The sequence below is a fragment of the Oryzias latipes genome, chromosome 23 (genome assembly GCF_002234675.1).
Source record: "Oryzias latipes chromosome 23, ASM223467v1".
NCBI lineage: Eukaryota > Metazoa > Chordata > Actinopteri > Beloniformes > Adrianichthyidae > Oryzias > Oryzias latipes.
This window is the reverse complement of record NC_019881.2, coordinates 8,782,569-8,926,747: the sequence shown is the minus strand read 5'-3', so window position 1 is coordinate 8,926,747 and position 144,179 is coordinate 8,782,569. Positions and strand designations below refer to the sequence as shown.

General features: G+C 41.7%; 2 protein-coding genes and 1 long non-coding RNA gene across 5 annotated transcripts in view; 2 read left to right on the top strand and 1 right to left on the bottom strand.

The window, feature by feature from the left end:
• Nucleotides 1-4,081: 4,081 nt before the first annotated feature.
• On the bottom strand, nt 4,082-7,649 carry nfyb (nuclear transcription factor Y subunit beta). Of its 2 annotated transcripts, none has more exons than XM_004082961.3 (7): nt 7,520-7,649; nt 6,495-6,652; nt 6,288-6,418; nt 5,677-5,874; nt 4,775-4,850; nt 4,628-4,707; nt 4,082-4,557 (listed from the first exon to the last, which is right to left on the bottom strand). In XM_004082961.3, the coding sequence occupies exons 2-7, from the start codon at nt 6,586-6,588 to the stop codon at nt 4,525-4,527; spliced, it is 612 nt and encodes a 203-aa protein (XP_004083009.1). In that variant the 5' UTR covers nt 6,589-6,652; nt 7,520-7,649; the 3' UTR covers nt 4,082-4,524. The 2 variants fall into 2 exon arrangements, with proteins under 2 accessions (XP_004083009.1, XP_011489289.1); XM_011490987.3 differs by lacking the exon at nt 7,520-7,649 and adding an exon at nt 6,778-7,468.
• Nucleotides 7,650-47,597: 39,948 nt separating this feature from the next.
• Nucleotides 47,598-122,054, top strand: chst11 (carbohydrate sulfotransferase 11). Its single transcript, XM_023952367.1, has 4 exons — nt 47,598-47,814; nt 98,220-98,305; nt 118,275-118,504; nt 118,786-122,054. Exons 1-4 carry the CDS (start codon nt 47,616-47,618, stop codon nt 119,408-119,410), a joined length of 1,140 nt encoding a protein of 379 aa, XP_023808135.1. The 5' UTR covers nt 47,598-47,615; the 3' UTR covers nt 119,411-122,054.
• A 20,008-nt stretch (nt 122,055-142,062) lies between these two features.
• Nucleotides 142,063-144,179, top strand: part of LOC111946963 — a 4,612-nt gene continuing 2,495 nt past the window's right edge. The window contains exons 1-2 of one of the 2 annotated variants that reach the window (XR_002872825.1): nt 142,063-142,508; nt 144,131-144,179. The exon at nt 144,131-144,179 is cut by the window's right edge and continues 180 nt beyond it. This is a non-coding gene — a long non-coding RNA (uncharacterized LOC111946963). The remainder of the gene's footprint in view (nt 142,509-144,130) is intronic. The other variant, XR_002872826.1, reaches the window with a different exon arrangement.

Here is a 144,179-nt window from a genome sequence, read left to right as displayed (position 1 = left end):
TAGAATAGAAATAGAAATACTGTATTTACAACTCTTAACAAAAAAATGAACAATATGCGCAGGAACTGTTAAATATAAATATTTGTGGGTAAAATAGAATGGAATGAGATAAGTTGCTGTGAGCACAGCATAATAAATATCGAGTTATTGCACAGTGACCTGGATATTGCACAGTCAGGATATTGCACGCATATTTAATATCTTGTATGACTTCCATGAGCTTGAAGGACGGCATCCATGCGGTTTGACAATGATTCATACAATTTATCCATGAAGTCATCAGGAATAGCAAAGAAAGCAGTCTTATATGCCTCCCAGAGTTCATCAAGATTCTTTGGTTTCGTCTTCCATGCTTCCTCTTTCATTCTACCCCAGACATGCTCAATGACGTTCATGTCTGGTGACTGGGCTGGCCAGTCCTGGAGCACCTTGATCTTCTTCGCCTTGAGGAACTTTGATGTAGAGATGGAAGTATGCAATGGAGCACCAACCTGCTGCAGAATTTGATAATAAAAAATAATGATTCAAATATTTTAAAGAAGGATTCATAGGCCTGATTAACGCATTGTTTGTTGTAAATTTCATCCCAACTTTGGGCTAATAGATCATTTTTGAATGCATGTATGGATTCCTCACTTTTAACCCTTCTGTACTGTGTTGACTTGTTAAACTCATAATTTCTGTAATTATCATCGTATACTGTAAACACTGGAAGATGGTCACTTATATCATTAATTAATAATCCGTTAACTGTTTTATTTTCAATATCATTAGTGAATATATTGTCATATAAAGTTGCACATTGGTTTGTAATTCTGCTGGGTCTAGTGATTTTTGGAAATAAACCGATACTGTACATGGTATTTATGAATTCATCTATTGATTTGAGTTTTTTAGGATTTAACGAGTCAATATTGAAATCTCCACAGATGAAATTTACTTTATTATTTTTACTTATAAACATTTTTTCAATCCAAGATTAGAATATTTCAATGTTTGTACCTGGTGTTCTGTACATTCATTTTTTTTTTTTCATTTCATTTTCTGTACCGCTTTGTCCCTTTCGGGGTCACGGGGCTGCCGGAGCCTATCCCGGCTACTTGGGCGTAGGCAGGGGATGCCCTGGACAGGTTGCCAGTCTGTCGCAGGGTAGAACATCCACAGTCACACACCCATTCACTCTCACACTCACACCTATGGACAATTTAGAGTTGCCAATTAACCTATGAAGCATGTTTTTGGACAGTGGGAGGAAGCTGGAGATCCCGGAGAAACCCACGCATGCACAGGGAGAACATGCAAACTCCACACAGAAAGGTCCCCCATTGGTGTATTTTTCAAGTCCCCCAGCTGGGACTTGAACCAGGGGCATTCTTGCTGTGAGGCAAGAGCGCTAACCACTGCGCCACCGTGCAGCCCGGTGTTCTGTACATACAACTGATTATGGTGGTTTTTTTTGTTTTCTTTACAAATTTCAATAGTTATACTTTCAAGTACATTGTCAATCACAGTTGTCAAGCTTTCCAACACCTGGAATTTCAGGGTATTATGAACATACAATGCCACTCCTCCTCCACCCTTATTAAGTCTATTGTTGTATCTTAGTTCATAGCCATCTAAATTAAAGTCCATAACTCCCTTTTCTGTGTTAAACCAAGTTTCTGATATTGCTATTACACTAAATGTATGTAAAAATGTATGTAAATTTTCCTTGATATTGTTAAAGTTTCTATTCATGCTTCTGCTATTAATGTGGATAATTGACCATTTATCTTTAGTCTCAACGTTCTGGTTGTAGTGATCCTCAGTATAATAACAGCAGTCATCCTTGATGTTGGGTAAAAAGTTGTTGATTGGATCAATGTCATGTTCTATGTCCTGTATATTGTGAGCAGTGTACTCAAATGTCATTAGCATCAGTTGATCCAGATCCGTTAACTTCTGTGATGTTTGGCTGACTTCCATGCAATTAAGTTATTGGTTCTCATGATTGTGTCTGAGAGTTTGTTACCTTGATATCCCAGAAGTGGCGATTACTGATATCTGTCCAGGTCCGTGATACGTTTGTCCAAACTTTTGGTCTGTACTGTATATGATTTCAGTTTACCTACGCTATATCTCCAAAGGTATTGGATCACCCATCCAAATGATCAAAATTAGGTGTCCTAATCAATTGGCCTCCCCACAGGTGTACAAAATCATGACTGGGGTATGCAGACTGTTTTAACAAACATTTGGGAAAGAATGGGCCCCTCTCAGGAGTTCAGTGAATTCCAGCGTGGAATTCACACAATCTCCTTTTAACAGTTGTTGTAGAGATATGTCTGCTGCTAGAACTCTGTGTGCCATTGACCTGCTCTCTAATCTGAGCTGCTGTTGACTTGCCATTTCTGAAGAAAAGTTGTTGCACAGGTGGCAACAAATCCAGTGGTGAAATGTCCTCAATCCTAAATATTCCACAGTCATCTCTATCAGAACAAAATGAAAGAATTTGGGAACAGTAACTCAGCCACCAAGTGGTAGACCACGTAAACTGATTAAGAGGGGTCAGTGAATGCTGAAGCTCATAGTGCAAAGAGGTCACAGAGTTTCTGCACAGTTAATTGCTACACAGCTCCAAACTTCTTGTGACCTTCAGATTAGCCCAAGTACAGTGCACAAAGAGCTTCATGGAATGGGTTTCCATGGCCGAGCAGCTGCAAGCAAGCCACGCATCACCAAGTGCAATGCAAAGCATCAGATGCAGTGGTGTAAACCACGCAGCCACTGGACACTAGAGCAGTGGAGACGCCTTCTCTGTACTGATGAATCACAATTTCCATCTGACTACCGTATTTTCCGGACTATAAGTCGCTCCGGAGTATAAGTCGCACCAGCCCAAAAATGCATTATAAAGTAGAAAAAAACAGATAAGTCGCACTGGACTATAAGTCGCATTTTGACGAGAAATTTATTTGACAAAATCTGAGACCAAGAACTAATAACTTGCACAACCTCAAATGACACAATCATAGCAGACTGTTTATCTCATAATTTCACAGTAATTCTTTCTCATACTTATTTATTTATTCCTTTCATGAAGCATCATTGGCCAACTAATACTCTGTTTTCATCCTGTATTTGTAGAAACAGTTGTCATTTTTATTGTATTTCTGAATCTATGAAATCATTGGAAAATAGAATATTATGTTGTTAGCCTTCAAGATCTTACTGTCTTACTGAGTCACTTAACATACTCTTAACACTTAACATACCTCATCCATCAAATTGACCCAGGAACATCATCTCTGTTCCTCACAAATGAACATAACAGGAGGGTTAACAATGTATTTATTTCAATTTAGTTCTAATATAAGTCGCTGCGGAGTATAAGTCGCACCTCTTGCCAAACTATGAAAAAAAGGGCAACTTATAGTCCGGAAAATACGGTATGTGATGGATGAGTCTGGGTTTGGAGCTTGGCATAAGAGCGGTACATTTAGGACTGCATTGTGAAGAGTGTGAAATTTGGTGGAGGAATTATGGTGTGGGCTTGTTTTGAGGACTTCAGCTTGTTCCCTTAGTTCCAGTGAAAGGAAATCTGAATGCTTCAGGACAAACATTTTGGACAATTCCATGCTCCCAACCTTGTTGGAACAGTTTGGAGCTGGCCCCTTCCTCTTCCAACATGACGGTGCACCAGGACACAAAGCAAAGTCCATAACGACATGGATGACAGAGTCTGGTGTGGATGAACTTGACTGGCCTGCACAGAGTCCCGACCTGAACCCCATAGAACACCTTTGGGATGAATTAGAGCAGAGACTGACAGCCAGGCCTTCTCCCCCAACATCAGTGTGTGACCTCACCAATACGCTTTTGGAAGAATGATCAACATTGTGGACAGCCTTCCCAGAAGAGTTGAAGCTGCAATCGCTACTCAAGGTGGACCCACAATACATTGAACTTTATGGGTTAGGAATGGGATGGAACTTCAGTTTATGTGAGGCAAGGCAGCTAGGCACATAAGATTTACGTAAAATGTGTAAACTGCGTAATTTTTCACGACGGCTCCTCTGGTGGGAATAAAGACCCTTGAAAATTTCAGGTTGGAGTTTTTATTGAAAGGATTTTTATGACATGAAAGCACATGGTAAACAGTTTACAAAAGAGCTGCATGATCGACTCAGACAGAAACGTCTGGATTTCAAACCCAAGTGAAGCTTTTAGAGTATCACTGCCCTCCCGCCTTCAAAAATACAAACTTAAGGTAAACACATAAAAGCAAACACATTAATAAGTATGCACAAACAGAGTTCCACCACAAAATCATGCCTTTAAAATAAAGCCTTGAATTTCCCAGCTGCTCTGAAACATATCCAGAACATTTGGTACCTCACAACTAGAAACTACACTTTCAACTAAACAGGTAGTGATTTCTGTGTTTGAGGGCACCCCCCCTCCTCTGACAGACAACCTTCACCCCACAGGGTCACAGGTCATCGGATAAGCACGTGCCCCAAGCGAGTGCACGGACTGGTCTGGTCATGAAAACTGGATCTGCTGCACAGTAGGGATCTGGAATGGAGCATGCTGGGATTGTAGTTCAGTACCGTCAAAGAGTCTTGACAGAAGATGAGGGGCTTACCTGCTGATATGAGGTGGTGTACACCATGACGTTCTGCTGCTGGCCGTCTGCTGTAATGATCCCTGCAGGAAGTGGGTTTGCTGCACACAAATTCACACATGAAGAACATGAGCAGTAGAGAGAACCTCACTGTTGGATTCAACTTACTGAAATCATCTGTTAGCTCTTCACTCAGTCCCTCCCCAACCGACACGCCTGCAATCCCCTTTTCTCCCTTCATCGCCTGAAGAGACCAAAAACGACAAGACATTTGCACCGAAACTTACACAACGGAGGTAACTCCTGTAAAAACTCAAACCTGCCGTTGGAGCAGCAGAAATGGATGTAAACATACAAGAGCGCGGGACAAGAGAGACGCTACAGACAGGAAGTCAACATACAAGAACGAAGGACAACAGAGACACAACAGACAGGAAGTCGACACACAAACGCGGGACAACAGAGACGCGACAAACAGGAAGTCAACACACAAGAACGAAGGACAACAGAGACAACAGACAGGAAGTCTACGCACAAACGCGGGACAACAGAGACGCGACAGACAGGAAGTCAACACACAAATGCGGGACAACAGAGACGCGACAAACAGGAAGTCAACACACAAGAACGAAGGACAACAGAGACACAACAGACAGGAATTCAACATACATGAGTGCGGGACAACAGAGACACAACAGACAGGAAGTCAAAACACAGACGCGGGACAACAGAGACGCGACAGACATGAAGTCAACACACAAATGCGGGACAACAGAAACACGACAAACTGGAAATCCAAACACAAGAACGAAGGACAACAGAGACACTACAAACAGGAAGTTAACAAACAAACGCGGGACAACAGAGACGCCACAAAAAAGAAGTCAAAACACAAGAACGTGGGACAAGAGAGACACGACAGACAGGAAGTCAACACACAACAGCGAAGGACAACAGAGATGCTACAAACAGGTAAATCTAACTGTGTAATGTAACAAGCTGCAAAACAAACATGCACCACTGCAGCTTGGGTGTGTGACAGCATTTAAGGACAGAAGGTAAAGTCACACCTCTCTGAACTTTTGCAGGTAGAGCTTCAGTGGATCCACGTACATATCGAAGCCCAGCGTGGACATGGCAAACAGGATGTCCTCGCCGTTGATGGTCTTCCTTTTCTCCTGGTGGCAGCGCTCACTCGCCTCCGATGTGATGAAGCTGATGAACTCGCTCACACACTCCTGCACACACTCTTTGGCATCTTTGGCGATCTGTGGTGAAAAGAGGAGAAAGCAGGTGAGTTGGGGTGAGGAAGGCCTGCAGCCAATAAGGAGCTCTGTTTGCAGTTTTGGGTTTTTCCAGGCTTTTCTTTAGATGTTTCTAATACATCATCTGTATGGTGTGATGATCAAACAGGTGATCTTTAACAAGCTCATAAACTTTTTTCCAGCTGTGGCTACATCCGTTTGAACCGGTTTACCACGCGGATGGATCCCTTGCACCATCTGCAGGTGTGATCTGGTGCCTGCACTGCTCTGTTAAAAGTACAGGAGTCTTTGTGAGCATGTTCACAACCCAACCACCTCCTAAAGACACGTTTTTGCGAGGTGCTTGAGCTGAAATTTGATTTCAAAGTTAAGCAGCAGCTCACATTCCAAAACATCTTCTTAAGACTTTAACAAACCTTTCCAGTTTGAGGAACAGCGTTCTTCATGATGCGTGCCACGTTTGCAATAGGCAGATAGATGTCCTGCTCCCTGTAGTTCTCCTTGGAGCCCCCCTCCTCGTGGTCATTCATGCTCTCCTCTCCATCTTCTGCAGAACAGACAGAGCAGCTCTTCAGGATGTCACCTGGTTTGGTGGGGAGCTGTCAGGAACGGGAGATCCTTACCATCCTGGGGTTGGAGAACGTACTGACCAGAAGCCATGTATTCTCCGGTGATCCCCAGCTGAGATGTGTCTGTGGTGGAGCTGTCTCCGTCCATCTCCCACAAGTTCAGAGCAGCTGATTGAAAGTCAGTAAGCTGGAGGGATGCAGATCAAACGTTCCTGTAACCAAGCAGCACAAGGGGACCATCATTTCAGCATGAAGGCTGGGCCTCTGGAACTTATTCTGTCCTCAGTAAGGTCAAAAAGGTTCAGTTAAAAATATGAAAGTAAATGGAATCGTTTACGGCGAGCAGGAATCGAACCCGGAACCAATAACAATTGAAATGCCTGGATCGTTTGTTTTGGCTGTGAGGCTGTTTCTCCGTGATGGACCATTTCTCTGCCCAGAGCTTCGCGGGGACAGCAGCTCGGATAACGGAGCTTCAGTGCTGCGTTCAGGTTCCAGTGTTTCATACAGAAATGATGCGTCCACCCCGCAGACATGGACCCTGAAGACCGTTTCGCTGTTTTCTCTTCATAACAGGAGCGAAGTCTGAGGCCCGCCCGGCGGCGTGTCAGACTGAGCCCGCCGTTTGTGAACATGATCATCAAAGGCTCCGTGGGAGTTAGCTGCCGGTCTGCAGACGTCAACGAGGTGCGTTTAGCTAGCGTTAGCAGTGGTCCCGCGGCACGGGAGCGAGCGGAGCCGGCGTGACTGAGTGCCCAAGAACCGTCGGTGGTTTCCGCGCACAGAGAAGCGGCGAGTGTGACGGACTTTCTCGTTAGGGGGACGCCTGAACGGGACGCGGCGTCTCCGGCAGTCGTGCTCATTGTGAACCCGCGGCAATCTGCTCCTGCGTCGGCCTGTTCTTTGTCAGCCTAGCCGGAGCTGGGCCCGGGCGTTCGGCGGAGTCTCGCCCGCAAACACTTCCTGACGAGCAGCCCTCACTCATTGAGACAACACGTAAAAAATCAGCCATCAACGGACATTTCCATTCGAGCTAACGACGAATCGGTTAACAATCATTGGCCGAGCCCGGCACAAACCTGCTATGAAGCCCTGGTTGGTTCCCTCCCTGAGACGGCTGTTTGGTTGGACAGAAAATGGCTGCGAAACGACCAGTCCCAGCGCGGAGCCGCGTCTGCACTACCGGTCTCGGCCGGCAGGGGGCCGTGGTGCGTTCCAGGATGTCCCGGAAATCTCACAATTTGTTACCTGACATAGAGTACAAAGAGTGTTGTCTTCAAACTGCGTTCATAAGAGCACATTTTAATTAATGAGTGCACACTCATAATATTCAAGAATGAATAGACTGGATTGATTTGCCTTTTTTGTCTTTTATACCAAGCAGTTAATTCTAATTCTAGAAAATCCAGTTGTTACGACAGTAATATGTATCAAAGTGCGCCTTTTCACCTTTGACACAGAAAACTAGTGAAGTTGTGGTCTCGTGTGTTTTCCTTTTGTCCTCAAAAAGCCAAAATCCCAAACTTCTATAGAGAAATAAACAGCTGTTACTCAGCCATTCCATTGGTCAGAATACCCATTCTTGCCCTTAACATCTTCTTGATAATCCTCTTTTCCCATTAATTTATTAAATTTATAAACTATCTAATCAGATGCCTCAGCTAAAGCATGCTGTGCCCACTGGCCCCCATGTCAAACATTCAAAACATTTCAGATTTTGTCAAGCACGTTTTCAGGGGTAGGGGCGTGGACTTCCAACAAGCTCACTACTGATTGACAAGAGTGGTTGCCATAGAAATGACGGCTAAGACCACTCGGACAAATCCCTTCCCACTGACATTAGCCGCGGTTACATGTGCAAAATGTTTTGATCGGATCAAAGATTGATCCAAGTGTTTTGCATCTGTAGTGAGCAGGATTTATAGTATCACTAATCATGAATAAAATATAAAGGAGCTTGTTTGTGCAGATTTTGTTTTAATTAATTTGTTTAACTAGATGTACCAAAACACTGAAAAAGTTTTCATCCTTTGACTAAAAAAGCACTAAATAATGATCAAAGTTGTTCCTAAAAGTAGATTGCAATGATCAGTTGTAGCATTTTATGATCACTGTGTCCCCAACCTTATGCATCTTCCATGACATCTGCTATGTGACTGTTGTTGTTGTTGTTTGAGGTGCTGTTTTTTTGATGAGATAGTTATCTTTGAAGCAATTCTGTGTACCTGCTCCAAATGTTCCGGGAGAAAAACTGTCCCTGCGTCTTTAGTTCCGGCCTCTTTGAAGCTACATTTTCTCAACAGCGAGTCGATTCATTTCATTGTCCTGCTGCTGACAGACTCCGTAGACTACTGGGTTCAGTCTGTTGTCTGAGAGCTGAGTTTTTGTTTCAATCTGTGGAAAGGTGTGACGGTGTGGCACCGTCAGATGCCGAGGGGAGGCCACACCGGATTTTATTGGTTGTGTAATAATGTGTTTTGTTATTCATTGTATGTTATAATTTCCACCTGTGGTGCCGCCTGGCTGGGAATTGAGAGCAACGCCCCGTGGGTGTGGCATCCCACTTAAAGGTGAGCACTGCAGGTGGCGAAAAGAGAGGAGTGACAGAGTGTGCTGCGTGGCCCTGCGCGGTGCTCACAGTATCGGAAATAAAGACAGATCATCCTCACCTTGGTTCCTCTGCATCCTTTCTCGGCGGGACCCCGCCACATTTGGTGTCAGAAGTGGGATCGCAGAGGAGACCACAAAAAGGTGGGGACGCAGCGGCGTGGTGGGGACGACGACTCCCCGGCAGCTCAGCACCTCCTACAGGTACTTCATCCTCTAAGGAAGAGGGGGTGGATCCGGGTGGCCTTGGCGGTGCTTCAGGCCTGGCCAGGGGCCCGGAAAGCACTACGGCGTCCAACTCGGCGCCCATGGCGAGCGGCGGACCACGCGGACAGCAGGGGCGGACCGCCGGAGCGCGAAGACGGCCGGAGGCGGGACGGGCATACCGCCCGGTTCCACTGCCGCGGATGCGGGCGTTGGAGGCCTGTGCGGAGCTGGACAAGGGGCGGACCGACGTCTACCGGGCCGTCAGGGGAGTGCTCCGGGAGAGGCGTCACAACTCGCCTGTAACCTGCTGTCGGCGGCTCCGATCGGCTGAGGTGCCATCCGGGAGGAGACCAGCGGGGGCGTGTTGCCGTTGGAAGGGCCTTAGCCGGGGCTGGGACCGACTGGAGCGGCGCACCGAGGAGCGGGTCGGAGGGATCGCCGTCGTGGAGCAGCCGCAGCCCGTGCATCCATCCGACGCGAGGACGTGGGTGGAGGAGCACGCGCCGGAGGACAGTCCCGCTGATCCCTGCAGACCAACCGGACAGGGCCTCTACATTAGGCGAGGGGCGCCTGCGGAACGGGTTGGTGGTTCGGCGTGGGCTTGCGCGGCGGCGGAGGGCTGGACTGGATCGCCGCACATCGTCGATCCCTCAGAGGAGGGGGATGGTGTGACGGTGTGGCACCGTCAGATGCCGAGGGGAGGCCACACCGGATTTTATTGGTTGTGTAATAATGTGTTTTGTTATTCATTGTATGTTATAATTTCCACCTGTGGTGCCGCCTGGCTGGGAATTGAGAGCAACGCCCCGTGGGTGTGGCATCCCACTTAAAGGTGAGCACTGCAGGTGGCGAAAAGAGAGGAGTGACAGAGTGTGCTGCGTGGCCCTGCGCGGTGCTCACAGTATCGGAAATAAAGACAGATCATCCTCACCTTGGTTCCTCTGCATCCTTTCTCGGCGGGACCCCGCCACATTTGGTGTCAGAAGTGGGATCGCAGAGGAGACCACAAAAAGGTGGGGACGCAGCGGCGTGGTGGGGACGACGACTCCCCGGCAGCTCAGCACCTCCTACAGGTACTTCATCCTCTAAGGAAGAGGGGGTGGATCCGGGTGGCCTTGGCGGTGCTTCAGGCCTGGCCAGGGGCCCGGAAAGCACTACGGCGTCCAACTCGGCGCCCATGGCGAGCGGCGGACCACGCGGACAGCAGGGGCGGACCGCCGGAGCGCGAAGACGGCCGGAGGCGGGACGGGCATACCGCCCGGTTCCACTGCCGCGGATGCGGGCGTTGGAGGCCTGTGCGGAGCTGGACAAGGGGCGGACCGACGTCTACCGGGCCGTCAGGGGAGTGCTCCGGGAGAGGCGTCACAACTCGCCTGTAACCTGCTGTCGGCGGCTCCGATCGGCTGAGGTGCCATCCGGGAGGAGACCAGCGGGGGCGTGTTGCCGTTGGAAGGGCCTTAGCCGGGGCTGGGACCGACTGGAGCGGCGCACCGAGGAGCGGGTCGGAGGGATCGCCGTCGTGGAGCAGCCGCAGCCCGTGCATCCATCCGACGCGAGGACGTGGGTGGAGGAGCACGCGCCGGAGGACAGTCCCGCTGATCCCTGCAGACCTGTATTATATTATACTTGTGTTGGATATCACTTAGTGGTGTAATAGAATAGAATAGATTTCTTTATTGTTGTCAAACATCTCCAAATGTTGAGCTAAAATCCAAAATGTCGTTCAGCCAAAGTGATTTTAAAAGCAAAAGGCTGTAAACTAAATATTCACTCACAAAAGATAATTATCCAAACTTTTAACATAAAAAGGAACAAAAACACCATCTAACCCACCAACACATATACTTCTGCCATTAGGAGCAACTTTTATTATCATTTAGTGCTGTTTCAGTCAAAGGATTAAAACGTTTTCAGTATTTTGGTACATCTAGTTAAAGAAATGATTTAAAACAAGATCTGCACAAACAAGCTCCTTTATTTTCTCTTCATGATTAGTGATACTGTAAATCCTGCTCACTACAGCTGCAAAACACTTGTGACCGTAGTAGCTTTAACCTGAACACCCAAGCCTGTTTTTATTACGACTATAACCTACCTGCTGTCTCTCAACCATTTACAGAAACTTTTCTTCATTCACACCACATCTTTGTCCCTCTTGCGTTTTCTGTTTAGAGCCCCAGATTGGTTTTTCTTTTGCCTTTCCATTTAAAGCATGCTGTTATTGTCATCTGAGAGCTGAGTAAAGTTGATCTTAATCTTAATTTTGTGCATCTCATGACAGGCTGGTGTCCATGAGAGCTTTGGTTTCACCCAACAAGGACAAAAATTCAGTCTCCCAGTCCAATAGTACTCACCTGCCATGGGTGCTGCAGAGACATGTCAGCCAAGACACTCCAACAACATCCACAGACGTTAGGTACTCGGGGTGGGCTCCATCCACTTGTCACCGAAGAGCCCTTCAACTACCTTGATGACTTCAGCTTAGCTGATGGAAAGTCCTCAACCTCTGCCTCCTCAAGAATAGGTGTGTCACCAGGATTAAAGAGATCCTTAAAGCAGTTCTTTCACTGCCACACAATGTCTCAACTTGTAGTCAACAGCTCCCCACCTGTGCTGAAAAAGGCGTAATTTGCCTTGACCTGGAGTCCGGCAATGGTCCTTCTCCTTGGCCTCGCCAAACTCCTCCCAGGACTGAGCCTTTGCTAGCAAAACAGGCTGAGCACTTAATAAGACTGCCGGTTCCTGTCAGCCGCCTTAAGAGTCCTAGGAGCCAGCCACGCTGGCTAAAACTGCTTCTTTTGTATCCCTTACTTCTGGTATCCATCACTGGCTTTGGGGGTTCCCAACACAACGGGATCAAGAGACCTTGCAGATACAGCCCCAAACAGCAGCGGAGACAGCAGGGGAGAAAAACTTCAGAATGGTAAAGAGTCCAATCAGCCTTGAGCGATTAAGTTTCAGAGCCCAGTTTGTGCGTGGAGTGGATCCGACTATGTGAGATGACTTTTCCCAAAAGCAAGGTTCCATGACCGCGGGTTTGGGCCAAGACTGCGTACCCGTAACTGCTTTCTAGGCCTGCAAACTAAAAGCATAGCCTGAGACCAATGCCTCACCAAAAGGCGAAGTGGGGACTAATTTCAGAGCACAGACTGTGTGTGGAGTGGATCCCACTATATCTAGCTGGAACCTTTCAACCACCTGCACGAGCTCAGGCTCCATCCCTCACAGAGAGGTAACCTTTGAAGTTCCAAAAGTAAAGTTCCATGGCCGCGGTTTGGTTCACCAGGGGACCCGCCTTTAACTGCCACCCAAACCACATTGCAACAGCCGCTTTTGAGCTCTCCTGCAGGTGGTCAGCCCACAAGGGAGTGGTCCCATGTCATTGGGCTGGAACCCAAGCAGGGAGTGGGAACAGTCCCGCCCACCAGGTGCTCAGCTCCAGAGCAGGGCCCCGATGACGGCAGTGCAGGCCATCTAACAGAATCTTGATAGCATGTACATACAGAGAAGTTTGTGAGACATACATGAAATTATCTGTGTTTGTGATTCACATTGTTTTGTTTTTGCTCTCACACAACCCTCTGCATTTATCTGGAGTTGGGACCGGCACAAGAGAGCACTGGGTTGTGCTTCCCTGTGGTTGCATTACTCATTCATTCTCTTATTCATTCATTTTTTTAAAGGTTAAATGGCGTAAAAAATATTTTTTTTTTTTGTTGTTTTTTAAGGGCGAACCTGAGCATCAGGAGGAAACCCCACAAGAAAAAAAACACTACATTTTCTAATCAATTTTTTCATCCATTTATCCATTCATTTCATCCCCTTTCATTATATTGTTTTCATCTTCCCACTCTGGGACATCATCTGTTTTATCTTCAAAAGAATTTTTTTTTAACTCGTGCTGATATTTTTATTTTATTTTATTATACTGTATTCATTCCGCAATGGGAAATTTGCTCTCTGCATTTGAACCATCCCCTGGGGGGCAGTAAAAAATTTTAAGGGAGAACCCGAGCACCAGGAGAAAACTCAAACAGGTTCAACTAGAGCTGTGACGGTGTCGGATTTTTCATCACCGCGGTGATGAACCACCAGGGGGCGCGTGTCGCGGTTAACCGCAGCCCCCCCCCCCAAAAAAAATCCCCCGGCGGCCGCATCAGAAATAAATACAATAACAACGTAGTATTCTTTATTATAAAATAATAATAATAATAATAAAAAGTAACAACTAACTACTACCTAACTAATGAACTAACTTTATATAAAGCCCATATAGGTGTTGTGGATTGACTGTGACTGTATGGGTCAGCGCTGCATGTACGTAGGAGGAAGGTGCGCACATGTGTGTTGGGGGTGCGTGTTGATCCCTCTGCAGCAGACCGTTCTCTAGCTGCACGCGAGCCTTCACCTGTGCTCTTTGGCACACACATTTTCTCAGAATATTAAATATTGCCCAGTAATAAACAGACTGCAGACACTTTGTCACTTTTCTGGTAGCCATGAAGAATACGGGGCACGAGGCTCCGCCTTTGTTTATACAGACACGTAACGTTACGCTGCAAAAAATAGTTCCCAAACAAAACATGTAGTGATATTCATGGAAATCTAACAGTGCGCGTTCATGATTGGAGTGAAGGTGAACCCTAATAACCCCCCCCCTCCCTACACACACAAAATCCTCCGGCGGGCGGCCGTGTCGCGCGCCCTTAAGAACGCACGCAGCTTGAAACGGAAATGAATACAATGTAAATTAACAATTAGAACGCAGTAAATTTGTCATAAATTTCTCGCGAGACGAAAACTTCTGTTGTAGACTGAGTTTGTGTGCTTCTGAAAGCGAGCTCCAGTGTGTAAAGGGAGCCGCGTGGCACGTGCAGCGCGGAAGCACCGAGAGCACGCGCCTATGAGAGAGAGCGGTGGAAGAGAAGGAGAAAACAGTCTGAAAGAAAGAAGGAAAGTCTGAACACAGGACTAGCAGAAAAAGTCAATTATCAGGAAAGATGAATGTGTTTAATGTGTTTATTATAGCTCCATTCACGCGCCATATGCAAAACTTAAAAAAAAAAAAACGTGCGGTTATGCGGTGATGGGGTCATCACCGCGGTGATGCGGTGATGCGGTTATCGTCACAGCCCTAGGTTCAACATAAAAGTAAAAAAGACCACATTTTCTCATCCATCCATTCACTCATTCACTCATTCATTCATTCATTCATTCATTCATTCATTCATTCATTCATTCATTCATTCATTTATTTATTTATTTATTTATTTATTTATTTATTTATTTATTCATTCATTCATTTATTAATTTATTCCACCCCCTTTCATTACTATTTTCTATCTGCCCACTCTGGGACCAATCTAGTATCATCTGTTTTATCTTCAAAATATTTTTTTTAAGGGCGAACCTGAGCACCAGGAGAAAACCACACAAGAAAAAACTAAACTAAATTCTCTCATTCATTCTTTCTTTCATTCATCCATTCATTTATTTATTATTCCATCCCCTTTCATTACTTTTTTCTATCTTCCCACTCTATGATAAATCTAATATCCGTTTTATGCTCAAAGGATTTTTTTTAAGGGTGAACCTGAGCACCAGGAGAAAACCCGACTTTGGTTTAGTTAAAGTCTTAGTTCTTTAATCTTCTTTTAAACTGGCGTTTGCTCGCTGGCGTGAACGCCTTTTTAAATCTTCTCCACAAGGAAATCTTCTGTCTACTTGTATATTCAGATTGATCAGAACACTCCCCATCTTCTTCAGCTGACGTTTCTTCTTCATTAGCTGATGCTTCATCTTCATCATCTGATGTTTCATCTGTATCATCTGACGATTCTTCTTCTTCATCAGATATTTCCTCCTCTTCATCATCCGATGTTTCCTCTTCTAACCAATCTAACTCTTTTTACTTAACAGGCTGAGAGGCGAGCAATGAGTCCCTGTCTTGATCGTCCACAGATGGACTCTGAAGAAGATCTTCAGCTGCCTCTGAAATCTCTGGAGAGCTTTGATCCGGGACGACCACAGGAGTGTCAATTTTGTACTTTCTCCGTCTTGCTGGTGTCAGAGCCTTTTTGAACCTTCTCCAGAGGGAGACCTTTGGCTCTTTGGGTGGCTCTGATTGGCTGCAACAGTTGGTTTCTTCTCTCAGAAATTCGGACACGACTGCTTCATCAGAAATGTCAGAACTTTCCACTTCCTCACTTTCATTGTTGGATGGTTCAGTGTTCATTTGGATTGAAACCTCCTCAGAGGCGTTCTCCAATGTTTGTGAAGGAGAAGCATCTAGTTCTGGCACACTCTCTCGGTCAGTAGGAGGTGTGGTTATGCTGACTGGATTTGGAAGTGAAGCTTCAATTTCAGGCTCACTGTCAGTGAAGGTCCATGGAAGTCTGAAGCCAGTTTTGTCTGATGTCCTCTGACTAAGTCTTGCGTTGACTTCCGCTCTGCGTTTGGCCAGACGTATCCTTATGGGGACTGGTTTGCAGATCCTCAGTTGTTTAGAGCAAGCAGATTCTGTGGTGTCCATTTCCACAGGTCTCTTGCGTCGTTTGGGAGCATCTGCGGTCAGTTGTTGTTCTGAGGCCCGCTCTGGCTCTGACTCTTCAGTTTGGGCTGATGCCTCCTCAACAACATTCTCCAAAGATTCTGGTAGTAAACCTTTGGCTTCAGTCTCTTCAGGAAAGGTCTCTGTCACTTCTGAGTCAGTTTCCTCCGTTTTTGTTTGATCTAGATTCAGGTCAACCTGGTCGGCTAGAGGTGGGCTGACCGGTTCACAGATTTCTGGTTTCTCTGGGGCAGGGAATGCCTTTGCTTTCTTGTTCTTACGCTTCTTGCGCTTTTTGGAAGGCTCTGGAACCGCTTGTTGTTCAGAACCCAGATGTGGTTCTGAAACTGCAGACGTCACTGATGCCTCTTCAGTGATGTCCGCAGACTCCACAGGTGGGACAAATGCTTGCAGCGTTGTTTTAACTCAGAAAGCTCCGCCGCCTGAGCCTCCAGTTTTTCCGCCAGTTTGATCTTCAGCCGCGGGGCAGAGACGTAAAGACGTAAAGTAGTCTCTTTTTAATCTAGTCTCTTTTCAGACCTTAAACCCCATTTTAGAAGAAAAAAACAATGAATCTTCCTAGTTTGTAAACGTTTCTGTAAGTTTGTCAATTCCAAGGTACAGTCATGACAAAGCCTTCTACTGAAACTCCAACAACTCTCAGTCAAAAACTTTTGATTGCTAACCAGAAGGTATAAATAAAACAAGTTAGTGCTTTAACCAGAAAAAAATAGGCATTTTGCTTCATGCAGTTCTCCAAAAGTTCTTATCACAAATGATCTTTACCAAAATATCACAAGAAAGCTTTGAAAAACACTGAGGGTGTCATGGTGGCCTGTCAGGCTCCTCCCCCTCCCAGCTCTGCTCACGACTCGCAGCTGTTACTACTCACCTCATCTACACACCTGCTTTTTAAGGAGATCCACCTCAAGCTTTTTTCGCCAGTTCGTTAACCCTTATGGTGCTTACCTCAACTCATGCCACGTCTGGCCCCCTATGCCAAGCTTCGCCTTGCTTACCTTGTTTTTGCTGTGCTTCAGGTCTGCCGTTCCTCCACTTGAGTAACCCGAGTCCACATCCTTCTCGAGCAGAAGCTGAAATCCTCCACGCCACCGTCAAGAACTCCAGCCATGCCACCATCAAGAACCCCAGCCATGCCACCGTCAAGAACCCCAGCCATGCCACCGTCAAGAACCCCAGCCATGCCACCGTCAAGAACTCCAGCCACGCCACCGTCAAGAACTCCATTCTCGCCGCCGTCTAGAACACTGGTCTCACCACAGAGAAACTCACGTGCTCACCGCGGGCCAAAGACTCCTCGTCAAGCTCCACGCTACATCCCCCTCCTAGATTCGCCGGCCCTTTCAAAATAAAAGCCGATTACTTACATTTCACCTATCTTCCTCTTCCTTCCGGGTTGCAGCATCTGGGTCCACCTAGTTCAGATTATGACAGAACGAACTGGCCTAAACCCCGACCCAGCTGACCCGGAAGGACTCCGTCTGGCCGTAAATCAACAACGCATCATGTTAGGACGCCAAGCCGACGCCCTTTCCCAAATGGCTTCAGCTCAACAAGACCTTTTTCGCCGTTTCGACGGTATGACACAAACTTTATTAGAATTAACTGGACAATTTTCTGGTTCCACAGCTCCAGTCCCCGCTCTGACCTCTGTCAACCTGGGAACTTCCGCTTCCTCTTCTAACCCGGAAAACTACCGTCTCCAGCCAGAACCGTTTTTGGGTGATGTAGAAAATTGTGGGGGCTTTCTATTCCAATGTCAACTCTTATTTCAGCAGGGTCCCAGATATTATCACTCGGACCATAGCAATATTACTTTGGTAGTGAATTCCCTGAGAAGTAATGCACTCCAGTGGGCTCAAGCCTTCCTCGCAGCCAACCCCATCACCCACTTGCCGTTCGAACGCTTCATTGGTGAGTTCAGACTCGTTTTCAACCAGCCTCGCAAGCAAGAAGAAGCCACCAGGCGACTTCTCAATCTGAAACAACACAACCGGTCAGTCAACGACCACGTGGTAGATTTTTGCATCCTGGCGGTGGAGGCAGGCTGGACAGATCCCGCCCTGCGAGGTGTTTTTTACCAGTCACTCAATGAAACCATTAAAGTACCCAACCAGAAGCCCTGGTTGTACCCAACCAGAAGCCCTCTCTTTTGAGGAACTTGAAGCCGCCGCCTTACGCTCTGATATCAGGCTAAAAGAACGTCAATATGAACGCTCGTATCCTGCTCGTAAGACCACCATGGTCAGTTCTCCACAGCTGCCCTCACTGGAACACCCACCACAGAATCACCAACGTAAAACCCCTGATGAATCAATGCAGATCGGTGTCTCACGCCTTTCAGCGGAAGAACGTCACAAATGTCGTGAAGAAGGGTTATGCTTCTATTACGGGGGTAAAGGTCACCAAGTCTCAGTGTCCGATTCGTTTAAACTCACGAACCCCCCGTTAAAAGACAGGCTACGGGGGACATGTCAGTTGTTTCTTTCCGGAATAACTTCTGTTATATTCCTGTCAAGTTATGTTTCCAGTCTAAGTGTTCTGAATCCCATGCCCTCGTCGACTCTGGTGCCGAACAAAGCCTTATTGATCATTCTCTGGTTTCCTGTCTCTCTCTTCCTATAGAAACCCTCGACAATCCTATCAACGCCGCCGGTTTGGGGGGTCAACATCTCTTGTGCATCACCCACCGCACTAAACCAGTGTTACTCATCACTTCCGGTAACCACCGCGAGTATATTCGGTTTTATGTCACTTCGTCCCCCCAAAATCCTGTGGTTCTGGGTTACTCATGGCTTAAGGTCCACAACCCTCAGTTTGACTGGGCCGGGCAGCGCGTTTCCAACTGGAGTGGGTTTTGTCTGGCTAATTGTCTCCAGTCAGTTATTCCTCCCGTCCCTCCTGCTAATACTACCTTGCTCGAAGACATTGACCTTTCCTCCGTCCCTTCTTGTTATCACGAGTTCAAGGCGGTCTTCAGTAAAAAGAAGCCTGGTTCATTACCCCAGCACCGCCCCTACGATTGTGCCATTGAGCTACTTCCGGGCGCTACGTTCCCCAAGGGCCATTTGTATAATCTCTCCGGCCCAGAAAAGACCGCCATTGAGACATACATTCACGAGGCCCTTACCTCCGGTCATATTCGTCCTTCGTCGTAGAAAGATAAGACCCTTCGCCCCTGCATCGATTATCGTGAGCTTAACTTAATCACCATGAAGGACAAATATTCGCTTCCCCTCATCAGTTCCGCCTTTGACTCGGTCCAGGGAGCCCAGGTTTTTTCGAAATTAGATTTACGCAACGCCTACCACCTCGTTCGCATCAAGGAGGGCGACGAGTGGAAGACAGCTTTTAACACACTCCTTGGGCACTACGAATACCTTTTGAAGCCTTTCGGTCTCACCAATGCTCCCGCTGTATTTCAGAGACTAGTCAACGACGTGCTTCGTGACTTTCTCAACCGGTTCATGTTCGTCTATTTGGACAACATACTCATTCTTTCTCGCGATCCCAGCCAGCACGAAAATCATGTCCGGTTAGTCTTATCCAGGCTCCTCGAAAATCAACTTTATGTTAAAGCCGAGAAGTGTCAATTTCACGCCAAGTCCATTCCGTTTCTAGTGATGCGGCTAATTTATAGAGTTTTCTGGCAGCCGCCTTGACCTCTCTGTCTGCATAGGAGCAGAGGTTGACCGCATGATCCAACTTCAAGTTGCAAGCCAATTTGTATTTTCTGCACCTGTAAGCAGCCAAACAGAATGGACCTCACTTCAGGTCTTAGACACTTCAGTCATGGTTCAACAAAAAGAAACACGCTTGCCTAGCCGCATCCCACAATCCTTTGGTGCCAATAGACCAAACGTGTACGTGACCGCCACAAAGCCGCTGGTTCTCCTTCGGGTTCTCTCATTCGGCTGTTCGTTCACATAGAGCTGCGGGACAGATGGCAGTCTGAAGGCTCTCACACGTAACAACGCATCCTCCCCTCAAAACTTATTAAGTCCGATTGCTCTGCACGGATACGGTTCGCTCTGTCCTCCGGCAGCCGCGCCCCGCGTGCAGGGAACGGACGTCAGGGCGCACGAAGCGCTCCTCCCTGGAGCCCCCCTTGCGAGGGGTGTCGGAGAAGACAGGAAGGGAGAGACAAGGAGCCCGCGAGCGCAGAGGCGTCCGCGGAGCAACAGTGTGTCACTGTTGAGGAAGGAAACTTCTGGCGCACGCGCTGCGCAGAGGCGCACGTGTCGCACTGAGGCGCGCTTTTAAGTCGCCGCTGCTCTCTTTTAATGGTCTATTTTTTTAACCAGCCCTGTTACTAACATATTGCTGCCGCGACACAGGCGGAAGGAGAGGAGAGCTGCTCTCCCGTTCTCCACTCCTTCCACTGCTGCTCCTTCTTAAACATGCACAACAGTGTGGCGACCTGGGGGTTAGCCCTGCCTTAAGCCCTTAAGAGTCATGGGAAGTGGGGAATCGTGGGGGTAAATTTCCTCATCATAACTGAGGGATGTAATGTTGATTATATGGTTACTGTTATTTTATGTATGATACCTCAATTTTCAATAAGTAAAAAAATAAAACCATAACTGAGGAACCTGTGAACAGAAGCCATGTGCATGCTGTTTGGCAGGTGTGGGTATGTTTAATTGCATGGGCTGACTCAATGCTGATTCCTCCCACTGTGAGACTGTAAGATGTCTCAATTTTCAGAGTCAGGATAGTTAGTGTCAAGCTGATTGTATTGGTGACGACATGTGGCTTGTACACTGGTGCGGCTTATGTATGCAAGAAATGAACACACCTCCGGTAATTGGGTGAGTGTGGCTTGTACACAGGTGCGCTTTATAGCCCGGAAAATACGGTACCATATCAGTGGCGAGCGATTAACATCACTCTGTGAGGGTCCTTAGGCAAAACTCTTAACGCTACTGCCTCCTGAGCGCAGTTCGGCTGCAGCTCACCACTCCCCAAGGGGATGGGTCCGATGTGAAGAATTTCCCCATTGTGGGATAAATAAAGTATCAATTATTATTATTATGTTTTTCCCTGGTCCTCGTCAATACGCTTGCTGTTGAATTTTGCAGCAGTTGAAGGTTTGCTATCCTTGTTCTGGGAAGACCAGAGAGCAGGGCATTACAATAATCTAGTTTGTTAGAAATAAATGCATGCATTAGCACTTCTGTGCTGGCAAGAGAGAGAAATGGGCGGACACTGGCAATATTTTTTAGATGATAAAATCCTTTTTTCGTGATATTTTTAATTTGTAGGATGTCAAAAATAACACCCAGGTTTCTCACACAGTGAGAAATTTTGTAATTCTTTAGTTTAGATAAAACAATATGTCTCTTGTCTTCAGAACAAATCACTAAAACCTCTGTTTTGTCCTGGTTTAACTGTAGGAAGTTCTCTGCCATCCATGACTTAATGTCTAAAATGCATTTTAAGAGTGTTGACCGACTCTTCGTCATCAGGAGACACAGCGATGTAGAGTTGAGTGTCATCAGCGTAGCTATGAAATCAAACACCATGCCTCCTGATGACGTCCCCCAGTGGCAGCATATATAGATTAAAAAGTAGTGTGCCAAAAATTGAACCTTGGGGGACCCCACAGTTGATGTCAAAGACCTTTGAGGAGCAAGTATCCATTCTTACGTAAGATCTTCAATCTGTGAGATAGGAATAAAACCACTTTAGTATGGTACCAGAGATGCCCAAACCTCTCAGCCTGTTGAGTCTTCTTCTTCTTTAGCAGTCCGTCGATGACAACGATGACTCGGGGAGGAGCTTGTGCCTATGGCGTATGTGGGAGGACATCCCAATTGCTGTCTTGAATGTCCTGTCGCAGGTGTCACACCTGTAGGTCGTTTCATCGGGTGGAGGTGCTGGTTCTAGTCTACGCTGCCTTCTTTTTGACGATAGCTAAACATTTCGTTCCCTGATAGCAGCAGCAGCAGCGCCGGTCACCACCTTCCTCCACGTCTTCAGCTTTTCCCTTCCAGTTGTCATATTCATTTATGTTCTTCAGGTGTCTCTTGAATACGTCTTTAAAGTCGCGGCGCTCCAACTTTCCTTGAGCCTTCTTTTAATTCTCCAAAGAAAACAGCTTGTGGTAGTTTGGTGTCTTCCATGTGTGTAACATACCCTGCCCACCTTAGTTGACATGTGGTGAGCATTTCTTCAACACTCAGCATTTCTGCCCTATCCAGAACCTCAAGGTTTGACACATTATCTTTCCATGACATTTTCATTAGTTGTCGGAGATGTCTCTGCTGTACTTTATCAAGACTCTTAAAATGGCGTTTGTAGATGGTCCAAGTTTCAGAGCTGTACAGAAGTGCTGGCATTATGATGGCTCTGTAGACTTTCATCTTGGTTTTCAGGTGGATTCCTCTCTGGTCCCACAGACAACTTCTCAATTTTCCGAAGGCTGATGCTGCAGATTGAATTGTTTTTGATATTTCTGTGTCTATACTTCCAATATTGGAGATAGTACTTCCCAGGTAAGAGAACTTGTCTAATTCAGCCAGTGGAATATCATTCAGGAGCACTGTTCGTGGATTCAGCTTTGCATTATGGGTGTCTTGGATTAGGACTGGGTGTCTTGGATTAGGATTTCTGTTTTCTTGATGTTGATTGTTAGTTCAAATCTTGTGGAAGCTTCAGCAAAGGCTGTCAGTAGCTCTTGCATGGCCTGAAGACTGTGAGTTACAAGCGCTGAATCATCCGCAAAGAGCAACTCCTGTATCAGTAGTTTTTTACGTTGCCGCATACCCCTATGAAATTAGGTAGTTGCACCCGTCGATCGGAAAGAAATTTTGATCCGAACCAGTCTGATCGGGGCAGAGTATTCCGAACGGCGTGTTTAGATGACGCATTTTTCTTCCAATAAGACGTTCCTTTCGATCACTTTTATCCATGTAAACACAGCTACTGTCTGGCTGCAACAGACCCTGCAAAGGAGGGTCTAAGGCAGGGGTCAGGAAACCTATCGCTCGCGAGCCATATCTGGCTCTTTTGATGGCCAAATTTGGCTCGCAAACAAATCTTCAATTATTTTTTTTTAAAAAGTTTCAGACCAGACCCTCTGGGCATGAAGCGATGGCAGGGGGGCTGGCAGTAGTAGCGGTGCTTGGAGAGAAAAAAGCAACGCCCACTATCAGTATTGAAATATGTGAGGATCGTTTTGAAATTTATAATAATGTTACAATTAAATTTGATGTTTACAAAACATTCTAATTGGTTCCAAAATTCATGGGAAAATCTACATAAGTAGATAAGGAAATCATTACAAAAAAATCATTACAAAAACTACATTTGTTTTCTATATTTGAGAATTTGGATATTATATTTGTGGGGTTAATGTTATGTAGAATTTTTAATGTATTTCTTTAATTTTGTTGTTTTATACAAAATGTATCTGGCAGTAGCCATGCTTTTTTCCAAATTTATATCGTTTTTACTGAGCCCGTGTCCTGACATTAAGATATAAAAATGTATGCCGGCATTTGGGCAACTGGCTGGTAATAAATAAATCTGTTCTCTAAACATCCTGCGTGTCTTCAATGCAATGTAATGAGACACACACAGACAGAAATGTGAAGGTATCTGCTGTAAATCTATGACGTAAATTAATAACAGGTTCAATGATCGGCTAGTCAGTTAGCATGTATCCTTATAGCCTTCGAATGTAAAGCAACTGACTGCTAAAGTTAATAAAAGACAAGTCCTGAATATTATTATTCTTATTCGACCCTAAACTACAATATCAGCTGTCTGACAACAGACCAGCCAGTTGCCCAAATGCCGGCATACATCAAAGAGCTCTGCGGCGGTGCTAGTAGTAGCCTAGCAGGAGCTATCATATGAAAAAGCAGCCTAGTTATCATAAATCTTTTGATATTTTTCTTATATTCATTGAGACGGTAATAAAGTGATCATTTTTGTTTTTCATGTTCCTTTTTTGAACGAATATGGGTCACAGAGACACGGAAGTTACCGCTGAAAGCGGCTTAGTTTTGCCGGCGTACAGAGAGCATATCCGCGTGTATGACTTATGACGTGAACAATTACTGCGTTCGAACGGATTAATTATTGCGTTCGCACGAGTTAATCATTTCGAGGGAACGGAATAGTATTTTGAGGGAACGCAATAGTATCTTGTGGGAACGCAATAGTATCTTGTGGGAACGGAATAGTATCTTGTGGGAACGGAATAGTATTTCGTGCGAACGACATAATAACCTGTGGGAACAAGATATTAATCTGTGGGAACAAGATATAATTTTATATCTTAATGTCAGGACACGGGCTCCGTACGTTTTAAAGGTTGTTTAAAAAAATTTCTCCTTTAGGTGTAATGTTTCTTTTTTTCACTTAAAGTCTTACAAATATGTTATTGCACTTTTTATTGAATTGTATTGAGTATCAATACCATTAATTATTATTATTTTTTTAATATTAATGTTTTTAAGTGAGAAAACAGCAAAGAAAAAAAACAGGAAGTAAAAAAAAAAAGGAAAGATGTGAGTATGTGTGAGATACATCCTGCACCGCTTCACCCAATTCCATTTCCAGATGCTCCATGGCAAAAAGTGGGGATTGACATCGTTGGTCCATTTGACTCTGCAGCTGGGGACTGCCGCTATGCAATAACACTGATCGACTACTTCACCAAATGGCCAGAGGTGGCGTTTACTCCTTCCATCACAACCAGTGCAATAACCACATTCCTGTCTACAATATTTTCCAGGTTTGGCAATCCTACAGAACTGATTAGTGACAATGGGACACAATTTACTCCACCAAATTTGCAGACTTCCTAGCAGTGAGAGACATCAAACACAGGAAGGTGTCTTTATATTACCCTCAAGCAAAAGGAGCAATAGAGCGCTGGAACCGCGTTCTAAAAGAAACACTCCTTACTGCAGAACAGGAGAGGAAGCAGTGGAAGCCCTTCATACAGAACTTCCTGCTCACTTACCGTGCTACTCCACACAGCACCACAGGAGTGTCACTGTATGAACTCATGTTCAACAGGAAGATGCGCACAAAAATGGACATCGGACCGGAACGTACTTCTCCTTTTCCATCAGAGAAACAACAACGTACCCGTGTTACCTCAAAACATCAAAAGCCTATACAGATGTTAAGAAAGGAGCGCGGGTGCCACAAATCAGAGAAGGAAGCCTGGTCAGAGTGAGAAAGCCCTTTCATGTTAAGAAAGGACTGTCAAAGTTTCACGCCCCAGCCAGAGAGATGAAGAAAGCAGGTGAAAATTTGTACATGCTGGAATGCGTCTCACCTGTCTCTGGTTCCAGAAAGTGCACCAGACACAGCCACTGGCGCTGCGGATGCAATGCCTGAGCCAGAGGTCACACCACCGCTGGATGATAAGATGCCCAGACCTGCAAAGGTTAGAAAGAAGCCTGCATGGCTTAATGATTATGAACATTAGCCATGTTTTATGATTGTAAAAAAAAAAAAAAAGTAGGGGTGAGAAGAAGTGTTACTTGACGCAGATTTCTTGAGTTATGGTTATTTAAAGTTGGTTAGAGAATATCTGAGTTAGAGGTAATGTGGAGACAAATGCACAAAGCAAATTCTTATTCTGTTTGAAAGTTTTAGTTTTCCATTACAGGTCTGTTAAGCTCTTAAACAAGGGGGGAAATATGTTGTGTATTCAATTATTCAATTGCTCCACCACGACACTAGAGGGCGCGTTGTATGACTGACTGTAAGTTCTGTATGTTACATTGTGAAGAGGAAGCGTTAAAAGAAAGAGAGTTCCATCCACAAGCTTAAACTAACCATCATGCATTCTGCTAACTATAAATATTTAGGGATACATTATTAGAGATTCATATAGATAGATAGGAAAGGCTCGAGACATATAACTATACATTCATTATTCTTGATACTAGAAAAGTCACTAGCAGTAACAATCATGAAACAACACTAGAAATAATCATTTTGTCATTATTACAAAAAAAAAGAAAAAAAAAATAATGAATGGAAAAAATAAAAACATTGAGAGTAATTACCCCTAACCATCAGACACCTGCAAATGAGATGAATAGGGTATTGAAGAGAGAAAGACAGCGGGGAAACAACTATGAAGGTAAATATTTTCCAAAAAAGAACGCATTTCTAGATTTGATGTGAGAACTTACAATAAGGAATGTGAGAACTTGCACACCAAAAATCTGCATCTGTGTGTAAAAATCTTCTGCTGTAAAGTTTGACAAACTAAATTACAACTGACAAATTTGCTTCTGCGTGTGCTCGAATCTGCTGGTGCAAATCACAAGTGCGCTTCATCTACGCTCTGACTTCTGACACATTCCTTGTAAGAAACTTGTGTCAAAACTGATCTGGGTCCGATAATGGAACTAGGGGCAGGGAGGGTTAGTGGAGGGGGGAGTCGACCAATCAGAGTGCAACACTCAGAGGATTTGGTGAAGTTAGAAAGGTCTTCACAGATTCGGACTTCCTGCTTCAATAACTCTTCGGATAAGCGTTCAAATGTGACAGAGTATCTCAATCATCTTGTCGTAACACAGAGAGTGAACTACAAATGCATTTCTAAAGAAAACAGTCAGTTTTTCCTGCATTTTAATGAGAAATGATCTCTTCTTGCTCTAAATGCAGACATGCAGCGAGACGGCTGCCAACGGATCTTTAGCAGGATAAACATCTTTGTTGTAGCAAGACAATAAGGCCAGGGCTGTTAAGCACCTTTATTATAAATCATATAATAGATAGATTTGAAAGTGTCTGAAATAGAAGGGATGTGTTCTTTTAGGTTACCTAAAAAGCTTTGACTGTTTTCATAATTAAATTTGGATATACAATTCTTCATATAATTTTTTTAACATGTTTCGCCATTTCTGTGGGGTCAGTACAAATATTATTATTAATTTGCAACTTGGTAATTGTATTGCTTTTATAATTTCATTTGTATAAAGCAAAAAAATAGCTATAATTTTTTGCTCCATTTTCTAGCCCTTTTGCTCTAGATCAAATGAAGGCGCCCTTTGCAGCATCAATATATAATTTATCTATTTCATTTTGAAGTTGCGTTAAATGTGTCTTTTCATCCTAAGAAAAGGTAAGTTTTGTTTAACACTGTATTTTCACTTCATTTTTTGGTCTTATTCTATTTTATTTTGCAATTTGAAGTCAGATTCCCCGTTTAGACTGGTGTTTGAAGAGAAACGGAATTTCAATTTCTATGTATGTGAAAACATAGAGATTGACAATTAAGTTTACTTTGACTTTAAATTTAAAGAATTCCCATTTCTGCTTAACGTTCTTTTTTTTCCAAATATATGTTTTGCTTGTTGTCTAATGCAGTGTTTTTCATAAATTGTGCCACGGGAGATGGTCAAGTGTGCCGTGGGAAATTGCCCTAATTAACTGATGTAACAACATTTTCCATCTCCAGGATATCAGCTCTACGTTCATCTAAACAGGCCCTGATAAAACACTGAGAAATTAAGAATATGAAAGATCGTAAAATATTTTTTTCTTTGTGTTTATTTGATTCTATGAAAGACATTTTGATAAGAATGACGGTACCGCAATATAGCTGCAACTCATGCCGTTTTCTGAAAAGTCCAGCCCCTTTAACCGTCTCCACCAATCATTCTTGGAGTCTTAATCACATGTCATCAGTCTGACCAATCAGAAGTGGTTAAAGTCTTCACTTCCTTGTTCTGATTCTGCTAATAAAGTCGCTCTGTTCTAACAAAAATACAAGCTAAAGCTCGTCTTTAGCTCTGTAGCTTTACACAGAATCCAGTATCAGACCGTGGAACAAGTGAACAAAACAATGAAGCTCAGAGACGCTAGTCTTTCTGCGGTCTGCGGATTTTTGCTCTACATCTCCCATAATGCATTGGGTTAAAGTGACAGCTTCTCGGCGCACAATAAGTTTCTCCTCTCAATGTCTTGAAACAACAACGAACACACATGAAATAGTTTTTAAGTCTTCTAATTTAACTTTTATTACATCTTTTAGAAAAAAAGAGCTGCAGCTTCCAGCTTTTTCTGCCACAATTATCACAAAAATGCATGTGAGATTGCGGAGGGGCTGTAGATCCATACAGACCATGAGTTTCTCCTTTTTTTTTAATTTTTGGATGCTGGTGTGCCGCGGGATTTTTGTAAAGGTTAAAGTGCGCCGTGTCTCAAAAAAACGTTGAAAAACACTGGTTTAATGGAATTTTCAAAATGTTCAACTTCAAGTAATTTATTATTAAATTTCCAATATGCTCTTAACTTGTTGTTGATTTTGAACCATTTAGTTGAATAGATATAATTTTGTGATCAGAAAAGGGGGAATAACAATGTAAAATATTAGTTATATATTGTAGACAATTACAGGGTGTTAACCATAAATTTATTCTTGATTGCAGAGTTTTACGAATTACTCCAGGTAAACTATTTGCATTTTGGATTGAAAAAACGTCATGTATCTATAAGGGAAAGTTTATCAAATAAGAAATTGGTCAATTTAAACTGAGAGTTTTGAGCTCTTTCTGGAAATGTATCCCCACCAACAATTTGGGCATCGTTAAAGTCTACCCATTAATCAGATTTGCATCTTTATATTTTTTTTTGTAATAAAAATCTGTATAATCTTGTAAACATCTGTAGCCAATTGTTTTGCTTGTGCTATTATATTGTGACCATATATTTTAAGGATTATAAAAATTGAATTATCCAGCTGTAGCCCCATTAGTATCCATCGACCATCTTCAGAACATTTTTTTTCTAAAATATCCCCTGTAAATTTGTTGAAGAGTATTGAAACACCTGCAGAATGATGAGAAGCATGAGGGGGGAAAAAACTGATCACCCCACTGAGATCTCCCAAATTTTTCATCCAATCTAGTTCTGCTAAGAAAAAGAAATAAAGCTTTTCTCTTGGTAGTATCATGTAGTCCCCTAACATTTAAAGAAATTATTTTTAAAGAGTTAAACTTAAAATCAGTCATGGCTTATGGAACACAGAACTTAAAAACAAATAACACAGAAACTAAGAACAAAAGACAATTTTATTCCAACATACTTAGCTTTAGGGATAAGTTGGAAACAAAAACTTATCAAAAGTTTGACATGCCTTCATAAGGTAAACTCTAAGCCTACAAATGACTGTTGTAAAGAGAATATTTCTTAATTTACAGTCTTTAAATTTACATAATCAGTCTTTTAGATTTTCAGCTGAAACTCTCTTTCCATCGATGATGGCATCCTGTCCTCTCCAGGTGGCTTTCTTCCCTTCTTTCCAAGCTTTTTCCACCAACGGCCAAATCTTTCCCCTTTTCTGCCTTTCACGAAATGTCAAATCTTCAGCGATTCGAAGCTTCTTTTCCTTCATGACTGCAGCATCCTTTGAAGCCCTCCAAATTTTCTGCCTGAAGACACGTATTGTGGATTAAATAATGATGAGGTTGAGGCCTGCTTTCATCTTTTCGCTGTCTTACGCGATGCACTGTGTCAATGAGAAAGCCAAATTTCTGTCTTTCTTCTGGAGCAATCTGTGCAAAAACCTCAAAAACGTTTCGTTTTTTTTCCCTCCGTGGCTTCATTTGTGGATTCGGGAAGGTAGAACATCTTCAGATTCCACCCGCAACTGTTACGTTCCATTTCATCTGGCTTCATCTCCAGATCTGAAAATCTGCGATTCACCTCATGCATCCTTTCCTCTCTTTTTTTAACCTGGTGATCCACGCCTTCCACCACTTCTTTGATGCTTACAATATCTGCAGTATTGCTGCAGATCTTCTCTTCAAGGGAAGCAAATCCGCCTGATAATTCGCGGATTGCATGGAGAATATCAGCATTAGACACATTTTCTTGTTTTCCCCCTGAACACTGTTTCTTTGAAAGAGGACTTGAAACAGGAGTTTCAAGCAGAGGTAATCACGCAGAACCTGCGCCCTCTTCATCCGTGTCCATTAACATGTTCCCTTTGAACTTATCATGTTTCGGCATGGCGTTAGCAATAGCTAGCTAGTAGAGGCTAAATACAGTGGTGGGTTGAAAGTTCTTCCTCAGTAGGAACTCCCAGAGCAAGTAAGTAACATTGAGTTTTTGTTTTTTTATATAAGTAAGCTCTCTTGCCGGTAGTCCGTCAGCATATTCATTTGTTGTCTTGTTGCTTTTATACAGGGTTTGGCACGCAAACATTTGATGAGTTTAGAACATCGTATGTTTGCGGTCCGCCATCTTGCCAAACCCCATTCTATAACTTTATGTTCTTTAATAATAATAATAATAATGGATTACATTTATCTGCGCTTTTCCAGATGCTCAAAGCGCTTACATTGTGTCCATTATTCATTCACTCCTCATTCATACTTGGTTATGGTAAGCTACAGTTGTAGCCACAGCTGCCCTGGGGCAGACTGACAGAGGCGTGGCTGCCAGTTCGTGCCTACGGCCTCTCTGACCATCATTCATACACATGCACATGCCAGTGGAGCCACACTGGAGAAGTGTCTTGCCCAAGGACACAACGACAGTTGGCTGGAGGGAGCGGGGATCGAACCGCCGACCCTTCGATCATTGGACAACCTGCTCAACCGCCTGAGCCACTGCCACCCGTACATTATGATTCATGTTTGTTACACAATCACCGGCATGAAACCCATTGAGATGACTTTTGTTGTAAATATTGGGCTATATAAGTACAATTGAATTGAATTAAATTGTATTGAACATGGCAACGTCCATATTTCAAAAAAGCGGCAATTGGACAGATTTCATTTGGTTTGGGCTGGAAGAAACCATTTTCTTTGGGTAACATCACTCTCACATGGTCCAGTTCTCTGATATAGTGACGCACAGAAAACAGCCTTTCAGTTTTCTCTCTTTAGGAGTCGCTATAGCAAATCGTCCCCCTCCATCTGACCCTATCCTCTGCATCAACCTCATCTACACCAGCACCCTCATACCCTCCCCGAGCACATCTCTTTACCACCTCTACTACCAAGCGTGTCCAACACCACACCAACCTAGAAAGAGCTCAAAGCTGATCCTTGGTGCAGTCCCACCTCCACCTTCATCTCCTCTGCTTCACCCACAGTCTTCCAGCTCTCATCCATATCCTGATCAACTCCAACAATATTCTCTGTCACTCAAGACTCCCACATCCAGACCACAGATCTTCTCTACGTATTGCATGCACCAGGAGGACATGTAAACTCCTGTGTGGATTTGAACCATGTCCCTCCCATTGAGAGGTGAGAGTGCCAACCAGTACACAACATCAGCCTAAATCTGTACAATGAGTCAACTCATACAAACAGCGCTGTGTGAAAAAAACAACTTGTAATTCAGCACAGTAGATAAGATCAGAATCTTAATTAAAAGGAAATCGGTTTTTCACGTTGATACAGAAAACTCTAGTTTCTGTGTACTGCTTCCGTTTTCTCCATGTGTGCTTCAGGACATCAGACAAAAGTATCTGACAAACTGCTCTTTTTGTGTTTCCACTCAAGTTCTCTGGCTCATTTGGCCTCATCAACCAATAACCTCTTGTCTTGGAACACTGGTTGAATATTCATGATGGCCGTCGACTTTAGTGTCTCATACAAATGAAGGTTCACGACTCTGGGAGGCAGAACTGTGCTACTGTTTGACCCCTAAAGCTTTGCTGCCAGCAGAGCTCCACAGTCTGCATTTTAATTCCAAAAAGCTCATCAGTGTGCTGGAAACATGTTCTGAACACTTGTGCAGCTGTGTCAGACTGTAACAAATGCTTAAGTTGGCATCAGTTTAGTCTTAATGCCCTGCTGTGATCTACACAGCCCCTTTGTGTCAGCTTTCCTGTGTAAGGTCTGCCTTGGCTCATGCAAATGTCATTAGAGCATGACGCCATTAGCTGTGAAGGTAGGGTTAGGATTTTGTACCAAGGTTCATCCATCTCTGCCAGTTAGTGTTGGAGCCTGCCCAGGGGTTTCAGCTGGGCCTATCATGGACTACTCTCTATTCTGGTCCTGTTAGACCTGAGTGCAGCTTTTGACACTATCGACCACAGCATTTTACTCTATAATATTAGAGCATGACACAGGGATCAGAGGATCTCCCCAGTGGTTTATATCCTATTTATTCGATAGGTACCTGACAAGGCAGAACACAGGACTGGACTCAGATGCAGAGCTTAAGGATTTAATTTCTTGTGTCAAGAGAAGAGCTTGCTTTGGCAGGTAAAAGAACATGACAAACAGGCACAGGACAAAGGGAAACACAGGCTATAAATACATGAGGGGAGGGAAGAACAGGTGGGAATGATCAGGGATGATGAGGCAGACTCAGGTGTGGGGAGCAGACACAGCAGGAAGGGGAAGGTCTGGAACGAGAGGTAGGTTAGACTTCCAAAACAAAACAGGAAACCCCACACAGGACAACAGGAAGCTTGACGAGACATGACAGTACCAGAGTTTGTTAATGTACATGGACAGTCCTCTCATTGCACTCGAGTTAGCTAAGGAGTCCTACAGGGCACAGATTTAGGACCCATCCTGTTTATGATTTACATGCTGCCATTAGAAAACATAATCAGGAAACACGGCATCAATTTTCACTGTTATGCAGTTGTGTTTATACATTACACCTGAACAGAATGACCATACAGAGAAATTTCATGACTGCATCAGGGACATGAAGACCTGGATGACAATGAATTACCTCCTCCTAAACCCAGAAAAAAGGGAGGTTATGATGCGGGGATGGCTGTGTAGTGAGAGAGCTTCGGATTGGATCAGAGAAATTTATCACAAAACCCCCCGGAAACGGCTAAATCAACTATGTACGTTGAATATAACCCTGAAGGGAAAGAGAACACACCAAAGACCAGCGCTGTGCAGCGGATTTGTGTAAGCAAACTGACTCCAAAATGTGCTAACCTGAACTGCTAAAGCTAATCACAGCAGATTCACTACGTAAGGAAAAGTTTGCTAACAAGCACAATGACAGATTACAGTGAACAACCACAAGATCTAAAAGCATTTCGCCAAGAAAACAACGAAAAACTAGAAAGTATTAAAGAACTCATTGCTAAAGTGAACGATTGAATGGAAGAAGCCGAGGGGAGGATTGAGAAAGCAGAGGAGCAAATCCAAACCGTGGAAATGGCGGAGCTAATGCAGGCTTACGGATCTGGAAAGCCGCGACGGGAGAGAAAACATCCGGATTTATGGTCTGCCAGAAACATCTGAGCGAGATTCCCCCCCAATTAATCCTTTTGTGGAAACCTTACATGAAGGTTTGAAGCTAGATGACGCAGAGAACATAAACATCAAACGAGCTCATCGCTCTAATAGAGCCTCACCACGCTCTATTCTGGGGACGTTTTTAAGCTTCGAATCCAAAGAGCAAATACTCCACAAATCATGGCAACAAAAAGGCTTTACCTGGAAAGGTAAACAGATATCTTTGGACAACAACTAACCTCCCTCATCCTCAAGAAAAGAAGAGAATATGCAGCTATCTGTAGGATTCTAATAGACAAACAGATCTAGTTTCAAACCTTCAAAGTGAAGTATGCTGATGGGGTAAAGATCTACAATACAGCAACAGAAGTGAAGATATGTGCAAAAGAGGATTTCATGTAGTGGTCATCAAATCCCCAGAAACCGTTTTGGAGCAACTCAAGCAGCTGACCTGGAGCACGGTGACCAAAGGGACTGGCCGCACTGCACCAGGTCCAAGTTATAAAGAAAAACTGAGAGCCTTCAGGAGAGCCGGTGCTGACCCAGCGGTGGAGTGAGTTTTGTAAATACCCTGGAAAGGTTTCTCAATGTTAACTTTGGTTTTCTGTTTCTAATAGAACAGAATTCATTAGAACTTATCTGAGGAGATCTGCATTTATTTTATTTTTTTGCTTTTATTTTTTTTTTTAACTTTAATTGAAATAAAAAATATTAAGACCTAATGGTCATCAGGTGTATAAATAAGTAATTGACATTATATGTGGTTCTTTCGGTGGACAATCTCCCACACCCAAAGCCCAGCTGAAACCTCCCCCAACCAAAGTGATGAGGACGCTGCCTTTAGATGCTCAACAGGGTCTATCACTAAGAACCCTACCTTGGAAGTTAATGTTACTTTAATTCCTTTTTAGTGTTCAACTGTTAAGTTTCCTTGAGTTCGGTTTTTAAAATGAAGAGCAGGGAATATATGTGCCAAACATTCAAATATGAAAGATTATGTATGACAGAAACATAAAACTGGTTACACTCAGTATCAATGGCTTACATCAGGGGTGTCCAAAGTTTTTTTGGTGAGGGCCAAATACAGAAAAATGAGCAAAGGTCCGGGCCGCACACAAGAGGTGACATATTGACACATGATTACTGTGTATTTTTAACTCACCTATAATGTGAAGAACATTGCTCTCAGTGGGAGCAGTGATGCTGATCTGTGCCACATAAAACAACGGACGTCAAAATGAAACATTCACTCATTCCAACCAGGCAGTTCAGAACGGGTTTATTGAATAATAATAATAATGGATTAGATTTTTCTGTGCTTTTCCAGACGCTCAAAGCGCTTACATTGTGTCCATTATTCATTCACTCCTCATTCGTACTTGGTGATGGTAAGCTATGGTTGTAGCCACAGCTGCCCTGGGGCACACTGACAGAGGCGTGGCTGCCATTTCGCACCTACGCCCCTCTGACCATCACCGGGATCATTCATACACATGCACACGCCAGTGGAGCCACACTGGAGGGAAGGTGAAGTGTCTTGCCCAAGGACACAATGACATTTGGCTGGTAGGAGCGGGGAATTGAGTGGGGAATCGAACTGCCAACCCTTCGATCATTGGACGACCCGCTCAACCACCTGAGCCACTGTCGCCCCTAGCTTGAGCAGCTGAACCAGCAGATCTTTACATACATAGCCGTTAGTGTGGTTGACTGGCAGAGTGCACGATTTTGTAGTTTGTAAAGAGTCGACTGGTTTCTCAGAAAAGTAGACCAAAAAAAAAGGGCTTATGGGTGACCAACAAGGACAATTTTAACATTAAACGCACACAATTTAAAAAGCTTCATTTTACAATTACACTCTGTGACAAAATATGCAAAAAAAAAACAAAAATTCCAAAAAACAAAACAAGTTCTTTTTTACATAAAGGAAATACTTTTTCACAGTTCAGAATGCTATTTATTAAAAAGCTCCGTCCTCCGAACACAGAATATATCGACCCCCCACACCTCAGCTTGCTCACACACCCATTTCCAATTGCACTCGCTCCTACCCCCCTCTCTCGTGGCACGCGGGGCACTCAGCACACACCCACTCGCAACGCACCTTTCTGTGACCGACTCCATCTAGTGTTGAAACTGAGAAGTGCAACAGAGTTGATCTCAAGCGCCATGTGCAGGCCATATTCAATTACATTTTCGAAATTTGCTGCGGGCCAATAAAAACAGACCCGCGGGCCGCAGTTTGCCCGCGGGCCGTAGTTTGGACACCCCTGGCTTACATAATCCAGTTAAGAGGTGGAAAACATTGTCCAAACTAAAACAAGATAAAGCAGAAACAGTCTTTTTACACGAAACACACATCTGAAGCATCTGAATAAAATGGGCTTAAAATGCGTGTGGTGTTTGTAGACTGAAGCTGGCAGCAAGTGTGTGCAATTGCATGAAACTGGAGCTGGCAGCAAGTGTGTGCAATTGCGTGAAAATCGCTCAAACAAAAGTGTCGTTTTCTCATATCGTGGGAAAACACAAAAATCGGCAATTCTCAGAGTTCGCCACAAAATGGCCGCCAAGCCGTAGGTCGTGTGGCCGTCCCATAATGATTTCAAAACTTCTTTGGGATATCCCCAACTCGTGTGTTTTGGTTTCGTAACTGTATTTTGAAGAACATTTTGTTCGGCCTCAAACGCGATTTTCGGCCCATACATTTTTTTGACGGGATCGCTGGCCGTGATGTCATCGTCTCTGGGGGGGGTGAAGTTGACTTTGTTGACATTTTGGTGACTTTTCGAGCATGCGGCGGGGGTCAAATTTCGCTAAAGGGCGGCGAAGTCGTTCCAACTGCGAAAACAATATGGTCCTTGCAGTCAGTGACTGCAGCTGCGGGCCACAATTAATAGTATTCCAACAACAGTACTAAATGTGTACATTCCCCCTGGTAGCGACTGGTCCTTTCATGAATTATGTTCGGCGGAGACTTCTATATTATGGAAGCAATTCTGTAGCATAATTAAAAATAAAAGCCAAAACCAGAAATGCTTTTTCATTTTCAAAATGAAGCTGCATTTTTTGACTCAAAATTAAAATGAAAAAGCAATCCACCAAAATGCTTTTTCATTTTCTTCTTCAACACCGCTTATTCTGTCACTTAATTAGAATGATAATGAAAATGGTATTTGACATTTCATCTTCAAAAAGTTAAACGTGTGTGTGTAAATGTGTAGCAAAATTCATTTAGAAATGTCTAATTTGACTATTAAAATGGATTAATAAAAATACTTTTTAATTTTCAAAATGTGACTCCATCAAATGACTCAAAATTAAAGTGAAAAAGCAATACTTCAAAATGCTTTCTCATTTTATACTTAAAAACCACTTATTCTTTGTCATAATTAAAACGAAAATGCAAAGAGGGGATTGCATTTTCATTTTAACATCCACCCTGAGAACATTGTCGCAATATTCATTTCCAAAAAGCATTTCCAGCGAGGTGGCGGGGTGATGACGTCAGTGCTTTCTCTGTGTGTCCGTCTTGTAAGAGACACAGACACACCAGGAGCAGTGGAGCTTTGTGTTAGCGGCAGAGGAGGAGGCTTTGTGTTGGTTGTGAACTGCTGATGATTTTACAAAGCTTCTCAGGTCTACGTAGCAGCATGTCCGCCTTCTGCGGTCCTCCTTTGGATGCACCGCAGACAAGCTTTTTTTCTTCGGACCGTCAGCTGCCTTCGCATAGCGGAGCGCGAAGCTCCCGATCGCCGAAGGCGGAAATGCTGCTACGATCTGAGAAACCATCACATGAAATTGTGTTTCCAGTGTTGTCCAGAACAAAATAAAGGATGATGTAATTCCCACATATTTACAAATGTATTTGCAGCTTCCCGCTGAATTTGCTGTTCGATGACAGCTGGAGCCCCATCAACAGCTAGCAGATTTCACTATGCTAAACGTTTGCTGGTTGGACCAACACGCACTCAGCACGAAGCTGCAGGAGACTATCTTCTAAATTTGCTTTTATTACTGTCATAATTATATTTAAGGGACTGCTCGATCATATGTTTTTAAATCCGTGCGGTCAGACGACACTGAAGTTGGCTTGCGATTACCAGCTTCTGATTCGCGAGGGCACTAAAGGAACATTCCGCTGCATTTTTCGCATTAAGATCCGGGAATCCAGGTTTGAGCAGTCCAGGTCCAGCGGTTTGTGAACAGGACCTGGCTCTTTAGGTGATCTTAATGCAGCGGAATGTTTGTTTAGTGAGGACACCGACCACATTTTTTTCCTGTGTAATGTTGTAAAAATTTTCTGGTTGGATGTTTACAAATGGTTAAAAAATAAATTCCCATTCATTATGGACTTCTTATGAAAAGAACTAAAAAAAATTGGCCTGTCACTACATAACAATGTAAATAATTTATGTATCAATACCGTGTTATGTTTAGCCAAGTTTTTAATAAACAAAAACAGATTACAGAAAAGTCATCCTAACTTTAACAATGACATCAATTTATACTTAAAATCCATAAATTAATCAATTCACCTAAATTATTTTATCCTTTTCCCTAATTTCTCTATGATTATGACTATGTACAGGTTTATGTTTGCATACTGATAAGAATGATTTATTTCTATTTTTTTTGCTTCCTTTTAAATTGCGATATTCTTTCTTGTTTTCGCCATATTTTGTAAATTTTGTGGAAATATTCTGGTGTTGTTTTGTATTGTGTTCCATAAAGTTCTAAAAAAATAAAAATAAAAAGAGTGATTATCTGATGACAGTGTACTTTAAATAGAAAGGCAAAAGAAAAACCAATCTGGGGCTCAAAACAGAAAACACAAGAGAGACAAAGATGTGGTGTGAATGAAGAAAAGTTTCTGTAAATTATTGAGAGACAGCTGGTACGTTATAGTCGTGATAAAAACAGGCTTGGGTGTTCAGGTTATAGCTGCTATGGTCACAAGTGTTTTGCAGCTGTAGTGAGCAGGATTTACAGTATCACTAATCATGAATAGAAAGTAAAGGAGCTTGTTTGTGCAGATCTTGTTTTAAATAATTTCTTTAACTAGGTGTACCAAAATACTGAAAAGGCTTTTATCCCTTGACTAAAACAGCACTTAATAATGATAAAAGTTACTCCTAATAGTAGATTAAAATGATCAGTTGTAGCATTTTATGATAATTGTATGCAGCTCTGTGTACATGCTCTAAATGTTCCGGTAGAAAAACTGTTCCCGCGTCTTTAGTTCCGGCCTCATTGACAGTAAAAACAGAATTAGGGGAAAAACCGTCACGTTGGCAAAGTTTAAATGTGTGTTTAGAATCCTTGGATAAATGGAAACTAAAAATCTTCGTCTTTAAGATTTTTGTTTGGTTGTTAGCCGGTTCTTCAGAGACACATCCAGTCTTTAGCATTTATTTAAAGCTACATTTTCTCAACATTGGGTCGATTTATTTCATTGTCCTGCTACTGACAGACTCCGTAGACTTCCGGGTTCAGTCTGTCGTCTGAGAGCTGACTTATTGTTTCTATCTGTGGAAAGTATTCCATATTTTTCCTGCTTTACTTCGGTCAAAAGCAAAGTGCAAGCTCCAGAGTTGAAGTGAGAACGCGCATATCAGATCGCTTCACATCATCACAGCAAGTAATAACTGACATTTATGTCGCATGGATTTCTATTGAATAAACGTGAAGGATAAACAAGAGGTTTCTGAGTGTCGACAATTGTTTATTTTACCCTCCCTCAGTGTTTTTCAAAGCTTTTCTTGTGTTATTTTGGTAAAGATCATTTGTGATAAGAACTTTTGGAGAACTGCATGAAGCAAAATGCCTATTTTTTCTCGTTAAAGCACTAAATTGTTTTATTTTTACCTTCTGGTTAACAAGCAAAAGTCTTTGTCATGACTGTACTTTGGAATTGACCAACTTAAAGAAACGTTTCAAAAACTAGGAAGATTCATTGTTTTTTTCTTCTAAAATGGGGTTTAAGGTCTGAAAAGAGACTATTTTACATCTCTGCCCTCGTCTCTGTATCATCCTATGATGTCATAGGATGATAAAGAGACGGTATCACATGATGATGATGATGATGATGATGCAGTCAGATACAGCATCATTATCATTCGATGATGTCATATGATGCTGATCATCATCATAAGATGTCATATGATGTCATATGACACCATAGCCTAGTGATGTCATAAAGACAATTACATCACTCCAAAAAGTTTGTTTATAGACCCTAAAAATCCTTTTTAAGACATCTTTAGTTGCAAGCGACTCAAAGACATTTCGAGACTTCAAGACACTCAAAGATAGTCTGAGAGACCTTGAGAGACTTTGAAACACACCTTTTTTCAAAGTTTAAAATCTCTTTCCAACTCTCAATTCTACCGATTTACATAAAGAACCATGAACAAATCAGGAAAATCTACCAAAATGGTTGCTTCTGAAACCAAACCTTTAGAGGTTCAAAAGGATTTGTCTGCCCTGAAAAGAGAACGGGACCTTTTACTGGAGAAACTCTTCAACAGAAACGAGCAATTATCTCAACTAAAGAAGACCAGAATTGAGACTGAGGAGAACTGTGTTTTGCACTGGGAGCTGCTGCAAGACATGGAACTCGCCTTGGAGGAAGAGCGCCGACTCAGAAAGACGCATGAAAAGGAATTGCAAAGATGTAAGCAGTTGGTCAAGGCAAAGGCTAAAAAAGTCAAGCAGGACCTGGAGGAACAGGTCAACCTGAAACATCAGCTCAATACAAAACTGCGGCTGAAGATCAAACTGGCGGAAAAACTAGAGGCTCAGGCGGCGGAGCTTTCTGAAGTTAAAACAAAGCTGCAAGCATTTGTCCCACCTGTGGAGTCTGCGGACATCACTGAAGAGGCATCAGTGACGTCTGCAGTTTCAGAACCACATCTGGGTTCTGAACAACAAGCGGTTCCAGAGCCTTCCAAAAAGCGCAAGAAGCGTAAGAACAAGAAAGCAAAGGCATTCCCTGCCCCAGAGGAACCAGAAATCTGTGAACCGGTCAGCCCACCTCTAGCCGACCAGGTTGACCTGAATCTAGATCAAACAAAAACGGAGGAAACTGACTCAGCAGTGACAGAGACCTTTCCTGAAGAGACAGAAGCCAAAGGTTTACTACCAGAATCTTTGGATAATGTTGTTGAGGAGGCATCAGCCCAAACTGAGTCAGAGCCAGAGCGGGCCTCAGAACAACAACTGACCGCAGATGCTCCCAAACGACGCAAGAGACCTGTGGAAATGGACACCACAGAATCTCCTTGCTCTAAACAACTGAGGATCTGCAAACCAGTCCCCACAAGGACACGTCTGGCCAAACGCAGAGCGGAAGTCAATGCAAGACTTAGTCAGAGGACATCAGACAAAACTGGCTTAGGACTTCCATGGACCTTCACTGACAGTGAGCCTGAAAGTGAAGCTTCACTTCCAAATCCAGTCAGCATAACCACACCTCCTACCGACCGAGAGAGTGTGCCAGAATTGGATGCTTCTCCTTCACAAACATTTGAGAACATCCCTGAGGAGGTTCCAGCCCAAATGAACACTGAAACATCCAACAATGAAAGTGAGGAAGTGGAAAGTTCTGACATTTCTGTTGTGTCCGAACTTCTGGGAGAAGAAACAAACTGTTGCAGCCAATCAGAGCCACCCAAAAAGCCAAAGGTCTCCCTCTGGAGAAGGTTCAAAAAGGCTCTGACACCAGCAAGACGGAGAAAGTACAAAAGTGACACTCCTGTGGTCGTCCCGGATCAAAGCTCTCCAGAGATTTCAGAGGCAGCTGAGGATCTGCTTCAGAGTCCATCTGTGGATGATCAAGACAGAGACTCACCGCTCGCCTCTCAGCCTGCTGAGTCTAAAGATATAGATTGGTTAGAAGAGGAAACATCAGATGACGAAGAGGAGGAAACATCTGATGAAGATGAAGTATCGTCAGATGAGACAGATGAAACATCAGATGATGAAGATGAAATGTCAGCTGATGAAGAAGAAACGTCAGCCGATGAAGATGGGGAGTGTTCTGATCAATCTGAATATACAAGTGGACAGAAGATTTCCTTGTGGAGAAGATTTAAAAAGGCGTTCACACCAGCGAGCAAACGCCAGTTTAAAAGAAGATTAAAGAACTAAGACTTTAACTAGACCAAAGTCGGGTTTTCTCCTGGTGCTCAGGTTCACCCTTAAAAAAATCCTTTGAGGATTAAACGGATATTAGATTTATCCGAGAGTGAGAAGATAGAAAAAAGTAATGAAAGGGGATGGAATAAATAAATAAATGAACGGATGAATGAAAGAAAGAATGAATAAGAGAATTTAGTTTAGTTCTTTTCTTGTGGGTTTTTCTCCTGGTGCTCAGGTTTGCCCTTAAAAAACTTCTTTTAAAGATGAAACAGATGATATTAAATTGGTCCCAGAGTGGGCAGATAGAAAAAAGTAATGAAAGGGGGTGGAATAAATAAATAAATGAATGAATGAATGAATAAGTGAATGGATGGATGACAAAATGTATTTTTTTTTTTTTTTACTTTTATGATGAATCTGTTTGGGTTTTCTCCTGGTGCTCAGGTTCGCCCTTAAAAAAATTATTTTGAAGATAAAACAGATGATCTCCCAGAGTGGGAAGATATAAACAATGTAATGAAAGGGATGAAATGAATGGATGAATGAATGGATGACAAAATGTATATTTTTTTTTTTTTTACTTTTATGATGAATCTGTTTGGGTTTTCTCCTGGTGCTCAGGTTTGCCCTAAAAAAAATTCTTTTGAAAATTAAACAGATGATATTATATTGGTCCCAGAGGGGGAAGATGAAAACAATGCACTAAAAGGGGATGAAAAGACTGGATGAATGAAGGGATGAAAAGATGTAGGTCTTTTTTCTTGTGGGGTTTCCTCCTGATGCTCAGGTTTGCCCTTAAAAAAATCGCAATTTTTTTTACGCCATTTAAAAATGAATGAATGAGAGAATGAATGAGTAATGCAACCACAAGGAGTCACCACCCAGTGCTCTCTTGTGCCGGTCCCAAGTCCGGATAAATGCAGAGGGTTGTGTGAGAGCAAAAACAAAAGAAACGTGAATCACCAACACAGATGACTTCATGTATGTCTCACAAACTTCTCTGTATGTACGTGCCATCAAGATTCTGTTACATGGCCCACACTGCCGTCACCGAGGCCCTGCTTTGGAGCTGAGCACCTGGTGGGCGGGACTGTTCCCACTCCCTGGTTTGGTTCTAGCCCAATGACATGGGACCACTCCCTTGTGGGCCGACTACCTGCAGGAGAGCTCAAAAGCGGCTGTTGCAATGTGGTTTGGGTGGGAGTTGAAGGTGGGTCCCCTGGTGGCCCACACCGCAGTCATGGAACGTTACTTTTGGAACTTGAAAGGTTACCTCTCTGTGAGGGATGGAGCGTGAGCTCGTGCAGGAGTTTGAAAGGTTCCGGCTAAATACAGTGGGATCCACTCCATGCATAGTCTGTGCTCTGAAACTCAGTCCCCAAGTGTTGGAGTCCACCCAGGTGGACAAGAGAGTCATGTCACTTCCCCCCTTAGGCGAGGCATAGGTCTCAGGCTATTGTTTTAGTTTGCAGGCCTAGAAAGCAGTTACGGGTACCTAGCCTTGGCCCAAACCCGCGGCCATGGAACATTGCTTTGGGGAAAAGTCATCTCATATAGTTGGATCTACTCCACGCACAGTCTGGGCTCTGAAACTCAATCGCTCTAGACAGTTTGGACTCTCTACCATTCTGGAGTTTCTCCTGGTGAGAGGGCTTACTCTGGTGGAGGGGGCTTACTCGTGAGCCCCCAGCGCAGCCCCCAAGTGTTGGAGTTCACCCTGGTTGGCAGTGGGATCATGTCCCCTTCGCCTATAGGCAGGGGACAGGTCTTGGGCTACAGTTTGTTTCCAAACGGACATCATGTTCAAACACACGAGTGTCCATAAACATTTGGTACAAAAACATTGATCAGCGACTTTGTTCTGACGACATTCGGCCTTGGACAGTCAAGTATTGAGGAGGGGCAGAGATGTCCATAACCAGTTGGTGAGCTGGATTTGCTGGTGAAAATTGTAAAATGATCAGCAGTTTTCTTAAACTCCCTGACAGTCAGAGCAAAATAGAAAAACAGAACAGACTGTTTTGCAGAAATCCTCTGGGGTTTCTACGGTGGCTGAGAACCTCCATTGCAGCAAAAAAAGAATAGGAACTGCAAACAAAAAAGAGGACATGCAAATAAAAAACAAACGCTGCAAATAGCTGCATTCACAGCAAAAAAAAAAAGCTTACAGAGAAAAAAGAAAATTCAGACCAAAAAAAATATGATGCAAATAAGAAAAGCCACAACGGAAGTGAATCGGGGATTGTTTTGCCGATGCCACTTCTCTGTCTGTCAGCAGCTAGCGGCTCGTGGGCTTGCAGAGTTCACTCACTTGTTACGCCGGCAGACATAAATCATCTGCGGGATGAGAAGGCTGGCTGCTTGTGCATTCTTTGATCATCGACTGACCAAAAATGTGTGCTGGCAAATCATTTATTTTTACTTTAAGAAATATGGAATTATACCCTGCGACGGACTGGCGACCTGTCCAGGGTGTCCCCTGCCTTTGCCCACAAGTGGCCGGGATAGGGTCCGGCATCCCCGTGACCCCGAAAGGGACTAAACGGAATAGAAAATGAATGACTGAATGAATGACTGAAATATGGAATTAAAGAAAGATAAGGGGTGTCTCAGTTTACATTATTTTTGTTATGCAAAATATCATCCTTCTTTGTTTCTGTGACTCTGTTCCAAGCGGATGGTTTAGTGCAGACTCCGACAAAGCTTCAGCTCCTCTTTCTGAGTAGTCGCTGCAGGTCCAGCTGCTTCAAAACTGAATTACCCTACATGGATTAATAAAATTGATCTTAATCTTAATTTTGTGCGTCTCATGACAGGCTGGTGTCCATAACAGCTTTGGTTTCACCCAACAAGGAGAAAAATCCAGTCTCCCACTCCAATAGTACTCCCCTGCCATGGGTGCTGCAGAAACTTATCAGCCAAGAAAGACACTCCAACAACATCCACAGACGTTGGGTACTCGGGGCGGGCTCCATCCACTTGCCACCGAAGAGCTCTTCAACTACCTTGGGGACTTCAGGTTAGCTGATGGAAAGTCCTCAACCTCTCTCTCCTCAATAATAGATGTGTCACCAGGATTTAAGAGAACCTTAAAGCAGTCCTTTCACTGCCCCATGTCTCCATTGGCAGTCAACAGCTCACCACCTGGGCTGAAAAAGGCGTAGTTTGCCTGGACCAGAATGATTTGCCATGGTCTCTCTGAAGTCCGGCAATAGTCCTTCTCCTTGACCTCACCAAACTCCTCCCAGGACCGAGCCTTTGCTAGCAAAACAGGCTGAGCTGCAGCTCACTGAGACTGCTGTTACCTGTCAGCCGCCTCAGGAGTCCTAGGACCCAGCCAGGCTTGCTAGAACTGCTTCTTTTGTATCCCTTACTTCTGGTATCCACCACTGGCTTTGGGGGTTCCCACCACAACAGGATCAAGAGACCTTGCAGACACAGCGCCGAACAGCAGCGGAGACAATAGGGGAGAAGAAGGTGGTCCAATTGGATTTAAAATACCCAGCCTTCCTTGGAACCCGCTGGAGGTTTTCCCTGATGTGGGAATTCCAGATAGAGGGCTCAGCCAGATGATTCCAGCAAACCTTCAACTGCCACCCAAACCACATTGCAACAGCCGCTTTTGAGCTATTCTTCAGGTGGTCGGCCCACAAGGGAGTGGTCCCATGTCATTGGGCTGGAACCCAAGCAGGGAGTGGGAACAGTCCCGCCCACCAGGTGCTCGGCTCCAAAGCAGGGCCCCGGTGATGGCAGTGCAGGCCATGTAACAGAATCTTGATGGCACATACATACAGAGAAGTTTGTGAGACATACATGAAGTCATCTGTGTTGGTGATTCACGTTTCTTTTGTTTTTGCTCTCACACAACCCTCTGCATTTATCCGGACTTGGGACCGGCACAAGAGAACACTGGGTGGTGCCCCCTTGTGGTTGCATTACTCATTCATTCTCTCATTTATTCATTTTTTTTAAAGGTTAATTTGCGTTAAAAAAAAATTGCGTTTTTTTTCAAGGTCTAACCTGAGCATCAGGAGAAATCCCACAAGCAAAAAAAACATTTTTACATTTTCTCATCCCCTAATTCATCATTTCATCTCCTTTCATTCCATTGTTTTCATCTTCCCACTCTGGGACCAATATAATATCATCTGTTTTTTCTGCAAAATACATTTTTTAAGGGCAAACCTGAGCACCAGGAGAAAACCCAAACAGATTCATCATGAAAGTAATAAACGAAAAAAGAACTACATTTTTTCATCCATCAATTCACTCATTCATCCATTAATTCATTTATTTATTCAGTCATTCATCCATTTATTAATTCATTTCACCCTGTTTTATTACTTTTTTCTATCTGCCCACTCTGGGACCAATCTAGTATCATTTGTTTGATCTTTAAAATAATTTTTTAAGGGTGAACCTGAGCACCAGGAGAAAACCCCACAAGAAAAACTAAACTAAATTCTCTCATTCATTGTTTCTTTCATTCATCCGTTCATTTATTTATTATTCCATCCCCTTTCATTACTTTTTTCTATCTTCCCACTCTATGATAAATCTAATATCCGTTTTATCCTCAAAGGATTTTTTTTTAAGGGTGAACCTGAGCACCAGGAGAAAACCCGACTTTGGTCTAGTTAAAGTCTTAGTTCTTTAATCTTCTTTTAAACTGGCGTTTGCTCGCTGGCGTGAATGCCTTTTTAAATCTTCTCCACAAGGAAATCTTCTGTCCACTTGTATATTCAGATTGATCAGAACACTCCCCATCTTCATCAGCTGACGTTTTTTCTTCATCAGCTGACGTTTCATCTTCATCATCTGATGTTTCATCTGTCTCATCTGACGATACTTCATCTTCATCAGATGTTTCCTCTTCTTCGTCATCTGGCTTGCATGCCGGCCTTCATATGGGAGCTTCTCACCAGAATCCAGCGCCAGTTCATTATAGTCACTCCGGTGCTTATGTCTGGCCTTTTAGTCTTTGCTAAAGTTATCAAGTTCCTGTTACTTACCTCATCTTGTACTCACCTTCAGGTTTCATCCATTGGTCACGCTGGTTCCTCGCTCCAGGCTGATTACGCCGTCCTCGGCGTCCAAGCCTCGCCTCAAGCTGGTTACACTGTCCACGGCGTCCACGCCTCGCCTCAAGCTGGTTACGCCGTCCTCGGCGTCCACGCCTCGCCTTAAGCTGGTCCTGCTGTCCTCAGCGCCCACGCCTCGCTCGCTCTGGTTCCACGGTCCGACGCGTCCTCGCGTCTCCTCTCTCTGGATCCGCTGTCCTCAGCATCATGAGCTACAAGGACTTCAGGATCATTCCACGAAGGAACTGATTATCACATTCTCCTAGAAACTTTATTCTGCCCTGGTAAAATAAACCAATTTCAAGCACTTGCTTGTTGCGAGTTACTTCCGGGTTTCAGCATCTGGGTCTATTACGTCTACGACGTCATGACAGTGTAATGTAAACTCCCATTCCAAAACTTTTCAGAAGGTTTACCCTGTGTCCGAATTCCCACCCTAACCCCTATTTAGTGCACTATATAGTGCGTTCGCCATTTTGTTGTGCTGTCCGAATCTACAATTCCAAAATCGAGTGCCCTGGAAATTTCCCAGAAGTCTCTGAGAAAAACCAGTGTGCATCAATGCTCACTAGTTGGGCGAATATAGACCACAATGCATTGCGTCGGAACAATTTTTGCCAAAAAAAAACGTGTTTAAAGGTATTTTTTTAATAAATCCTCAACATTTTTCTAGTTCTCCTAGTTCGATCTGGTTGAAGCCCATCCACTACACTATTCAAACAAGTAGTTGTTGAACTCTACAAGATAAGCTAACTCTTCCCTAAGAGGTCTAGTACATCGCCTGTGGACATCCCTAAGGCTTCTTTATTTCTTTTTTTCCTTGGATCTGTTTTTTTTTGGGGGGGGGGGGGTTGTCACAGAGAAAGAGGGTTTAAGGGCAGGGAGGCCCAGTTAAGTTTAGTCTGTTTAGTTTAGTTTATGGATCAGCTACTGTATTTTATAACTAATTTTATGTTTTGTACAAGTGAAGCCTGTTCAGACAACTGTGTATTATTGGGCTATATAGGAAATTTCCCCATTGTTGGACTTAAGGAATATCTTATGTCATCTTATATAAATATAAAACTGTGAATTGAAAGAAAAAAAATAATTTCATCTTTTAACACTTAAATATAATTTGCATTATCATTTTTAACGCATTGAAGGACTGTTCACATAGACGTCTTGTCAGTGGCCGCTTAAACGCGAGTTACCCTCTAGGTACCTACAAACACACAAAGGGACACTTGCCAGCAGCACACTACACGTGGACGCGCTCGTCGCCTCATGCTGGACTCCTCCTTGCCGTCTTTCCAGCAGCCCGCCCCCCCCCCCCCTCCCCCGCCGCAGCAGGCAGTGGTACGCTCCAGCTCGGATGCGTTTGGCTCCTTTGCCGGTTCTCAGTCCTCATCAGTATCCACAGGAGCCTCGGACTCTCGTGCCTGTCCGTCCCGCCATGAAGCAGACTCTGAGTGAGCTGATGAGGATGAGCAGGATCTGCCGGATGGTTTTCGCCACTTGTTTGGGATCCTTTGTTCTGGTCATCTTCTACTTCCAAAGTCTGTTCAACCCCGGTGAGAGCTCCTCTTTTCCCTGCAGAGAGTGCGTGTGAGTGTGTGTCGCAGTCTGTCACAGTAACGCGGTGGGTAAAACAAATGCTTTTTGGACTCGACCCTGAAGGAGCCTTCAGGTGGTTCGGGACTTTGATCCGGGCTCCTCGCTGCGCGTCTGTTCGCCTTTTGTTCAGCGTAATAATGGATGGAAGTGCGGCGCTTGCGCGTGTCAGCCCCGCTTTCATTCAGCTGACAGCGTCGTGAGGGCTGCCGGCGCCGGAGAGGGAGAGCGTGCTTTGTCCTCACAAACGTCGCTTGGCGCCGGGAGGCGGGCGGCGCAGCAGGTTAGTCACAGACCGGCGCAGGATGCCCGAACTGTGATTCCCGGGATCTGGACATGATCAGTCATCCCAGCCCCAGCAGAAGTGTCCTGGAATTCCGCTCCGAACTTGTACACTGAGCGCTCGCCAGAGGCGCGTTTGTTCCTCTTTACGCAGAGTCCTGCCAACAGCAGCAGGAGCTTCTCTGTTCGATGATGTTACATTTGCAAAGCCACTTCTTTGCCGCCTCGCTGAGCCTCCTTTGGGGGAGCTCACGCCCCCGGACGAAGGCTTCATTCTCTGCTAAAATGAGCGGAACTGTGCGCACAAACGAACAACAGGTTAGACGCAGAAACGGCGCCGGTTTGCAGATGTAAAAATGTGGCAGCACTGCTGCGCTTTGGCTCGTGAGGCACACCAAAAAATAAGAGGAGGAGGGGGGGGGGGGGGTTCTGAAATAACACCCACGCGCTACGAGTGAGCGATGGAGGTGAGGATCGGAAACAAAGCAGAGCAGACGTGATGTCACATCTGTGATTTAGGGATTTCTGCGGGAAGCAGCGGCTCCGTGACTCATGCAGCTCCCGGCTGCTCATTATCCATAATCCCCAAAGGGAAAATCACCACGATGCCCTGCTTTGGGCTCAACTCAGGATCGGGCTTTTGAAAGTTGAAATGGCTGAACGACTGTTGCAAACGTGTCACAGTTTTCAGTTTATCCAGATCAAAGGAATTGGGTTTGAACTCTTCAGTGACTGGATTCAAACATCCAATAACCCAAAGTTCTGACAGAAGAGCTGGAACTCTGATCTTTGAACAGCTGACAGGAAGCAGGAGCTCCAGTCTCACACTTCACTTTCTCTGGAGTAAGTGGTTACTTTGAAAGTGAGAGGTTAGTGACGATTTAATGAGATCATGTCCTTACAGCACCCTGTGGACAGATTATTAGTGTTATTTGAAATTGCTTTAGCCTTTCTTGGGGCAGGGAGGCTGCACGATGTGGGACTTGTGAGATAAATTCATTAAATCTCCTGACTGGAAGGGAATTGATTGTTGAAATTGAACAGAGACTTCATTAAATCATCCTCAAAGACCCTGGGATCCTGCTTGGAGTGCTATGCTGTCTCCTCAGACGTTGCATCAGCATCTGTCCAACAGTCATATGCAGAAATAGCCACATCACAGAGCAGATGTCTCATTTAGCACGGCGATGACAGGGTGCTTCACCCGGAAGCTGTGATTGAGGAGGAGCTGTGTGAAACTGCTGCTTTGATCCAAGTTCTTCTGCTGCAGTGTGTATTTATGTGTCATTATGCAGCTGAAAGGGATTTTTCCAGCATGTCTTCAGTTTGAGGACCCGAAAGGTCTTAATCACCCTCTGTGTTGACCCTTCCTCCTCCTTCACTCTCGCTGCTCTTCTCTCACACTCCATTGTTGAACATCAGATAGTATCTCCCTGGTTCAGGCATGTTCAGAGGGGTTGGGAATCCCATCTGGCCCCCCAGTGTAAACTTTCACCTCTCTCCCAGGACCTCAGGGGTCATGACCTGTTGTAGAAGAGACAGTGGGGGCGACTGGGTGGGGAGTAAGTCAGTTTCAGCATTATTAAGTCAGCCTAAAGGCCTGTTCACACCGGGACGAATTTCGCCGGCGATTTTCGCCGACGTTTAACGCCTCGTGACTAAACAAAGGGCACCAATGTGAGTGTGCACACCGACGCGAAAAAACGCCAGGCGTTAAAGCGTCAAAAAAAAAAAACGCCTCGGGTTCGTTTTTTTTTTTCGACGCGTCGCGTCGAAATCTACTCGACCAATGAGAATGGCGCTTTTGCTCACGTGTCTGGAGCTTCTGAAGTTACAGTAAAACACAACTTGGGGGCGCTCAAACACAAAACTGCCTTGCTGAGCACACATACCAGCGAAGAAGATAGACGCCAAGTAGCGTCTACACAGCCGCGAAGCAATAATGACGGACATTCTAAAACATCCCCGAACCAAGCACCAGTTGGAGCTACTGGTGCTTGAAATATTCATGTTTTCTTTGTTTGATTCTGACAAGCGCGTAAATACTTGCTCTCTTCTTCTGAGTGAAAAGCGACTTTAAGAAGCGTAAAGTTGCGCAGCGCCACCTTGTGTACAGGAGTATTTCTGTTTTACATTAAGCGCCATCTAATGTCAGGGAATGAAATTGCATGTTCACTCCACTCATCGTCAGCGAAAATCGCCTGGGTGTGAACACAAAAAACGTGGCGAAAAACGCTGGCGAATAACGCCTGGCGAATATTCGTCCCGGTGTGTACGGGCCTTAATGATCAAATTGCACCAGTGAGTTTGGCTGAGAGGCTGTGTGTGCTGCAGAGTTCCTGCTGCTGCTTTGGTCACATTCTGTTAGTGTGAATACACAGGTTTTGTCACATCAGCCAGAAATCAAGGCAGCAATAATAGCCACACTTCTCAGGCTCCACAGTTTTCATTTACTTGTTTATTACAAAGTCTTTGTCTTTTGTAAAAGTTCCAAACTGTTGTCTGTTGGAAATAACTAAACCTAGAATAAAAGGTTCCTCTCGTCACTGATGAGAGAGGGGTCGTCCTTTCAAGTCTCAACTCAGGGTCGATTTCAGGTTGATAAAGGAGTCATCACTGTTGGCGTTGCAGCTTTGAGATAAAACCCTTTTCAGGTGTTTTTAGAAAATCTTTAAGATCATTTTGTATTTATTGTTTTTATATCTGTTTAATATCTTCGTTCATGATTTACTGGTGACAGACTGTTCAAGGATTAAAGCTAACTGGTGAAAAGGATACGTTTTTCCTAGAGTGTGGTTGTGGTGGGATCAACAATGTAAACATGCACACATCTTTCTTCCCTTGGAGTCCCTCTGAGTGTCCCATGCATGGCCCCTGGTTTCACCAAAAGGCTACAGTGAAGGAGATTTCTTCTGCCTGCAGTCTACCTGCATGCCTGAACTGAGCTTTATGGTTATCAAAAAGGTTCTCACCAAAAGAGACCAGTGAGGATTCTGAAATTGTGATGCTGAGTGTTGACAAAGTGCACTTCCTCAAGCACACACACACAGAAAAGCTGATTTTAGAAAAAACGAAGACTTGTGCTAAAGGAGATAATCGTGGCTATGGGCTGAAACGATTCCTCGAGTTACTCGATTACAAAAATTCCTTGAGGCAAAAACTCGAAGCCTCGTTAAATTCCAATGACGCGCACTGTACGGGCGGCGCGGGGATTTGATTGTGTCACACGGACCGTTTTTCACACGGACTTTTTGAATTTAGTTGGCGAGATGGCGGAGAATAGATCTATAAATAAACGGCAGAAATTGTCTAAAGTGTGGGATCATTACACACTTAATAAAGAAGAGAACAAGGTGCAGTGTCTCCACTGCAAAATAGAGCTGGCATACCACAACAGCACATCTTCCATGATTCAGCATCTGAACAGAAGACATCTGCGCGACCGCTGGAACCCCGCGGAACCCGCGCGTGTCGCTCCGCGCCCCCTCCACGGCGACCGGCGCGGGCCGCCTCGGCTGGCGGCGAGTGCCCCTAGCTGCGGTATTCAGGCGACCGGGCCTGCTATGAACACTCTAATTTTTTCAATGTAAACGCTTCGGACCCCGCGGGACACTCAGCCAAGAGCATCGAGGGGGCGCCGAGAGGCAGGGGCTGGGACAGGCGGTAGCTAGCCTTTCGGCGGACCGCAAGGCTTCTTTAAGCATTGCAAAAATAACAAAAGCATTATTTTTACACGAAATATAAACAATTATAATGATCAAATATGTTTTGTGATTCTTTTATTTTTAATGGCCTTCCACTTGATGGTGTTGTGCCACCCTTTCAAAGTCTTCTGCCCCCCCCATACAAAATGTTCTAGCTCCGCCACTTCTCAAGACCAACTTAAAAACACCAAAAGTAACATTTGCATCAGAGCGGATCTTTAAAATCAAATGCTTGTTCATTATACAACCACATCATTTTTGTTATGCATTATTTGTTTTGGTTGTTCAAAAACACACACAAAACGTTTTATCCGATTACTCGATTAATCGATCAATTAAGTGCTATATTAATCGATTACAAAAAGAATCGATAGCTGCAGCCCTACTTCACACACACACAAACACACGCACGCACGCACACACGTCAGACCAATTGCAGCAATGCATCACATATGCTTAAACTTTTATGTAGCCACGCAACAATAATTTCAGCATGCATTCACTGTCTACACCGGGACGTAATGGAGGAACAAATATTGTATTGCAGTCTTTGCGAGACCTTGTTTGTATCTCACGTCTGCCAAATAGTTACAGACAACAACAAAAACTGTAACTCCCCAGCCTGTTGGTTTTTAACCCTTGTGCTATCCTAGGCACTTTAACATTGGGAGTTGGGTCATCTAGACCCACTAGACAGTGCGCTAAACCTTTTTTCTTCAATAATTTGTGATCTTCACTGGTGTCCATGGATTACATGAAATCTTTCCACCTTTATCCACCTTTATCATGGTAGGAAGAACACGTCAATGTAAGGGTGGGGTCATCTAAGATAGCACAAGGGTTAATAAAGACTCGGAGTACTCATTTTTCAGTTAAAACGCACGGAACAAAAAGTGCGTCAGCATTTACTGCATGTTCAACAGCAAGTCTGTCATGGTTTTAGGTTTTTCTGCTTTTGTGTTAAAGTTGTTTTTGGTTCTGTGATGTTTTGAGTTAACTTCCTGTTTTACTTTGTAGTGTTTCCTGGTTTGTTGTATTTTTGAGTTTTACTTTGGTCCCCATCCTTCCTGAGTGTTTCCACCTGTGTCTCGTTTGTCTGTATGTATTTAAGTCTTGTCATTCCCTTCCTCCTGTGCTGGTCCATAGTATGTAAGTCTGCTCTCCCTGTTTCGAGTTTCGAGTGTTTGGTGTTTCAAGTTTCTAGCCTGCCGTATGCAGTGGTTTTGGTTTTGTGTCTTTAGTTTTGTTTATTAAAGCCCCCGTTCCCCTGCAACCTCCTGCCTCCTCTCCTTCTCTGCACCTGGGTACTCCCTCATCCGCTCCCCGTGACATTGTCACGTTACAGCTCTTCTTCAGCGTTAAACTACCAGACTAGATTATGCTTAGAGCTCCACCTAGTGGTTATATTATAACATATTAAAGGAGAAATTCACGTATGAGATGGCTTTATAACTCACTTGCATACTATAACTTATAGTATATGTAATATGTATAACTTATAACAGCTTTAACTGAAATAGACGCAAGTTTAATATAACTATTTTGTTAAGTGTATTTTTCCAACACGGCCTGCTTCTCCAAATCGACTCGTACTTTTGGGGAGGACATTATAATCAGCCTAATGGTAAATGTTGCAGGTGTAGAAATGTACACTTGGAAATAAATACCTCTGTTGAGAAATAAAAGCCAAATGCTTGTTCATTTTACAGCCACATCATTTTTTATGCATTATTTGTTTTGGTTGTTCAAAAACACACACAAATCGTTTTATCCGATTACTCGATTAATCGATCGATTAAGTGCTAGATTAATCGATTACAAAAAGAATTGATAGCTGCAGCCCTAAGTGGCTTTTCTTTTACTGCATCAAATATGATCAACATGCTTCATTTTGCCACGAGTTGTATGACGGCGTGCTTCCTTCATCAGACTGAGCTTTGAAGTTGCTGCAGGAAGGTGCCTTTCTGTGAAGGCAGTAGATTTCATTTCTGCGTCAGGTGCTTGAGTGTGGTGTCAGTGTTGGTGTGTGTGACTGCAGTATTGTTCACCCTGGGATGTTTTTAAGCCTGGGGCTGCTAACCAGTTTGTGCCCCCAGGCCTCCGAGTCGTAACTCCCCAGCTGTCACCCGGCCCTCAGAGCAGTCAGCTGCACAGGAACAGATCTGAGTGACCCTAATTTAAATTGTGTTTTTTGTCTTTAGTGTGTGTTTTTGTGGATTTTATAGCAGAAAAATGTTCAATTTTACAGCCTGAGTGTTGCAGCTGGTAGGATTTTTTGTTAAACACAGCAAATGAAACGTGTGTAATTTTAGTCACCGTCCTTTGATCAAGCGGGGAAAGTTCATTTAAACAAAGACTAAATCGGCAGATGAATGATTGACAGGAAATTATCCTCACAAAAGAGCAATCGCACTGACTAGTGACACAAAATATCAAACAGATTCAGAAACACAAAGTGTGACTGTAATGATGGTTGTTTTGTCTTGTCAGTCTATATTTTGGAGGAATATGTTTGGCCTACCCGATCCCTCTTCAGCTTCATATGTTCCGTTGTCCACCAAATGTGTTCCCTGCAGGAAAGCTACATGCACTTTTTCTTTTTTGAGGGAGCTTAAGATCTTTTTGCACCTAATAGGATGATGAATGCCTTTAATGTTGAATGAGCATAATTTAATAGAATTTACTCCTGACATACTTATACTCCTGATATACTTATGTTTATCTTAGGTATGGCCCTGTTAATTCAAGTTATAAAGCCACATATACAAGTTAGATTTGCTGGTGATGAGGTAAAAAGCAAAAAAAACGAAAAAAGATTACAACAAAAATCATGCAACACCAGCTCCTTCACAGGGCTCATGTGATACATAACATAACTGTAATACATAACTTTCTCAATAACGTCCACATTAACTTTAGCAGGAAGAAGCAGAGGTCCCCAAACCTTCCACCTGTAAATTCTGTATATTTATATATATATATATGTAGAGAGGCTGTGTCCAAGAATTTAAAATAATACAATAACAAGTATTTGGTCCATTTATGAGAAAGTGAAGAATTAAGAAGAAATAAAAACAGTCAGATATGAAATACCGTAGCTGTTTATGCTGCGGCCCATTATGTGCTGTCTTCCTGTACTGTGGTGGCGAACTTCTGTGCCTCAGCTGGAGACTTGAAGACATGGACCTTCTTAAGGCTAACTCGCAGAACCGCTGGGAAAAGCATCCTGTAGAGAATCCCCAGTGAATGCAGGGTTTTCCTCACCTCTGTGAAATCGCACCTTTTCTTCTCCAGCCCGGGTGAAAAGTCCTCAAAGAAGTGGATTCGGCTCCCAGAGAGCGAGATCTCCCCCCGATCCTGGGCGCTCTGCATGATGAGCTGTTTATCCTCAGGCAAATATAAACCGCTCTTGGCCTGGTCACATTGGGTCCGAGCTGGGCTTCTGTGACATCTGTCCACTTTAATCCGGTCTTTTTTTCACCTTCACATTCAAAACCTTAGGTATCCATGTCTCGAAAAACTCTATAGGATTATTCCCCTTAGTGCGCTCCGGCAGATTAATAATCTTTATGTTGTTACGCTGGGACCTGTTTTCCTGATCCTCCAGCCGGGTGAGGGCTTCATTCAGGCGGTTTTCTGCCCCCTTCAGTCTCGTTAATAGCTGAGTGGAAGAGTCCTCTGTGTTGGAGATTCTTTGCTCCACATTTTCCATTCTTCTCTCTAAGACCTTCACGTTCTGACACACAGCACTGACCGATTTAACGAGGGTGATGAACATGGATGAACAGGATGAACATGGAACCCTGTAAACTTAAGGTAAAGGTTTCCCTTCCTTTAGCACAACTTTATCTGACAGCAGAGACTCATGACAACAGCATTTGTATTAGCTGAAGGTTTATTTACATAATACACAGACTATTTTACAAGATTAGTTTGAGTGTATTAGGTTGTTTGAGTGGGAGAAGTGAAACTACAGACTCTAATAGATAGTCAGAATGTCACAAGAACAGGGAGACGGCTGGATCGAAATCCAGCAGGTTTATTAACTCAGATGAGAGTCCACAAAGCTAGATCAGGGTCAGGCAGGCAGGAGTCGATAACAGGCATGGGATCATCAGAGGAGAGACAGGGTTGTCAAAATCCAGGCAAGGGTCAGGGCAGGCGGCAAGCAATCAGGGTCAGGGTCATCTCTGGTGTGCACTGGCTCCTCCCTAATCTACAGTAAATGGCGCAGACCAGAATTTCGGGCTTCCGCGTCCTGAACGCCCGTGATCGCACGTTGCTACGCTAGTTTTTAAGTCCGGCCACAAGCTATACGTACAAATCGGGCTTTCATTGATTGTGTGCTGACAGTTCAACCGGTTGAACAATTTCACGCTGAAACGCAGCGACACAGCTGTGACCTCAGATTTAGTGGTGATGGTTGGGTTGTGTCTGCTACAGAAACCCAGAGAAGTACCAATCGTTGTAAGGAGATATTGAAGGAGATATTAATTATGCCGTTTTTTTGTCCGGTCGTATAAATATGACTCCAAGACATTTATAGGAACAGAGCTGTGAAAACAAAAGGTCTGGGGCAAGACTTACAGAATTTGTACCGCTTTCACTTTGCGCACCGACCCTATTCCTATTGTAGATGGCGGAGAAGTATCTTCTCCTTGTCGCTACCTGCGTGTCTGGGGCTTGTCTGATGTGAACACAACCGGCTGGATCCTAATTCCTAAAACCGATTTGACAAAAAAAAAAACTATGCATCGACAATCACAATTTAACGTTGACGAGTTTTAATAGCCTACTACTATTTAGTTTACTAGTCATTTATTAGTCATTTTAAAATCTAATTTGTTTGGTTAAAAACATGTTTTTTAACATAGCTGGTAATTTAAACTAGAAATGTGTGAAACTTTGAATATTAAAACATGAATGATCTCATTCAAATATAACATATGAGTTGTTTTTTGTCTGAAAATTAGAAGTTGACTTTCAATAATGGACTTAATGCATTATTGTTGCAGTTGCACATGCTTTTCTCTGCTGCCACTGACTGATCCAGATTTTAAAGACAAGTATAGTTGTATCTAAAGTCACTTGATGAGTTCATCTCCCACAGTTTTCATTGTACTTTGTTCTCTTCTCCTATTGTCATAGTCAGATCAGTTGTGAATCTGTTTGTTCAAATGTCTTGATCGCCTCCCATCCCTTCCTGCTCTCCGCCCCTTGCGTGGGTCTGAGTTGTGAGAAAGCAGCCAGGACATCCTATTGGTTTAATCTTTGTGCTACTGCTGTTTTCCTGCCCCACTCTTTGGCTAAATCCTGGATCAAACATCCCAGCACATCAGGGGGAGGGGTGATCCCCTGCTGTGTCCTGCTGTGGCCTGAATGTTCATGTTCTGCAGTATGCAGATTAAAGCCCACACACAGGACTCAAAGACCCTCAGGAGAGCAGTCGATGTGAGGTATATAACTGTTCCCATGATTATATATTGTCTGTTATTTGAACTAAAACATCTGTTAATCTAAAAGGTGGTTTAGTGACCTAATGCAGCTGTCATCATAAGTTTACACGTTTCACGTTTCATGTGTCACATATTATAATTTACTCTAGTTTTGCTGGTGTAACATAGTAAACGGACAGAGGAAGAGCTTTTGGATGCACAGACAAAAGTATTGCAGGGTTAAATGTGTATTTTAAAATGTTCAATATGGTGTGTGTTGTAGATCACATTTTGGTTTATAATGTAAATGTACACTGTGCCGTTTCCGTAACTTCCTGTCAGACCAAGCGATTACATCAGATTCGAGCCATGTGAGAGTTTACAGAACTATACTGTGGCCCATTTCTTCTCGGGCACAGTTAAGCCCCATTTCCACTGAGCGGTACAGTGCGATCCTGTCCGGTTCGGTTTAGAATGGTTCTGGCCATTTAGGTGATCATTTCCACACAAAGTTGGACCGTCACGGTGCATGCGGGGTGAAGCTAACAACAATGGAGGTCATCCAGCAGCTCATTTTTTGGTACTTCGTATTTACAAAGTATTTAATGTTGTTTGAGAGAAGATTATGGGCTGTGAAGAGGAATACAGTCACTTTCTTGGAGCTATCTTTTGCCAACCAACAGGTTTCAACAGTAGCTCCGCCCTAACTGGTCCCTTCTACTTTTCTATGGACTTACAATCAACAAGGGCCCAACAATGGTCGGGTGCAGTCCGGCTTATTGGGTCCATTTTATAATGAAAAGGCTCAAAATACCGGACTCAACCAGACCGGACCGTACCACACAGTGGCAGTAAACTAAGCTGTGGGGTCACAAATTGTCAAGTGTGATGAAATTTGACAATAACATACAGGTGCATGATTTAGACTTTAGGTGGGCTATGATACTTGTTTTTAAGTTAAAACAAGGTGTCATATAGAAAGTGATCTATCCTTCATCACCTTCTGTTCATCTATGAGCCAAATGCTTGGGTGCAGCTCTTCTGCTGGTTGCCTGGCAACATTACAATGATAGAAGTGAAGGCAATTTAGCAAACAGATGGAGAGGAAAAGAGTTGAAGAACAGATAAATGAAAGAACAAAATAAAAAAGAAGTAGCTTTCTTCTCTTTTTGCAGAGGTGGGGGATTATCGAGCTCAATCCTTCTGAAAAAAGACATTTGAAGAGGTTCTGATCAATATGTGTCCTAGATGCCTTCAGGATATGTCCAAAGGAATCTCAGTATATCCAGCTCACTTCAGAGAGATGATCTCATTTGGTTTGAACATACTTCAAAACCTCACAGCAGGAGCTTGAAATCATTATTCATGACTGTCAGAAGGAAACTTTAAGCTCCACTTGATGAAAAGACAACTTTGGAAAAACATTACAGCATTCATTCTCAAAATGAATTTGTAACAAATGTGACTTTTTACAAATGTACACACGTTAAAAGTTCTCAAACTCTTCCTTAAAAACAGGAATGTGTTTTTTTTGCTTTTAGTATTCCCACAATAGCATTGAGATATTTATGTCTGAAAAATGTTGTGGACGATTTAGTTAGTAGTGATAATCCCATATCAGCATCAACAGGATGGGATTAAAGCTAACAATCAAATCTGGAACTGTCGTGTTTGATGTTTGGACGGAGGAATGATCTTAGATGTAGCTGTGAAGAAGGGGGATTCTCTCCCATGTGTGAGTGCAAACCTGGAGGCCAAACTCTATAATGTCAGTCTGGTTCTTTAGGCTTTCACCTTGAGGCCGATATATTGCAGAATTTAGACAGAATTCTAACGTAAAATACTTTATGTGACGTTCTGAGTCCGCAGGATCTGTACGCCGGCTGCTTCTATGTGTACTTGAACAGTTCAAAGCTCAGGATTTTGAAGAAATGTCACTCCTTTAACCCAGAAAAAGGAAGAATCTGTGGCACAGTGCGACGCGGAACAACCGGGATACAGATAAAAACTATGTTGAACAGCCCTATCCCTCCGAATGCCCCTACAATTGGATGACTGGGGAGAAGCCAGAGAGATAGGGGAAGAATTCAGATACTGCCAAACGCTCCTTTCAACTAAAGTTTCACCAAAATGGAATACCCTTTTCTGGAAAAATGTTCATGTCAGTCTCAGATAGCTCATGATACTCTAGTTTGGGCTGCACAATACGTGGAAAACTCGCGATTTGTGATATTAGTGATCAATATTGCGATGACAATATAACCCTTGTGCTATCTTAGATGACCCCACCCCTGCATTGACGTGTTGTTCCTACGGTGGATAAAGGTGGAAAGACTTCATGGACACCAGTGAAGATCACAAATCATTGAAGAAAAAGGTTCAGCGCACTGTCTAGTGGGTCTAGATGACCCAACTCCCAACGTTAAAGTGCCTAGGATAGCACAAGGATAACTTGCAACACATGAACAAATGACCCTCGTCTACATAGGAAGCGAGCTTTTCACAAAAAAGGGCGCCATCCGATTGTTCAGTGATGTAAAGGAGTCTATCCAATTGGTTAAATGCATATAGGGATTTATTTGAATTTCTAAATACTTCAAGCTGCCTTAAGATTGTTTAATGCCTTGCTGCTGCATCCCCTGCCAACCAAGGCAGGCATGCAGAGAGAGTAGAGCAGGAGGCTGAGGAGCATTTGGGTTGAGTTGAAGCCGTGCTGGTTGGTCTGTTTGTTTCTCCTTTTCCCGCTCTTGCTCCTCAGCAGTCTTGTACTGCTGTTTTTTTTATTTTAGTTTGGGGTTGGACCTTGGTAGTCTTTATTTGCGGGATTTGTTTGTTTCTTTTCATTAGTTAGATTTTGTCAGGCACCCTTAGCAGGGAGCTGCTGACACGGTCAACGTGGCTGGGTCAGCTGTCTCCCCGACTGATTTTATGTTTGGCCAAGGTTCCAATCCCTTTGTTTTGTCTTTTGTTGGAACCAGCACAGTAAATATTTATTTTTGCTTTACAGGACACAGGTTCTCTCTGTCCCCCAAATAAACCATGTTCCTTAAGTTCTTGGTGGCCGTGTATCGTATGTTGCGCCCCTTTGCTATTTTCCCCTAGAGTGAGACAGGTTTGCCTGTCGGGGTCGTGTTTTGGCACATTTAAGGTTACCATTTATCGCAATTTCGCTGACTTTTGTGATTTGCGTATTTTACAGCTTAATATCGTGATTATGATAAATTTGCGATTCATTGTGCAGGCCTACTTTAGATGCTTGAAAAGACCCAATCTGAGGAAAATTTTGGTTTTGGTGTTTTTAACAGATTCTCGTAAATAAAAAATAATTAAAAAAAACACAAGGTGTTTATACAAATTTACACCCTGTTTTTCGAAGATACATAACCTCTTTTTGCATTAGTAAAACCTGTCTAACACAAAAGAAAACTAAACTTCAGCTCTCATCTGTTCGCTCAGTTGTTGGACAGAACAAGTTAAAAAAAATAAAAATAAAAAAGACCCACTCTGATGAAAATTGTGTTTTGGGTGTTTTTATCATGTTCTTGTTGCATTTTTCTCATGATGGAGAACATATATAAAGAAAAGTGAGCTTTATTTATTCAAATCATGGTGAATCAGGACCAGACAATAAAGCGGTGTTTGAAAAAGCTTGTGGTTGTTACGTTCAAAGGATTTCTGGATTGTAACAGACATCGTTAATCTCCTCCAGCAGCATGTGTGTGTGTCAGATTCATAGCTTGTATGGCGTTAAACTGAAACATGGCTAACATCTGTCTAACTGTCATGTTCCACAGAGACATCTGTACTGTCTGTCTGACTGTCTGCATGTGTGCTCAGAAAGCGGATTCTGCTACTGGAAGCTACAGCGCGAGTGCCAGCGACAGAGTTCAAACCAGAGTTCGTGTAAGGTTTTAGAGGCCAGCAAGCTCTGAAGTCTGAACCCAGTTTAGAATTTAAATGATATCTAACCCCAAGGCCTGGCATTCAGAATGCGAGAACTGGTGTGTCTCTCTATGATGGATGAGCGAGGGGGTTCTCTTCTCGTGGACAGACCGCATTACCATGGCAGGAAACTGTCTTCACTGATGAGCGATGACTTCATCTGCTGCAGTCAGGGAGGATGTCCAACAGCCATCTGGAAAGAAAATCCATTTAAATTTAATAAAATACCTAAACTGTTGAAAAGTTGAAGTATGTAGCTTTTATCTGGGATGCTAAGTCATGTTAAATATTTTATGATGGAATGAAATAATCTACAAGATATAATCGAATTAGTTCAACAGGACTTCACATTGTTATCCCTTGTGCTATCCTAGGCACTTTAACATTGGGAGTTGGGTCATCTAGACCCACTAGACAGTGCTCTGAACCTTTTTTCTTCAATGATTTGCGATCTACACTGGTGTCCATGGATTACATGAAATCCTCTCCACCTTTATCCACCTTTGTCATGGTAGGGAGAACACGTCAAAGTAAGGGTGGGGTCAATCTAAGATAGCACAAGGGTTCGACTCCGGGCTGCTCCCTGTTCCCTTCTCTACTTCTGTGCCGGTCCCAAGCCCGGATGCTTTGTGAGGGTTGCGTCAGGAAGGGCATCCGGCGTAAAACATTGCCAAGTTTACCATGCGACTCGTTCGCTGTGGTGACCCCTGATGGGAAAAGCCGAAAGGGAAACAACAACAATAAGGGTTAAAAAGTGAAAGATAACAATTTTCCAGCAAGTACTGACTATTAATCAGCCAATCACAGGATTGCTGTATGATGACAGTTTTGGTACCATCAGCTGTATTGTGTCCTACTACTAATTCGTGTCCACAGCTCTACCCAAGCAACAAATGTGATGTCATAACTGAGACACAAATTTCTCCCAAATAACTGAAGAGGCGGGTCAGGGCCTGATTGTGGATTCTGGCTTGGGAACCTCTTGTTGTTGTTTCATTCTCAAACCGGTGTCACACAGCCACTATGTACATTTTATGAATTTTCCACAAATGAAATGTCGTTTTTTTGTGATTCATGCATGATATAGATAATTCATTAGTGTTTCTTGCGTTCATCATTCGTCAATGTGCAGAGATGTCCGTCGAGGGTTTCAGCAGAAGGGTCTTTATGTGAATTTGTGGGAACGTTTTTGAGATGCATACACAAATTTGTGGTGTTCCGTGACTGTCCCACGTATGTCTACAGACTGTTCATACATATACCATGGATGTCTAACTTTTATATATATTCTATACAGCGCACATATCAGGTTCAAGACAAAAATAGGGACTTTCATTTTTCTGATTGGAAAAGCTCGAGTGAATGTCGATGATTTTGGAGTACTGTGGTCCCTCATCAACTGCGGGTATTACAATCTAAAAATAATCTGCGATAAATACAATTTTTCATTTTTTACAATAATTCCAGATGTTTGAAGCTGTAAAACCTCACATCTAGTGACTGTTATAAAAGTAAGTATAATTAAAACTTGAATTATTGTTTATATTTTACAGCACATGTGTCAAACTCAAGGCCCGCGGGGGGCAAATGTGGCCCGCCATGTCATTTTATGTGGCCCGCGAGAGCATAAAAGTTTTTAATTTCTTAAAATAAAAGGTGTGTATTTATTCATATCTAGGGGGAATTGGACTTGAAATATAAATTTGGGCAACTATACATTAGGACTAAAACACTGTCCATTTAACCTAACCTGACAGAATCAAATTTGAAATGATTCATGTTAGAGTAACAAGCAAACATATGTTTTCAATGCAACTGTAATTGTCACTTTAAAAAGTTATAGTAAATAAATAAATGAGTTATACTTTACTCAGACAAACAAGAACATTTTCACACTTCTCACTTAGAAGTCCAGACCATAGAAAAATAAGTCTAGGATTACAGAATGAAAACAAAGATCTGCTAACATTCGAAGGTTTATGTAAATTTTGCGAGCTGCTACCATAAAGATTCTCTACAGGAGGCAATACGGAGGAGGTTGAATAGTTGGTTATGGTCTACAGCCATTTAGGAAGCAGAACACAATGGACTGTAAGAAAAAAAAAAGAAGAAGTATGCAAAATAACAAAAAATCTACAAAACAGAAACCTGTGAAAGATGAACTGCATTATAGCAGGGAACCGTTGTACCATAGACTGCTAACTAAAGGTGAGGCGTTAAGTCTTGAGAAGAAAGTTCTGGTCTCCCATGCTCTAGCTATTGGCATCCTGATGAACGGAGAACTGCAGAGAAATAGCTCTCTGCAGTCATTATCCGCAACTTTCTCTCCTTGTCTGGAGGAGCAGTGGAAGGCAGAGATGCTGATAAGTATTGATTTGATGGTTGGAGTTTAGCCCTGAGCAGTTTGTAGAGAGGTCAGCCATCACAACTTAGACACATACGGGGATTTAAATTGACAGAGAAAAAAACAAGTATTTTGTGTGTCTTTTGTTTATGTGTTTTCCAAAAATGTGTCAACAGTTAAACAGAAAAGCAACATTCCTGTGCGTATTTTTGAAGGCCTTTGCCGTTATTTACCATTTAAAGGAAAAATAGTGGTCAATTCACAACAGTGCACATGTAAATATAGTAAATAAAGAAATAAGGCTGCTACTGGCAACTGGACTGCAGAATGTATGATGTAAGAGAAGTAAATCACGGCTTTAATTAGGGAACCCGAGACGAGCTGTGTGTCGTTAAACGGCTGGTTGAAGAACATTTCAAGCTGCTGCTCCACGTCAGCCACAGGGACGCTCTGTGCAACTACTGAAGGGGATTCCAGTCTGCCTCCTCCCAAGGCTGCACAATTGGTTGTACTTGAAGACTTTTGAATTTCACCAGTTTGGTATTTGTGCCATTTTGCGTGGAGCTTAAAGCTGTGCTGGTACATACTGAAGTGCATGGATTTTGTTTTGTGTATCTCATTTAGAATTGTCAAAAGGACATTTGTGGTGTAGTATTTTTATTACAGGATGATTCGTAAGAGAAATCTGTTAAGAGTTACTTTTTTTAATAATTTTGGTCCATCGATAATCACATTAAGAGGTCTATATTCTGCTTTTCTTAAGCGTGTTATAGTAAAAAAGTCCATATATATGATAATATTTTATCTTTGGCACACTAAAGAACGATTTCTTTTAAGAGATATGAGTTCTTTTCCTGAGTTCTTTTTCAATCTGGAAGTCATACGACTTGATCTCTTAGGCACCGCCTTTCACTCCTTGTTGGTGCCGCCCATTTCATGATGTTAATCTGTAGTCGGCCTTGGCAGTGTCTCTGCGTCTCAACCTCACCCAAAGAAATAACATCTATTGTTCTAGAGTTTAGGGTTTTAGAGGAATGCTCAGAAATGTGAGAATGGATCAAAACATCCCTTTGGGGTTGTTTTATTGTGAGGAATTACCATTATAACACACTTGTTTTACTGGATATAGGCCCTTTTATATAGGATTCATGTGTATTTTTCGTCACTGCTGTTTGCATTTAACCAGAAAACCAGGGCAGCTCATACAGTGAAACAAAGTGGATCAATCGAAACTGCTGCAAACCTCATTTCCCTTTGTGCACTGCATCAGTTGTAAGAGAATTGCATGGCACCCAAAACTTGTAAAGGAGTTACCTCAATCATAGCCATAGTTAAAGCTGTTCCTCTGAACAAATAGGGCTTTCAGAAGTAAAAGCAGAATATCTTAAGGATTTACTTCTAACAACTTTTAGTTTGTCTTGTGCCTATGGTTGTGAAGATAAAAATTGCTTTTTAAGATTAGTCGTTTTAAATAATTGTGCTGTCTTGTTCAAGTCCCTGTCTTTAGTTTTCTCTTCTGTTATAAGTTACAAGAAAAAAGAAGCATGAGAAGAAGTCGTCTTGGCTTTTAAGTCACCAGATGCAGTTTCCCCCAGCTCTGATTATTCTGCCAGCGTGGCCGCTTTGACTTGTGTGGGCTCTGCCCTAGGCCTATTTGCAGATTCCATGGTTCGGCATGGCTGTGTAAAAACTGCTCGACTGGCCTCACCGATGGACTCTCAAAGACTCCTCTCATATCCCTACAGAGGTCAAGGTGGACATGTTGGCAGGGCCTGACAAACAAACACCTCATCACTGAGTCAGCAAGAAAGTGTGCAAACACATGCACGCTTGCAGGCATGTACCCACACACACTCGGGCTCTCTGCAATCCTTGAAGCTGGAACTGCAGCATGATTGGACATGGCAACTTGTCAGCATAAATGAGCCTATTTTCTTCTAAAGTTTGCCTGTGTCCTTCAGAGGAAACAGAGTTGGCATAATCATGTCAAGGTGCTCTTTAGATGATGCAGATTGTGTTGGTACAGTTCACAAATCCTTTCATGAATAGGAAGAATTGATCAAACGCAGAGAATGAAAATGCAGTTTTCTATTTATCTATGACAATTTTTTAAAATAGAAACTTCCCAGTGGTGTTTTTATTATGATTATAAAAGTTTTAACCAAACTCCCACAACTTAAATGTCTTAAAAAGCCATATTTCATGTTTATGTGAAGCCTCTGGTGCTGAGCTGAGTGAGTAGCCCCGCCCTTGACCCCCCCTTTCTGCAAGCTGCGTCTTGCCTGAGTGAAGAGCTTGACACAAGGGGGTTTTGCACAGCAAATAAAATGAAAGGCCAGAAAGAAAATGACTATTTGCACGTTATTTTTGAAAGGCAAAGAAAAAAAATGTATCACTGGCCATACGGACCCAAAGGAAGGGAAAGGTGTAGAATAATCGGTTAAGGTTAAGCTCCGTTCTCATCGAACGCAATTCTCGGAGCAGAGGAGGCCAGCTCCAATTTTAAGTCAACTGGTACAAACTCGATCTGAGGGCCTGCGGCGTGGTTTGAGCAGAGCAACGCAATTTGGTACCCATCTTAACCAAATCCGTTGCTGGTGTGATGTGTGATCGAAGAATTTCAGCTGAAATAAAAGGAAAGTTGTAAAAAAAATGGTTAGAGCAGCCATGTTGTTGGGCCTATGGAGAAACTGAGGAAAAGACAGGAAGCAGAGCTGCAGGTAGCTGAGATGAAGATGCTGAGGTTCTCCTTGGGAGTGACCAGGATGGATATGATTAGGAATGAGGACATTAGAGGGACAGCACATGTTAGAGCTTTTTGGAGATAAAGTCAGAGAGGCCAGACTGAGATGGTTGGGACATGTTCAGAGGAGAGACAGTGAATCTATAGGTGGAAGGGTGCTGAGTCTGGAGCTGCTAGTTAAAAGGTCAAGAGGAAGACCAAAGAGGAGGTTTCTGGATGCGGTGAAGGAAGACATGAAGGTAGCTGGTGTTAGAGGATGTGATCCAGAAGACAGGATTGGATGAAGGAAGCTGATTGGCTGTGGGGAGCCCTAAAGGGAAACAAAGAAGACACATTTCAGCAAACAGTCTACCATCGGATCAGGCATAATAATGCCATAATGTTCTAAAGTGAAGCATTTTTAAGGTGAAAGGCAGACAAACAGACTAGTTCCCACCTTTTAGCATCTTAATTTTCTACACAGCATAGACCTCCACCTTTAATTGTAGGATTCTTTTTTCTGTTTAAATAATGTTGTTGTCTGCATATGGATGGCGGTCCAACTCAACGCTTACATCCCAACTTTTAAAAATATTTTGCAGTTTTATGTTTTAATCCATCTAACTTAAGAATGTTTGAAAATGAGGGATTGGCTCATTCTTTCCACCACCTGACTGTGATACGCTGCAATCACAGTAACCTGACAATCAAACAAACTGCTGATGATGAACAAATTTGGGTTCAAACAAAATAAAAAGAACTGATTAAAATGCAAATTTGCACCTTTCTGACACCAGGTTGTGGGGGGAGGTGCATTCTGAATGTGGCAGCAGAGCAACGGCAAAGACGGAGGAAAAAAGCCTAAGGGAAAGTGGAAAGAAGAGGTGCGAAATGGATTTTCTGACAATGGTTGAAAAAAGAAATCCTGCAGCGGTGTGGCAGATCTGGAGTCCTTATTCTACAGAATAGACTATCTAGAGATTAAAATTGTTATGTCATCCTTCAAAGATGAAGCAAAAACAACCCCATTGTGCACAAACAATAAATGAAACCATACCTTAGCCCAGAACTAGCATTTCTTTTCACATATTCTCTTTGATGTTGAATCCCATTATCCTTTGGGTTTACTGCAAAATGAAAAATATGCTAAAGGGAGATTTTTCTCTAACTTCCTCCATCTGTCAAAAAGAGGTGCTTTCAAAGACTGGCTCAGATTAAAGATTCATAAGAACAAAGAGTAAACTTCAACGGTTCTTTAGCCTTTAAAAACTAAAAAAACTCATTTTAAATAAAGAAAACTTTTCAGCTGTTTTGTTTCAACAATTGTTCTGCTCATCAGTGTATTTCTCCAAGAAAACTACAATTTAAAAAAAAAGAAGCTATAATATATAACGTAATAAATAAGAAACATCTTTAAAATAAACTTCATTGGAAATATTTGCCACTGTAAGCATGATCTCAATGCATCTGCATTAATCCTCTAATATTTAGCTGTTACCCTCAGAGAACTATATTGATGTAGAAGCAGATCTGTGATGTGGAATAGCAGTTGTATTGAATTTCAGCAAAGCAGAAAAAAATGATTAAAAACCTCTAAACAACTTTGCAAAAGATGTTTGCAGCACAACAGTTCCTCTGCATTCCTGCAGCCTGAGGAGGGATTAATTTGAAAAGCGCACAGTACACGAGTGTAAGAATGTCTAAAATCTATTGGATCACATTCTCATCATCTTTCTGCTTGCCTTTGACTTTTCTTGTGCTAAACTTTTCCTGTGCCTTTTGTTGCTCTGTTCTTGCTTTCTCTTCAATTTTGAGCCAAGGTGCTTTACCAGGCTGTCCAGAAAAAGCTCAAAGTAATCTGTCACCCCCTGTGAAGGTCCTCTGCTGCTGCATATGTGGGAGGATGGTATGAACCTGAAGGTTATCTATCTGAGAGCTCCAATGAGTCACTACTGACTGATTAGGAGATATTTATGAGGCCTGCTACCTGCCTCTGGACAAAAAGGAAGGTGGATTGAAGGATGCTGGTGGATGAGTAGAAACAAATGCACCAAGCTTTCTCACCTTCCTCCTTCTAGCAGATTGGTTTTTAGGTGTGATGGGGTTGCCATGGTGATGGCAGATTGAGGCTGCCATTGGAGGCCTAACAGCAAAATTTGCTGGGGTAGCTGCGGTGTGTTAGATGGTGTGGACGGGATGAGCTCTGTTGGAGCTTGTTTGATCAGTTTGGAAACGAGAGATGAAGACAGGGAGTAAATGTGTGCAAATTTGGATCAAATCTCCTTTAGATTTTACACTGTTAGCTTTTCAGACAAGAGTTGTTGACTTTTTTACTTTTTGACCATGATGTATTTTTAATTTTTCAAAGGGCCTTGCTGGCAAGAGATGTATAATTCTATTAACCCATGAACAATTTTTATTTTCTTTATATAGAATTCAAGTAAATAGGTAAATAATGTGGAGTCTTGCAGTTGCCACCTGGTGTTTATGACATAGCTGTGAGAAAGAAAAAAAAAGTGGTTTGAATGATGAGTATTGAAGCTTCCTCATATTTAAATTGTCTGGTCGGCATGTCTGTAGCTTGATTTTTGCAAGCTGGTTTCTGTTTGATGATTTTTTTTCACATTAGTTTCTTGTTAATGGGCTGGCGACTGGCACAGGGGGACACAGACTTAGGCCCCCTTGTGGCTACATAGACAGCAGCTCGAAGGGTCTTACCCAAGGACACACTGGATGAAGCTCATTGCAACCTCTGGGAATCGAACCCTGGTTTCCATATGCCAGCGCCATCCAGATGCTGACAATTTATAGTAATTTTTGATCTTATTGGCCAAAATGATCAAAGAATATAAGTACCGTATTTTCCGGACTACAAGCTACTATTTTTTTCAAATGCTAACAGCCCTGTGTGTCACGGTGAGGTGGCTCGAGAGCCGGTAGGACCCAGAATGCAGAGGCAGGAGGCACAAAGTTCCGGGGCAAGGGGTTTAATTACAACCACAAACAAAAGCGCTGCAGAGCAGGATGACAAAGGAAACAAAAACTTACTTGGCGTGGCATGAAACATGGACGAGGAACATGGCATGAACACCATAACAGGGGTAACTAATGGACCAACACAGGAGGAAGGCAGAGACAAGACTTAAATACAGACAGGGCAGACAAGACACAGGTGGACACGATCAGGGCTGATGGGGACCAAAGGAAGTAAAACTCAAGAAAACAGACAAGACAGGAGACTTTCAAAATAAAACAGGAAACAGAAACAAGACAGAACAAGGACCAAAAACAAGACAAGTTCAAATCATGACACTGTGGCTTATTTAGAGATGCGGCCAATTTATAGATATTTCTGGCAGCTGCCTTGACCACTCTGTCTGCATAGGAGCAAAGGTTGACTGCATGAACCATCTTCAAGCAGCAAGCCAATTTGTAGTTTCTGCACCTGTAAGCAGCCAAATTCGGCCTCATTCGGCTGTTCGTTCACATAGAGCTGCGGGACAGATGGCAGTCTAAAGGCTCCCACACGTAACAACGCATCCTCCCCTCAAACACAAAACTTATTAAGTTCGATTGCTCTGCACGGACACGGTTTGCTCCGTCCCCCGGCAGCCGCGCCCCGCGTGCAGGGAACGGACGTCAGGGGGCACGAAGCGCTCCTCCCTGGAGCCCCCCTTGCGAGGGGTGTCGGAGAAGATAAGAAAGGAGAGACAAGCAGCCCGCGGGCAACGGCGGAGCGCAGAGGCATCAGCGGAGCAACAGTATGTCACTGTTGAGGAAGGAAACTTCTGGCGCACGTTCTGGTGCACTTTTAAGTCGCCGCTACTCTCTTTTAATGGTCTATTTATTTAACCAGCCCTGTTACTAACATATTGCTGCCGCAACACAGGCGGAGGGAGAGGAGAGCTGCTCTCCCGTTCTCCACTCCTTCCAATGCTGCTCCTTCTTAAACACGCACAACAGTGTGGCGACCTGGGGGTTAGCCCCGCCTTAAGCCACTAAGAGTCATGGGAAGTGGGGAATCGCGGGTGTAAATTTCCTCATCATAACTGAGGGATGTAATGTTGATTATATGGTTACTGTTATTTACCACTGTTATTTTATGTATGATACCTCAATTTTAGATAAGTAAAAAAATAAAAAATAAAACAATAACTGAGGAACCTGTGAACAGAAGTCATGTGCATGCTATTTGGTAGATGTGGGTATGTTTAATTGCATGGGCTGACTCAATGCTGATTCCTCCCACTGTGAGACTGTAAGATGTCTCAATTTTCAGAGTTAGGATAGTTAGTGTCAAGCAGATCGTGTTGGTTAGGACATGCGGCTTGTACACTGGTGCGGCTTATGAATGCAAGAAATTAACACACCTCCTGTAAATGGGTGGGTGTGGCTTGTACACAGGAAAATATGGTAGATTCAATTTCTTTTGCAGGTTTCTTCATGGAAATGGTCTTTTTAGACCTTTCATCCTGTCTTACTCAGGAACACTGTGAGAATCTTTTATCCATTCATCTCAATAATAGGGTTGAAAATTTAAGTTAAAGCTGCATTGTTGGATAGAATGCTGTAGCTTTGATATTCAGAAAACAAAGAACATTTGGTTCAAACACCCTAAAAATGTTAAAGACATTGATCTACTTGGGTCTCTCTCATATTGCAGTTGACTCTGGCAACTTGTAGATACACAAGTCACTGCCTTAATCTGTAATTTTGATTTGAAATGGTTTATTTCAAGCAATTAAGTAGAAATAATACACAAAACCAATATAATCATCAGTTATACATTCATACAGTAACTAATCAAACTTAGGATAATTAGACATATTAATAAATATTGCTTGAAAGGGAGTGGAAGGAAGCGAACTTATATAATCCCACCCCGTTATACTGTAACCATTTTATTACATGATTTATCAATATCCGGTTCCTAGCTTTTATCAGACAGAATTAAGAATCATAAGGTATCGATAAAGCACATGCCAAAGATGAATTACTTAAGTATTACGCCAAAAATAACTATTTTAGGGGCATGGTCAGCTCTCTTTTTTGGGGAAAATCAATCTTTTAAGTAATTTGTAGATAGTTGTATTCGCAGAGAGGCACGCCACGCGTCCTGCTGTGTAACCCGGAACCGGAAACCCAGGTCAATTTTGTGTCTGAATCCCATCTGGCATTCATGCTACTTACTATTAACTATTCTAGAGTTGGCCTGCACAATTACTGACACAAAGGAGCCACAAATATGGATGTGCTCCATGGTTGAGAAGAATTCTTGGTGGTAATCTCACCAGTCCGGAATATTTATTCTTACTTAAAAACAATTTTTTTTAAATGAATGTAATATTTACTTAATGGCAGAGGTTTGTTTTTGAATGTAAGTCTTAATATTGTCCAGTGTTACTCAAAGCCCTATTCCTCAAAATGTGAATTCATTAGGAAGACACTAACCACTGGTTTGGAGCAGTGGTGAGTGTCTTTCCCATATGCTCCAGCAGTAGATTTGACAAGCAGACAAAGCTTCTGTTTCTGTTCTTTTTCTTTCAGGCTCCAGCAGCTGATTGACTCAGTAACTTAAACTGCAGGCCCAGAGGGTTGCAATTTTCTCTGTATGTGCACGAGGAGGCATGCAGTCTGTAAAAACAACAGAAATGAAAAAGGGACTCACAGACTATAAATTAGCAGTGCATAAGTACATTGTTCCCAGAGCAGCATTAAAGCATATGAGAGCAAAGCAGACATGCAGAGAGCAGTAACTCCTTTGTTACTGCAGTAACGCCACTTATATTCCCAGAACCAACCTTGTTCTTAACAATCAACTCCTGACTTTTTGGCTTCAGTCTGTAAAGGATCTGCATTGTTTAAGTGCCACAAAGACATAATGAAGATTGGTGAAGCTTTGGCAGAAGGTCTCTTCTTTCGGGTGAAACTGGACAGCAAGCATGACAAAGGAGACAGAAACCTTTTATGTGCTATATCGGGGTGTAACAATTCTTTTTAAGAACAATTCGATTACCATCTTGCCTAAAACAGATCGAGCTGGTTGGATGAATAGAAATCGATTCCTCGATTAATTGTTACACGTCTAGAGCTGTATATGCTTTTTTTCACAAGAGTAAAATCAGGAGTTTACCTCGGGACGGGGCACTAGAACAGGACTGATGTAAAGTTATCACCCCTTCAAATGAACAGAAACTCCATGGTACGTTATCTGAGGCAACGCTTGCTAATGAACATGGATTTCTTCCCTCACCCGTCTCACTGACGACTGTGTGGACAGCAATATTTTCACATGGATGACTCCAACAACATCATTCATGTGAACGTGTATGAAAGAAGGTGAAATTTAATCTATTTCACAATTGGGCTTTCTGTCAACAGCAGCAGCACCTTTTCTACTGATTTACGGGAAGAAAATCCCTTTGGCTAACTAAAGACTGCTCCGTTGCAGCAGCGTCTTGTAGACAGGCGGCCGTGGGAGATGGGTTTAAAGGGAATAGACGAATAATTGTTCATTTAAAAATCCAATTGTAAAAAGGCAGATAATGTGAAGCTTTAAATGATTTGGCCACAAGGAATCATGAGGATGGAGAAATCTTATCTCTGACAAAAATGATCTACAGCTTTCTGAGCTAAAATCAAAGCATTGGAGCTCCTCGGCATGGTGGTGAGGTGAATATGAATAATCTTTATCACTTCCTCACCATTTGAGTGCAGGATAAATCACAAGTTCAAAGTTCAAATAATCTCAAATCTTTAAATGCATTTCTTTAATATTTAAAATGACATATTTTTAAAACTCAGAACGTACATTTGAATCTTCAAGCAGACATCTGGAACCTTCTTGAACACCTGAAATGGGGGGGGGACAAAGCAGTACTACAGTGTTGAACTGAAGAAATGCTGCTGTGACCGGATTACATCACCTGTTGATGTCAAAGCTAAAAGCTCTCCTTGCTGTGGTCCTGAAAATGTGGCTCATGTAAGGTCGAGATGCTGGAGTTGAGCTAGAACAAAAAAAAGCTTCAGATGAGAACACTACAGCCGATCATTCCTCAAAAACATCCAAAAGAATGAAATTCAATGATGCAAAAACCATTTGTTGCATTAAATTCCTCACTTCATCAATCATTTAGGTACTAGGAGAAGTGTGAGCTGAGGGAAACTGGCATCTTGCTGCTGATAGAGCTTATCAAGAAAAAAATGATAACATGCTTTCCTGCACACTCTGTGGGATAACAGAATCACATTCATGCACATAAAGACAAACATGCCAGAAATGTTTTCCTTCATTCATTCATTCATTGAGGAAGACTCTGGGGATGAATAATGTCACTCTTCTTACTTTCTTTAAAGCCCAATTTGTTACCACACACACCCCCACAGACGTGCTGTCAGAAATCTAACCCTATTCTCCACACAAGTTTAAAACAGAGAAAGAACAGCTATCACGCAATCCTTTATCAAGAACACTTTACAATGTATGGTCAACCTAGATATTGCAATGAGTCTATTACAACTGCAACAAGAAAGCATGTTTAAATCCTTGCTGTGGGAAAAAGCAACAATCTGCAAGTTTGAGGAAACTAAATCAATTTGTCTTAAAAATTGCATTGTACAATAATAAATCCACAGTTCCAACTGTTTCTCAGGCTTTGTCTTTACCATGGTTGTATAATTTGTTTGTCTTTATCACCACAGTCATATAATAAACTGCTGTTTTAAGTCTATATAATAAAACTGCTGATAAAACGACCCTAAAAAGAGTAAACTGTATCTCACCTTTGGTAATTATCAACATGATTTCCTGCTGTTACAGACAATCTTCTGTCCATTATACATGCTGTCCATTATACATTCTTACCACATCAGCTACCCGTTGTCTCCAATGTCTTCTGCTGGTTTTATTGGGTTTATTTTATGTACCTGACATGATTTCACCGTTGTGTTATAAATCTGAGAACAGTCTAGTGTAGCGGATCCCCAACATCATTTCACAGACCATAATAAAGTAAAATCTGACCCCCGCCGCATATTCGAAAAGTCACCAAAATGTGCACAGACCTAGGATAAATTGAAAATGAATTTTCCATAAAGTCAACGTCTCCCCTCTGAAGACAATGACATCACGGCGAGCAATCCCATAGAAAAAATGAATGGGCCGAACATCGCATATGGGGCCAAAAAAAAAAAAGACTTCAAAACACAGTCATGAAACCAACATGACTGGAGATATCCCAAGAAAGTATTGAAATCATTATAGGACGGCCACAGGACCTACAGCTTGGTGGCCATTTTGTGTCAAAATCTGCAAATTCGCGATTATTGCGTTTAAACATAATATTGAAAAATAAACTTTTTTTCAAGCGATTTTAATGAAATTTGACGCACATGTCGCTAGCATAAGTCTATAACTAACTATGGAGTTGACCTTTGACCTTGGGGAAAGGCAGCCATCTTGCATTTTTAATAAAAAGCACCTTTATAACCGGATACAAAGGTAAACTTGTCGTTGTGATTTTTATCAATCATCTCGAAACTTCTCGGGCATCAATGGCAAGCTACTCTGCACAAAAGTTGGAATTAGAAGTTGTAGATGGTCAACGGCGTGCACGTGGTGAGCTAGCTGATGTAGCGCACTGTTATTCTTGTGTTGCTCTTATCTTTTTCAATGGAAAACTGAAAATTGAATGCATCTATGGCTGGAACTGATAATAATAACATAATGAAAAACACTGGATACGGACATATAAGGAATGTGGGTGTGGTTATCATTAAACCTCTTTTGCTAAGGATATTAAAAAATTTACTTTTTCAGATTCATCCGAATCTTACGTTGATCTGTTCGTTATCCCCAGGCAAACAAAACATAAAATGGTTGCTATGGAGATAAATTCAACAGAAAAGCCGCCATTTTGAAAAAAATTAGATTTTCTATCAACTTATGACATGTAGCCCTTACCAATGGAGCAATTTTTTTTCTGTGTGAGTTGAAGATGCCGATTGCAATGCTAGCACTTTTAGCCACATTAGCATAGCTAGCATAGTAAGCATAATTAGCATCTTAAGTAATGTGTTTTTCTGAGTGAGATAATGATGCCGATCGTAATGCTAGCACTTTTAGCCACATTAGCATAGCTAGCATATTTAGCATGATTAGCATATGCAGCTTTGACTAGCCTTTATCAAAGATGGGCTGTGAGGGCGGCGGTGTTGTGAAGAGGTGGGCAGCGATGGTGCAGCGGTGGTGCGTAGAGGCGGGCGGTGTTTGCAGCGGTAGCGCCTGAGGGACATACAACGCTGCTTGCGGCTTTAATTGTGTTTATGATGGTTTAACATTGCAGCATTTAACCAATCACATTTCAGCTGTCCTTTGTTGCCAGGCAGGGTCAGAGCTAAAGAGGCCTTCACCATGAGTTCTGAGGGTGATTCATTTCCTTCAACCAATCAGATTTTGAGTTGGTGTCAGCAGGGCCTTCTAGCAGGCTTAGTCAACATCAATGTATTCTGATTGGAAAGAAATTTCAGAAATACTGGAAAAAAAAATTCCTGGAGCCTATTCTGTCCACTTGCGGGCGAAGGCAGGGGACACCCTGGACAGGTCGCCAGGGCCACAAACCACACACCCATGCACACTCCGCCTATGGATAATTTAGAGTAACCAATTAACCTATAAAGCAAGTTTTTGGAGCAGAAATGAGCTCATCAAAATGACTGTAGCTTTCTGTGTAAATGTAATTTCTGTCTCTGAGAAGAACAGGAAAACAAAATACAAAGAGACACAGCCCCTTTTTTCTACAAGGCTTTTGGTGGAGTTCATCACCCATTCAGAGTTTTAAGAGCTCAAAGTTCTCATATTCAGATTACAGATTACAGTGTTTGTGTCTACATTTAACCCCACAATGTTCGCAGAGTGTGTTCCACTACTGTCAGTCCCACTAAAACAAGGCAAAAAACTAAAATTCATGCAACCAAAGGGACAGAACATAAAATGCATTCATTATTTACATAAAAAACAAACGAAATACTTTACCAGAAGCTCCTCTTGGTTCCACTTTAATTCTCCTGATGTCAACCCACGGGGCCTCCTTAACGCCACCTTATTACTGCCCTGATGTGCAATCATGGCTGGAAAAGACTATCAACACCAGCAGTAATCACAAACAGTCTTTTCAGATTTCTGTACACATTTACTTCTTAAAAATTCAGCCTGGTTCAGACTTTAACCCTGTTCAGTTTATTTGTAACATAGATTTTGCCCAACGCCTTGCAGAAAAGACAAAACCATGGAGATCAAACCTAACAACTAGCATCAGCTACAATCGTCACAAAGAAAATAGGAACTCTCACAATGCATTATATCATAGCATTAAAAATAATTCAGGTGTTTGCAGTCTCCTACATGGAGCTTCTCCACAGCACCTTCCTATTTGAAGTCCATCCTCTTTTCGTTCCTGCGCAACACATAAACAGCTCTGCTGCAGTTGACCTGTGTCTTCACCTCCAGAGTTTTCTAATGCTAACAGCTGGTGATCAGGTTCTATCAGCGACATCTCCGTGTTAAACAGAGATCTGTTTAGTTTACAGAAATTTGCCTTTAGCTGTTAACTTCTGATTATGATCCAGCTAAAGCTGGAGGTCAGGCTGGTGGTGGAGGCTAGCCTTCATCAGGCTCCACTCATTTCTTGCAGTGACATCAAAAAGATGACTTTCCACGACAGACCCTGCACAGAATATTGTTGACTTTCTGACCTGTAATGTAATGGACGTGAGACATGAATTTATCCAGTAGTAAGTCAGAACCCTTCAGTTGTCTGTGATTTTTGTCAGACTACAACTTCTCCTTCCGAGGGTTTCCTTCTGCTCACAGTGGAAGATTAACTTATAGTTAATGTAATGACTTCAACCTGAGCGTGAGGAATTTGTCAGTTTTATTCAGAGAACAAGGGCTTGGGTTATTTTAAACAGAGAACAACAACCTTCAGTTAAAAGAGATTTTTTTTAAAGTAAATGATAACATGTCACAAGATGTAAATAGTTTTGGAAAACCTTTTTTTCCATTCTCTTTTATTTAGTTTTAAATTTCTGTCATCACTTCCCTTCACTCCACCTACACATTTTCCTCGCCACTGAAAAGATCCTGTTTCAGCGGCCCAGTCGGCCGCGTCTCTGTGCTCTCCAGAAATAGTTGCCGACACGCCCAGTTTGAAACTCGTTTTGTTAAAAAAAGTGCTGGTCTGAAAATGTCTCTTCAGAAACGTCTAGTTACGGACACTAAAACATTCGGACATGTTTGCTGTTTATTAATGCGGCCTCTTTCATTAGAACTCCTTCTGTTGTTTGCAGCCTGTCTGGGACGGGTGATGTTTGGCTCACTTTTTGTTTCCATGTTGCGACTTGTGGTCTCACACCAACAGGGGGGGGGTTATGACAAGTCTAGGAAGATCTGAAAAGGGAAACACGTGGAAAAGTGGCTTTATGTAAAAAAATATGTATACACACACACACACATAACTGCAGGGTGTAAGATGTTGGTAGGTAAAGCATACATGGAGCGCCACAATCAAGTGGCTGGAATAATATACAGGAACATGTGTGCAGTATATGAACTGGAAACCCCAAGGACAAAATGGGAAACACATCCGAAGGTAGTATAGAATGAGAGGGCAAAGATCCTGTGGGACTTCCAGATCCAGACCGATAGAATGGTAATGGTGAAGCAACCAGACATTGTAGTGGTGGACAAAGAACAGAGGAAAGTCGTTGGATGTGGCAGTGCCAAGCGATGGGAACATCAGAAAGAAGGAACATGAGAAACCCACTCTTCCTACATGACACTGCAGACAGGGTCTTCACAATAAAATGCTGTTGCCATGACAGTCTTATTAGCTTCCTGTGTGGCTTTGACTTGTGCGGTGTGAGACTATTTATGAGCGGCAGCCTTCACTGCAGACTGCTGCAGCGCTTTCTTTAGTCTTTGCTTAGCTTGGAAATGTGGAGAACGAAGCATGGACTCATTAAATGTAAATTAGCTTAATGTGTACTTTTAGACTTTAAGGACAATTGACTAAGGAGACGCTGAAGTCTGTCTGTGCTGAAAACATTACAGGCAGTCTGCATCTTATCTGAGGGTTTTGATTATTGCATTCTACAAAGAAAAATTTTCAGCATGCAGCTGCTGCAGCTGTGGAATGTCCTTTGCAGCTGCAAAAGAGCTTGGTAAGCGCAAATTAGCACATTAGTGAAGAAAGCAGAATCTTGAGTTAGCTTCTTATTTATAAATAAAAAACAACTTCAACTTTTTTCTGTATGTTTATCTGACTGATGTAAAGACATGATCTCAACCTAAATGTCCTAAAAAGCCATATTTCATGTTTATCTGAAGCCTCTTTCTCCAAAATTTTTCTCTATTGAATCTCCATAAGCTATGGGAGAGGGAAAAGGAAAGGAAGAAAAAGAAAAAAGATATATAAAGGAGGAAGAAAGAGAAAGGGGGAAAAAGAAAAAAAGGAAGGAAGGACGGGGGGGATGATGAAGGAGGAGGAAGAAGGAAAAGACAAAAGAACATGTGTTTATACATGCTTACTTGTGTTGTTGGTATGTTTTGGTTTGTTCTTGTTTCTTTTTCAGCTGAGGTTTTCTGTTTCTTTCTTCCTTTTTTATCTTCTTTACGTGGGTGTGGTCTGAGTGTTTGGGCATGTTTGTCTGTCTTTGTCTTGTGTATGTAATGTGTTAACGTTATAATGTTAAACGTTTAATTTTGTTGTTGTCGGTTATAAGTGGTGTTGAGTGGGGGATTGGATTCCTATAGGCAAAAGCTTCTTCCAATCCCCTTTCAAATCAAAATTTCAAAGTCTTTTCTTGACTTATTTTATTGTATGTAATTTTTGTTTTGATTTGAAATAAACAATTGAATTGAATTGAAAAAAAAAAAAACTCCTCTACATGGGCTCTATTTGGTTCCAAATTGACACTTGTGTGTGGAACGACAAAACGAATGTGTGTACCAGACACAGATGATTACTAAAATGACACGCATAAAAGAACTTAAATAAGAACATGAAAAATGCTTTGAATGACATTAGAATTTCGGCTACATTGCAGCAGCAAGCGGCACTTGCTGTGGCTCAGAGCTGATGTGATGCTAGCACATGCAGATTGTTGAATTCACTTGAACAGTAAATAAAAATGAAATCACAGAAAGAAAGTGACTATTCACACGTCATTCTCCGAATACATGTAGCCAGTGCGGAATTCTTTTTCTTGACCGCATGGACCCAGAGGGTTAAGTTTAGGATTATGGGTTATGGTTAATCTGCGTTCTCACCGAAGGCGATTGGCGTCAGAGGCGCCTCACCTCACTCAGGCCTCCTCAGAGGCAATGTTTTTTTGCTTGTTCATTTTTCTGTAACTGGGGTAAATGTGATAAAGTCTAGATCTGTTTCATTATTCTTACAACAACGTGGACTTTATTTCAACAAACGGATGACAATAAAATCTGTATTCATCTAAAAACAACAAATAACTCTAATCACCTCTAATCCGTCTGTGAAAAAGCGTTCTCTTTGGGTGGAACTGTGGAACGACTTCTGTGTAGCTCTTCAGTCAGGCTGATGCTTCCAGCCTCTGCAGGATCAGATATGAAGGTCTTCAAGGCCTTTTTTGATCATTACTACGTGTCTCCACTTTGATTTTGCCAAACTGCTGGGATTCTTTTCAGTGGTTCTTCTCCACACTTCTGTGCAAAACTACCTGTAACAAGTAAAGCAGTCATGTCTCCAATGAGGTCACCAGATATATGATGTTTGACAAATTTACTGTAGTGTTCTAAAATGCATAGGTCCACCTCTCAATCTGAATTCCTTGATGACAAAAATATACTTTAAACATAGTCATTACTTCCCTTTTTTGTAAAAGAACAAAAGTGTGAACTTTAACGTAACCGCAAATTGGAAAAGGAAATCATAAATAAGAATTGACGGGACGAGTCGTGACAGTAGGGCATGGTAATCAAACGAATGTAAGACAAAGACAGTTTCTGCAGAAACAGTTTTGTCAGTTTGTGTTCTTAAATAGTTGCACATTCTGTGTGCTATCACCAGATCTAGTTATTGTACTCGTAAATAATAACGTAAAATGGATCAATTCTGTATCAGCTGTTTCAAAACACAAGACGCATTGAGATTCTGATCACTGAAGATCTCATTCTTCCCAAATCTGCATTTGTCAGCATTATTATTTTATGTCCAGTCGTTGTAGTTTTTCTGTTTTTCTGCCTGTTTTTCAAATTTACCTTCAATTTGGTTTTGTTGCTTTGAAACTCCAATAAAAATGCCACAATCCCCCCTGTAAATATTTTATACCAAAAACTGAACGACATTCAGTAAAGAAAATTGCAGCCATATGTTCTGTGCTCCACCCAACCTGCAGTCACCATACGAAGTAGGAGAACACTACTTTAAAGTGTCAAGAATTTAAATCAGGTTTCACTTTATAACTAGATGCATAATGTAAGTCACATGTAAGTTCATAAAAATATTTAACCCTTGTGCTATCTTAGATGACCCCACCCTTACATTGACGTGTTCTCCCTACCATGACAAAGGTGGATAAAGGTGGAAAGATTTCATGTAATCCATGGACACCAGTGAAGATCACAAATCATTGAAGAAAAAAGGTTCAGCGCACTGTCTAGTGGGTCTAGATGACCCAACTCCCAATGGTAAAGTGCCTAGGATAGCACAAGGGTTGCACTGGCAACTCTGTCTGTATGGCCCAGAGGTGTCTTCCTGGCCTGCAGCACCACTTTACTGTTCTTTTTCATCTTCTGAGCACAGCCACTGGCACAGCTGCTCCTTCTGTTCATGTGGAAATGATAAGTCTTTTCCTTAAGAACCTTTTCATGTTGCCTTTTTCTTTGCTTGTCTCTACCTCATCTTATGTCTCGTCTGAAAAGACAGGAAAGTGAGTCTTTTTGATCCAGTCATTGCCATAAATCTCCCCCAATTTTTTTCTCTCATTACGTCTGGTTTCTATTCTGTATTTTGTTTTAACTTTCTAAATCCTGTCTTATTGAAAATATTAGAACAAATTAATGTATTGATTAATTTATTAAACGTGTTGGATAGCCTCCTTACGCTTCATTCATGTTGTCTGTGTCAACTCCCATTGAAGCGACCACTTTCAAGGAAAAGTTTATGTAAACGCCCATCAACCTGAATTTCGGGATTCCATGTTCAGAACACTCGCGTTCACGTCTCGGCTCCACGTAGAGAACCGGCGTTGAATGATCACGCACTGAAATTTCAACCAATTGACCTTCTTGGCTGCTGAAACGCTAAAACGCTGAACTGTGACCATTGACCAGGGACTGCGATTAGTGTAGGGATGGTAGTGACGTCCATTTCAAATCAGGGAAGTACCAACCGTTGTAAGAATGATCACGAAGGAGAAATTAATAGTTGGAGTTATTGCCCATCTGGAATTTTGTGACACCAAGTCTTTCAGATATCGGAATAGAGCTGTGAAAGAAAAGCCAGGAGCAAAGTTTGCGGCATTTGCACTGCTGCGCCATTTCATACCAAGCCTCATCCCACTAGTAGCGCTTTCTTGAACACGAGACAAGAGGCCGGTGTACACCTAGCTTCACATTCACGTCACGATGCAAGTTTTTAAGTGCAATTAATCAGGTTTCACTTTATAACTAGATGCATAATGTAAGTCACAAGTAAGTTCATAAAAATATTTAACCCTTGTGCTATCTTAGATGACCCCACCCTTACATTGACGTGCTCTCCCTGCCATGAAAAAGGTGGATAAAGGTGGAAAGATTTCATGTAATCCATGAATAGTGGACACGAATAGTGAACATGAACAGCAGATCCATTATTTAGCACAAAATTGTTGTAAACAGGATAAAAAATGAATAATTAAAGTGGCTGCCAGGCACATTGGTATTAACTTTTAAAAAACTAAGCCATAGTCGTTGCATTTTTTTAAAAAATAGCTGTAAATCATATAATAATTCTGTGAACAAATTATAGTGTCTTTGTTTAAAATAAATTAGACCATTTAGTGCAAATGTAGTGTAAACAAAAATAAAAATCTCCCAGAAAAAAAATCAAGTAGCTAGGAACTTTCCTTTAAGTTATTTACGATATAAACTGCTTTCAAAACAAATTACCAGGGATAAAATACATGAACTTAAAGTGCATCTAAATGTAAACATCTTTGTGAACAAAACGTTTGGGGAAAAGCTGCATGTGATGTATGTTTATATGTTCATGTTTTTCTTGAGAACCACAGGTTTTTTAGCGTCAAGACGCCGCTCGTCTACCGCTGCTTTGAGGAGAAGGGGGGGTCTAAGGGCAGGCATGCCACTTTCTGCTGTTTCATCTCAACCATAGCTCTGGTCTAGGAATGCAGTGCAGGGATCATTTTTTCACTATTCAAAGCGTGTCTCTAATGTATTCAATAAAAATCGAAATCCCTCGTTCTCCACCTCGCTGCAGGGACGGAGCTCCTTGTGCATTTAAACAGCAATCCTGTTTGTTATTGCGTCTGCTCTCGCAGAAGACAGTGTAGCCTTGCCTGGAAAAAGGTATCCACGCCGGGCTGTGTTGGCTTCAGGCCAGCAACAGCCCCGGCTTTCTCACACAACTCCAAGTGATGCAGCTTCAATGCTGCCAGCGCGTCTTTTAACTTGCTGCTCTCGCTATTTTCCTTGTTTTTCCCCTCCGCCATTTTTGTTTGAATGTATATTCTTCTTCGTCCACCCCCTACAGCTAATCTCGCAATGAGCGCCCTTATCTACCCTCCGAAGAATCGTCTTACCAAAGGATGATTAATATAACGTTTTACAGGGTCTTCAAACGTAAATAAAAGATCGATACTTGATGAAGACACATCGATAATCAATCACGGGACTAAATATCGCGATATATCACCATATCGATATTTTGGCACACCCTTAGTATTTACGTTTTCTAGCTCCAACATAGTGACGTCAGAATCGCAAAAAAAGGAAAAGGCGACCAAAATGACTTAATTTGCTGGAAGTCATTCACCCGCTCTGATTCTTAGATACAGTCAATGGATAAAACACTTTTCATTCATTCCCTTCAGTGTCATTATGTTTTTAATGGCAATAAAGAAGCATAGAAATCAATCAATCAATTAATCCCCCTTGTTCACAGAGCACTTTAACACAAACAAAAAGTTAAACATTAAAAGCTTAAATTCATAAAACTGTGAAAAACAATTATTACATGTGTTAATAATTAATTAATAACTATTAAATAAGTGAATTAAACCTAATGCGAACTTAACTGTCTGATAAAAGTTATGAACCGGATAATGATAAATCATGTAATAAAATGGTTACGGTAGAACAGGGGTGGGATTATATAAATTTGCTTCCTTCCACTCCCTTTCAAGCAACATTTAATTTTATGTCTAATTTTCCCAAGTTTAAGACGTCTTTGTATGAATGTATAACTGCTGATTGTGATGTTTTTGTGTACTATTTTTACTTGATTCCTTGAAATAAACCATTTCAAATCAAAATAAAAAAAGTTAGACCCTTCAACAAGGTTCTAGAAGCAGAACATTCAAATCTTTTATTTCAGGTTTTTGACCATCTTTTCTATTGTAGTGATTTAGTTATAAATAATTCACAGCAAATGGATGTTTGGAAATTTCTCAGAGAAGCATCAAAGGCTCTTTGAAGCAGGTACTTACTTCCGCTGGAGACTCTATCAAGTCTTTCTCAGTTTGTGAATCTATAGGAGGTGTGAATCGTGGTTTATTGTTCTTTTGAAACCAACAGCCCCCTGACAGAAAAGCTGCCTCCTCATCTAGTGGTTTTACAGCCTAATATCCTTTTTTCCTTGAAGGAATCCCCCAAATCTCACAAATTACTCAGAGTCTGCTCTGCTGAGACAACCTCTGGAATGTTTTATGCATCAGACCCTGGAGTTTAAATCTCTGTGGAGAACTGTATCTTTTCACCTCTTTAGATGGTAGATGGTCTTTCTTTGTCTGTCTATTCAGTCTCCCAGCATCCTCTTTGATTATGACAGCTAGCTTGTCAGCTGGACGTCCAGCTGCAGGGATACGTCCGCCTGATCTCAGCTCATCTTTCTTCCCCACTCTGCTTCAGTTTGCTTCCATTTAAACTTTAAGGGGTGGGGTGTGAAGAGTGCCACAGGGCATGTGAGAGGAGGTTCAGTGAGTTCATGTCCTCTGCATCCTGTCAAGAATTTGCCTGTCTAGACATTGACTGGATGGTTTTACCAGCTTTTCTTCTCCAGTCTGCTGCTTCAGGTCATTTTCCTTTTGCATGAACCAGGACAGAAGCGTCCGTGGGCTTCAGTCCTGGGGCCTCATTTATAAAACTTTGCGTAGGATTTGCGTCAGAAGTGGCGTACGGATGAAACATAGGACGTGCGTACGCACAGAAATATTCGGAGTTATAAAACCGTGCGCACGCACATCCTACGCATCTTTCCCTTAATAAATCACAACCAATTCTAAATGCTGCGCAGCTTTTGCGGCCTCATGACACGCCCATAGTTGCCCATAAATAGTCCGTGAAACGCCCACAAATGAATATTCATTGATTGCGAAACCATGCCAAACACGGAGAGAAAATCAAAAAAACGTAACTTCACTCAATGTGAAGTAGAAGTTATCGTTGGCGAGGTGGAAAAGAGGAGAATAATGTTGTTTGGAGGGCACAGTGTGGGCATTACTCATGGCAAAAAGGCACGTGAGTGGCAAACGGTGGCAGACGCCGAAAATGCTGTAGCCTCACAACCTCGGACCGTGGCCGAAATACAAAAGAAAAGGTCGGACATCAAAGTCAAGGCAAGAAAACGTCTAGCGCTGACCCCCCCCCCCCACACACACACACACACCCGTGTCTGCCACGGGTGTGTGTGTGGGGGGGGGGGGGGGGGGGGGGGACACCGGAGCTGACCCCTCCTGATGAGAGACTGGCGGCAATAATTGGGGAATCCCTTTTAAGTGGAGTGGTGATTGAGGCGCAGGGGGACGCCGACGCGCTAGATGCACCGGGTGACACACCCCCAAAAGCCCGCAGAGGAAGTCGGAACCGGCTCATAAGCCAGTCGTCCTCGTTTGCCAGCAAGTCTTCTTGCTGTCTAAAGATGCGCTCACTCCGAATTCTTCCATTTGCCACATCTTCTAAGAGTGCAAGATCAGCCATTGTGTGTCATAACGCATTGTGATGGGGCATTTTATTTCCATCTATTTAATTGCATGTGACAAGCTACAGATGTCGGTAATAATTGACGTGGAAATGGGAAATTGTTCAGCGCAAATGTAATTTCTTGTTGCTTTCTGAATGGTTGAGACATACGCCATACATTATTTTATCAAAAATAAAACAAACTAAAGGCATATGCATGAATACCATAATTCTGTAGCTTATGAGGAAATGATTTACTATGAAAACAACTTTCCCCAGTAGACAATTAATGCATCTCTCTCTATCTATCTGTCTGTCTGATTGCACCTATATCTGCTCCGCCAGACGGACACATTGACGGGAATGTCAGTTTTGTACATTATTTCGTTCTGTTAAATATATTATTTATGAGGATGAATTGCACAACATGCCAATATTGCAGAACATATTTCACTTTTCTTTTTGCAAATAAGTGTTCATTTGAATTTCTGTTGTAATTTTCGTTTGATTTTTTTTTTGTTTGTTTCACTGCTGATCGATCAAACGGGTGTTCGTGTAGGCTGTTAATTGTAAGACTTGCTTTGTGAAGTCTTCATGTTATTTCTGAGAGGCAGTATTGTCATTTTCACTTTCACGTGTTTCTTCCATCTGCCGACGGTGTCGCCGTTTCTCATTTCACCCATTTTTGTGCGTACGCCTGGGTCAGAGCTTGCGTGAAGGACCGCACATTTTCCCGTCAAGTTTGCTTTTTATAAATCTCAACTATTGCGTAGAGAGTGGCGTATGCCTTCTTTTGTGCGTACGCAACGTTTATAAATGAGGCCCCAGGTCCTTCAGATCTACCATCCCCACTGATCACTGATTCAGTGCGGGATCACTGATTCCCACCTCTGGAGACCAACATGGACAACAAGACCATTAAGGTTTTCATTAAAATAAACAAGAAGACTCTCAGAGCAGCAGAAACATGAATATGTTGGCTTCCATAAAGAGCTTCACATGTGGTGAAAACCTAACAGGGCTTTCACCATCACCACTCCAAAACCATGAAGCACAGAGGTGAAAGGGCGTCCAACACTTTCATGATCGGTAAGCCAGTTTTTTTTGGAGATGACTCGCTTGCAATTTCTATAAAAGCTTTAAAAGATGAACACACTTCTCCATTCAAGCTTGACATGTGTTTGCGGTGTTAATTTGAGATCACAATTAACTGCTTTAGAACTTGTTGTTAATGCGTAGGGGTGGACTGGTGAGTCAATAATCATCACTCCATCAGAGCCTCGACTCTCTTTCAGGTCATTCCTCCAATATTTTTTCTTAAATATTTAGTTCTTATTGTTGTGCTGTTAAACTGAGATTTCAGTGAAGGTTTGTTTCTGAGGTCTCCCTTTACATTTTTACAGGCTTTGTCACGGTGTTTGGGATGGAACTTGTATTCCCTATTTTCCCACACAAAGTTTCCGTGCGCTTTGTGACACACGCTGCTGTCATGGTGGAAACACAGAAATTGAAGTGAGCATCGGAGCTGTTGGCTCACTTTCACACTGTTCTGCCTGTGAAATCTTTCCTTTTCAGTTGAAGGTCAGTAAATGAGCAACCGTGACTCACACAGCCTGAAGGAGAACAGGCAGCTCAGTGGATGGTTCTGTAGATACCATTACAGTCAGGAGAAGTCAGATTACACAAAAAGTGGGTTCAGTTCCTAAAAGTCACTTTCAAAATACTATCCCTTTAACTGCCTGCTCAACCAAACAGTAGAGCACATTTAGAAAACGTATCTTTATAAACACTGATTGTGTGTACTATTCCCCAAAGGCAATAAGTAGCAGGAAAAAAAATTGTTTTAATTAATTTTGTCTTGTTGAGGAGTTAAAGGGATAAAAACACTTCTGGTTTTTCAAAATAAGGCTAGTCTTGGAATTTGTAAGAATAAATTTCACTGAACCAATTAACTCATCCAATTAAGTCATACATGTTGTCATCTAAAGTGTAAATATGTCACAGCCTGTCTTCTTAAAGGTTCAGGGGCCTCATTTATAAAACTTTGCGTAGGATTTGCGTCAGAAGTGGCGTACGGATGAAACATAGGACGTGCGTACGCACAGAAATATTCGGATTTATAAAACCGTGCGCACGCACATCCTACGCATCTTTCCCTTAATAAATCACAACCAATTCTAAATGCAGCGCAGCTTTTGCGGCTTCATGACACGCCCATAGTTGCCCATAAATAGTCCGTGAAACGCCCACAAATGAATATTCATTGATTGCGAAACCATGGCAAACACAGAGAGGAAATGGAAAAAAACGTAACTTCACTCAATGTGAAGTAGAATTTATCGTTGGCGAGGTGGAAAAGAGGAGAAAAATGTTGTTTGGAGGGCACAGTGTGGGCATTACTAATGCCAAAAAGGCATGTGAGTGGCAAACGGTGGCAGATGCCGAAAATGCTGTAGCCTCACAACCTTGGACCGTGGCCGAAATAAAAAAGAAATGGTCGGACATCAAAGTCGAGGCGAAAAAACTTCTAGCGCTCCATCGGGAAGGGGGAGCCAGATGCACCGGGTGACACGCGTAGTTTCTCCGAGTGCTCCTCTGCCCAAAAGCCAGCAGAGGTCCAACAGGATGGCTCGAGGAAGTCGGAACCGGCTCATAAGCCACTCGTCCTCGTTTTCCAGCAAGTCTTCTTGCTGTCTAAAGATGCGCTCACTCCGAATTCTTCCATTTGCCACATCTATAAGAGTGCAAGATCAGCCATTGTGCGTCATTACGCATTGTGATGGGGCATTTTATTTCCATCTATTTACTTGCATCTGACAATCTACAGATGTCGGTAATAATCGACGTGGAAATGGGAAATTGTTCAGCGCAAATGTAATTTCTTGTTGCTTTATGAATGGTGAGACATACGCCATACATTATTTTATCAAAAATAAAACAAACTAAAGGCATATGCATGAATACCATAATTCCGTACCTTATGAAGAAATGATTTACTATGAAAACAACTTTCCCCAGTGGACAATTAGTACGTCTGTCCGTCCGTCCGCACGCCCGCACCTATATCTGCTCCGCCAGACGGACACATTAACGAGAATATCAGTTTTGTACATTATTTCGTTCTGTTAACTATATTATTTATGAGGATGAATTGCACAACATGCCAATATTGCAGAACATATTTCATTTTTCTTTCTGCAAATAAGTGTTCATTTGAATTTCTGTTGTAATTTTCGTTTGATTTTTTTTTATTTGTTTCACTGCTGATCGATCAAACGGGTGTTCGTGTGGGCTGTTAATTGTAAGACTTTCTTTGTGAAGTCTTCATGTTATTTCTGAGAGGCAGTATTGTCATTTTCACTTTCACGTGTTTCTTCCATCTGCCGACGGTGTCGCCGTTTCTCATTTCACCCGTTTTTGTGCGTACGCCTGGGTCAGAGCTTGCGTGAAGGACTGCACATTTTCCCGTCAAGTTTGCTTTTTATAAATCTCAACTATTGCGTAGAGAGTGGCGTATGCCTTCTTTTGTGCGTACGCAACGTTTATAAATGAGGCCCCAGGTGTGTAGAAACATTTTCTCATGAATATCAAACTGTTCACAATTTGATTTAGTTTCCAATCAATAAATATGTTATTTTTTCCTAAGGTCCGATCTAATGCTTGTTTCCTGTGTTTTGAAAATTTAAAGTTTATGTGGTATGTTTGTCTTTAAAATGATAAATAAATCAAATCTATTCTTGGACTTAATGTATTGATGATGGATATTTGAAGTGCAAATCAATTTGCTGTGATCAATAGATTTTTTTAACCCATTCTCATTAGGTGATGTCTTCCTTTAGAAAAAAAAAGGTATGTGTTCTTTAGTTTGAGGATAGTTTTCTTCTGTTCTTCACACTGGAGAAGAATGACATAAATTGCTGTCATTCAGGATTCTACAGAGTTATGTTGATGTAAGCTGATGGTAGAAATGCAGCTTTCTGTCGTCTTGACTCTCCCGAGGTGATGACTGTGAGTTATAACTGCTTCTGTCTTATCGTCATGTTAGTAATCATCATTAGGGGGATTATAGCTGGCGGTTCAAGCAAGACGAGAAGGACAGAGCCAGTCATCACGGGGGGGCTTGATTGGATTTATAGGCTGCACACTGAGAAAATCACTTCCTGGAGTTCTTATTGAGTTTGGGTTAATGAAGTTGTGCCAACACTGCTTATCACCTGCATCCCTGCTTCTCTGCTGCACTTGCATTGTTGGTTCAGATCTGTGTTAAGCCGCTGCTCTCCTGAAGGATAACCAACCCCACTCAGACGTAAACAAAGTCAGACAATGAAAGTGCACGTTGCTTCAGATCTTATCAGCCCTTGTGTTTGTGTGGAGGAAAGCATCTGCAGGCTCCCCACCACAAAGTTAAGATTAGCCACAAATTAATCCTCCTTCAGCGACTCCTAATCCTCTGCTGATGGATGGGAACAGATGTTTGCATGATTGCAGGTTCAAACTGAACCCAAACCAGAGTGGTCCTGCTGCTCTCAAAGAGCGCTGGCTTCTGAAAATGGGATGCACAACATTAGTTCTTGTTTTACGAAAAAAGATCTCAACATGCTCTTGTACCGTGTTATGAGGACGCTGGCGTGTAGACGTCTCACTACGTCACGCTATGTTGTGACTACAGATCCACCCAACAGTACTTTTGTGAAGCAAACCAGAACAACCAAAGTCACGGCTCACGCGTGGTCATATATAGGAAAGAAAGAGAATCTTATCCAGCTGGAGATCTTCTGGTTTTGATCTAAACAGATGTTCAGAAGTGGAAAACATTTGATCCTATCGTCCCGCCTATATTCAGAACACTTTTTTCACTTTTCACTTGAAATCACTCTTAATGCAGAAATGCTGTCTGCAGTCTCAGAACATGTAAATATGGCTTTAAATAGAGCGAAATGCGCCTCTTCTTTTGTGTTTGTGTCTGTTCCACCAGAGTTCTGATGCTGTCTGTGTCACACGCTGCAGCCCGGTGCTCAGGAACGACTTTCCTTATGGAGGTAAAGGTAAAGCCGTGAAAGAGATTCAGAGGTTTATTCAGTTCAGAGGGGAAAAGTCAATAAAACGCAGCTGAGGAGATGCTCTGCAGTGAATGAAGCAGTTTATGTGCAAACTGGAACGCCCTGATAATCCCTGAACAGCTCAGCCCTCACCTTTGGAAAAGTACAAATTTAATACTATTCAGCTTTTTCCCTCTAGTTCTGCCCCAGCTGCAAATTTCCTGCATTTTTTCTGCTCTCTTACTTCCTCTGGAATCAAAAGACACCGGCTGTGACTTTTTGGCTTCAGGATTTCTCACAGAACTAAACCTGCTGTGCTATTTCTTTAAAAATGTTTTGTGTTAACAAAATGGATCATGTGGGTAAAAACAAAAGAAGCTGCAGCCTTTGTGTACCCTGAGTGCATGTGTGTGAACGCAGCAGTGCTCAGTCAGTCAGCTCTGAGCACTGAAATGAAGCAGCGCTGTGGGCGCGGAGGAGTCCAGCGCATCGGTGCAGGTGACTGGAGGGGAAGCCGTTTCATGCACAGGTGTTGATGTGTCTGCAGACTGAGTGGGTGCCCACACTGAGCAGACTGTTTCAGGAAGTTAGTCAGAGCTGGCTGGAGTCAGCAGACAGACCTCAGACAGGGTCACTGTGACTGCAGTCTTTGTCTCATGTGTGCAGAGCTGAGAAGATTCGGTTTAAAGTCTTTAGAAAAACTTTGTTTGCTCAGAAGTTGGCTGTAAGCATAAATCAACCTTATACCCTGATTTCAGTTTTCACGGGACAGTTTCTCCTTTGCTTGTGTTTACTTAGGCACAGTGTTTGTCACTCGTTTCCATGGCAATCCTCCCAGTTGTTATGTGCCTTTTTTTTGTAGATCCAAAAGTATTTTTATCTGAATATAAATCTGTACGACTTTCCGCGTTTGTTAGTGAGTTTGATGCATTCCTGCTGTGTTTATTATTGTTCTGTTTGCCTTCATATTCACTTTCATTCTGCTGTTGTAAAGCTTAGAAAAAGCTCAGACCTGTGAAGATGGTCTGAAGTGCGACTTTCCACAAAGTCAGTCTATGACGTAAGCCTCCTCTTCTGTCGTGTTGATCATTGTCTTTCAATGCAGTAGAGCAGCATCTGATGCCATATGTGGTCTATCTTTATGCATGTGGTCAAGCTGAGAAGAAGATTCAGTTAAGACGACAGCACTTTTTAAATTATTCTTTCATTTATTTCAGTTTAGAGTGTCTGAATGGACTCAGTGGGATTTTGTTTGAGTAACAGTAAATGCAGATGAGCTGTGAGCCGATTTAAAACCTGCTATTCCGTCAGCGTATGGACAAACTGCAGAGTAAAGCTCAAGGAACTGGACTCTTTAGACAGTTTTTACAAACGAAAAACAAAGCTCCAAGAAAAAATGTTTAGCTCTCATGCATGTGTTTGGAATCAGAGATCTCTGGTTAATTATTAGATTGTCTTTTTCTGTCAGACAGAATAAATGCAAATGTTTCTCTGAGCTTCCTATGAGATTTGTCCCTCAAGTTCAGGAACCTCCAGACGTTCTCAGCAGCTTAAAGTTCTGAACGGCTGAAGATCAGTTCTGCTGTAAGACACGTTAATCAAGCGTGCACAGCGATGCATGTAGTGCAGCAGGTTTAGAGGCATTAGTGACTTCTCTCTGTCCTGTCCTGGTCTGGTGAAGGCTACCGCTGTGCCGCAGCTCCTGAGCTCCCCCAGGGTTTTGGGAAGGGATCAGGTTTAGGCCAATAAAAGGATCATTGTTCTAAAACAGGGACAGTGTGATGTTAAGGTTTTTCACTGGTTCCAGTCTCTTTGTGTCTGTCCTACATGATTACATTTTTGCTTCAGAATATGTCATTGCTGCTTTAGAGCACCTTTGATAGAGACTTCCCAAAAGGTTCCCAAAATCACAATCTGCGGTTCTCTCCCTAAGAACTACTAATAAATGAACCAGATCTCCTCTAGGATGTCTATTTCTATGGCTGGTAAAAACTTAGAAATAGAAAAGCCTTCAACCTTAATTGCAGTTGGAACAGAAAGGCACGTGATACTCATTGAACTGAGGATGTACACGTCCGCCGGCACAACCTCTGACAGGTTGTTCAAATGACAAAAAGCAGAAAAATAAGAAAAAGCAGCTGTTATAGTTACTGAAACCATGTTTCCTCGTTCAAAGCTGTTAAATCGTTTCCACTAAAATCTTCATAAATAATAAAAATTGATAAATCATAAAAAAGATTCAGTTGAATAAAGCAAAAAGTGCAAAGATGTTGGAGATCCTGTTCTCCCTGTTCTGTGCTGTAGAAAACCACACAATAGAGGAAAGGGACAAGACTTTTAGTGGGGGACCTGACAAGCAATTTTTGAGGACAGCGATCAGAACTTCCAAAAACCTGATGTTCTTTCAGTTCGTCTAGATTTCCTGCAGTATCAATCATAAGTGATCCATTAAAATAAAAGACCCTTCAGAAAACAATAACAGGCATCAGTTTGTCAGATAAAAGAAACATATTTGTAAAATACTCCTGATACACTCAAGCCAGCACTTATGCAATCTGCTAACTGATGGCTGAAGACCTTCATGCAGCAGCATCTTTCTGCCTTAATCAGTATCAGCAGCCCTGTTTTATCACTGTACTCTGCAGCTGGGCTGCCTGCTTTTATGTCATTCATTCATTATTATATTTATAATATTTAAACCATGTGGGGGAAAAATTCAATACTTTTGAAATATATTTCCAAATGAAAGTAGGTTTTCACATTACAGTTTGGAGGTCTAATGAACAAGCCTTTCCAAAGAAAACAGACACATAGATACCTAACAGACATACATGACTTTTTCTTGCCTGTATTAGTTACATGCTCATGTCCCAGGTCCGTAAAATTTGTGTGTGTGCTCAGCGATGGTGTCATGCAGATTTCTCATGTTCCAGCATAAAGATTCCCAGCTGGCTGAAACAAATGGCTGCGTCCTCCGTCCATAAGATTTGACATAAAACCCACTAACTACTATGCCTCTTCACTACACTGTAAACTGAAAAGTCCCTTTCACCAAGTGTGTTTTTTAAGATAACATTACTGAGTCAAATAGTAGTAAACACCTGATACCCATTCTAATCAAAGATTGCATTGTGTTTGCTGTATCCAGTGGAAACACAAGAGGTTGTGTTCTTTACTGCAACATCCAGACAGTTATTTTTCCTAAAAAAAAAATTCACCCAAGGAAAAAGAGGCCAAAAGATTTTACTTTAAACTCGATTAAAAAAAAAAGAATTTAACACATCAAAATACAAACATTTTTGTAAAGGATTCACATGCTGCAATGCAAAGGTGTGCTTAAAAGCAAATATATATTCCAACATTATCGGCTTTGCACAGCAGATGTGCAATTTTGCAGCTGCTGCTGCTGCCAACAGTCCATAATAAACAACAGGGAGCATAATTACAGGCATGTGCACATGCAGACGTGTGCACATGCAGCAGCTCCCATTCGCCCTGGTGGATAGCAGATAATGAAAGTGAAGCTTCTGCATGCAGACATGTGAAAGCTGCTTTCTGTTGATATTATTTGACTTCCTGAAACATTTCAGGGAGCCTGATGTATGTTCCACATCATATGTCGTGCACCTTTACTGAGATGGAAAAAGGTTATAGTTTTCCTGCAAGTGATGGGTAATTAAGCAGAGGTAAAACTAGCCAAACACTGACTTAAACGATCATGAAAGAAAAGTAACTGTTAAAGAAAATGTTTTTTCATTTACTGTGAATAAATTATTGAGTCGGACAAAAGGAAATACATTTGAAATGTATGTTCGAAACAGAACATAAAGCCTTGTCAGCCTTTATCACTTATCTCCTTCAGAAGATGTACCAACCTGTCATCAATAAAGTTATTTGGGTTGATCAGTCGGGACGGAACGGTCATAGACCTTCAGACCTCAGACGTGTCCAACAACATCAATGCTCGTTTGTAACACTGACTGCAAAGCAGCCAATTTATTAAAGGTGTGAGTGAGCTGATGAGGTTTTGCTGAGGTTATTTATATGGATTTGTATCCAAAGCTGTTACTCATCCATTGACTGTATAAAATGATCTGGAATATAAGAAGGTGATCAAGGACTTTGTGGACTGGTGTGAACTCAATCACCTTCACATCAATGCCACCAAAACAAAGGAGATGGTGGTGGACTTCCGCAAAAAGGCTTCTCAGTCTCTTCCAGTGGTCATTCAGGGACTGGACATCGAGAGGGTGGATGTGTACAAATATCTGGGTGTGCACATCAACATTAAACTGGACTGGTCCGACAACACAAGGGTCCTGCATAAGAAGGGTCAGAGTTTTACCACTTAACTTGTTATTTTTGACGTGTACTTTCAGTCCCACTTTCTATTATCACGATTTTATTCTTACTCAATGCTACTTACTTTTTTCTAACGGCTATATTTCTTGTTTTCGCTGCTGTGACAACTGAATTTCCCCCCAGGGATCAATAAAGTCCTATCTTATCTTATAAGATAACTGGACTGAGCGAGTGAGATGTTGCCCACAGAATGAACTTTTTCAGTCACCATTTTTCAGCTATATATCCATCACCAAGTTGGAACCAGACAACCTCAGTAAGTCATGATTGGTCTGTAGTCCACATTTCTATGGCAACAACTCTCTCTAATCAGTAATGAGCATGTTAGAAGGCCTCACCGCTTCCACTGAAAGTGGGCCCAGGACAATCTGTCAATCAACTGTTTTGAACGTTTGACTGGAGACCGCATGCTTTTATTGATTGGTCAGTTTATAACTTGAATAACTTAAACTTTAGCAAAGAAAAAAAATATATATATATAATGACAAAAATGTTGGATTATTAAGATATTTTTTAAAAAACGTTATCAGATCCAGAATGGTTATTCTGACCAATAGAATGACTGAGTAACAGCGGTTTATTTCTCTATAAACTTGTATGGTATTTTGGCTTCTTAAAGCCAGCAGGTACTTCCTGTTTGAAACACAAGGGGGGAGGGGGTACTCAGTCCAGTTCTTTATATACAGTTAATTGTCTCATATTCTTCATGAGATTGGCTCGTTTAAATACTGAAGCTTATAGTGCCACCTGTAGATATAAAGTGTGTTTGATGTTTCATTAAGGGTTTTCCCGTAAAGCATAATTTGGTGGCATTATTTTTTCGTCTAGGGATCATGTTCTCCAATATCTAAAGATAAAACTTTTTCAGTACCCAAAACAGAGGTGGTAACATCTAAATTTACATTTTTGACATTCCTTTATAACAAAAATCAATAAAGCTAATACTCACCATCAGACAGTTCCCTTATATTCCTGACTTACCTACCTGCTTCTGGATCTCCTCAGGCAGCTTTCTATTTGAAATAGATTTATTCTGAACTGCTGAACGTTCGATCATCATCCATAGCAATCAGTTGAGTAACTTGGTTTCTGCTGATGTAAAACGTTTACCGGTGGTGCAGCATCATGCAGATATCATTTGGTTTTCTCCTCATTTTCAGGCTGAAGGTTCTGAGCATGAGGCAGATGATGGGTGGAAATTACTGGCATGATATTTCTGGCTTGGTTTGAGTGCTTCTTTGGCTTCTCCCATGAAGCTGCTGCCAGCAGCTCCTGCTTTGCATCAAGCCAAGCAAAGAAATCCTGGCAGACGAATGCAGCTTAACCACTGGCGTGTGGTCACGGCTCTCCTTATATGTCCCTGTCGCTCTCTGCTCTCCACCAGCAGTTGTTAGTTGTTGATTGTGACTGACATTAACCATTTCTTTCCTGCACTATCTTCAGTAAAGTAGAAAAGTATTTGAACCCCTGTGATTCTGCAAGTTCTTCCACTTCGGACCATGGAGGGGTCTGACATTTTTAATCTTAGCTGCATGTCCGCTGTGAGAAACATAATTTTTTTTTAAATCTGGAAGTCACGTTGCATGGTTTTTTAAATCATGTATTTGTATGCTACTGCTGCAAATAAGAATATGAGCCCTTCTTATGGAGCCATGTTGGAAGACCCAGCCACGCCCCATCTTCAATGCTCTAACTGAGGGAAGGAGGTTGTTCATCAAAGTCTCCCAATACATGGCCCCGGTCATCCTCTCCTTAATACAGTGCAGGCGCCCTGTCCCATGTGCAGAAAAACACCCCCATATCATGTTGCTACCACCCCGGTGCTTCACAGTAGGAAAATTCTTGGGATGGTACTCATCATTCTTCTTACTCCAAACACGGCGAGGAGAATTAAGACAGTGCTAAACTGTAGTCCCAGCTCTTTTTAGGTCATTGACCAGCTCCTCCCGTGTAGTTCTGGGCTGAATCCTCACCTTTCTTAGGATCACTGAGGCCCCATGAGGTGTGATTTTGCAAGGAGCCCCAGTCCAAGGGAAATTGTCAGTTGTATTTAACTTATTCCATTTTCTGACAATTGCTACAACAGTGGATTTTTTTTCACCAAGCTGCTTGGTAATTGCCTTGTAGCCCTCTCCAGACTTGTGGAGATCTACAATTTGGTCTCTGGTATCGTTGGACAGCTCTTTGGTCTTGGCCACATTAGTAGTTGGAGTTTTACTGATTGTATGGGGTGGACAGGTGTCTTTATGGAGCTACACACCTCAAACAGGTGCTTCTAATTTTGGATAAGAATTGGAGTGAAGGTGAGCAATTTAAAGACAGACTAACAGGTATTTGAGAGTCAGAATTCTAGCTGATAAATAGGGATTCAAATACCTATTTGCAGTAGTAGCATAAAATGCACCTAAGATGAAAATGTCAGACCCCTCCATGGTTTCTAAGTAGGAGAACTTGCAAAATCACAGGGGGTTCACATTTTATTTGCCTCACTATTCATACAGAAGATCTAGAGCGACACTGTAAACTGAAAACTTTGCAGTTCCATTGTAGAGTGAAAAGGATAACAGGAGAAACGATTGTGACCAATGGTTCCATCCAGCTTCATGTTAACATTACCTTTACATTAGGCATTTCCAAAGCCAGATGTGGCCCGCATTCAAATCTCAACCGGCCCGCAGGCTGTTGTCATAAATTCAAAAATTTGCAGCCCTCAGCATTTTCTAAAAACTGTGGGTGCAATTTCTTGATAATGGTTGGCTAAATGATGTTTTAAGCCATTTTAAACCAGTGGCAACACTGTTGTGTGACAACACTTCTGTGACACTTTCTAGCAAAATGTTAACAGTAAATAAAAAAGAAAAGGTGACAGTGAGGGCGACCGCTTCCAGGGCAAGTGGAAATTGGCAGATTTTTGGTGAAGAATGAAACCTCTGTGTCTGCCCAAAATGCCAAGAAACTGGCTGTTTTCAAGGTTTTCAATATCCAGATAACATGACCAAACACAACATGCAAACTACAGAACACCAAGCTAACTGGGAATGAACGGTGCAAGAAACTTGCAGTAGTTTTGATAAAAATTTGTTTTCTATGTGAAGAAATGAAATCATTCCATTGTCAATAACATTTTTATAAAATAGTTAATTTGCATTTAATGCTATTAAACCAGTTCAAAGAATGTCAGGTCGAATCCAAGCTTTTCATCTAATCAAATCTGGCCTTCTTTGCAAAGGGTTTGGACACCCCTGTTCTACAGATTCTTTTTGACATTTTGCTTTGTTTTGTTTAAATAGATTCAGTACTAATAGGTGTGTTTATTGCTTTGCAGCCATGCAGACAAACCATTTCATGGTGGATGGCTGCTGTAAGAAAGGATCTCGCAATGCTCTGCAGGAGCTGTACAACCCTCTGCAGGTAAGAGACTAAGGATGCACTCACACCAGGCCATTCACACAACGTATGTCTAACCCAAACGTACTGTTAGTTCAGCTTCTGTAATCACTCCAACCGGTGCTTGAGTGCAATTGAAAAGACCTTACTCTGGCCAAATCACTAAAAAATGAAGGGCCTCAAACTGTGCACAGACGTGTTTGTTTTTGTTGTCTCCACCATGTAATCATCAGGAGTAAGAGGGTTCGTCAATGAGAAGTCAATGGACAGTCTTATTGTGGGTAGCTGGACATAATTTGCATATGTATCACATTTGTGTGTGTAAATATTTTGAACGTAGAGATTCATGGTCATCTCCTGTAACTGGAAAGTCCTTTCTGCAGAGTGATCATAGATGCTCTCTGGTTAGTATGACCATTATGTCCTTAAAGTTCTTCTGCCCCTTTCTGGGAGTGATAATCTTTATATTTCTTAAACTGGAATGACATAGAAAGCCTTTTTATGGCCTGAATTTAATGTTCACCCTTATGTGCAAATATCAATTTTTCCGCAAAATGTGCTTCCCCCTCCGAGAACATCCTCAAGGACAGAGAACACACACAAGTGGGCTCACAGACACCCCTCTCTGGACTGTTTACCTTCAACAGTCAGATTCAGTTTACTTAAGTAGCGATCACCCCCCTTCCCCCACAAAATAAATCAATGGGACTTCACATGACGAAGAATATCTTAAAGATCATTTCTCCTGGAAACGCTGTTACTGGGAATTTACGTGTTCTTGGTTAAGTCTACAGACAGAACAACAAACACAAGGAGAACAGCAACTGAAGAACAGGAAATGATGTCAGCTGGATAGAGGAGACAGAAAGTACGATTTACAGCAGAGGGTGATGACTCTAGCTGCAGAAGACACAGGCAGTGATTAGAAGAGCTGAGAATAAAAGAGACAAGAAACCATTCAGTCTATGTATTGAAATCCCCTCCCCCCCCCCCCCCCCGACTTCAAACCCTGATTGCATTCCTGCTGATGGAAGCCCAGATGGAGGTCTCACAACAGATGCTATGCAGCACATCTGTTCACAGCATCTATCAGCTGAGCCAGATCTACGCAGCAAATTTTCAAATGTTCTCATCTGATGTTTTGTGATGATGCGTGGAAGGCCCGAGCTGCGAAAATCCCAACGGTCTTGTTTTTTTTTTTATACAAAAATTTGGGAACCAAAATGCAACCTACAGGAGGAATTATGGAAGCATGTTTTAACTTGTGCTATCCTATGGGGTCCAGATGACCCGATCCTTACACTAACGTGTTATCCCTACCATGACAAAGGTGGATAAAGGTGAAGAGGATTTCATTTAATCCATGGACACCAGTGAAGATCACAAATCATTAAAGAAAAAAGGTTTAGCGCACTGTCTTGTGGGGTCAAGGGTTACGAACTCCAAACATGGTGGGCTCTAACCTCATTTGCTCATGAAAATTATGAGGTGAGCTGCAATCCAAAGTAGAAAAGCCTCAAAGTGTCCGTGTCACAAACATGATGTGTTTAGTTTCCGTGCTTGCTACCATATCACCAGTCTGTTTGGTTCTTCCTACTTTATTCACAAACATTAAAGAGAAAAACGTCGGAGAAGGATTAAATATTGACCATGATGAAATGTTTATTTTGTTTGTCTGTCAGTCCATAACGTTGGACACATCAGCCAATTCCCTGGGTGACCAGGATGGTCACATTGTGTGTGTGGTCAACTATGTGAAGATGTTTTTTTTTTTTTTCATTATTATTATTTATTGATTTATTTTAGATGTTTTTTCATTTTTTGAGATAATTAATCTTTCTGTTTGTCACTCTCATTTATTTTATTTCCTCAGTCCTAAAGTGAGGAGATAAGGATGTGTCTACAACTTTCATTAGTCAAACATGCTGATTCACTCTGAGAGAAAGAGGAATGATATTAGGGATTTCTGTGGAGTTCTAACAATAATGAGTCCTTGTGATGATTTTGAGATTATTCATTGTGAGTTAATGAGAAACAGATTTTTTGAGACACTTTTATGTACTTTATTGACGGTTCCTGCTTGTTTCTGCAGCTTTACATGCATCAACATGAAGGCAAACCTCAAAGCTTAAAACTCTTTGCACGTAGTTTTAAATGCACTTTGCAGCTTTCTTACCAAAATTGCTCATTCTAAATAAAGGGTTGAGTTCAGGGCTTTACTCCAACATGAACCACAGGAGTCAGATGTGTCTGAGGCTCCTCAGGGCTCAGACACACTCCTGCATTGTGAATTTTAGACTCTGACTTTCGAAAACTCACAATGGGGTTTCACTCTGCATCCTCAGAGCCTTCTCTGACTTCATGAGCAGATCTGAAGTCAGATGCATAATCAGTTCAACCTATTTAGAAAGCACCAGATCACAGACAACTTTGTCGTAAAGCATAACACAAAAAGCAAACAACGTAAAACTTTATATTTATTGTTATAATTCCAATTCTGTTCAGATCTTATCAATGAAATCGGATGCAAAAATCTCCATACTTTGCCAGACACTGACGTGAAGACGGAGGGTTTGCTCATGTATCCAATATCAGCTTGCGACCAAAACCACGCAGTTTAAAGATTTAATGGTCTGTCATTCATTCCATGAATTTTCTTTTTGAAAAAAGAAAACCTTGACTGCTCAGACCAACCCCACTGAGCTTCAGAGGTCAGGAAGTAAAAGGTATGTTCAGCTTGCTGTTGAATCTGCATCAGTCTATAAATTACAAAGTTGTGTTGGACACAAAGATTGTTGTAGGAAAATTGTTGATTTTAACAAACATGAAAATACAGAAGTCTCTTGGGAACTGTAGGTTTCAATCATTTGATGTTGTGTTTACCCTTGCTCCGCCCCACACCTAAAAGAAGTCGACCCAGTCATGAAAACTGCTTTTTCACCGCCTCTGGTTCTTTAGCATTAAAGCATTTTTTGATGAAACAGTGTTATCTTTACTCTAAAATCAAGTTCCAATGTATCTGAAATATGATTTTGTAGAGGGTTGGGGGTTAGAGGTTTGGAGTTATGGATTAGGGATTAAAAGTTAGGAGTTAGATGTTAGAGGTTAGAGTTTAGGGGTTAGAGGTCAAAGGATAGGGGTTAGAGGTTGGGGGGTTGAAGGTTAGGGGTTAGATGTTAGGGGTTAGAGGTGGGGGGGTTGAAGGTTAGGGGTTTGGGGTTAGAGGTTAAGGGGTTGGGGGGTTAGGGGATAGCGGTTAGGGGTTAGAGGTTAGAGGTAAGGGGTTAGAGATTAGGACTTGGAGGGATGTTGTCGCTTCAAAAGGTTAGCGTTAGGGTTAGAGTTAGGGGTTAGGTTAGGGTTAGAGGATTACAGATTACCACTCAGACCACCAGGATCAACAAAACCTGACAGACAAGCCAAAGCTTGTCAGAGCAAAAGACTCTTGTGAACTTTAACTACTGTAGTACAGGAGAGTACAGAGACCTAATCAGAGACTATCAGATGTTATGACAGGACTCGGTCCATCTTAAAGCAAGACAATACCATAAAAAATGTTTTTTAAAAGGGTTAATCTCTCCATCCATCATACAGTGCCTTGCATAAGCATTCACCCCTTGGATGTTTTCCCCTTTGGCTGCTTTCATAAATCATTCATGGTCAATAAAAGTAGTCTTTCTTACACAAAAATATACTAGAAAAAAACCTTCAATGTTAACGTGTTGCAGAAATCAAATTCGTAGGGGTTGTTATGACAAACTAAATTGATAAATCTATATATATATTAAAATACAACAGCAGATATTTATTTTACTGCTCCTTAATATTACCATATTTCACCCACTGTTTAGACATTTGGGGGAATTATTATAAGAGTTCACTACATCCTCTCTTCTTACTTCAAAAACGAGCCATCAGAAATGTATAAAAAGCCGACTATCTTGATCATACAAACAATTTTATCAATCCAGACTATTTGACCTTGTTGATTTTTACACCGCACAACTTCTATACAAAGCTAGGGGGAAATCATTACCATTCAACAACTAAAAACAGTTCTTAGAAACTGAAGGAGGCTACAAACTGAGGCGATGTAGGAACTTCAAGATCAAATTGATAAGAATATCAAAGAAAAGTTTATGTGTGTCGGTGTGTGGCACTAACCTTTGAAATAGGTTAAGTAATGAGCTCAAACAATGTTCAAATGTTGAGAGCATAAATGATCCTTGATTGATTCATTAAGGGATTGATAGAATATCCCCTTCAGGGCGATGTCCGGCCAACCAGCCTCCACTGCCAGTATGCAAAAATCAATTAAGTAGTCACTTACAGAGCGGTTGCGTTGTTTGAGTCCAAGTAGTTGACCTGATGCCTCCTCCTCCTTCCGCGGTTGGTCGAACACCAGTCGGAATTCTCTGAGGAACTGCTCAAAAGAAACATGGTATATGGGGCTAGCCGAGAGGAAAGCCTGAGCCCACTGTAAGGCCTTATTCCTTAGTGAGTTTACTATCAGTTTTATTTTGCTGTGGTCAGCTTGGTAATAACGAGGTGCCTGTTGGAATATTAACTGGCACTGGAGGAGGAAACCAGCACATGCTTCAACGTCACTGTGGAACGTTTCTGGTTGGAGGCGGAAGTTTTCAGTAGCCGGACCGGAAGCGGAAGTGATGAAACTGCCGCGTGTAGGAATGGATGAGGAAGTGGCGGCGCTAGCAGAGTTTTGACCTGTTAAGTCCATCAGGGCTTTAGTAATGCCATCCTGGCGGCGAAAGAGATCTTTCTGTGCCAAGGCCATTTGAGACAAGGATTCAGCTTGGCGTCCCAAGGCTATTCCTTATTGCGTGACGGCTAGACGGAGTCCTTCCGGGTCAGCTGGGTCTGGGGTTTGGCCAGTCCGTTCTGTCATGATGTGTATGACGTGGCAGACCTAGATGCTGAAACCCGGAAGAGAACTCAGGCGAGTAGCGTGCGACAGAGAGTTTTTAATTTTCCAAGGCAGGAAACAAAGTTCAAGCTGTAAAAGTTTGTTAGCTTGGAGCGTAGCCGCTGCTCGTGGAGTCTTGGGAGCGCAGCTGGAAACGAGGCGCGGCTGGAGCGTGGCGAGACTTGCCGATAGGGGAAACCCACTGACTGCCTGATGTCTTGGGAGCCGAGGCGAGAATGGAGCGAGACGAGACGTGAGGCGAGGCTGAGGCGGATCGTGAGTAAGATCTTCCAGGTGGACACTCGTGGATGCAGAACCTGGAGATGGATCGACAGGCAAGGTAAGTACGAGCCAGAGCATAGACTTAGCCAGAACGACAAAGGAGTCAGAATGCACCGAGGTAGGTAACGGCTGGCAATGAATGCTGGGCTTGATCTCCATATGAAGGCGGTGAGGTAGATGAGCTGAGTGTCCACAGCTGGTTCCAATCTTCAGGTGAAGAGCGAGGGGAGGGGGAGGAGAGCTGACAGAGGCACCGTGACAGTTTCACTTTTAAGAATTTACAAGTATGAAAAAATGCTTTGAAATTACAATTATTGGATTAATCAGAAAGTCCCGAGTTTTGTCAATTAATTGTAATCGAATTTTAATTGTATTCCAATTTAAAGGGTTAATGATGATATTGTTGGATTTGAGCCAATTATGAAAAGAAGACCAAAACTCTCTTTTCTTTAAAAATATTTAAAGGAAAGACGTTCCACAGTTTCTACATTATTTCCATAAAAGACACAAAGATCACTATCTTAGTTAAAGTGAGAATGTAAAGAATGATGATAACTTATGTGAATGTCGTTCTCAACAAATCGGGGTTGTGCTTTGCATGGGGCATGGGTAGCAGATTTGGACATGTCAAGTGTGGCCGCTACTAAGTAAGAGGATAGTGAATTAAGACTCGGACGCAACGGTTCTTGCCAGGATAGTATAGGGTGGTGATTCAGTGCTTGCTATTTATTAGTAATTGATGCACTTTAGTTCTACTATCGTGAAATGTATGGCAGAGTATGGAACGGCCTGAAACTTGCGAATCGGCGCTCCCGCCTTTGAGAAAGAGTCGTGTGTGTGTGTGTGAGGAGGAGAAGGGGAGGGGTAGTGGGCGCAGGTTGCGAGGTAAAACGGCGCACGGAGACCATTGCGCAACACCTGGATCATCGGGTGGCCTAAATTACTTAGCTCACTCTAATGCCATTATTCACTAACTATGCGAACATTTTTAATACTTGTCTGTATTTTTTCCATATCCATTTATTTTTACGGTTTAGTTGGTTATAGTAACGTATAAATAGAGACAGCAGGTAATGCAGGCTGGAAAACAGCTGCACTTTTTCAGACCATAAATAAACAATAGATCATTTGTTTATGAAAGTATTGAGGATTTTGGAGGATTTTTAATATTGGTGTTGCACAAAATTAGGAAAATGCCAAATATTTTTGGAGTAGTCCCAGTGATGAGTTCTGTAATTTAGTTTTTAATGCTAGGAGGTTTTTAATAAACCGGTCCTGTGGCGCCCTTCATACTACTTAGTGCCCATGAAATAGTCCTCAATCTCAAAAAGGTTGGTGACCCCTGATCTAAATAGTCCGTTTTAATGCTGAACGAGTATCAAAGAGAAAGGCCACCAACAGTAAAAACGGATTTCAACTCAGTCGACTTTTTTACATATTTAGGCATAGAAAAATGTTCCAAACATAGCACTAATAGTCCAAAATAATTTTGATTCTATAACTAAAGAAATAAATGACAGTATTAATAGATGGATACAGCTTTCAATGTCACTGATTGATCAAATTAATGTCTACAACATAAACATTTTACCAAAACTACTGTATGTTTTCCAAAATATCCCTTTTTTTATTTGGAAAAATAAAAAAATCTAGGATACGGTTATCGATTCTTTATTTACCTTACAGTGAGAGAGGACTAAAATGCCCCAATATAATGTGGTATTACTGGGCTGCACAGCTTGGGTCAGTAAGATACTTTTTTATAAAAATAAAAAAAAGATGCAACCACAATGGACAAAGATGGAAAGTAAAACTTTAATCCCACCCTTAACTCTTTACATATTTTCACACTTAGAAGCTAATCTGAACAAGAAAACTAATAATCCAAGGGTTAAAAACACGATCAAGATTTGGCATAGTGTAAATAAAGCCATGAAAGAACAAAATACATTTCCACAGCTAAGTCTCATTTGGGTAAACCAGCATTTTAAAGCAGTCAAAGCAGATGCAGTGTTCAAACAATGGGAATGAATGGTTTGGAAAAAATTCTAGATTTGTATCAAGGTGTATCCTCAGACATGATGTCACTTGAAAGGCTACAATCAAAATATCATATTAATAGTAAACATTTTTACCTACAATTAAGAAACTTTATTAGAACAGAACAAATAACCCTTTTAAAACCACACCAATCTCAATTCAATTCAATTCAATTTTATTTGTATAGCCCAAAATCACAACAACAGTCGTCTCGATGGGCTTCGAAGTAAAACATGAACTTAAAAGGATCACGAATACAAAGAGTTCAATAGGAAAATACTAAAATGAACTAACAAACTGACTATGCTATACGGGCATCCCTGCCCTTAGACCCCCCTTCGCGGTAAGGGGGTAAACTAGAAGAATTGGTTATCAAAGACAGCAGGATAGTAGCTATTTAAAAATTTTATAATTTATTACTTACAAACTCAAAAGAAAAGCAAACATGAAAATCGATGCATGGAGAAAAGAACTAGGAACAGATATGTCAGTAGAAGAATGGCAAGTAGCCTGCATAAGGGCACAAAAGCAAACAATTAACTCGAGATTGAGGCTATTACTGCATAAGTGGTTAATGCAAGTTTACATTACGCCTGTTAAATTAAATAAATAAAATGCCAATAGTCCAAATACGTGCTCAAAATGCAATGAGGAAAAAGACACACTTTTTATATATATATGGGACTGTAGAATAACAAAACAGTTTTGGTCTGTAATTTGAAGATTTTGCTGTGAACAGACAACATGCGGTCAAAGGAGCTCTCCTTGCAGGTGAAAGGAGCCATCATTAAGCTGAGAAAACAGAAAAAACCATGTGAGAAATTGCTACAGTATTAGGAGTGGTAGAATCAACAGTGTGGTACATCCTGAGAAAGAAAGAAAGCACTGGTGAACTCAGCAACTCAAAAAGACCTGGACGTCCACGGAAGACAACAGTGGTGGATGATGGCAGAATCATTTCCATGGTGAAGAGGAACCCGTTCACAACAGCCAACCAAGTGAACACTCTCCAGGAGGTAGGCGTATCAATTTCCAAGTCTACTATATAAAGAAGACTGCAAGAAAGTAGATACAGAGGGTACACTGCAAGATGAAAGCCACTCATAAGCCTCAAGAATAAGAAGGCTAGATTGGACTTTGGTAAAAAGCATCTAAAAAAAGCCAGCACAGTTCTGGAAACAGTTCTGGACATTCTTTGGACAGATGAAACCAAAATCAACCTCTACCAGAATGATGGCAAGATTAAAGTATGGAGAAGCTCATGACCCAAAGCACACTACATCATCAGTAAAACACTGTGGAGGCAGTGTGATGGCCTGGGCGTGCATGGCTGCTAGTGGCACTGGGACACTAGTGTTTATTGATGACGTGACACAGGACAGAAGCAGCCTAATGATGAATTTTGAAGTGTTCAGAGACATACTGTCTGCGCAGATCCAGGTGAATGCAGCCAAACTAATCGGGCGGCATTTCATAATACAGATGGACAACGACCCAAAACATACAGCCAAAGCAACTCAAGAGTTTATCAAAGCAAAGAAGTGGAATATTCTTGAATGACCAAGTCAGTCACCTGATCTTAACCCAATTGAGCATTAATTTCACTTGTTGAAGACTAAACTTCAGACAGAAAGGCCCACAAACAAATAGCAACTGAAAACCGCTGCAGTAAAGGCCTGGCAGAGCATTCAGAAGGAGAAAACCCAGCATCTGGTGATGTCCATGAGTTCAACACTTTGATTTTTGAATTTTGATTTGAAATGGTTTATTTCAAGCAATCAAATAAGAATACGGTAATACACAAAAACAATGCAATGGGTTATACATTCATACAATGACCTATCAAACTGAGGATGATTAGACATATGAATAAATATTGCTTAAAAGGGAGTGGAAGGAAGCGAATTTATATAATCCCACCACGTTGTACCGTAACCATTTTATTACATGATTTATCATCATTCAGTTCCTAGCTTTTATCAGACAGAATTAAGAATCGTTAGGCATCAGTAAAGCACATGACAAAGATGAATTACTTAATTATTATATAAAAATAACTATTTTAGAAATCAACGTGGCAAATGCAGATCAGTTATTCAAAATATATGCAGATCATGTGACTTATAAAAGTCATTTATATGATTAAAAAATAATACTATATCAGTAAAATAGACAAAACACTGTTTCAAAAATCTTAATAGCAATAAATGCTCAAGTATCAAAGTTAAAATATGTGCAAAATTACATTTGGAAAAATCATGAATCAATTTTTCAATTTTTGGAGCAAGTGAAGTAATATCATTAAAAATCAATCAATTTAACCATTTTCAATAATTGATTAAGCATTTTTACTTATTTAATATTATTATTTTTTATAATAAGGTAATGCTGTGAAATAAAATAAGATAAAAAAAAAAGGTTCCATATTCTGTCGAATGACCAAGGTTTGTAGTACGTCTTCTGCTGATTAACAGCCGTTCTTCTGGGTTTCAACAGAGTTTATAGTTCTCTTCGATGTTATGTCTAGATTAAGGTCCTTTTCCTTCTTCAGCTGATATCAGCGGCGCTGAAAGTTGAGATCAAGTTGTCTGCAGGTCAGAACTTTGCTTTTGGAGAAAGTGATGAATCCAGGGATCATATTTCTTGAAATTATTTGACTCTTTGATTTATTACTATAAATTATATATATATATATATATATATATATATATATATATTAGGCCTGCACAATATACAAATTTATCGTTATCGCAATATCCAGCTCTGCAATATGCATATCGCAAAAGACGGCGAATATCGCAATAAATCGCAAACCCAAAATGTGTTAAAACAATCTTCTAGCAGCTTGAAGCATTTAACACATCAAATAAATCCCTTTATGCTTTGACCAATCAGATGGACGCCTTCCCATTGTTGACCAATCAGATGGAGGCCTATTATGTTAACCCTGGTCCTGAGGAGCCTCAACCCTGCCTGTTTTCCAGCTCTCCTTAACCAGCTTGCTGTTGATTGGCTGACTCAAGTGATTTCACATCCTGATTGACTGAACACACCTGATTTTGGTTATGATTATCGAGCAGTCTAGGGAGAATTGGAAAACAGACGGGGTTGAGGCTCTTGAGGACCAGGGTTAGCCACCCTGACGTTTGTCCCCCATGTCGATGAGGGTCATTTGGAGTATAATTTTTAAACTGTTGCAATGAAATGGGAATGATGTTTTTGTTTATTTTTCTATTTGTTTATTTACCGCAAATTTATCGTTATCGCAATATTGATCACTAATATCGCATATCGCAAGTTTTCCTCATATCGTGCAGCCCTAATATATATATATATATATATATATATATATATATATATGTCATATATATATATATATATATGTCATATATGTCAGTCAAACAACCACAGCATACTTTTTCCCCCCAACAATACAGTTAAAAACAAAATGAAGAAGCAAAAATCATATATATATATATATATATATATATATATATATATATATATATAAAATATAAAAAGTATGCTGTGGTTGTTTGACTGAATGAGAGTCAGGTGTGTGGCATCCAGGAAGTGCACGCTGGGTGTGCTGGGAGATGAAGTGCTCTCAGGACACTGGAGTTCTGACTTCTGACACTTAAAAAGACTTTTTTTTTACCTTGCCTTTGCAGACATTGAACGAAAGTAGCAGGTTTACTTGTAGGCCTTCAGGACCTTTGTTTTTCTGCAAACTGGTCCGTTGTTCTGCTGCCTTAGGACTAAATGGGATCATTTCAGAGCTGAAAGCGTCTCCCTGTCCTGCAAATTTGTTCTCCCGACATGGTTTTACCAGCTGGAGGTTTTCTGTGATCTGCCTTCTTTCAGTTTGTGTGCTTTCGCTGTTATCCTCGTGAACCCTGGCTCCTCACTTGAACCCTGGCACATCAGACTGATTACGCAGAATCCCGACAGCTTAGAGCGGCACACTCGTGGAATGAACGTTGCACCTCTCGCCCACAGCAAAGATGCCAGAAAAGCTGCTTCTTCACCGTTAAAGCAGCAGAGCAGGACTGAAATGTGGGTGTGAAGTTTTACTTGTTTGCACAGTAAACTGGATCAAAGGATTTGAATGAGGAGGTGTTTTCAGAGCAGAAAGGCAACGAAAAGGAAGAGATGAGTGGATTTGGGGGAGGTGAGTGAGCTGCTGTGCTCTCATATGGAGGAGAAATTTGTTATAATAAGGTTTCTGATTTACAGTCAATTAATAACTGGAGGTCTTAAAATAATGAATCACATTTAAAAAGGTTCACATGCTACATAAGAAAACATATGACACAAGTGTGGGGGAACACAGATGACCGCATATGACCTAATGGGATTTAGGAATGTAAAGGGGCAGGGATTTTAAGATTGAGGCTGTTTTGGACAGTTTTTTTGTGTGTGAGCACTAAGGGGAGTTCAGATAGAGCGACCGAAAAAGCATATGTGTCATAGCAAAACTTGTGAGGTCTGAGCAAAGATTGTAAATGAAAGACAGATTAAAAAAAAGTTCTAAAAATGAATGTACGCCTATATCGTCATTTCTCAAGAGAGTGCAACACAAGTTGTAAGTGTGTGAGAATAAAAAATAAAAGTGAGAAAAAAAATAAGTCATTGGGTTCTTCCAGCAGAGTGACTGTAGCGGTTCAGTCTGGGCATGCCCGGCAAAACCTTCACTGACTGAGTTTGGCAACATTTGCTTCTCTGAGATTACACGGCTGAGATGTGACAAAACCTTTTATGGGAGTCTGACTTTATTTACCTATTTATCAGCATTTCAACTGTAGTCTGGGGGTGTTGTTTTTTTTCTAAAAAAAGATAATTAAATCTATATGTTATTGGAAATGTGTCTTGCTAAGTTCACTTTAACAACATTTTATCTTCTACTTAACTTGAGAGGTTTTACCAATTTTGATAATCCAGCCCTTCAGAGGACAGAGTCATTATCAGGTTTTTAGACTTGTTTCTACTTCTCTGTCTTCTTTTCGATGTTTCCTTTTTGTCTTGATCGACTTTGCTTTTGCCAGAGTAAATTACTTGACATGAAAAGGGGCTCATGAGACTCTGATGGTTCTGTGGGAAAGTCTGGACTCGTCATTATCTTGTCTGTACTTCTATAATTATTCCATAACTTTTCTCATTGGGTTGTGGACACACACAAACTAACTTCACATGATCACATAAACAGACATTAAAATGGACTCCCACAGAGTCACATCACTAGCTGTGGTCACATGTGCATAATGTTTGTGTCACGGTTTTAGTTTCTTTGCTTTTGTGTTCTGGTTCTCTTTTGTTTCTGTCATGTATTGAGTTCAGTTTCCTGTTTTATTTTAAAAGGTTTCCTGTTCTGTTGTTGTTTCAAGTTTTGCTTTTGGTCCCCATCTGTCTTGATTGTTTCCACACGTGTCTTTGTCTGTATGTATTTAAGTCCTATCTTTTCCCTTTCTCCTGTCCGGCTCCATATTATGCTCTTCCCCTGTTTTGAGTGTTTTGAGTTTTTGTAGTTTGGCTTGCCTGCTTTAGCAGTGGTTTTTGGTTTTTAGTTTAGTTCGATTTATTAAAGCTCCTGTTCCCCTGGAACCTCCTGCCTCCTCCTCTCTGCACCTGGGTACTCCCCCAACTGGACCAGACTGGTAACATAAATTGATATTATTGTTTACACAGTTTCTCAGGACTGTGTGGAGCAGCATTTCTGCGTTCAAAAGCCGACTCTGCCTGCTCACACACCATCCTAAAGCCGCTCCTTTGCTCGGAGACACGGTTCTCCCGAGAGCCGGCCGGTCCTGTTCACGCTCCAAAGCCCCTTTTGGAGCGCCACACCGTCTACGCATGATGTGAAAGCCAGAGCAGTAACGACCCACAATCGGAATAAACTGTTTATATGCACCACGATCGGATCAACAATCGGCATAACCCACTTATCTCAATTGGAAGGAAATTTTGATCCCAATGAGTCTGAACGGGGCAGAGGATTTTGAACTGTGTTTATATGAGCCATTTTTATATGATCAGGCGATTATGCTGATGTAGGTACCATAACCGTTCGGCCTGCAACTACCTTTTGGGCTCCTTCAGGGTCCTGGGACTAATGCTGGCGTCACATTATGTGATTGGCTTTACGTTGGTCCTATGACATGTCAGAGAGTGATTGGTGTGGACAAATTACGATACTACCCTAGAAGAAAATATTATGAAGTCTTTATTAAAAAAACAGACATAGAGCAAGATTATCTTCTAAACCTGCTTTTATTATTGTTATGATTATTATTTAATGCATGTTCACTTATAGGTTTTTCAATCCGTGCGGGCAAGTGCTTTATTATTGGCAGACCGGTACCGGAAGAACAACATTTAGCCGTGCTATTACAACATTTTCAGCCATGACTACACTTAAACTGGAATGACAAGCAGATTGTGGCAAAATATCTTTATAAAATTACAAAGAATATTGTCGGATGCTATTTATGAGGGAAAATAACTTTAGGTTACAAAAGAGAAGGTGAAATGAAAATATGTAGAGCCCGAGCAGATGTCGACGCTATGTAGTTTGTCCAAGTAGGGTTACCGTACGTAGTGTGACGTCACCCTCAGTCAAAAGGACCCCAAACGGTAGTTGCACGTCGAACGGTTATGGTACCTACACCGATTATGTTTGTCCTTGTAGTCGCAGCTAGTAAGGAATGGATTATCTGATGGATGTATCTAGAACCATTTCTAATCTGGGACTGACTCTATAAAGTCTTTCAGGTCAACCAAAAAGAAACTTTCCAGTAACAATGTCTTCAGTTAGTGGTACTTTCATGTACATGCTGACATGTCCCACAAAAAATGTAGAAGCAACTGGCCACATTTTCATGTTACACATTTTCCCAAAGTAGAAGAAAAAAAGTTAAAATAAAAAGTCATCATTCAAAGTTTTAGGCTAGTAATCATTTCAATCCACTCCCTATACCAGGTCAGCCTGCAGGCGCCTAAGGCAGCTGCTGGCCTTTGGCTTTTGCTTCAGGTAAACTGCAAGAATCTTTTGTGGTTCAGTTCTTGAAGAATTCTCTTTCAGTGCTGCAGTTTCACTCAGAGAAAAACAATCTTTATAATGAGAAGCACAAAGACCAAATAAATGACTGAAGCACGGAGAAGTCCCTCTGTGGGGTCTGTGTCTGTGTCCATGTACTGCTGCCACATTCCTGGGTAAAGATGGGATAAAACCGTATACTGTGGTGTCAATGTACAAATGATGAACAACCAACTACAACCAAATTTCCCTTCAGAGATTAATAAAGTTGATCTTGAATCTTGAATGAAACAAAAGACTGTTATACTCGCCCTTAGCTTTTTAAAAGCGTGTTATCCACTAACAAATACAAATGGTGACGATACACATAAGATAATACATGGAAGCATCCCCACGTTGTTTTGCTGCAGTCCCAGTTCTTCATTGTGCAAGTTTATGCTTTAGCTTTAAGAGAGAACTAAACATCCACGCTGAATACACAATCTCTGCAGCTAGCATTGCTCTCACACATTTAACCAGCAAATGTGTGAGCTGGAAAAAGCAGCAAACTGCAGGCTCAGAGGCTACAACCTCGGCCCAGAGCTGACAGAGGCTTTTGTGCTGAGATTAGGTTTAAATGTTGCCATAAGGATTTTCTGTCCTGCTCCTCTATTAAGGAATTTATTCCCAGCTGTAATGACGTTTTCTAGAGAGAATGGCTCCTTCACATCTAAATCAATAGATACCATCTCTGAATTCTGCAGCTCAGAGTAATTCATCACAAAAGGCAGTGTGCAGAGGAATCTGCGGAGCTGAAGGTTCAAGGTCTCCGCGGGCCTTTGACTAATTTGAAGACATCAGAACAATTTGATAATTGATCAGAAATCCACCTTTTGCCTTCACAGCTGTTGTTTTATGACCTCTGCTGAATTTTATGTGATGCCAGATGATGTGCAGAAGAGAAACTGTGCAGCCCAAACAGTTTTCTGCTCCTCTGGGAACAGCTTGACATGGCTTCATATCACTGACCTCCATCACATTAGGGATCTTTTTTCCTATTCATCCTGTCATCAAAGAGATCCAAAGGGCTGATGTGTGCGGCTTGATGAAAGGATAAAGTGATTTTTTTGGAAGAAGACAGATAAGCGGAACGGAAGATGACAGGATCGCTCTCTTTTTCCTTTTCTGCTGCAGGATGGAGGGCTGCATGCTTATTGCAGCATGCTTGTGAACAGTGTCTCTTTATGTCTGAACTTTAATTCAATTCAATTTTTATTATTTTATTATATTTATATAGCCCAATATTACAACAATAGTCGTCTCAATGGGCTTCATACCGGTAATTGGATAATAACTATGAAATCATAAAAAACATGAAATCATAGAATTCAATAGGTTGTGGCCGCTAGGTGGTTTAGTCTGGGCCACACATGTAGAGTCAAAATCATAAGGATTTTTAAAAAAGGAAGCACGTTTCTTGTCCATTCCTGTGGCGAGTTGTGAGAACAATGTTGGAGTGAACTGGTCACGTGACAACAGTCTGGTCACTGATGGTCCCCCATTAAAGGTCTGGAAGAGAGCAGGTGTTGCCACAAAATTCAGGCAGCAACCAGGAAAAGATTCTTGGACATTTCATTGTGTTTTGCACACTTCAATGGGAAATGTGTTGCTGCAAAGGATCTTAATCCCGATATTGATGGCCGGGTAAAATTTCAGGAGAGAAAGAGAGGTTAACTACAAATTCTTTTGCTCACAAATGTTTGCAAGTTTAATTTAGCTTATTTTTTAATGGTATGGACATTTACATTTTAGGCAGGGTGTTTCATTTTTTCTGTAGCCCCTCTTGAGTTTATTCTCGGGATTGCTTCAGTGTCAGATTTAAAATGTTCAGTCTGTATAAAATTGAATAGACCTTTTTTTTTAAGTGAAATTAATTTTATTTAAGATCCATTGGCCTCCGTGAATGAATGTGTAATAATTAATGATTAGGCTACCATGTTGGTTGAGGCATGTTTTCCAATTGAGTAAATTAACAAAAACAAAGCCGTTATTTTGCCTTTATGTTACTGGTCCGGCCCACTTGAGATCAGACGGGTTGAATGTGGCCCCCGAACCAAAATGAGTTTGACACCACTGCCTTAGAAAAAGAAGAATCCTCATGGATGTCCACATAAAAGATCATCTCCCAGGGTGAACAGGCGATGTACCAGAACTCTTAGAGAAGAATCAGTTTATCTAACCCTACAACTACATGTTGAAATAATCCAGCAGATGGGGCGGCCATGGTGCAGCGGTAAATCTGATCGGAATATTGCAGGTTCAATTCCCGCCCTGCCCGTCCATGTCTCGAAGTGTCCTTGGGCAAGACACTGAACCCCACCTTGCCTCTTGTGGAAGGTTGGCTTCATCCAGATGGAGTTGGTGGACGGCTCGGGGCGTGAGACAAGCCAGAGGCGAGGTCCACGGCCAAGTACATTAGCACGGATGAGCCAATTGGAATCTGGAATCATTCCCACTCCCCTCAAGACAACACATGAATCCCACTGCAATAAACAGAGGAATGGAGAACTAAATTATAAATAAATGATGAAGAATTGAGAAGAGAAGAAGTAGATGAGAATAGAGGACAGAACCCTGGTGCACCATACTTTCCCCAGCTTCTTACTTCTAGCAGCCTTCTAACAACTAATTGTTATTGTTATTATTTTAAATTCTAACATGTTAATAGTATATTAAATATTATCTGATTACTAGGTAGCCTGGCAATAAGCCTGTCCAAAGAGGAATGTTTTAAACCTATCTTTGAATGTAGAAACTGTGTCTGCCTGGGAGCTCATTCCATAAAACAGGGGTTTGGTGGCTAAAGGCTCTTCCTCCAACCATACTTTTACAAATTCTGGGAACCACAAGCAGTCCTGCATTTTGTGAGCCAAGTGTTCTGTTTGGGTGGTAAGGCACTATGAGATCTTTAATATAGGATGGGGTCATACTGTTTAAGGCCTTATAGGTTAGCAGGAGGATTTTGAACTTAATTCTAGAATCAACTGGGAGCCAGTAAAGTAAAGCTAACACGGAAGTAATGTGTTCTCTTCTGCTAGTTCCTGCTAGCAATCTTGCTGCTGCATTTTGAACAAGCTGAAGAATTTTTAAGGAACTTTTAAGGTACGCCGCTAAAAAAGAGTTACTACAGTAATCCAGCATATACATAACAAATGCATAGATGAATTTTTCTGCATCACTTTTAGATCATATATATTTGATTTTATCTATGTTGCCCAGGTGAAAAAATGCAGTCTTACAAGCCTGTGATATTTGAGCCTTAAATGATAAATCCTGGTCAAATAAAACCCCTAAGTTTAAGGATGTCTCTGACATGAAGAGACATTTTCAACATCCAACATCTGCTGTTGTTTCTGTGATTTTGCTCTGTTGTTGACTGACATTTTGATGTTCAAATGGATGAAGAGTTAAGGTTTTTTTCAGTCAGCACTGCACATATCAAGAATAGCTGAATATTTTTTTTACATCAGTCCTTCATTTAAAAAAACATGATGAGTTTTTTTTTTTGTTGGAAAAAGCTGTCCCAAACCCCCAAAAGGTTGTTTTGTTTTTGGTAAAGAGTCATGGATATTGTTGGTTGCTGGTGCTCTGGATTTATTTATCATTTACATATATGATTATAAAAACAAACTTTGAATAGAAGCAAAAAAATGCTTATTTTAGAAACATTACAAAATAATAAATAAACACTATTCTTTGACATAAAAATCAACACAACTGCAAATCACTTTAAAACACATCCATAAGTAAATTTTATTGCACATGGTAACTTCTCAGAAAAGAATTTTGTCAGATTTCCTGTCAAGATCCTGGTTTCTCACATCGTTCACATGCAGATTAACAGATGTGGAGCTCGCCGCAACGCTCCTTATTTATGAATGCATTGGATGGAAGTGTCCAACAGCTGTTATTAATTTGTTTGTCACATCCTTCTTGTTGCAAACTGTGTGCTTGATCATTTTCACACTCGGAGCCCAACTTCAAAGTGAGCCATAAATTAACCTATCATTTTATTTAGGCTGTTTCAGTCAGCAGCTCAAACCATCCCCCACCCCCTGGCTGGGGCTATGCTTGAAGTTGAGAGAGATTACAATCTATCGCTCTTGGTACGATCAATGCAAATACTTAAAGAACTGGGGTAACTGTCCTGGTGGGCAGAGTGGACTCCAGAAGAAATGTTTGTTTTGCCTTTGACCTCCAGGCGGTGTCACACCTAATTGCTCTGCAATTCCCATATGTGGTTTAGCTTCATTTTTATGGCAGATCCCCTCCCTGAGCCAACTGTCTGCATTTAGCCAAACCTGGGACCAGCACAAAGAACAATGGAACTTACAGCACTTCGTAGTCCTGGTCAAATTTCAATTAACCCTTGAGCTATCTTAGATGACCCCACCCTTGCATTGACGTGTTCTCCCTACCATGACAAAGGTGAATAAAGGTGGAAAGATTTCATGTAATCCATGAACACCAGTGAAGATCACAAATCATTGAAGAAAAAAGGTTCCACGTACTGTCTAGTGGGTCTAGATGACCCAACTCCTAGTGTTAAAGTGCCTAGGATAGCACAAGGGGTTACAGGGCTACCAATTGACCGACCGACTGACCGTCGTCCCTCCGTCAGAGCCTCAAGAAGTGAATAGTAAAAGATAAAAATGAGATGAAGAGGAGAGTACAACAATGAAAAAAACAAATATATCTTGCCTCTTAATCAGTTCCTTAAATTGCCTTGAACTCCATACATATTTTGGATAAACCTCAAAAATGGTTTTAATCAAAGAAAACTGTCAGAAATGTCCTGAATTCGGTTTGAAAAAAAACCTTTCCTGTTTCATTTATATCTGACAGCTGAGTTTTTAACAATTATCTTCTGAATATGTGTTGGAAACGGTAAATGGTGTATAGTTCTGTAGATTTACAGTCATATTGTACGTATGGAAGTACTCCACAGGGGTAGAGCCAATCATAGTCAAGTTTGGGATCCTTATGCTCCTTATGGAAGATTAAAACATGGATTTATGGAATGATTGTATACCTTAATTGCCTTTGTTTGCTTGAATTCTCATATTGGATAATTTAAGCAATTTAATTCTTCACCTGAATCGGTTCCTACCCTTTCATAGTAATTTTTAGAAATTAAATTTATTTTTTTAATTTTACAAACTGCAAACAAGCAAAATGTCCATGAGATGAAAACATGTTCTGGCTCTTGATGGTACGTTCAATCCAGTTATGTCTAGAGATGTTCCCTGCATGGCGTTCATGATGCACCTTTTCGTCTTACTTCTGGCAGCAGAATATTTATTGCAACAACAAAATCTGACTTGTTGGGTTCTTCTGTTATCAGAAAATGTTGTGTTTTTTTACATACCTGACATGTTTTGACGGACATCTTCCGTCTTCGTCAGAGTCGTCATCAGATGGTAGTAATGTGAGGTATATAAAAACAGATAATTTTTGCTGATGCAACAAAGTTCACATCACTACCATCTGATGACGACTCTGACATAGATGGAAGACGTCCGTCAAAACATGTCAGGTATGTGAAAAAACACAACCGTGTCTGATAACAGAAGAACCTAAGAAGCTAGTTAACAATACAGACACTATGAACTTTATTGAACTATTACAGTAACATCTTTTCTCCTCTCCCTCATTGGTTGTTTTTCCTAATTTAGTCGGATTTGTCCGGAGCTGCTGCTTTGCACCAGGCCAGGAGGGATCAAGTTGTCGATGCTTGCAGAATCTACAGCGCATCTAGTCGAAAGCGGAGAGTGCTGACACCTGGAGACCTTAAACACCTGGTGGTGGATGAGGACCACGAGCTCATTTACTGCTATGTTCCCAAGGTGGCCTGTACCAACTGGAAACGTGTCATGATGGTGCTCACAGGCAGGGGCAAATACACGTGAGTGTATTGCTCTGCAGTCTTTTCAGAAGAGATTGAGAGCTAAAGATGTTTTAGGATGAAAACATTTATGGAAGAACGTTTAAAATGAAGAAAATACTTCAGACATACAGATGCTCTAAAAGACGTTTAAATGGGTTTGAGATTGTTCACGTCTTCTGAAGATGAGGATCAGTTTCGGCAGAATTGCTGAACTGTGATTTACTGTCCTGTGTTTTTTTTACATAACTGTCTATGATTTGTACATCTTCATAACATGTTCTTGTAACTGTACTCAACAGAGACCCAATGAAAATCCCTTCCAATGAAGCTCATATTCCTTCCAACCTGAAGACGCTAAACCAGTACAGCATTCCTGAGATCAACCACCGCCTCAAGAACTACCTCAAGTTCATCTTTGTTCGGGAGCCCTTCGAGAGGCTGGTCTCAGCGTACCGTAATAAGTTCACCTTGAAGTACAACTCTTCTTTCCACAAGCGCTTTGGCACCCGCATCATAAGGCGCTACCGCAAGAATGCAGCGCAGGACGCCTTGGTCAATGGGGATGATGTCAAGTTTAAAGAATTTATTGAGTACCTAGTAGATCCAGCCACCCAGAAGGATGGTCCACTGAACGAGCACTGGCAGACGGTTTACCAGCTTTGCCACCCATGTCACATCCATTATGACATGGTGGGAAAGTATGAAACTCTAGAGGAAGATTCCAACTACTTGTTACAGCTGGTGGGCGTCGGTGACTTCCTGCACTTCCCAAGCTATGCCAAATCCACTCGCACCACTGATATCATGACTGCTCAGTTCTTCAGCAACATCAGCAGTCAAAAGCAGATTCAAGTCTACCAGCTGTACAAGCTGGACTTCCTCATGTTTAACTACTCCATACCCAGCTATCTACGGCTGGACTAACAGATAACAGAGCTGGAACTCTGAGCGTCTGCTGTACTCTAATTTCAGGCAGCAAAAATGACTTAAAAAGCTGTCACTGCTTCTTGTTGGTGTGAGTCTGAAAATAATTCATAGGCGGTACTGAGTGACTGACGCAATGGAGGCTTGTGGAAGGCTTCAGTCAGCAGAAGCAGAAAGCACTGATCAAAGGGGAATGTGGCTGAAAGGACCAAACGCATGCAAATACTGAAATGTGTGGGTGAAGCAGGTCTTCCAGGTGTTTGAAAGGGGAGCTTATCCTCAGGAGACGAACTCACAGAGGTGCTCTTCTGAGGATGTCTCCTACAAACTGCTGACAAATACAGCTGGTTCACATTCTGCATATCAAGCAGCAGCAGCATCACACGCACCCTGACCCCCAAGCATCCTGGAGGCTCAGCGCATCTTCTTTCCCCTGATCAATAGAAAAACGCAGCCACATTGTGAAGCAGTTTGTGTCAACTCCCATTAGATTCATTTAACAGGGCCATCGCCTCCTCTGTTTAAAGGATTCCTTCAATTTATAGCTGCTGATTTTACTCTCCAGCGATTGTACAATTGTAACTTAAAGAACTTAAGCCAGTTGTTTAAGGATTGCTCCCATTCCCTGGCTTTTATATGATAGGAACTCCTGTTTTACACCTTTAGGGTTTAGTGAAATCAGCGAATCCTTCTGTAGCGAGAGGAAGCTGAGCATGTCAGCAGAGAGACAGCTGTGGAGATTTTAAAAGGTTAACAGACAACAGGTGGAAACAAGAAGGCACCCTTATTACCAAATTCAAACATCTTTACGCAATTTAGGTCCTTTCCCTTCAAGCCTTTTTTTCTATGTTAAGTTTTTATGACACATTGCTGCGAGCAGCAATAAAAAAAAGGTTATTTAATTTGCTTTATGTGTTAGAAGAAATAGAAATGGGATTTTTAGTTGATGAACATGTTTGTAAAGTGACGCCCACATTATTTCAAATGGTTTATAGCGGATTTCCTAGCTTGGCTTTGTCCTTCTATGTCTGAGTTTCCAGAGACTTGCTTCTTATTCTTATTCTTTTTCTTCATTAATAGATGCCAAACAGTAGGTGCCAAATTTGCTGAAAGGCCGAAAGTCAGTGCTCTGTGTGCACTACTGCCATTTAGTAAATCAATCAAAAGACATGTGTTCCCACAATCCCACAGTATGAACAAGTACATAAACACATCAAATTGCTAAAAGTAATCTGATTTCATGATGCCAGAGTCATGGGTAAAAAAACACACCTGCCCACTAAGTCTGCTAAAAGGTTATGGATCTAGTTCAGGGGTCGGCAACCTGCGGCTCCGGAGCTCTTTCATCCCTGTGCTCACTGTGGTTTTGTAAAATAACTACTATGTTCTTAGATTGTCGTGGTGCCTTAACACCGCAGAGATGTGCGAGCGGACAGAAGGAGGAGAGGAACATGAGAGGCCGCCTCTGTGAATGCGGACTAGAGTCTGTTATAGGAAGAAAAGTTCTTCTAAAAAGACAGTCAGTGGCAATCTTGTAGGGCACATGAGCCTTCAAAAAAAATTGCCAGGTTTTTTATTTTGTCCCCGCAGTTTTCCTTGACTAAAACTACTCATTTCTGTGTAAAATTAATAAAATGCCCAACCTCAGAAAAACAGAAAAATATCTCCTTTAGTTTCCATTGATGTTCATTCATGAAGCCAACAGAAATGACCGGAAATAATTAATTCATAATTCATGTCAGGGTTGAAGGAAAAACAACAGGAAAAAAAAGGGTAATTTTTACCAGAAGCCAGCCAGCCTTAAAAAGGAAAACACAAACTGATGTGTTAAGTGTGAACTAACTACACACTATATCCTAATTATGTATTCAGCTGTACAAGTATGTTTTACTTATGTTTAATAATAAAGTAATAATATATTATATTTTGCTTCGCCCAGAGCATCAAACTAGCCAGGACCGCCTCTGAAGAGAGCACATGTTGAATGAGGTTGAATGAAAAGTGAATAACGAGTGAAAATTTTAAAAACAAGTGAAATGATTCCATTCACTGGAAACACCAGGTTTTCCAAAGTGTTTTGTTGCTTCCTGTCTTTTCATTTCTGTGGGAAACTGATCCAAATGGCTCTTTGAGTGGTAAAGCTTGCCGACCCCTGCTCTAGTTTCTTTAATTTTTTTTCAAAAGACAAATGAGTTACAACCCAAGGAGTGTTCCATCACTACAACACAATTCACCTGTCGTGACCTTGCACTTTTACTGATTCTTTGTGTGCAATTTTGTATGTTTTCTTTTAACAGCAAACTATCCTATGCGTCCCTATTGGTCATCGACAATTGCCAGTCAATGTCCTTCCAAACAGGGTCTCCTTTAGAGGACAGAGAGCGTTAAGTTCATTATATAATCCTGGATTTGTTTTTCTGTGAAGGTTTGAATTTTGAGAGTTTAAACAAGAGAGAAAAGTGTGAAAATGTTCATATCTGTCTGAGAAAAGTGAATTCATGTGTAGTGAGGAGTTTTACAGCCTTATGACATCTAGAATCACTGTAAAGAATCAATGATGATTAAGGTTTTTCCTATACTGTATTCTTGGCACACACAGATTAGGGCATGAAGGGAAATTAAACAGCCATTCAATGTGATATGACTACTTTACAGATGTGTTTATTGTGGGTTATTTTAAGAACATAACGAGGGACCACTGTAGTACCATTTTTGTTTTATTGATCCAAACTTTGCCAAACACTGAGAATGTGACTTGACCTGTAATTCTCCTGAAACATGTCACGGGGAAGTAGCCATACTTCCCTTAGACTTCTGGCTTCAATAGAAAAGAGAAACGAGCAGCTTAACCTGCTGCTGCAGTCCTTGTTCACCACAAACACAACAGCAGTTGTCTCAGCATGATCTTCTCCTCCTGGGCCAGGAGCACAGAGACGAGCTCATTCTTCTTTTGTGCATTAGCCTCCCTGCTGATGCTGGTGCCACGCTAGAACTGACTCAGCAGTTCCAAGAGTGTCTGGTGCTTAAACTGCCTATTTAGTGTAGAAAAGGGTGAATAAATAAGACACTGGAGACCTCTTAGCTTCCAAACAACCTATAACAGTCTTCTTTTCTTCTTACCTTGTCACAAAATTAACTGCCTTTGTTTTAGCATATGCCAGTGTCAACTACCCATGCTGATACCAGAACGGAGACAATAAGATCAACGTTATTGATCCCACTGTGGGGAAACTCATTTATCAAAACAACTCCGGATCAAGCATCAAGATGCAAAGAAAGGTCAATTCAAGATGAAGAAAACATTTTTATAAAATTGTTCAACTTTTTAAGATCTGTAAATAAATACACTATACATACACAAACAAAAAAAGAAGCAGCAGGACTCCATAGCTGTAGTGCAGCCATTACCCAATATTGCATCTGTTGTTCAGTCTAACTGCGGCTGGAATGAAGGAGCTGTGGGACCACTCCTCCTTACATTGCAGGTGCATCAGTCTGCTGATGAGGGAGTTGCTCAGAGCCTTCTCTGTCGGATGTAGTGGGTGAGACATATTGTCCATGATGGATTTTGGTTTCACCTCACCTACCTCCTCCAAAGAATCCAAGAGACAAGGTAAAGATAAGATTGCAGATACAAACACAGCTGGTAATAAAAATGCCCGCAGAAAGTCAAGTGAGAACCCAGATGGTTACTGTATGCTGACTCTGCTGGGGCAGAAACTGAACAGCTTCACTTCGACAGTTTTTGTGGATAACTTAACCACGATATCCGCATGGATCTAGTTCCTTCATGTAAAAGAAGCCCTTTATGTTGGGAACAGTTGGTTCATTTGTTTTTCTCAACGATCTATGCTATCAGACTGACAATCTGCTGCCCTGATAAAAGTAGAAAACGATGTAATTAGAAACATTTGTTTTTCTCTGAATGATAATTAAGGATTTCCTTTGACTGTATTTTAAATCATGGGTTTTTTTGACTATAAGCCGGAATCACATGAAAGCACAGTAAGTGAAATAAAACAGGCACATAACCTCAAATGACTATGCTACCCAGAATGCCTAGAGGCGTCAAGAGACAGGCGATTGGGTGGACGGGATGGGAAGTTTTTGTCACGGTGTGGGGTGGCTTGAGAGCCGGTTGGACCCAGTAGCAGAGGCGGAGGCAGACGGTTCAGGGACAAGGGGGTTTAATGCAAAACAACAAACAAAAGGCGCTGCAGAGCAGGATTACAAAACAAAAACAAAAACTTACTTGGCGTGGCATGAAACATGGAGACAAGACAAGAAGCCGTGAACAACATGAGCAGAAGGTAATGGACCAGCACAGGAGGAAGGCAGAGACAAGACTTATATACAGACAGGGCAGACAAGACACAGGTGAACACGATTAGGGCAGATGGGGACCAAAGGAAGTAAAACTCAAGAAACATGACAAGACAGGAAACCTTTCAAAATAAAACAGGAAACAGACCCAAACAAGACAGAACAAGAACTAAAGCGAAAAACAAGACACAACAAACTGAAACCATGACAGTTGTTCCTTTTTTCCTCTTTTATCTGCTATAAGCAGCTATTGCAGAGAGAGAAACACCACTGAGAAAGCTTTAATCACAACAACTCCTCTTCGTTCAGCTGTAACCCTCTTACTTTTACACTTCATTATGTCAAAGCACAGTTTGTATCACTCCGCCAGACTCCTGTCTATAACACAGCACAACAAAAGTACAGAGTGACACAGTGTACAGGTAAACACTGGTGATCTGAAATTTAAAATTACCTTTTTGAGAATAATATAAAATGCATAATTTCAGTGGTGTGTTTACAATTGTTAGCTAACAAAGAAATTTGCTGGACACCAGTGATAACATTATTTTGATCTGAAGAAATCCTGATCAAACTTTAATTAGGGTTTTGCATCAATGTACGCTAAATCCAATTTGCAAAGGTGCCGACATCTATGCTTTCAAGTGGTTCTTTTTGTAGGATTTTGTGATATCACAGCCAAATTATAGTTGGCAGTATAAGTATTTTTACTGTAGCTGGAACTAACAAAGCATGTAGTGAAAGCAGGGGTCATGTTATTTGCATGGTTTGGAATCTTTGAACCAAACATCCTCCACTTTTTCATCTGAGAAGAAACTTGGTTCGTCCTCCTGGATGTTTAACACATAGAATGTCTGACGAAGTCATATTTTAAAATTTAGATCTGCAAGCTAAGCTGTTAGCCCAACAAAATAACACAAGAAGTGGATAACCAGACAATCTGAACAAATCGGAGGTCGGAAATAATAAAGAGGGGGGAAAAGCAGCTTAACAGCCCAAGCAAACTGGTTTGCGGTGGTAAACCCAACTTCAAATGATTGTGCATTCCTAGAAAAGTCTAAACTTTCCGTTTTTAGGTCGTTTTTGTGCCACTCTTTACACCTTGATTTAACCACAGCCTCTTAACATAATCTTTCCCAGGATGAGGTCATCACCAGAATGTTTTGATTTGGTTATCAAACTCAAATGTTATGTTAATGCTGTAGTGAATGCAAATGTTTCCAGCTCATTTCTGCAGTGACTCAAGCACATCAACAGCTGTCACTGTTAGTGTTACTAAATGATCATAAGCAGCATGTCTGTTTTGGTTCTCAGCAAAGATGTGAGTCACATTGTTCAACCATTTGTACAAACATCAGTATGAAAAAAGCATGTATTTCCCAATATGGTCAAGCTGCTCATGAAGCATAGAAGACATCTTAAATACTCCAACAGTCTACCATTTCTATGTTTGTTTTTCTCAATTAACAGACAGCATCAATAACAGTTGATCAAGAAATGTGCACATCATGTAATCAGTACAGATGGACAAACCCAGCAGCATCTGCATGCTCGCTCTCTGCCTGTGTACAGTCAACGACTGCAAGGGTTTGTACAGTGTGGACTCTACTGCTTTATGTTATTTATTTTGTTTTGTTTCATGAAGACGTGTTTGGATTTTATACTGAATGATTTATCAGCTGCCTCATGAACACAAAGACAAACACTACTGATCTGTCATGAGACATCAAAATGCTGCTGAGCACTTCAACACGCTGCAGCAGTCGCCAATGAGTTAGTCGCTGGTTTAAACCCCAGGCGTGCTGTCATTGTTGCCATTTATCACCAGATGACTAGCAGTTGAATGAAACCTGTTAGTCACTTTGCACAAAAATATTTGCCAAATAGTTAAATGTTTGTAAAAGTCCTCTGAGTGAGCATTTAAACAGGCAGAATGCCCATCGATACCTGTTGGCTAACCATTTGGGATATAAAGTCATCTTATTATTAATTTTATGCTGTTTAAAGTCAAGATTAATTTGATTTATGTATTTTGTCCACAGATTTAATGATCCTTAATGGTTTGATGTACCGTTAAATAAATAAAGAGATACTAGTCATGAGGTGTAAGGTACCATGCAGACTCCCCAGCTGTGGTATCAGTGTGATCTGTAACTGCTCAAAGAGCTAATTACAGCATTTGGACAAAGAAAAAAATGACATAAACATTAAAGGCGGATTAGAACATTCATTCCCTCTGCTCCTGATCCATCACGGTTTGAATAAAAAAATACCTTAGAAATGCAGTTTTAATCTTCTATTCTTCTATATACTTATGTGACTTCCATCATAAGGAAAATGCTCCAAGGGCATGTTAGAAACACCAAAAACATAATTTTCATTGTTGGTCTTTAATGAAGTAAAGAAAATTTTGGAGAAATGTAGGTCAGGTAAAAATACGGTGAACTTCCAATCAATTTAGCTATGCTTGTCCAACACCAGCAAACGGTGATTCCATTAAAACTGTCAGTAAAACAGATAGTAAATTGTTGGGATTTGTGTTTTTCTAGCTTGTGTCTCGCAGTGTCTCGCAGTGTCCACTTAAAGTATTTTAAAGATCTTTGCCATTTTTATAATTTTGTTTGTAACAAATGCAAAGAAACATAATTTGAAACTTATTCAAATACTAAGTATTTACTCAGACCTGTAAAAACTGACAGATCCATCTGCTGCCAGCAGTTTTGAAAGCAACACAGTACAACGTATTCTTCTACTCTTTAATTTTTACTTTAATGTTTAACTTTTTCAACATGAACTAATAAGAGTGTATAAACCTTATGTTCAGGTTACCTGTCTCCTCAAGCCTCTAAAACTTGCCAACTCCATCCCTGAAGAATGTGAAATCAAGAGGAAAGGGGAGGATGAAACATAAAATGGCTGTCCAGCTCTTGATTCATGTCAACAGCAATCTTTCTTTTTTTTTATTAAAGAGATTTTTAGACCTGACACACATGTCAAATCAACACTGCAAGCACTGATTACAGTTTGTAGACAAGGTTAGTAAAAGTGAAAGGAAGGGCAGATTGACGAGACAAAGGTTAAAGCAGACTGGAGGCTGAGAGCTTGACCCTTTTCACCTCATCAGCGGATCTGCCCAGGTTTTCACATTTCTGTGCTGCCCTGAGGTTGCAAATCTTTCCAGCAGCTGCACATGTTGCCAGAAGGCATCAGCGCTTTAGCCTTCTCCCTCTTGTTATGTCTGTTAACACAATAAAACAACATTCTGCCTTGAGCGTGTTAATGCTGCATCTTTGCTCTGCTTGTCAGTGGGGCAGATGGTGGTTTTGGGTTTGTGCTTTATGGAAGAACACATGTTTACACTTTGCTTTACCTGCTCTGCATCAGAGGGAACACCCAACTCAATATCATCATCAGTCTTTGATTTAGTGACAGAGAAACGCTCCTGACATTTCAAGTTATAATTCAAAAATATTTATTTCACGCATTTACTACAGACAAAATTACAGAGTATATAAAGAACAAAAATCTCACCCCCGTAAGTTATGTCATTATATTCCTCTACCCAGTACTCCCACTAACGAAGTTCAGTGCCATAGCGAATAATACATTCAGGTACAGTTGCACATGTATAGACGAAATTCTCATTTCAAAAAACACCCAAAGGCATAATACAATCTCATTTTATAAGCATGCAAATTTACCAATGCTAATGTTCTGTTTTGTATATGTTCATATTTATCAGTGATCATATTTCAGTATTTATACTTAAACTCTTTTATGTTTGGACACTGTTTCAAGCATTTACTGGTACTTTTCCACAGCTTCACTCAACATATTGAAACACAAAACCTTTTTTGTTAGTACGTGCTTTATGTGTGAGAAATTTATTTTTTCCCTGAAATAGTATTTTTCCTCTCTTTTAATAAATTACCTGTGGATATTTGTCGGTAATAATCTGTTCTCTGCCTTGAATATTATATGAGCTGTACAATACTAGATCATCAAATTTGAGTAATTTTGATTGTATGAATAACTTGTTTGTGTTTTCAAGGTAACTGACTTTGTGTATGATTCGTATTGCTCTCATTTGAAGTATTGAAAGTAAATGAAACATTGTTTTAAAGTTGTTCCCCCAGACATATACACAATAAGAGCAATATAGTAAGACCAACGATCAGTATAAAATGTGGAGTGATGTGTGGTCCAGAACCAGTTTTGCTTTATTTAACACTGAGATACTTCTGGACAATTTAGTATGTAAATACACTATCTGTGCTTTTAAGGTCAGTTTTTTAATTATAACCCCAAGAAAATTATTTTAAAAAAATCTTTCAAGTTCCACCCCATTTTTGTGCTTGTCAATGTTTATATTTTTACCATTATAGTTACCAAATAACCTTATTTTTGTTTTACTTAAATTTAGTGAAGGTTTATTAACATCAAACCAAATCTTCAATTTTTCTATCTTCCCCACCACAAAAAAACATTTGTCATCAGCAAATCAAACTAACTGTAGTGTATTAGAAACCTTTAATAAATCATTTATATACAAGATAAATTATATTGGTCCCAGAACCGACCCCTGAGGGACACCACAAAGAATGTCCAAACATTGGGAACAAGCACTTCCAACCTTTACAAATTGCTTTCTGTTGCTTGAGTAGCTTCTGATCCAGTCTAACACCATTCAACTATTTCCATAGTATTCTAGTTTCATTGTTAATATGCTGTGGTTGATTGTATCAAAAGTTTATTTTAATGACTAAATACCCCAATTACTTGTTTTTATTATCAATTGCATGTGTTATATTTTCTATTACATTCATAAGGACCAGTGACGTTGATCGATACACCTGAACTCATTTTGTACCTTCTTCCAGTATCTTATGCTTTTCGATGAAAGAGTTGGTTATGAAAAATCTTTTTCTAGTATTTTTGAGAACTGTGGTAACACAGAAACTCCTTTATAGTTTGTAAAGTGATGCTTGTTTCCGGTTTTATACCTAAGGGTTAATGGCCGACGAAGTGTGCATTATCACTTTTTAACACACGCCGTGGAAGCCTGAACCGTCCGACGCGAAGTGCGTTAAAAAGTGATAATGCACTTCGTCTGCCATTAACCAGCTTATACCATGGTCACTTACAAAAGCATAGCAAATATGAACCAATTTTTAGTCCTTAATTCTTGTTTTTTTTAATATTGTCACGCCCAGCAGGTATGTCACTTGTAGCGGGAAATACAGGAGCCAAGCAGTCATCTAATTGAGCTGTCAATCAACCGGCTGCGCTGGAGAATTGTCCGTCACCTAACCACCACACGAGTCCGAACAGTCTCAGAGGAGGGGGCAGTGAGAGAGGCTGAGAGCGCATTCTCCTTTTTGGCATAACAAGCCCTTTTATGTAGAACACACGACACATTGAAAATTGCACAGAGGTCATCAACCACTCCCCCTCCCACACTCATGGAGCAACATAAAGAAACAAAATAACAGGAAAAATAAACTAAGGTGGAACAACAAAACTGCCATATGAAAAGAAACATGGGCATACAGAAACGCTCATGCTGAGCCCTAATTAGATCAAGAGACCGCATCCCATAATTCCCTGCTGCTAACAGCCCTAAAATGCACAGGACCGCCACTATTTCACAATTTCAACATTTCTGTCAACAAATATTTGCGTCATAGTCTGCGACACACGTTTCTACCAGCAGGGCTTTTTTTTTTTTTTTACTTTTAGCGGACCGCTAGGCAGGTGGCTGATGTAAATGAACCACCGTCAGTTCCAGTGCATTGCTTGATGAAGTTGAAAGCGAATATTCTGATCTCCTGCAACACAACAAAGTCCGATGGCTGTCCAGGGGTGACGTTTTGCGTCACTTTGTCGTCTGTTTCGAACACGTGAAAACATTTCTGAAAGCAAAGACCTGAACTACCCGCAACTGGAAGATACTGAGTGGCTCGAAAAGCTGCACTTTTTGGTGGATATGACTGTGACAAGTCACCTAAACGAGCTGAATGAAAGTCTCCAGGAGCCGCAAATGCTTGAAGCTGTTCTGTCATTCGAGCGCAGGCTGACTGTCATGGGGCATGCATTTTCCATTTTGTTGTTTTGTGTTCAAATCCTCAAAATAAAAATTACATCAGAAAAAGTTTCATCACTAAATGTGCAGAAGAAGAAGTAAAGCTCTCTGCTCTGCGTTTCTAATGCACACATGAGTAGACACAGCCTGTAGGACTCAAAAGTACAATGAATTTTTTTAGAGGTCTGCAGGTGAGGAAAGCTAAAGAAGTACTTCAAGAACTTAAAGTTCTTTTGCATGATGACAAAAAAGAAACATCTTAAATCCAATGAAGTCAGAGTTCCATCAGAGGAGAAGTTTTAAAGAGGCCAAAATGGGGAAGATACATTCCGGTCTGGGACTGTCGGTTTGGCTGAACGATGTTAGATGAATGAGGGTAAGCAAAGTTGCTCTGGTTATAAGTAATTTTTAAATAGTTAATTTTTAAATACAAATAAAACAGGTCTGGAACTCAGGGGACATTGTGTACATGAATGCTGCCTCTTCAACCCTCCACTGCCTGAATGCAGTTTATCACAGAGGCCTCTGCTTTATCACCAATTTCGTCTACAGAACCCATCATTGTGAGCTGTACTGCTGCCCTCGTACATTTTCTGTCTCCTGCTAATAGTAAAACATCTCCTGCTCCTCACACCGGCTTCTTCTCTCCATTCCCAGGATCCATGTAGAGCTTGGGAAAACTGCTTTTTCTGTCATGAAAGAGCGCTCAGAACTCTCTGCGACTGCAGGAACACTTCTCCATAAGTTGCTTTAAAATAATGCGTTCTGAGTGTACTTGGTATTCCGGAGCTGGTTGCAAATATAACTTTGATGATTTTGTTTCTCTGTGTGCAGATGTCTCTTGGCCAGGTCCCTCCTGAAAAAGACATTTTATCAGAAGAGACTTCCTGATAAAAAAAACAAAGGTTAAATAAATCAAATAAACAAAAGTCATTTTAAGATACAACACATGAAGCAACCATATCTCTGTTTCGTTAAATGGAACAGAAGCTAGCTAGAACATAGCTAACTCTGACTCTGCACACTTGCCTGTGATAGTAATACAAGAGAGGACACTCAAGTGCCCTGCTGTAAACACAGTGACCTGAAATAACATGAATGTCAGTTCTGATGGGTGACTGAGTGCAGCCATTCATCTGTCTTGGAAGATGTACACACACACACACAGATGCTGACACACAGCTACACACTTATAGTGTTTTTCTCCCCTACTCTGACCTTGTGGTCCTGACTCTGGAATAAACACTTGCCTTCCTTCCCCTATTCAAGGATAAACCCTGTCATTAGGAGGCCGGCAGTGCTGTGTGCATGATACACATTTGGCTGAAAGCTAAGCAGACAGAAAAAGAACTTCTACATGCCCTTTATCAGGCTGTGGTGGAGTGGGCAGTCATGTTGCAGCATCAGAACCAGAAATTCAAGTCAGCCAAAGCGGCACATGAAAAGCAGCTTTGTGTTGTCTGGAAGCTCTGAAACCTTGTGGACAACGCTGCATTTGTTTAGCACCATGCTCAGAGGAAACTACAGTATCTTCAGCCTGAAAATCCTCCTGTGACTCCAAGTCCTTCAAAAAAAAGGAAAGAAAACCTGATATTTTCAAAATAAAGCTGAAAAAAACAATTGAAAAATCTTTGTGTCAGATGCTGTTGTTGGAGAGTATGCAGGTGCTCTGAAGGCAGTTGAAATTAATGTGGGAAGAGGAATAGTGGTAAAAATTGGACACACTATTTTAACGTACATCAGGCACAGATGCAGTTCAATGCTTTCTTAACATACATCAATTATAATAAAAACAGTCATAAAACAACATTGCACGCAGCTCACCTCCACGGGACGGCAACCTAAAACATATAAAAACCGAAACTCTTTTATAATAGAGATGACAAAATAGGAGGGAACTGATGCCAAGTGGTCCAAACGATTTCAGCATTGGAACTTCCTGGTGTGTGTGTGTGTGTGTGTGTACAAATATGAATCATACCATTGTTTTTGATTAGGGGGGAAGCATTTGTGTTACAGTCTTGAAGCATTACTCAGGACAACATTTAAATGAATACATTGTTTTTTCTGAAGTAAACACATTTGTAATATTTCTTATAAAAACATTAAAACATACAATTTCATAATTTTTTTCAAAAATGTATTAAAGGGTGCATTTTAGTGTATTTATTAAGCTGTTTTAAAATAACATTTGATAACCAGTGAAACGAAATTTAAATCAGAAAAGAAGAGGGACTCAGACTGTGTCATTTCCATAGAATGGAGCTCAGCTCTGCGATCGATAGAAAATCAGACTTTTGATCCAAGGAACCACACGCCCACATCCTGTAAGCCAGGGGTTCTCAAGATGCGGTCCGGGGGCCAATGGCGGCCCACGGTAAAAGTTTTTGTGGCCCTGAATAAAATAGAGCCAGAGCAGGTTCCTTTGAGGAAAAACATTGTGTTGGCGAGAAGAAAAGGCGCTTTCAAGCTAAGCAGACAAATGCTTGCTCAACACAACACAACAAAAACATGCAGGCCAGACCAAGGGCTGTAACAATCAGAATTATGTTCTTCTAAACTCACTTTCCATTTGTTTTCTTCACACACATATGAATTATTGGAACTTCTTAACATGTTTCTTAACTTTTTCACCTACACTTTTCTGCCAGGAGTGCACCACCTTCTCCTGACATCATATCTCTCATCTTCCTTCCAATCAATTTAAGGATAACAAAAATATTATCCCCTTTTAATCACCGTATTAAATCAACTTTCACCTAAAATTCATTTCAAACAAGAACAAACAATAACATTTAACACTTCACAATATTATTATCAAACCATTTAAAATCATTTTAATAAACTTTTACAGTATTATGTGGTTGCACGGTGGTGCAGTGGTTAGCAGTCTTGCATCACAGCTAGAAGGCTCCTGGTTCAAGCCCCTGCTGTGGAACCTGTAGCATAACATAAATGGGGGACCTTTCTTTGTGTGGATTTGCATGTTCCCCTGTGCTGGTGACCTGTACAGGATTTCCCCTGCCTTTGCCCGCAAGTGGCTGGGATAGGCTCTGGTAGCCCTGTGACCCTGAAAGGAAAAAAAATTATTAGAAGATTAATGAAAACTTTTAAGCTTTCTTTTCAGCTTTCTTTTACTTGACTGCTAAATTTTACCAGGGTTACACTTGCTGCTTTGGTACGGGGAGGCGAGGCGATTACTGAGGAGACGACGGCAAATAAGGAACACTGATAAGTGTTTATTACATATAGATTTTACAGAAAACAGTATGGGAAACAATAATCATCACGTGAAAAGTTGTTTCCTACTCAGTTTACATTCTATAATGACCGGCTACGGTGGCCGTTTTGGTCCAGTTGTTCCGCTCCAATACACAAGGACGGATTGTATTCAGACTAAGGAATCTCAGAGTGAACCGAAGCTCAGTCCAAATAATAATAATGATAATAACAATGGATTAGATTTATCTGCGCTTTTTCAGACGCTCAAAGCGCTTACAATGTGAATCCATTATTCATTCTCCCCTCATTAATGTTTGGTGATTGTAAGCTACTGATGTAGCCACAGCTGCCCTGGGGCAGACTGACAGAGGTGTGGCTGCCAGTACGCAACTACGGCCCCGCTGACCATCACCGGGACGTTCATACACATTCACACATCAGTGGAGCAACACTAGAGGCAGGGAGGGTCTTGCCCCAGGACACAACAACTGTTGAATGGGGGGGAGCGGGGATCAACCTTCTAGACGACCTGCTCAACCGCCTGAGCCACTGCCGCCACCTTGGACTGGAAATTAACTGAGACCACTTCCAAAACTGGGTTCAAGAGCAGTTCCTCGTCACGGACCAAGGTCCGCTTGGGTGTAGTCAGACTGAAAATTTTGCCTGGTTTACTTAAAGCGAACCAAATGTATCCAGTCTGAAAAGACCCTCAGATTCAGAGTAGCTCTGCTTTAATAAGCTGCTCCACCCCAAAGTAACAATCAGGAAGAGATCAACAACAAGCAAACCCAGTTCATCCTGCTGCTGTAACCCTTGTACTATCCTAGGCACTTTAACATTGGGAGTTGGGTCATCTAGACCCACTAGACAGTGTGCACTGAACCTTTTTTCTTCAATGATTTGTGATCTTCACTGGTGTCCATGGATTACATGAAATCTTTCCACCTTTATCCACCTTTGTTATGGTAGGGAGAACACGTCAAAGTAAGGGTGGGGTCATCTAAGATAGCACAAGGGATACAACAAATGTTTTGGAGCAAACAATGTTTAAATGCCACAAACCAAAAACAAAATTAGCAAAAAAAAAAATTTTTTTTTCAAAGCTGAAAAAAAAGGAAGCAACAGTGAACAGTTTCTTTAATTTTGATTTCTGGTCAAGCGTTTTAGAAGGACTTTTTTGAGGAACACAGTCATTGTAGAGCTTTAGACTGATGTGGTCCACTTTCACTGAGTTAACAAGGACTTCAGCACACTTGTCAAGACTTGTCTGTGCAGTTTATTGACGGCTCTTTTATCAAAGCCCCAGAGAGTCTTAAACATTGAAAAATGTCAGCCGAAGAGAAAAGAAAGAAGCTGTCTGAAGGAAACGGCAGACAGAGAGCGCTGGGGCTGTTCCGCTGGCCTATGTTCACTTAACATCCATCTATCCATTTTCTAAACTTCCTGAATCCCTTTTGGGGTAACTGGGTTGTTGGAGCCTTTCCCAGCTAGTGATGGGCAAAGTCTCCTTTCAGAGCACCTTCCATAAAAACTGCACAGTTGTTGAGGTATCAGTTCGGTCTCCATGATGCTGCTCACAAGAAATGACTTGAAACAAATTTAGATTAATACCTCAAAACTTAAGTTTGTTCTACTCTACATCTGCATTGTTGGTAAACCAATTTCCATTTATATCCATGTCTGAAGTTCAAAAGCACTTGTGTGGATGAAGCTTTGCCCCTTTTTAATTTAATTAAAAAGAAAGTTCATTGAATTAAGTGCCGCCAGTCTGTTTCTGGTCACAGTGATTCATCTTCTTTGGCTCTGAGAGCTTTTTGACACAAACCTGCTTTGTAGCATCTATTCTATTTAAAAAAAGGCTTACATTAATGTCTTTTGTCTAGTTTTGAAACAATCAGGAATATTGGGAGCAGATTAGAATATTTTGTCAGGCTGTAAACATTTGAAAATCTTCAGAGGGATCATTTTTCTCTTTCCCATTGGAATATTTTCAATATTTTGGCATTACCATGACAGATGGGGGCAAACTGGAGCAGTGCCAAAGTCGATGTTTGCACATAAGTGGGTAGTAAGCATAAAAAAACTCAGAACAGAAGAGCACGTGGCTTTAGTAGCCAAATTGCAAATGGACACAGAGTAGCTGCTGTTTCTGTGACAAAAAAAGTTTTCTTCTAATGTCGTTAGATGAGCTTCTCTTCTCCACTCAGACGTAAAGTAGTCGAAACCTGTTAGAATATGTTAGTGTTTTGAACTCATCCTCGGATGGTTTCTCTCGGTCCTCTATGGTCCTGGGAGCTCGTTTCTGGGCTTTTCTGGACTGAGATGTCTTTCCAGGGATCTGCTGTAGCCACTCCTCCAGCTTGGGGGTGACTGCCCCAAGTGCTCCAATTACAACGGGCAACACTGTCACCTTCACTTTTTCATGTGAGGTAAGTAGGACACGCCTACTAATTATGAGGCTGCATACAACACACCTAAGTTAACCTGGAGATGGTACTTTAAAAGCCCTCCTCCCCTTTCTTTTATGACCTCTTGTTGTTGTCGTACATCGAGTCATCAGGAAGTAGGAACAAGAGCTGACAGGCAGGCAAGCTAGGCTTTGAGTACTCAGATCTGAACAGGAAGTGGGAACTAACAAGTAGACTCGTTTACAGCTCCCTATATGTGAGCAATCGGCCGGGTTTTGGCGCATCTGCGGCGTGACGACAGTAGCTTGCAAGCGTGTCGTGGACTTAGTCACCTAGATCCACCCCTCATCTCCGTGACCGGTATGTTAAGCTGGGCTTCCTGCGCTTGAGAATCAACGCTCCTGCAACTTATTAATTTCTTTCTGCAGAAAACGTGTTTTGGCTGCACGCCTTCCTTGTCTCCCTGCAAATAGGGGATTAAAGCTGCTGCTTTGCTTTTGCTGTTTTTAAATTGTGATTCCTGTACGGGCCCCCACTCCCGGTGCAGTGGGACAAGTTCAGACAGGAAATCCCAGCTGCACAGAGGAGACCTCTTTGTACTGTGGCGTCTCGCTGGACTGTGGATGGTTCCCACCAGCTGATCGGCGGCGGTTGGGCAGCTTACCCGGCGCCCCTGTCCATTGTTCACCTGTTGTCTTTAGTTTGTAATTGTGTAGGTTTTACTCTGTTTTAATTTCATTGCTTCTGTTTCAGGAGGTGGGAGGCCGAGGTGGTGGACTGCTGTCTGGTGGTGGGTTCCTGTGTGCTGTTTGGTTTTCCCCATCAGGTGTGCAGTGCTTCACAACAAATGGTGTTGATTGCTTGTGTTTTCGTGTAGTTTGAACCACCTCAGTAAGCTCCCCCTCCGGAATATTTTAGCTGATTTTATTAAGGATTGTTGTTTTATTAAGGATTTGTCTTAACATGTTTTAACTTAGGTCTAATAAATTACATATTTTTTTAAAAACACAGCCTCTGCCTTGGTTCAAAGTAGGACCTACACCTGCCTTTCTCTAGTCTTTTCCTGGGCAGACCAGCCCAAGGTGGCGTTGTTGAACCTCATTTAATTTTGTTTTTGGTTTGTGGCATTTAAACATTGTTTGCTCAAAAACATTTGTTTTAACTCTTGTGCTATCTTAGATGACCCCACCCTTACATTGACGTGTTCTCCCTACCATGACAAAGGTGGATAAAGGTGGAAAGATTTCATGTAATCCATGGACACCAGTGAAGATCACAAATCATTGAAGAAAAAAGGTCCAACTCCAAATGGTAAAGTGCCTAGGATAGCACAAGGGTTAAGCAGGCGAACCTTCCGTGCCATGCATGATTTCAAACTGTGACGTCTCAGTGGATTACCAATAGTAACCTTGGAAACTGGTCACTGCTCTTTTCAGGTCATTGATCAGCTCCACTGGGCTGAGTCCTCACCTTTTTTAGGATTACTGAGACCCCACTAGGTAGGATCTTGCATGGAGCTCCAATCTGAGGGAAATTGACAGTCATGTTGTGCTTCTTCCAATTTCTAATAATTGCTCCTACAGTGGATCTTTTTCACAGAGCTGCTTGGCAATTGCCCCGTAGTCCTTTCCAGCCTTGTTGATGTTTACAATTTGGTCTCCAGTATCTTTGGATGGATCCATTCTTCCTTGTATTAAACGGTTAAGGCTGGTGGTGATGGTCTCATAGTGTGGAAAAGAATATCTCTTTGGGCCCCTTAGTACCAACTGAGCATGATTTCAATGCCACAGCCTACTTAATTATTGTTGCTGACCATGTCCATCCCGTGTAAGGCTCCATGTCATAAAACTGGAATCTTCTCAGACTGGTTTCTTGAACATTGACAATGAGTTCACTGGACGACGGCCTCCACAATCACAAGATCTCAACCCAGTAGAGGACCTTTGGGATGTAGTGAAACGGGAGATTTGCATCAGACAAATCTGCAGCCGCTGCATGATGCTGTCATGTCAATATGGACCAAAGTCTCTGAGGAATGTTTCCAGTACCAACAAGGTGGATCTGATGAAGTGCCCAGTGAGTGTACCTATTTATTTCTGTTATGTTCTATGGTCTGTTTTTATGTCTTTTGTGAATCTGGTAAGCTCCAAAGACCAAACAATAAAATTATGTTTAGTGATTTTACGGAATCAGCATTAGCTTCCAGTCAAGACAACTTCAGCTAGGGTAAAAAAAAATCACTGTTAGCTGTGGCAAAGCCTGTTTGGTGACATCTATCTTTAAATTATTTTTTTTTTCATAAATCAAACATTTGTCAGAAATCTGTAAACATACAAAAACAGGCCATCTGGGAGGAAGGGTGGCATTTTGTAAGCTCATTGAACTGACTGGTGGAAAGCTTGTAAAACACAACTAAACGTTATTGTGCCTCACAGTTGTCAGTTTTCTAAGTTGTGATGGAAAACACAAATAAAGGATTTAAAAAGACAATTCAAATGTTTGAACTGAAAATTACACACTTTCACTTTTTTGTTTTACTAATATGGAACAAATAATGTCTTTGTTGTACAACCATTTGAGCCACTAAATATTTAAATCCTTAAGATGCTTCTGCACATCCACTCCTCAAGATAAAATGTCCTTAAGGTGCATTTAGGCTAAAAAAGCAGTGGACAGTGCAGTCTGACACTGGCGTTGACTTTTGAACCTTTTGGAGGTTGTTCTGGGCTCTTGGTTGTCATGAAGCTCCCTGTTTCTTCAGTGTGTCATTAGTTTCTAATGTTTGCTACAGACCTGGAGTCCTTAAACTTCTTGTTTCACCAATCGGGGGTCAGTTAAGCAGCTGTTCCCGACCTACCCTCCTTCCTCATCCAACCACCCGCTAATTTTAACTGCACCCTTTAGTGCACACACCCTTTACCCCACAACAATATACAGTCCAAAACAGACACACAAACATACTTACGTTACACAAGGAAGGTAGGACCTCTGATCTTCTGTCCCCTACCCCATCTCTGGAACCAGGCCCTCTGCAATGGCGGCCGTGTCCCTTGGGTGCTGGCTTCCTGGGCCATGCGGTCCTCTCTCAATGCAGGGAGAGGGATCCCTGAGTTCTCTTGCAAGACCATGAGTTGGGGATCACATCACATCTGAGCCTTGGGGTTGTCCGTGTCCCTGTGGTGCAGACTCTGATCCTTGCCCTTGAGATCTAGGAATCTCCAAAATTACAATAGGGGTAAACTGGATCGGACCATGTTTATGACGCTCTTTGGGGACTCCCACTTCTCTTGGGTGCCCTCCTCATGGGCGGACCCCCAACGCTCCTCCTGACTTGCTCTCTCCTAGACTTCCCGTGGGGTGGGTGGGTGGCTGCTTGGAGCGTTGGGCGGGTCTCCCTTGAGAGGCCCTGGCTCGTGCCTGGGGTTGGGGGATGCTCAGAACTCCTGGGTGGTGGTGGACTGCTGGTCTGGGACTGGGGGTGCTCCCCCCTGCACTGGGCCACCAGGCGCAGCGGGGCCCTATTAAACTTCTGGCGGCCGTGGTGCAGCGGCCTGAACCCCACCTTGCCTCTGGTGGGAGGTTGGCGCCAGTGTTCGGCAGCGGAGCCGCCATCAGTGTGTGAATCTGTGAATGTGTGTGTGCATGGGTGAATGGGACTGTGACTGTAAAGCGCTTTGGGCCTTCGTGAGAAGGTAGAAAGCGTTATATAAGTATACGCCATTTACCATTTACCATTGGTTGTGCTGGATATGTGCTCTTGTGCCTCCCTGCTCTCTGGCATTGGGGACCGCTGTGGCGATCCTGCTGGCCCTGGACTAGGTGGCAGAAGTGATTTGCCAACGGGGGGATTCCAATATCGGCTATACCGTGCAGGTGTTGGGGGGTCCTGGCTACCACTGCTACTTCGGCAGGGGTCTTGGTCTCTCCCTCTTTTTTTACATTCCATCATCCACCCCAGTAGAACATAAACACTCACTCAAGCACAGGTACGTTGTATGAATAGTATACCTGACAAATAAAATGTTTTACATCCGTTGGTCTGTATGTGTGTTTGAACAGTAGTTGTATTGTGTACATGTTAGAATGTTTGTATGTGAAGATTTTTGGAGCCAACAAGTATGTTTGAGGGTGTGTGTGGCCAGGCCCCACACACACCTGACAGTAATGATTATAAACTTGCAGCAACTTGTTGCTTTATGTTTCTACCCCCCCCCCCCTCCCCTCTATGATTGTCCTCCCATTTCCTTAACCCCCCTGTCTTTTGTGCCCATATCCCCCACCCCCTACCCCCTTAAACATTCCCTTCCCCTTTTTCCTCCTCTGCTTTTCCATCCGGTCCAACAAAAACTGGTTACAAATATAATTAATATAAATACATTTTGGCCTACGTTACAAAAGAGGTTTATACAAATATACACCTTTTGTGTCAGAATGTCAGATTTTGGGCCGCCCTCGCATACCTGTCTGAGGGCTGGGTCATTAGCACCTGTTCTGCATTGAATCAGACAAACCATTATCTGTTCATCCATGCCCTTCAGTCATTGTGAGTTTGTTTGCTTCTCTATGGAAGAATACATCAATCTCTGCTGTTGCCTTGATGAAGCCAAGCCAAGCCACACCACATTAAGCCAAGCCCAGCCACCTTCTGGATTGATCCCCTCTATGCCATCAACCTCCCCCAGGAAAAACTACTCTGGACTGACTACCCACCTGCCAGTTGCTGCTTCACCTGATCAGCCATCCACGAGCATTGCCACCCAGCCCTCTATTTATATGTTCAATAAACTGCACAACTTCTCACCAAATCCATGTCTGCTTTTTGGGTCCAGCTTATTCAAAACCTGACATCAAAAGATTTTTAACCCCCTGTTGTAACAGTAAAATCTGTCCAACCCAAGATGCCTTCAGTTCTGATCAGCTGTTGGACACGACAAGTTAATAAAAAATAGATACATAAAAGTTAGCAAAACAGAGAAAACATTGGATGTTTCACAGTCTGTATACATTGTCAACTGATGAAAGTCATAAGATCACGCACCAAGAACGACTGTCTTGCTTCCAGGGCTGCTATTGATCTAATCATGTTTTAAATAAGTCCATAACATCCTAAGCCTGACCTGGTTGTTATTAGAAGCATTTTCTTCAGCATATGCCTGGGGCGTTGAGGTATGTTTGTGTTTTCAGATTCCTATTGTTGGTAGCTTCAAAGTTAGACTGTTGGTGTTCACTAGGAGCAGAGGTATGGGGAAAAGTCTTGTTGTAGTAAGAATGCATCCCCTATGGTTCCGCCTGTGTGACTCTGGATTTGAAACGCTTGTGCACTTTGAAAACAGAGTTTGTTGCTGCGTCGTGTTTTGCAGGGGTTGAGGGCGTTGATGGAGGAAACTATTTCTTCTAGAACTCAGCCCCGCGGGCCAAATTTGGCCCGCAATGTCATTATAATTGGCCCGTGAGATCATATCAAATGTGCATTAGAGCTGGCCCGCGGTGTATACAGTATAATACTATAAATCCCACAATGCTCTGCTAGTATGTTGGCGCGCAGTCGAAACCAGCAAGTGCTCATTTTTTTCTGTTGACAGTAAGTGACAGCCATGCTCCAGTCACATCAGACAAATTCATTTCACCCTCCACAAAAATAGCCAAACGAAAGATGAACAACAGGAGTTTTTCAAGACGGTGGAAGGCAGATTATCTGTTCACAAATATGAAGGACAGACCTGTTTGTCTTCCCATAGCAAAGCAAAACTGAAGATGAGATCTCGTTTCTGTCACATTTACGTCTCCTAGACATAAATGAGAACTGTTTGAGACTAAACTGCTTTTCTCATTCTTCTCAAACATTTCTCCTGAGAAATAAGTCTCACAGTGAGCACTGTTTGAGATCTCAAAATTCTCTCACAACTGTCTCTTCTCCAGATCTCAATTGAGAGAAAAATGAGCCATATTATGTTGCGCTCAAGTATGTCTCAATTTGATATCCTTACTTCAAATCCCTATCTCAGTTACGTCTCAGTGAAAGACATAAATGGTTCTGTCTCTCGTTGCTCAATAATTTAGATCTTGTTTTAGCCTATTTTTTTATTGTCTCAGCAAAAAGAAAAATGAGAGTAGTACAAGCCCTAAAATGAGTCTTATGATGACACCATTACAGTTCATCTCGAGAAAATAATATTTTTTATTTTATTTATGTTCAACTTAAAAAAGTTGTTTATTGCTTACATATTTATATAACTTAATTACAATTTCAAGAAAAAAAAGTTAAATCATTAAGACGGTCATGTCCTCAAAAGACATATTTTTGAAACTTTTTAAAAAACATGAAATTTCAAGACAACGTTGCAGTGTCGATTTAATAAACTTTTTTTTGACTGCTTAGATAAACATAAATGAACAAGAATGTATGTTGGGTTAATGGTGCTAGGTTTAGTTAAACACAAACACACGCATGCACTGGCACACATGCATACACGCATAAGTGCATATACACACACTTATATATTGGTGGGTATAAAACATTTAACACATTGATGTCTGAACTAAATAAAGGACATTTGGGATCATATTTGGATCACCTTAAAGTGAACAAAAAATAGATCTTACATTTGAAACAAATAAAATACACAAATAAAAATAATCAAATAAATAAATCAACTTTAGGACGGTACAGATTTATGGGGTTCAGTTTGAGTTACTTTATCTTTGTCTTTAAAAATCCCCCTTCATGCAGCCTTACAAGCTGAAAATATTTTCTTTTTTCTTGATCTTAGTCTGCATCATATTGAACAAACAGAAGCCTGGAGTAACCCGATTTGAATTTTAAACTGTATCACAGCCTCACTTGACACAGATTTCTGATTGGTTGATCACAGTGGGAGGGAAAACTCTGTGGTTGACGTCACCAACGGGCCGGAATCTGCAAGCGGGAGAAGTGCAGAGAACGAGAGACTTTTGACGACCGTTTGTCGTATTTTTTCTGCGTTTTAACAATCCGTGGGATGAATCTCCAACATTTTTTTGCTTGTCTGGAAAAGATTCAAGTAAAATCTTTGAAGTTTGCACGGTAAGTTTGCGATTTCTTTCCTCCAACTCTGAACTCAGTTGAATGCTAAAGGTGTTTTAAGCTAGCTCCGCCAAATGCAGACGTCTGGGCTACTCGCGGTGGCTTTGGCTGTATAAGTAATTATTACATTTTACAAAGGTTTACTTGTGCTTTTTGTAATAAAAAATAGAGACATTGAAGAGTTATTTGCAGTGCAGAGTTTACAGGAGGAATGAGCCTCGATATTTTTCCAAACGCGTGAGTGCTAAGTAACTGTTGGAAGACATTTTGCTCTTCATTAAGTTAAGGGTCTGCATGGTTCATCCCATTCACAGTGTGACGACACCACAGACCATTTCCATTATTGCAAACTTCAAAATGTGCAGTTTCACTGTATGTTCAATTTTTACGCTGTATAAGCTTTTATCTTGTTTAAAAGATCATCTTGCAGACGTTTGGCCTGGCATGTCATCTTTTGAAACTGGTTATGGACATGTGTTTAAAGTAAAGTCATCATTAACTGCTCACATGTCTAGAACAGTGTTTTTCAACCAGTGTTAGTGTGCCGCGGCACACTAGTGTGCCGTGGGAGATGGTCAAGTGTGCCGTGGGAAATTGCCCTCATTAACTGATCTAAAAACATTTTCCATCTCCATGATTTCAGCTGTTCATCCAAACAGGCCCTGATAAAACACTGAGGAGTTAGGAATATAAAAGATCATAAAATACTTTTTCTTTGCGTTTATTTTATTTTATTAAAGACATTTTGATAAGGTACCGCGATTCAGCTGCACCATCGGCTGTATTTTGGAAACGTCCCGTCCCTTTAACTGTCTCCACCAATCATTCTTGAAGGCTTAATCACATGTCATCAGTCTGACCAATCAGAAGTGGTTAAAGTCTTCACTTCCTTGTCCCGAATTAGCTCGTAAAGTCGCTCAGTTCTAAAAAAAAAATAGCAGCTAAAGCTCGTCTTTAGCGGTGTACCTTTCCACAGAATCCGGTATCAGACCGTGGAACAAGAGAACAAAACAATGAAGCTCCGTAAAGCAATCTCCGGCCGTTTTATGCACTACATCTCCCATGATGCATTGGGTTGTGAGTGACAGCGCATACGGAGATCTGTTGTTAAACGTCTTGAAACCAACGAACACACATCAAACTGTTTTTAAATCTTCTAACTTAACTTTTATTGCATCTTTTAGAGAAAAAAACAGCTGTAGCTTCCAGCTTTTTCTGCTACAATTATCTCAAAAATGCATGTGAGATTGTGGAGGGGCTGTAGATCAATACAGACTATGAGTTTCTCCTTTTTTTTTTTTTTCATTTTTGGATGCTGGTGTGCCGCGGGATTTCTTTTAAGGTTAAAGTGTGCCGTGGCTCAGAAAAGGTTGAAAAACACTGGTCTAGAAAGCATAATCTGAAAATGTAAGTATGCATATTAGGGAAACATGTTCTCAGCCCTCTGTCAGTGGTGGAGATGTTTAGAGAGCACAGATGTAGCTAAGACAACAAATGTCAACACTGATATGTACGAGGATTTTAGTGAATCATAAATCATATTTAAAAACCTTTCCAGATCTTACTATGTGCTGTATAAAATGTGTGTACGTGATGTTTTTTTTCCCCCTCTCTGATTCAAGGTGATCTAAATTCTACACGTGAAAATGAGTGAATCAGAACCCATGTTCC

Coding starts and splice junctions, on each gene's coding strand:
- nfyb (XM_004082961.3), bottom strand. CDS start 6,588: ATGGACGGAGACAGCTCCACCACAGACACATCTCAGCTGGGGATCACC. Junction 5,875..6,287: donor CTGTTCCTCAAACTGGAAAG/GTTTGTTAAAGT, acceptor TTTTCACCACAG/ATCGCCAAAGATGCCAAAGA. Junction 4,558..4,627: donor ACACCACCTCATATCAGCAG/GTAAGCCCCTCA, acceptor GCTCCATTCCAG/ATCCCTACTGTGCAGCAGAT.
- chst11 (XM_023952367.1), top strand. CDS start 47,616: ATGCGTTTGGCTCCTTTGCCGGTTCTCAGTCCTCATCAGTATCCACAG. Junction 98,306..118,274: donor AGCTGTACAACCCTCTGCAG/GTAAGAGACTAA, acceptor TTCCTAATTTAG/TCGGATTTGTCCGGAGCTGC. Junction 118,505..118,785: donor ACAGGCAGGGGCAAATACAC/GTGAGTGTATTG, acceptor TGTACTCAACAG/AGACCCAATGAAAATCCCTT.